Source organism: Panthera pardus, unplaced genomic scaffold (assembly GCF_024362965.1).
Source record: "Panthera pardus isolate Hobbes unplaced genomic scaffold, ASM2436296v1 HiC_scaffold_8, whole genome shotgun sequence".
In the NCBI taxonomy this organism is placed as follows: domain Eukaryota; kingdom Metazoa; phylum Chordata; class Mammalia; order Carnivora; family Felidae; genus Panthera; species Panthera pardus.
The window spans coordinates 125,204,071-125,348,249 of record NW_026527013.1 but is presented as its reverse complement, the minus strand read 5'-3'; the positions used below and the strand labels follow the sequence as shown (position 1 = coordinate 125,348,249).

Sequence of the window (144,179 nt, the reverse complement as noted above, 5' to 3'; positions counted from 1 at the left end):
ATTCAGTGGCACCAAGTTTTGAGAGGATGGATGCCCACTCGGCTGGTGCACTTCACAATCCCCTTCCCGGAACCACAGAAGGAAACCTGGTGCACATGGGACCTCAGCCCTTCCCTCATCCTCCAAATTGATTGGCTCAGCTGGGCCAAACAGAGTCCCTTCCATGGGGATGTAGAGGGAGGGGAAGAGAGAGGGCCATCTACACTCAGAAGCCTTCAGTGGTCTTGTTTTCCTCCCTGGGACATACGAATGCAGAGGAAGCCAGGCTTTAGGTATAAAAGGAGGGTGAAGAAGATGAGAGGAAAGAAAGGAAGAGGAGGGACAAAGAGTACTGTCTCTAATCTCTTCTGAGCCCCAGGACCCCTGCCCTGGGTTCTGTCAGACACCACAGGACCCTGATCATAAAGCCCCCATTTTGCCTAAATCAACACCTGGATATTTCTAATACAATTAAAAGAATTCTAAGAATTAAAAGCATTCTAACCACAGGGTCCTACCAATTCCAATCTGGTAACATGTCTTAAATCTTAGAGTTTATTTCCATCTTAGTTAGCTACCCCGCCGGGATATCACCTCTCATGTTTGCGATAATTGCCGAGCTGGGGTTCATTTAGTTTGTCGCTTTTATGAGATTATTATTTTTGTAAAATAAATGTAAGGAAAAGAAACATAAGACATTAATGTCAGTTTCCTACTCAAACAGAGTCCTCATTCCTCAAAGTTACACTCTGACTCCTTCATCTAATATTCAAGGCTCTTTAAGATTTCCAAGACATGATCCATATTCACTACTTGATGCATAAATTTCAAGTAACAGAAACCCCCACATAAACTGGCTTATAAGTAACAAATAACAGAGCAGAGGCTGCAAACTGGCTCACTCCATCATTCTAATCCTCTTCTTGGATCTTCCATTATTGAAGATGCTGGAAAGTCAAAGACCACATTTCCTAGTCCTCCAAGTGCTGGGAAGGAAACGCCCGGCCTTTCTGGAAGCACCTCATGCCTCAGTCATTCCCTCTGTACCTCATATCCTTTGCCCAGCCTCCCCCCTCACACATATCCACCTTGGGCATCATTTCTAAGGCCGCATGGCCAAGGCCATAAATCTGTGCCCTTGTTTAGTGTGGCATGTCCTCTACCTCTAATCCAATCTCCCCTCTGTGTGTTCTCGGTACTCGCTCATTCGGCTTGACAGCTATTTAATAAACCTATTTGCTTTCCTTTGACATGAGGCAGAAGTGGTGGGTGTTGAAGAGCTGTGAGGCCCTCGTGGACAATGAAACCCTTTCCCACTCAACACTCTTCCAGCTCAGCACAGATAAATGGTGGAGAACTTGAAATTAACCCAAGCTATCTTCTTTTCTTAAGGAAAAAAAAAATCACTGGAGACCCAAGAAGCAGGGCAAGTGCAGTAAGTGAAAGGGATGGCAGGAGAAATCACATTTCCTGGCTCCAGGGGCAAGGGTGAGCCCAGATCAGGGGCCTGTGAGCCTTCCCTCAATCTAGCTTTTATCACTTCAAAGCAGAAGGTCTTAAAGGAATGCCCTTTATGACTGATTCTGTCTTCAAAAGCATGAAAGAAAAAGCATATTTTCTTAAGCCCACTTGCTGGAAGCCAAGCAGTTTCTCAAAGGTGCTTGAGACACAAACCTGTGCAACCCAGATACAGTTTGATGTGACAGGCATAGCGCTGGAACCACAGTCAGCTGATGAGGCTGGGATTCTCACTCTGCTGCCTATGAGGTTTATGACTCTGGGCCATTTATCTCAGCTCTCTAAGCCTCAGTTTCCTTCCCGATGAAATGGGCATGCTGTTCACCTCACAGGGTTGTCATTAGGATCAAATAAGAGAACAAATGTGAACATTCTTGGCATATAGTAGTTGTTAAATGAATTGTAGCCCACATTATTTATTGCTGTTTATAATAATATGTAAATTTGCTCTCCATCCCTTCTCCAAATAACTGTCTATCCCTGCTTTTTATTGGTGTATTGTCTAGAATGTGTTTATTTTGTTTTCACTTTCACGGGTGGAGCCCAGGAATTGTTTCCTTGATGTCGTCAGCCTTGATCTCAGGGTACAATATCATTTCTTACATTCCAATATCTCTTTAAGCAAAGCCAGAAGATGTCCATGCCAGGTTTGGGTTGTCTTTGTATAGTAAGTTTGGACTATAGGGCTGAAAAGTGTATAATGTCTCCTGGGGCAGGTGAGTCCAGCTGAGTGGGCCAGAGTCAGGGTTGGGGTCTCAGGTCCACAGCCAGATAGATTAAGCAGTTACTCAGAACAGCTAAGACTGGGAAGAGCCTATGGATTTGAGTCTAAGCTGGTCTTCATGGAGCAACAAAGATCTAAGCTTGAAAGTAGAAGTTTGGATGGCAAACCCTCCCCCCCCACACACACAACAAAACAGGGGTTATGTCAACTTCCAAGAATGATGATTCCAAGTATACATTCAGAGACTGGAAGAATAATACTGAATGGTACCATGAGCCAGTGATCCCACTGTTAGCTGGACTAGGTTCAGGGCTTCAGTTATTATCTGGCTTCCATATACTCCAATTCTAACAGGCAGACTATAGTTGCTTTTGGGTTCTTAGGCATCAATGTCAACTCCCTAGATCAAGACCCTAGGGTATCCAACAGTTTATACATATTCCCCTTTGTTCAATGCATGGCTGTCTGAATAAATAGCCATAGGAAAGGACTAGGGAAATTACCAGTGAGTACACATGCTGTAAACTTGCAAAATTGTTCCTCCTGGGAACTTGACCCATACTGAGTCAATGGGTTCCAGGTCTGAGAACAGCCAGGAATCTTGCATTTTTCTGTGGCTGCTGTCCACAGGCTCTGACCATTCATCCTGGATTTCTTTTGATTGTACATATTAACAATATGTTAATATTAACTTTTGTTAATAGTTGCCTTTTGTTAATGGTTGCCCAAATATCTCTGCCTGAGGACCAATGTATTCTATCAACCTTCTCCATCTCTCTGCTCGTCCATCATGCTTGGTCCAGTCTCCATTCTGACCTTGCTGCTTGTTGTAATAATTATGCCACCTGGCCTCTATTATTTTGGGATCTTATTATCCCCATTGCTTTCAAAGCCCAGTTCTGTGGTAGCATCTTTTGCTGGAAGCTCTGGTCTATGAAGACAGCCACCACTGAGCTACTCAATAATTCTAGTACACACTCACCAACCAGTACATTCTCTAGGCCCTCCTGCAAAATTTGTCAGTTGATGAATTTTCTGGCCTTATGAAATATCTGCTCCAACATGCCCATTTCTCAGAGTCTTTAGATGATTTCCTCCCTGTCTGTCATGGCAGTTCTGCCATTTATACTTCACTTAGTGGTGGCCATCATTTTTTTCTCAAGCATCCAATAGCTATTCCAGGAGCATATTAGCCCCATTTCCAGGATCCTTGCCATGATGTTAATGTTGGATCCTGGAGAATTCCCCATATTGATACACTCTCCTTTATTCAACTTCTTGTTCCTCTCTCTTGATCCTGCATGCTCAGGGCACAGACTCGTGCAGATGTTCCAGGATATTCTAGTACTTATTAGATCCTACAGCTCCTTGGTGTAGTAGATACTTGGCACATAGCCAAGTGTCTCAGACTTTGCAAGCCTAGCACCTCTGTGGTCAGACTATTTTGGGCTTTGACCCTTGTTATTGGTCTTGTTGACAGTAAGGGGGATGGTAAGGGAAAGGTAAAAGATCCTGCATGGGGATATTGTCTTGTAAGATATTTTCACTTGTCACTTCTGTATAAGCTTCAAGGAAGTTGAAAGAGCACCATTACTTAACAAGCAGGGGTGCACCACTTACAGTCAGGCAGGTTGAAGGTTATTTAGGAGTTCAGGATTCTTAGAAGTGTCTATTCAGGTATCCCAAGCCCAATTCTCAGAGTTCCCCTTCCTTCTAAACTAGATTTCTGGATTCTGTGAAGTCAGTTTTCTTTGAATCCACTACTCTTACAATTAAGTTCTGTACCTGATCATTCACACTGCTCTCTCTCCTTTGGTTATAGGGTAGAGTTTCCTTCAATGCTGCTTAGGAGGTCGTCAGACCTTCATATTTTGCCTTTAGTTGGATAACCACCATAAGCCAGTCATTACCTTTCTCTAATGAATCAACGTGTACAACAGCCAATCGATTACACAATCTTTGTGGTTACTACTTTCCTCATTCCATTCAACTTTACCACCTAATGCATTACATTGATATCTCAACCATGTTCACCACCAGTACAAGGTGTAACAATCACACCATACGACATCTAAGTACTCTTTATGCTCTGCCTACCAACAGCTATAGGTTCTCATTGCCAGCCAGTGGGACATTTCCAGCCCCCAAATCCCATTTTAGAGTCCATTCCTAGGACCATTTCTGGTTCTATTTTCTGCAAACAGATGCTTAAGTGGAAAATTTATTGCAGAAAGTTTACTGATGCATACTCACAGATGACAAACTTGTAAAGGTGTGCAGGCAGGGCTAGACAGATGGAGAAGCTGACCCACAATGTTGTTTCAGTTGAAGCTTTGGTTAATCCTATGAGGAGCTTTGGAGAAGGGATGACCCTTTAGAGAGTCCCAAAGTGAGACAAGGGGGTCAGACTTTTGAATCCTTGTATTGGACAGTCATTAGTTATGGCAACCTCCTACAAGGGAGATAACTGGGCAAGGCAGTTCCCTGATGGCAATGTCCAGTAAGAAATGCAGATATGGGCTATCCTGGCTGATGTTCCCAACAGTTGGGGCATGTTGCTCCCAAAGAGGACATCTGGGCAGAAGCACCATAGTCTCTACTACATCATCCCACTTAAAATATAAAACATTTCCATCACCCCAGAAAGTTCACAGTACCCTTTGCAATCAGTTTCCATTCCCTCACCTTGCTCCCACCTCCACCAAGAGAAAACCATTGCTCTGTTTTTATCACCACAGATTATTTTTTGTGAGTTTTACAAGTTCCTATAAGTGGAATCACAAAGAACATAGTCTGCAGTGTCTGGCATCCATAATGGTTTATAGATTCAATCACATTTTTGTATATATCAGAATTTTTATTATTGTTAGTAGTATTCTATTATATGATTACACTACAAATGTTTCTACATTAACTTACTGATAGATATTTTTTTCAGTTTCTTGCCACTAAGAATGAAACTGTTATGAACACTCTTGAACACGTCTATGTGTGGACATATGCTTACTTTTCTTTCAAATAAATACTTAGAAATGAAATGATGGGTCATGAGGTAGGTGTATTAGCAGTTAAAGAATAAATGCTAAACAATGACCCAAAGTGGTTATAATATGTTGATCTTCTACCAGAAACATAGGAGAGCTCCATTGTTCTACCTCCAATCGATATACTTTTGGTATTGTCAGTCTTTTTTTTAAATGTGTTATTTATTTTTGAGAGAGAATATGTGAGCAGGGGAAGGGCAGAGAGAGGGATACAGAGGATCCAAAGCAGGTTCTGCACTGAGAGCAGTGAGTCCAGTGCTGGGCTTGAACTCATGAACTGTGAGACCATGGCCTCAGCTGAAGTTGGACACTCAACTGACTGAGCCACCCAGGCACCCCTGGTATTGTCAGTCTTTTTAATTATAGCCACCCAAGTGGCTGTGAAGTGATAATACCTTATAGTTTCTAATTTGCATTTTCCTAATGAGTAATGATATTGAGCAGCCTACATATGTTTATAGACCATTTTTATATTTGGAAAGTGTTCATGTCTAAAGACGTTTGTTTTCTATTGGGTTACCTTTTCTTTTAATGTTTATTTATTTTTGAGAGAGATAGAGAGAGACAGAGTACAAGCAGGGGAGGGGCAGAGAGAGCAGGAGACACAGAATCTGAAGCAGGCTCCAGGCCCTGAGCTGTCAGCACAGAGCCTGATGCAGGGCTTGATCACAAACTGTGAGCTCATGACCTGAGCCAAAGTTGGATGCTTAACCAACTGAGCCACCCAGGTGCCCCAAAATTGGCATTTTCATTACTGATTTGTAGGTGTGCTTCATATATTCTAGATGCAAGTTATATATATAGTGAATATTTCTCTCAGTCTTTGGCTTTCTATTTATTTTCTTCATGGTGTCTGTTGATGAGTAGAAACTTTTAATTCGGATGAAGGCCAATTTATTTATTTTTTACGGTTAGTGCTTTTTGTATCTTGTCTAAGAAATCTTTTACCTAACCCCAGATGTGAGGGTATGAAAGTATTCTTTATTTTCTTCCAGAAATTTTATCACAGTATTTCAAGAGCAAGGGCATTTTCAATACTACCTTAGGCTGTTAAAATATAAGAAATCATTAGTAAACGTGAATAGTACGGAAAATGGGAAGGAGGTGGCAATAGAGTGGGAGCTGAGGCCAGCAGAAGCAAAGTGGATGCCGAACCCAGACAACCGAAGTCTCCAGAGTGCTGGGGGCACCCCCTCCTCTCTAGTTGTAATGTCAGAGCTGTCCCTCTCCATTAGAGCCAGGGAGGCCAGCTCTGCCTTTTAAAAAGGGGACCTGCAAATGGAATTCACACAGTGCCATGACCCTTGACGTGCCGTGTGGCAGGCTGCAGCCCGATTCGCATCCAAGTGCACACAACACATTCACAGCTGAGAGCTCGCCTCTCCTGCCCCGTCACACCTAGCACTTCCCCACAATCCCACAGCCTGCTCTCCCCAACAATGTTTTGATATGTGGGGCTGCCTCTACAACGGCACTAGCTAACTTTGGGTTCCTGAACGCACCTATTTGGTGTTTTCAAGGAGATCAGTTTCAATTCTCTGTGACTTTGGCTTCATCCCTTCTCACCTTGGAGAATTGAAAACAGGGGGGGTCTGGTACTTACTGTACAGATATGACCCCCAAGTCCCTCGAATCTTCACCCCGGACTTTTATCTGAAGCCCTTTCAGAGTAAGATGAGGGAAGCATGTGCCCTGGAAATTGGGTCATTACAAGCCCTGCCCAAACCCTCTTCACAGAGAATCTGCCCACCCCCCAGCCCTTTGCTGCCTGGGCCATGGTTTATGTCGTGGGATACCTAAGCCACAGCTGATTGGCTCAAGTCAAGTCATATGAACCAGGGTCACACCAGGGCTGGCCAGCAATCTTCCAGTGAGTGACCCCATGAAAAGATAATATCTCCCTATGATCAGATTCTTTCCCTTGAGAATTGGAACTGAAACACACAGCAAGAATTGGCAACTATGCAGTCAGAGGTGAAGCATGATGTAGCAAGAAAAAGGTCAGGGCGTTTGAAAAGAACCATATATAAGACTAAGTGACAGAGGAGCTGAAACCCTGAGCAGGAGAAGCTGCTGGTAGAGAACAGAGCATGACGCAGTTGTTGAGACAGAACCAGGGGTCCCAGGAAAGGACCACAGCCCTAGACATGCTTCTGTTCCAGATTCCACAAACAGATGCCTGCTCAGGAATCTATCAACCTACTATCAACCCCCAAAGCTATGAGGTATCTTGTGAGGGTCTCGATTTTCATCTCCAGACGACTGAGAGGGAGAGGGGAGAGGCGAGTGAGTGAGTTAACAAAATGAATCCGAGTGAAGTAAGGCAAGTAGTCACTGTTAACTCTCCAGTATAAATATTTCCCACATACGTCGTCTGGGGACACATTAATGTAACCTCACTCCATTTCCACTGACGCCCTCTCATTCCACTTGTCTGTGAAATTCGGTGAGGAGCTATCTGCTAGACCTGTGAGGAAGGTAAATGCATTTTCGATGAGCTGGAGAACCTGGGCCATTGAACAGCAGCTCCTGCATTATCAGTTGTGTGTGTGCATGTGGTTTAAGCCAAATCTTTAAAGTGCTTACATCTAGAAGTATGGTAGGGCAATGGAAACTCAGAGGAACAGAACTGTGACTCTTGAAAATGGCCGTCCTGCTGGGATATTGGAAAATCATATAGCATCTTAGCAAAATTCTACAGTGTCAATCCTGGGAGTGAAGTGCTTTTTGTAAATATCACTTACTAAGGGAGTGACGTTCAGATAAAGGCCATGGTTATTTTTGCCCTCAGAGCAATACACAGAGGATGGGTATTTTCCAGATTGTGCTAAGGGAACACATACATGCTTTGGATAGTTAGACTTAACTCAGTTTTGTGCATGAGATGAACACAAGGATTTGGTCAGTAATGTTTACACACACACACACACACACACACACACACACACACACACACACCTTAAAATGGAAGAGATATCAGAGAGGTTCACTAATGATTGGTTAATGGGAATTAGATCTTCAGAGGAAAGCTCACAACCCACTGAGCAGGGGAAGTACCTCAACTAATCAGTGAGAAAAATCACAACAGCAACGAACATAGGAGTAATTTATCACTCTCCCTTATGCTGCAGAGAATCAGGACAATTCTCTGCCCTTGGTTTAGGGTGAAATGAGGAGAGAGGCCTCAAGTTGAAGACAAGGACTCCAGAGAGCAGAGAGTCTTAGGTCTGTGTGTGGGCATAGCAGCCCCTACTCAAAGAAAGTTCGAGGTGGAGGAAATGTGAGCAACCCTAGCTGAAGTCCCTTGTTTAGCAGATGAGGAAGATGCAGCACAGAGATCTTTATGCAAAACTAATTATTGGTTCCAAATTTATTGGGCAGAGATCATGGATAATGGCATTCTACCTACAGCACCAAACAGACTAAGCCAAATATTGGGATGAAAATCACAAATGTAGGTAAAGATCCTGTGGAGGCCCAGATAAAGACTGAATGCTGGCCAGTGGCTCCCAACAGGACACAATTAACATGTTTATTTATGATGCTTCTGTTTGAAAGTCTGTATCCCAAACTAGTTTCTGTGGGTTCAAAGTGTGGTACACTGACAGCAACATCTGTATCACAGGAAGCATCTTAGAAATGCAGAATCCTGAACCCCAGCCCGGCAACTGTCTCACAGACTGACCCGTGACAGGGTCCCTCGGTGCTGCGTGTATACACGACCATGTGAGAACACTGCTCCTACATGCCACGCCATGGCTCTTTCTTTTCCAAGGAAAGGAAGCTGGAGTCCCACCAGCTACAATTCAGCAGCAAAGGAGCCTGCCACGCTGGTTTTAAGTGTTAGCACATATTAGTTTTATAGGGCTGCTGTAACAAACTACCATAAATTTCATGTCTTAAACCAACAGGAATTTATTCTCTCCTAGCTCTGGAAACCAAAAGCCCAGAATCAAGGGGCCAGAAGGCCTGCACTTGGTCTAAAGACTCTAGAGAGAGGAACCGTCTTTCCTTCCTTGCCTCTCCCAGATTCTGGTGGCTCCTGCAGTTCCTTGTGTCTGCTGCCCTCTAATCTCTGTCTCTTGCCTTCACAAGGCCTACTCCTCTGTGTCCCAAATTTCCTTCTGCCTTTGTTCAGTGTGGACACTTGTCATTAGGTTGAGGACCCACCTGGGTAATACAGGATGATCTTATCTCAAGATCCTTAATTACCATTTTTCCAAATAAAGTGGCATTCACAGGTTCTGGGTGGGCAAACATTTTGGAGCACCACCATTCAAGTCGCTACTGCATTTTTGGGGGGTTAGTGAGGGAGATGATCTCCAGGACTTGAGAGAAAGGGCTGGGGGCCGCTTTGTTGGAGATGACCTTCTGCTGTCAGGGTCCCAAGTTGGATTCAGTCATTCAGCAAGGGTCCTCATGGGCTTTGATTATGAGAGAGAAGCAGAAAGAGAGGAGAGGGAGAAAGACACTCTTTCGTAGTCTCCCTGGGTCCTCACTAGAGGAAGAGCACGGAGAACACTGAATTAATTCAGGTTATCCTGAGAGTTCTGTGCACTGGCAATGAGATTTAAACATTACTTGCATTAGAAGTCAGCCTAAACTATGTCTCTTTTCTGTCAGCCAACATTCCCCTCTTGCCCTCTCTGCTGAGGGGCTCCCTCTTTCTTCCAGCCTCTGCCTGCAACTGCTGGGTGCCCAGCCACTCCCCTGGGCCTGCAGACAGCCCTCCTCTGGCTCCCTCCCATCTGGGCCTGTCAGGCTAGCAGAGTCAGGTCTCTGCACTAATTAGGAGCATTATCACTTTGCCAAAAAGAACAGGAAAAGGCCTTGGTTAGATGTTCTGGACTTCAGGGATCCTGACTGCAGGCGGCTGAACTCTGGCATCTGCTTAACAGAACTGAAAACTATGGAGCTGCCCCCAGTGCTGTGGGGAGAGCTTTTCTCCAGACTCCATCCAGAATCCCCGAACCACGGTCAAGGACGGCACACGCCTACGGCGCGAAATTGAGGGGTTTTTCCCAATTGCTTTTCATTTAAATATTTTTTTAATTTAGTTACATTTTAAAGATTCTTAAATGAAAAAAAAAGAACGTTTAGCATATGCATAATGTAAAATGTACCAATGTAACCATTTTCTCAACGTACATTTCCATGGCATTAGCCCATTCACAGTGTTGTGAGGCCATTGCCACCATCCACCTCCAGAACTCTTTGATCTTGCGAAACTGAGACTCGGTGTCCGCTAACAACTCCCCACCCCCGTCCCTTGGGTCCTGACCCCCACCAACTCTCTGACCACTCTAGGTACCTTGGATAAGTGGAACCATGCAGTATTGGTCTTCTTCCATCCCGTTTATTTCACTGAGCATGATGTCCTCAAGCTTCATTCACGTTGTATTATGTGTCAGAACCTCCTTCTTTTCAAAGCCAAATATGATTCCATTGTGTGTGAATACCATGTTTTATTTACCTATCGGTGGACATTTTGGTTGCTCGGGATACAGATTTTTTGTAAAGTAAATATTTACTTTAAGTTCTGAAATCACGACAGCAAGAGGAAGGAAAAATTTGTGTGGCCTGGAACTGAGTAGTGAACAAAATTAAGGCCATCTTTGAAACCCACTGAAAACAGCTCAGCAAATTTGGAAAAGGAAAAAAAAAAAAAGAAGTCACCTTTCTTTTTTTTTAATGCATGTAAAATGCCCCCAACTTTTCCAGAATGAGAGAAAGTAGGAGAACTCCGGGAACTTACGAGTTACAAGTTACGCTGACAGTTGGCTGAGTTATGCCATTTGCACCAAATAGCTAATTAATTCTCAGAACCAAAGGGTGATAAAACTACAGTTGCCATTCGAATGAGAGTAAATGATCTGGAAGGAGCTTTGAGAAATCTGAATCATGCCTCCAGGCTTTGGTATAGGTCCGCATATGTGAGAGGGGCAGGCTTTTTTCAGAATTTCAGAGTTTCTGAGATTTCAGAGAAGAGGAATCCTTCCTGAAGGGGCCTCTGATACCTGATTGTCCCAGGACACATACCTTAACACCTCTTTGGGTATTAAGTGGAAGGCATACCGATCCTTATTATTGCATTCTCTGAAAATTGCTTTAAAAAAATCTTTCCTAATGGAGACGTGTTAACTTTATTATTTGTCTTTTATTAAGACAACTGGTATTTTGTGAAAATCTTGGGTTACTGAATTGCTAGTTGATTAGATGATGGATTAAAGGATGAATAAAAGAGACGTCTTTCATTTCAAGAAACATAAAATTATACATTGTATTTATTTTTCCAATGGATAATTTCTATCTTTCAATTTTACCAGTAAAAATATGTGAGAAGGAAGACTCATAAATGCTGGGACATGTAGTAACTCAAGTAATGAGGATTCCCCAGGGCACGATTTGCTACATTCCATCCTGGTGAGAGAGACCTCTGGGGTAATGTTGCACCATGAGCAAGGGAGGTGTGACATCTACGTGGCCAGGGTTAGTGGTCAAGTGAGGGTATTGAGTCACAGACTGTTGGGCCCTGGGAATACTAAAACCAGCTCCTTAGTGTCCCCATGAGGCATACTATCCAGAGTGGTGCACGAAGCTAGGAAATACGGCCCCTCCTGCTGGTCTATCGTGCGGCGTTAAATGCACAACCAGACAAACCCAGGCAGTGTGCTCTCCAGGATCCAGCATCTTCCAAGATTTAGATTCCCAGTGCTCAGTGTAACCTTCTTCCTTCTATTTCCTCACCTATGAAATAGACATACACATGCCTACTACCCACCCTGTCCTAGCCTTGTTATTATTCTGAATCAATCCAGACTTGCCAAGGTCGTGGCACTGTCCACAAACAACAAACTTCCTAATAATAATTCTCCCAGCACTGTATTAAAAAGAAAAGGCATTTGTGTTATGAAATGATTCTTCAGGCATCTTTAAAGGTTGAGTCTGTCCCCAGAGCTCAAAAGGTGGAGGGCCACGTGGGATATCTAAGTAACATTGCAACCATTTGGGCTGGGTCCAAATTGTCCTTTTAGAAGAGACCTGCCAGGGAGCGGGCAGTAGCCAGTGGCCAACAGCGCTAATAGCACGAGCCATGGCTGTTGGCACCCACTTTGCTCCTTCAAAGTAAACTCCCAAAGCCAAGCTCTCATGTGGAATCTTACCTAGAGGGTGAGTGGTTGGTGGTCTTTGCTGGGGGACGCCTTGAGTTCTCAAGTTCCAAAATAAAGGAAGCTGGGCAGGAAGGTCAATGTTACGGTTGGGAGTCTCCTCTACAGACCACTAATTAGATCCTTCTTCCAGTGGGGACTAGAAAGGCATTTCCATCTATGGCTGTCTCCCCAAGGCTCACATTGCTTAGGATAAATAGAAACCAGAAAGAAGAGTTCCAAGTTTCCAGCTGTAGAGAAATGGGACAGCTGCCCCCCACCATAATTAGAGAGTGGTCCCACAGCCTATGAGCACTTTCTCTCTGTGACTGGTTGGGAGCCTGAAATGAAGTCCCATCATCTGTATTTGTCATTTGTACTCTGCTTATGCATTTTTCTTTGTAGCAAAGGACCCAGTTTGTTTTACACCATTGCTGTCACTGGAAACTACGACAGTTATGGCTACCACTTATTGTCCATTTTCCACATGCCCATCACTGTACCATGGACAGTACAGGCATACTCTCACCCAGGAACATGAGGCTACACCCAAACTGCATGTTCTCCACCATGGTATCTGAGACATGATAGTGAGATTATGCTGTGAGTCGACAGTGGGAAAAACACAACAGTGTGTCTAAAAGTGTTGCTAATAGTCTGGCTGTTATCACGTGGAAAACGTGAATCAAGAAAGGGAGCAATCTTTTGGATGGCCATAAAAAGCCCCGTTCCAGACCAGCCAGCCTGACTTGACTGCCACCCTCTGCTAGCCCCCCACCCCCCACCTGCCAACATACGCACTGTCATATTATTATGTTTTACTCCTACATTGACCCTCCAAGGCTCCATTCTGTCCCAGTCTGCTCTTTGGGAGAATGACCAAGACAAAACTAACAGTTCAAAAAACGAAAGCAGCATGAAACAAAGGAAGGAGGTAATTCACTGAAACCCCAATCTGCCCCTAACAAGCTGAGTGACACTGGGCATTGGCTTTATTCCCTTGACCTCAGCTCTGCATTGGAAAAGGGTGACAAGAACAATTATAGGAGACAATGCAACGGACAGGCACTTAACAAATAACTCAAAACACCACACTTTAAAAACGGATTGTACTTCAGTTCTCTGCAAAGTCTAGAACACTTCTTTACTGGTCCAAACAAGAAACCAAGGTAATACCTTTTCTAAATGCCTTTTGAAACCCTCATTTAACTTTTTATGAATGCTGTAAAGCATTAATATACGCTCTGTATCACCCATTTCCCGCTCGGAAAATGTGTCCAAAGAGAAAGTAGGTTTTCTGGTTCCCAGGAACGTGAACCTGTCTTTTGCTTCCCAGTCAAGCACTGGCCAGTCTCTCTGTGCTTTTCTTCCGGCCTTGCGTGAACACTTGGCGAGGAGACTCTGTCAAGGGGTTGGGCTGTGGGAGGTTCTATGAACATATTTCCTGTAACCCGACTAGTCTGAGACGCTGGGCTTCACACTGGGCTTTTCTGTGGCAGCCCCACCGCCCCTATCACCACAGCCTTCCTGCCTGGCAGCTGCAGGCAGAACATTCCCCAGAGTTAAGGCCCAGCAAAACTCAACTCTTTCACCAGGAGGCTCTGGGCCTACCCTGCTTAATTGCTCTGGAGCCAGCCACAGAGGGTTTGTTTGGCTGGCAAGGGAGGGATTTTAACAACTGAAAAGAAAAAAACTAAGTTGTCAAAGACAAAGCCTGTAGAGTCCTGAGGGATTCCCAAGGGTAGCTAATTGGAAAAACCATTTGCCCCCTTTAACATCCCTCCACCCACTGCCGCCCCCAGCCTTATCCAGAGCAGTCACCCTATCTGTAAATGGCGACCATGGAAAATGTACCCTGGCGACTTGGTGTGAAAGATAGGCAAGGCTCCTAAAAAATCTTCTCGGAGGCTTATCACCTTCTTCTGGCTCCACAGCGGGCTCGGGCTCTGGGGCTGGAGGAAACTGCCTGTCTGTGAGCCTAGACAGGGTCTCATCAACAACTGATAAGGCCCTCTGTGAACAAGCAGGCGCTGTAGGGTTTACTTGCCTCTCAGATGCCAGAGACGTTTGTAGGAGAATATACAGGGTCCAATGACCTCCACGAAGGAGGCCGGGCAAGCGCGCAGTGTCGGCCATGAAGCAGGGTGGTCCTCCCCTGACCTGGGAAAGGAGAAACCTCGGAGTCACTCCACAAGTCCAGGGACAAATATCCGATGGTCAGCTGGGACATCCATGCAACACTCCTAGGCCAGATGAATTAATCCCAAATACTTCCAATCTATTCAGACTCTAAACAACCAAAAAACTCCTGTAATCCTAAATTCTGTAAGCCCGTATCAAGGCAATGGATATTAAAATGATGCCCCCTCATTTCAAAAGATCTTGAGATCCCCTCCACATTGAACCACTTAGTTCACCAAAAGGTACAACATTAGGAAGGAAGAAATCAGATTTCATACCCCAACTCTGCCTTCTATCCATGTAACATTAGATAAATCAGCTTCCCCAGGAAAACACAAATATTTGCTCAGACTAGCTCTCATCATGTGAAAGATTTATAAAGAAATGGTAGAACACTATATAAAGCACTGTTAATTAAAAATGCAATACTTGAACTATCTCCAGTGGTGAGTGTACTTACACATGCTAATCCTTTGAAAATCGTGCACTCGTAGTGAGCATGCTCAGTGCAGTAGAGCAAATGCATACTGACTTCCTTGCATGGAGGAAGATAACAAAGAAAAGACACAGCTCATTTAAAGAACCATAATGTCTGGCATGTGCTGTAGTCAAGGAGCAAACTTTCTGTAATGGGGAAAACTGGCAGGAAAATTGTGAAGAACTCTTGTGGAGAATGGATCATCTGAGCCCTGAGATTTGGGTGACGGGGTGGGTTTTGAGCAGGCAGACAGTCCCAGGGAAAGCAACAGCCTGAGCAAAACCACAGAACAGAGCAGGGAAGGAAGCAGTCTGGAGGGCCTGCACTGAAAGGGGAGATGAAGATAATCGGGAGCGTGGGGACAGGATGAAGGACCTTGAACGTCAGGCTGAGGAGCTCAGATTGTATCCTGTAGGTGCAGAGAGCTGCTGAAGGTGCGTGAGGAGGAGAGCCCGTGCTGAGGCAACCACCTGTGTGAAGGGCACAGGAGAGGCTGGAGGCTGGAAGGACCACAGGGAGCTGGATCCAGGGAAAGGCAGTGCAGGTGAAACGGAAGTGGCTGCTCCCAGGAGGAGTTTGCTGTGTGTTGAGTCTCTGATAACTCAAATATGTGCCATTTTCCTTCCTTTCTGGATAATTGGGGGAGGGGGGAGGTCACTCTACTCAGCAGACTATAAATGACTGATGGCATTGTTTCATAAACTGAGTTTTCACTAATCACATTGCACATTGTGGACAACTTCCCATGCATGAGAACAAACCTTTAATGATTACATGATATTATCAATATATGTATCATGTTTTACTTCACCAAACTTCATACGATGGGCACTTATTTTGAACAAAGCTGTGATGAGCATTTTTGTAGTTAAAGACGTACATTCATGATAATATTCTTAGGAAAAAAAAATACCAGAAGGAGGTGGGCTGGATCAGGATGTGTGCACATTTTCAAGACTTGTGATGGGGCGCCTGGGTGGCTCAGTTGGTTGGGCGACCGACTTGGGCTCAGGTCATGATCTTGCAGTTTGTGAGTTCGAGCCCCGCGTTGGGCTCTGTGCTGACAGCTTGGAGCCTGGAACCTGCTTCGGATTCTGTGTCCCCCTGTCTCTCTGCCCCTCCCCCATTCATGCTCTGTCTCTCTCTCCTTCAAAAATAAATAAACATTAAAAAAAAAAAAACTTGTGATATCTACCCCTGGCTTTTGATATCCCTTACTGATGAACTCTCCACACACCTTACAGTTTGTGTCCCTGTCTACAGTAGATGCAGACTCATTTTCCCAATAGGACAGTCCGACAGTGGATGTTATCTTTCCCTTTCTCTTTGACCATTTGATGGGGGAAAAGTTACACCATTATAATTTTCATTTCCTTGACTACTTAATGACTGTGACTTTATGTGATTTTTTTTTTTTTTTTTTTTGCCCTTAGCTATACTTTGTGGGGAGGGGATTTCTTGACATATCTTTTAAATGTTTTTCTATATTATTGTTTAGTTGTTTAAAAATGATCTACATTAGTATCATTAACCATTTGTCAAAAATATTGCAAGCGCAATTTGCAGTTTATCATTTTGCTCTTGGGTTTTGTTTTGTTTTGTTTTGTTTTTTTTGCTTATACGGTTTAAAATTTTTATGCCACTTTTTATACCATGATTATACCATAATCTTCCCTTATGATTTCTGACTACAACATCATGTTTAAAAAGGCCTTCACCACCCCAAAATGAAATATACTTGTACTCATGATATTTCTTTTTTCTGGTGTTTTCCATCTTACAGTCATCTGAAAATTATTTTGGTTAGATTTTTCCTTAAGCTCCAGTTTCATTTTTTCCAACTGGTTAGCCATTTGCCCCAGTATCATTTACTGAATACTCTTCATCTAGTGATTTGAAATGCCATATTTATCAAATCTCAGCAATTCATTCCGGTGATGGGCACGTCTGTCTCTTTAGGTGCCAATCCTATGTTATGTTGTTGCACTATTTAAACTTTACAGTGTGTCCCAGTATTTGGTAAGGCAAGCCCTCCTTCATTATTCTTCCTTTAATACATTTTCTGTTATTCTCCCCCGTTTATTCCTCCAAATGAATTTTAAATAAGTTTATGTGTTCCAAAAAATAATGCTATTGGAATTTTGATTGGAATCATATCACATTTATAAATGAAATAACCAATAGCCCTGCAATACTGAGTTTCCGTGTGAGAACATTGTTTATATTTCCATTTATCCAAATTCGCTTTTATGTTCCTGAGTAATATTATGAAGCTTATTACACACAGTCACCACCCAGTTCTTGTTCATGTTATCCCTGAGTGTTTTAGATTTGGGGGTTGCCACATGGGATTTTTTCCTGCTATATTTTCTAACTCTTGATCACTGTTTTATTAGAAAGTTATTGTCTTGTTTCCCTGTTAGCTACTAAATTATATTATTAATTTAAATAACTTTTCATTAGATTCCTCCAGACTTCCTGAGTGTGGTGGTTTATACTGTTTCAAGTTGATGAAGTGGGAACTATGTTTTCCAGAATCGCCTTCCCTGTATTGTTCTTAGTTAGAATTAACCAAAAGAGGCAGACAGACAATATTTGGAAGCGGAAAGGAAGCAGCAGCCTGTATTCTCTTAAGGTCGTCATGATGAGGTGTGGTGCCAGGCAGACGCAGGGTCACCACGAGCCCCCAGAACCCACAGACATTTAGCAGGAGATGCTGAGAAGCAGTAGCTACGTGAAGACACAGCTTTCCCCAGACCTCCCCATGTTCACTTTGGTGGCTGGAAGTGCTCAACCCCTGAGACTGACAGGTTGGTGACTCTTTCTTTGATCCTTCAACTTCCTCCTTGAATTTTCACTTCCCCAATTCTTTCCACAATTGTGTGATGCCTAATTACTCTAATAAATCTCTTCTCTAACTCAGTGGATCTGCTTTTGAACCCTGACTGACACACTACAAAAATAATCTTGGAATGTTAGCGTAGCCAGCCAGACTACAGGACTACCAGTTACATCGGAGTTTCAGAGAGAAGCCTGTTTCTCTCTGTCTCACTCAGCCCTCCAGCTCTTTATACAACAAAATGGCCCATCAAGGCAATTCACAAAACAAAGACACATTTGCCTCTGACAAAGTCTTCTTCCAATTCTGAAATTAACCTTTCTTTCCAATCACACACATGCACCTGTACATTTTTTGATACTTATTCAATAAGACAGTTGATGGTTCTGTAAGCACAATAGCACCTTGGGTTTAGCTTAGAAATAAACTTTCAAGAAACACATTTGGCCAACTTTGTACTTTTGCCAGTGAACACGGGTAAGGGCAGTGCTGGTGGTAAGAACTAGAGGGACCTAATTTTCACATCAACACCTATTTTTAGAGGAGGCAGACAGAGGTGACTTAGGCAAGCCTCAACTCCACTTCTGCCCTGGGCAAGCCATGGAAGGAGATGATTGGATAATATTTTTTGTTTTTCTGAACTAGTCTTGGCACCTAAGAAAAAAGTTGACAGTCCCCTGTTAGGGCCCTTTTATGTCATCACCAAATCACTCCTGCCTCCATAAGAAAAACTTAAGCAGGACTCCAATCTGCTGTACAGACATGACCTCACAGGGTCTCAGATAGAGGGCCTTATTTTATGTTAAATGATTTCTTTTTCCTTTTTTGTCTTGCCACATGAGAAATCTGCTTTTAGAATGCATGGAGCGGACCGTCTGCTACTTCTTATTAGAGACCTGAGAAAACATGATTACAGCCATTGTTCAAACAAAGACAAACATCAGATCCGAAAACAGTAAATGCAGTGGTTTAGACCATGTTAGCTGCTTTTAAAAATGTCAAAAGAGGGTGAAGAGAATTGATCAGTAAGATGGCTGCTAAAATACCTTAAATGAAAAATGCATCAATATATACAGTCTATGGCTTCCTAATTTTCTAATTCAGCATTTCCCTGCTTTTAGTTCTGCAGCTAATAGAGTTTCCCTGACTATGTTTTCTCAGTCCTTAAGGGAAGAAGTCCAGGAGTGGTGGAGGTCAATGTGTAAAACAGGATTATTGTAGATGGTAAATAATAAGTCGATGAGGGTTTTTTTTTTTTTTTTTTTTGACATTTTGCAGTAATCTTTCTTGGGAGGAAAATACACATTTTTCTACAACTTGTTTATCAGTTTTTATTTTGAAAATAAATTCTTTGACATTAAAGAATTGCAAAAAATTCCTGTGGGAAGAAACACAGACTAGAAATAGCTTGCGCTGGACTTGGAACTAAGCACTGCACTGTGAAAGATAGTGTAATAGGATACATAAGGGTTTGCTAATTGGACTGGAAATTCATGAGGGAGAAGCTGATAACTCTGAAGTGATTTGGGAGAGAGGAACATGTCAGCATTGGAATAAAATGAAAATATGAGTCAGCATAAAGTGATTTTGGAGATCATCGGTTATGCATATACTTAGATAGGATGCCATTTTTGGCAACAGAGTTATTTTACTTTAATAAATATTTATAAATTGTTTTAAAAATCTTTTGTCATCTGCAGTGAGAATACACTGTGGGTATTTAGTTTGGGCATATTTATGTGTAAGAATGTGTAGGAGGAGATGTATTTGATAAGAAGGAACAGCAACGTGTCTTCATTCAAAATAAATTGCCCTAAATTTTGGCTGGGTTTTAAATTAAATCCTAATACATTTTTCCCATTTTTTAAATGTTTATTTATTTTTGAGAGACAGAGAGAGACAGAGCATGAGCAAGGGAGAGGCAGAGAGAGAGAGAGGGAGACACAGAATCCGAAGCAGGCTTCAGGCTCTGAGTTGTCAGCACAGAGCCTGACATGGGGCTTGAACTCACAGACTGTGAGATCATGACCTGAGCCAAAGTCACACACTCAACTGAGCTGCCCAGGCACCCCTCTAATACTTTAAAATATGCTAGAAATGAAGTTCAAGCTCAAAAGAGTGTTAGCTACTAGCTCTGTATTTAATATTGCCTAACTTCTCAATATATTAAACACGAATTTAATTAAATTAAAATTTAATTCAAATTTTTAATTAAAATCAAATTTGCATTTAAATTGTTTTAATTTAAATTTTAAAAGATATGAATGATAAAATCATACTGCATTTTATACCACCAGTGATTCAGAGACTCCATCTATACCACCCAAAAAATGGGGCATGAGTCTTTCCTTCAATTACTAAACACAGCTGGACTACAAATGCCTACAAACCTCTCTGTTCTAACATCTTCCTATAGTCAAAGAACAAATGCTAGGTAACGCGTGGGTAGAAACTATGGTAGGAAACTTTCATTTCATTGTCCATGAGATAGGTAACCACCACAAGAAATCTTTATAGATATGCACAGACATAGGAAGAAAGTTGGTAGCCATGGGAATTATGCTTGTTCATGCATTTTATCAGTTGAATACTAGACAGGTGGACATCAGACACAGGGAGACATATCAACTTAACTGAAGAGACACACATTAGTTGAAAGTCTGGGAATTAGATTGGAAACTGTGTACATCAATTAGCCTACAGCTGTAGATCTGAAATTAGACCATTTCATAAACAGAGTAAAAGCAGGGCCAAGAGCAATTCACACACCCATTGTTTAGAAAGATTTCACCATACTTATGAGTTGTTCATGAAACAAATGTCCATTGAACCTTTATTGTATGCCAGGCCCTGTTCTAGGCAATGACTGAGTACAAAGAAGAAAACCAACATTTTTTTAAAAAGTACTGCAATTCAAAGTAAAAAGAACCATATAATAAAGACTCAAAAGAAAAGCATAAACCTATGAAATATGTACTACAAGATTCAAAATAAAATTTCAGAAAACTAATTGGTATATTTAGAAGAATGCAAGAGGGAATAATCACAATAAATAGGAGCAAAAAACCCTGAAATCAAGAGAATAAGATTTAAAAGTAACAGGGTGCCTGTGTGGCTTAGTTGTTTAAGTGGCCAACTCTTGATCTCAGATCAGGTTTTGATCTCAGGGTCGTGAGTTCAAGCCCCATGCTGGGCTTCACACTGGGCATGGAGCTTACTTACAAAAAAAAAAAAAAAAAGGTAACAAAAGAAGAAGGTTTTACAGACTGTAGGAAAAAAAGGAAAAAAAAAAAAAAGAAAACCACTGAAAGTCAATAGATACGTAGAACAGAGAATGGCAAATCACCATTTGGATAATAGTATTTACAAAGGTGATGCTAGAACTATTAGATAACTAGAAATATTACATAAAGCAATAATCAAATATATCATCTAATACAACTTTTATGAGTTGAAGAAAGACCTGAAGACTAAATGCACTCACTAAGTTCCAAGGAAAAATTATTGGAAATTTGCCTACACTTCTTGGCAGAAGCTTTGAATTACAAAAATAAATTACAAAATTTCTATTAGCAGGCAGTGAAACCAGTTTCCTACGATGGAACACAAATCAGGGTAGCTTCAAACATCTCTCTATGTAAATTCTAGATAACAATGAAGGCACATCTATAGATTTTTGAAGAAAAATATATTAGAACCTAAGAATTTTATACCTAGCTAAGTTGGCTTTCACGTATGACCAAGAGAGAAATTTTCAGGGAGGCAAAAGTTAAAAAAACTATATGACATATGTATTATTTTTCTTGGAAATAATTGGTTGAAGACATATTACACCATTTAAGAATTACAACAAAATTAACTTATAAAGTTTTGAGATGTGATAATGTAGCAATTAAAATAGAGATGCCAAGTAGAGGAAAGGAAATTATAAAGACAAGAGCATGCAACAACTTGGAAAAATATCAAAGGAATAATGCCGAGTTAAAGAAACCAATCTCAAAAGGTTACATACTGTATGATTTCATTTATATGGAACTAGAAAAGTCAGTGATTGCCAGGGGTTAGGGATGTGGCTAGAGTTGGGCTACAAAGGAGAACGTGAGGAAATTTTTTTTAGATGATATAACTATTCTGTATCTTGATTGTGATGATGGCTATGCAAATCTACATGTAAGTTAAAATTTAGAGGACTGTACTCCATAAAAAGAATTAATTTTATAGTATTATTAATTTTTGTAAATGTTAAAAATTAAAAGATGAACAAATATTATGCAAATAAATAAAACTTACCTATTATTACCCATGTTTAGTCTAGAGTACAAGAATATTTCAGTGTTAAAACATCTCTAAATTGGAGCACTTGGGTGGCTCAGTCAGTTAAGCATCCGAATTCAGCTCAGGTCATAATCTCATGGCTTGTGGGTTCGAGCCCCACGTCGGGCTCTGTGCTGATAGCTCAGAGCCTGGAGCCTGCTTCAGATTCTGTGTCTCCCTCTCTCTCTGCCCTCTCCTGCTCGTGCTCAGTCTCTCTCTTTCTCAAAAATAAATAAACATTAAAAAAAATTTTCAAAAATCTCTAAATGTAGTCCTCTCTCTCAAAACTAAATACACATTAAATTTTTCATCTCTAAATGTAGTCCATTATATTAATAGAAAAAAGTGGAAAATGCTCCAAATATATGATAAAACTTAAAACTCCTTCCTAACAAAACTTGTAATAAATATAATTCTTAAAACTAGTAATAGACTTCTTCAAAGAGATAAAGAATATCCACTGAAATCTATACCAAACTTTTTATATAACAACGAACAAGAGACTGTTCTCTCAAAGTTAGAAATCAAACAGTAGTGCTCATTATTACCAATATTACTAACGTTGTATGCAAAATTATAACCTGTTAAAGGTGGAGTCCTCTGGAAGCAGATGCTGAGGCAGCACATGTGCAAGATATTTAAAGGGGTCAATACCTGTGAAGGGAGCAGGGAGGAAGGGGGGACCGTGCAAAGGAGGAAGTACAAGGTTATGTAGTCCAACAGAGTCAGACTAGCCTGGAGGGAGTTCCCAGGCTCATGAGTTGAAATGGACCTTTATACCCCATCTCAATTGGCTATCTATTATGAGCTTCCCCAGAGGGTTTTTCTCCTTGTAAGCTGGTTCCCTGCAGCTGAGACCAGCCTTGGAGGAGCTGCAAGCTGGAGGCTCTTTGCTGCCCACCCTGTGTGTCTGGGGAGGCTGCACTTCCTTGCAGTGGGGTCTGGATGATGTGTTTCAGAGTCTACAGAAGGGGTCATCAAACTTTTTTAGTAGAGGGCCAAATAGTAAATATTTTAGGCTTTGCTGGCCAGAAGCAACATGGAGGATTTTATACAGGTATTTATTTAAAATCGTTTTGAAATGTAAAAACCCTTCCTAACTTGCGGGTCATAGGTGGTGGCCAGATTAGGACTGTGGGCCATAGTTTGCTAACCCCTATTCTACAACATAGCCAGTGCAATAAGAGAAGGAGGGAAAAAAGAAAATTGAAAGGAGGAGGAAAACTTACAATTATTTCTGATGTTATGAGTGTCTTTCAGAAAAACCCAAGGAGCAAACTAGTAGAAGTCAGGAAAATGGGTAATTATAAAAGAACCACAAATAGTAAAATACCGCAGAACATGAACTTAGATCCAGTTAGAGCCCGTGGTTCTCAAATTTTAACCTACATCTTCAAGGAGGACTTTTAAATGAAGATTCTGGGGTTCCCAGCCAGGATTTTCTAATTCAAGAGCTTGGGGTTGTGATCCAAGAATCGATATTAAAAACAAGCCTCCAGTTGATCCTAACATCAGTGGTCTGCAGACCACAATTTAAGAAATTCTGTTTTAATCTTTCATACCAATCTCCTCCAACTTGATGCTTCTTAATCTTTAGGGGTGTTTTAAATACCTGTGAGAATTATGTGAAACTATGGGCACTCCCCCACCCAATCCACCTGCATACTAAGGAGTGAAAGAAAAGCCTCTCACTGCAAAGGATTATTTAAAGGATGGGTTTTCACAGGGCTTTGCTAGGATAGGGGACTTGAGCTAAAATACTGGGTTACAGTTGCTCAAATTTTGAAAGACAATTAGGAGAAATTTTGCAGGGCAGTGAAGTGTAAACAGAGAACTAGCCCACAGTGGTGGAAGTGAAGTCTTTCTGTGTAGACCAATCTGGGTCCTCAGGAGGCAACTTTTTCCACCTTTTTTCTCCAACAACGTCCCCCACCACCACCATTTACAATCACAACCACGATATCTCTGTCCCATCTCGTACCTTGCCACTCACTATCTTCCAAAGCTTTATGCTCCTAGAGGCACGTTTAGCTTGTAAGCAGAAAGACCAGGAGGAGGAAGTGACAAATACAACAGGAAATCTTAGGGGACAGAAAGTGAGGGGAAAAAATTTGAACTTTATCTTAAAAATAATGGGCAATATTTAAATGATGGGGCAGATTGGAGAGTAATATGACAAAAGGAGTTTTCATGTCAATATAATGTCTTTTTAAATGAGTGAAGGGACATTTGCATGTTTTTATGATTATTACTTGGGACTTCCTTCACAAAATCTCACAGTTGACTGAACACTCCCCTCTGACCTCTCCCTCCTCTGGGACCAACTCAGGTTTAATTTAAGCTTTTGTTTCTATCTCTGCCTTTGACAGCTGAGAGATTAGCAGGGACTTGGCTAATTAGTATTTAACTGTTCGCTAATGTTCCAGTGGGTTTGTCGATCACAATCTAGTTTAAAATGGATTCAAAGTTTTCAAAATCTTGAAAAAGGATGCTGTGTCAGAACTGATTCAATTTAAGGATTAAGGGATTAAAGCAAGAATCAGATCTACCTTTATCATCTTTTCAGTCACATTCCCTCACAAAACGATATTTTGAGTTGGAAATATGCCCCAGTCTTCCTTAGATGCAGGGGCTATGGAATGGGAGTAAAGAGTGAATTGAAGGGTCTCCATGAAGACATGGGCTCTTTTGGATCTCTGTTTAAAGTAACCCTCCTGGGACATGCTCCCACAGGCTTCCCGGGTAGCTTAGGAGACACACCCAGAGATAAGCCTCATTATGTGCTGTTTATCCCCTGAAGTTTACTAAAACATACCATTCAACTTGATTGCCTTTTATTCATTCAGGCAGTCCGACATTCAAAAATACTGGTTTTGTGTGTGTGTGTGTGTGTGTGTGTGTGTGCGCCAGGCAATGAACTAGTATTGAGAATACAGAGATGGAAGCTGATATTTTAGAGGGGAGTCAGATATGTAAACAAATACCACGCTAAATACCACACACAAAAATAAACCAAAATGGACTAAAGACCTAAATGTGAGACCTGAAACAACAAAAATCCTAGAAGAGAACACAGGCGGTAAATTTTCAGACATTGGCCACAGCAACATTTTTCCAGGTGTGTCTCCTCACACAAGGGAAACAAAAGCAAAAATAAACTCTTGGGACTACATCAAAATGAAAAGCTTTTGCACAGCAAAGGAAATCGTCAACAAAACAAAAAGGCAACCTATTGAATGGGAGGAGATATTTGCAAATGATGTATCTGACAAGGGGTTTCGATCCAAAATAGAAAAGGAACAGATACAACTCAACACTGAAAAACAAAACAAAACAAAACAAAAAATGTATTAAAGCATGGGCAGAGAACCTGAATAGACATTTTTCCACAGAAGACATACAGATGATCAGCAGATGCATGAAAAGATACTCAACATCACTGATCATCCAGGAAATACAAATCAAAACCACAATGAGATATCCCCTTACACCAGTCAGAATGGCTAAAATCAAAAAGACAAAAAATAACAAGTGTTAGCAAGGTGGAGAAAAAGGAACCCTCACGCACTGTTGGTGGGAACATAAGCTGGTCCAGCTACTCTGGAAAACAGTATAGAGGTTCCTCAAAAAGTTAAAAATAGAACTACCACATGATCCAGTAATCCCACCACTGGGTATTTACCCAAAGAAAATGAAAACACTAACTCAAAAAAAAATATATGCCTCTCTATGTTTATTGCAGCATTATTCATAATAGCCAAGATATGGAAGCAACCTATGTGGCCATTGATAGATGAATAAGGAAGGAAGACATGCTACACACAAACACACAGGAATATTACGCAGCCAATAAAAAGGATGAGATAGTGCCATTTGTGCCAACATGAAGAGACCTAGAGGATATTATGCTAAGTGAAATAAGACTGAGAAAGACAAGTACCACGTATTTTACAATTTTTTACAACCAATGTGGAATCTAAAAAGTAACAAAGACAAATGAACAAATGAAAAGCAGAATCAGGCCTATAAATACAAGAAACACACTGATGGCTGCCAGAGGGGAGCGTGGGTGAGACTTGGGCAAAACAGGCTTCTAGTCATGGGAATAAAAGTCACGGCACAGGGAATATAGTCAATAGTATTATAATAGCAGTGTATGATGACAGATGGCAGTATGCTTGTGCAAAGCAGAGCACAACATACGAGAGAGGTTGATTCACTATGTTTGTTGCACACCTCAAACTAATGTAACGTCGTGTGTCAACTATACTCAAAAACGTTTTTGAACCAATTACCAAGCTGTGTGCACCACAATGTCTTACTAAGGTACATCAGGGAGAAACAGGAACACGGAAGGAAGACCTATTTCATGAGAGCTGTTTAGGAAAACTTCGGAGGAGAAAGTATCTTCAGTGGGTCTTAAAGGATAGGTGGGTATTTTCAAAAGGAAAAGTAGGGGCCGATAATTGAAGGCAGAGGGTATAGCATTTTCAAAAGCATATAAAACAAAATGTAAGACGCAAGAGATAAGAATAGTTAGATCATGGGTGTTTTGTACGCCATGCTAAGGAATTTAGATTCTTATTTTGTTAGAGCAAGATGCTCTAATGTCAAGACATGCCGCTTAAGTAGCTGTGTGATCCTAGTTAATTACCTAAGCTTTCTGAAATTTAAGGCCTCATCTGAAAGAGGGGCAACCAAACGTCCAAGTGCCAGCACAGTGTTTCACGTAGGGGAGGTGATTGTATTCTATTGCAATTAAAAGTAACTCAAAATAGGTGTTTACATCTCTTCTGCATAAAAGTCCAGAGGTAGGCATTCTAGAACTGATACTGCAGCACTGCGGCCTTCAGGGACAAAGGCTCCATTACCTTAGAATATGGATTCTGTCTTCAGGATCTCCTCACCCCCAAGGTGGTTATCAGAGCTCCACTCGTGTCTGAGCAGCAAGAAGAAGGAAGAACCTCCCAGTGAGATCAGCTTCAAGCTTTGAGCAGTGTTCCTGTAAGCCCCACAAGACCCATCCACTTTCATCATACCAGCTTTAACGTGGCCATATCTTGCTTCGGGAAGCCTGGAATATGGAGACTTGGGCAGGGAGGGACAAATTTTCATATGAAATAAAACTATGGTTTTTGCTGTTTAGAAAGAAAGGGAGAATGGATGTTGCGTAGCCCCTAAAGGTCACTGCCATGGTGCTCAACACGTCTTGGTTTTATTCCATCTTTGACAAGTCAGCACAGTTTAAAAGGAAAAAAGTGAAGTCAAACACACTTGGGTTCATTCCCTAGATCTGCCACTCATTCACCATATAAACTTGGGAAGTCACTTTCGACACTCTGGGCTTCAGGTTTAACACCTATAAAAGAAAGCAGTAGTGCTAACCTCCCAGGTGATAGAATACTGGACACATGCAGGGTACTCAGCAGATCAAGATTCTTCCCCTCCATGTCTCTCTTACAAATCTGGCAGAAGTGTGGGGCATCATGCCTAAGTACAGCATGTCAGTCAGCTGTGCACTTGTGTCCTTGGGAGAAAAACACCAGAATCAGAATCTTATGAGTGAGCCAAAACCAAAGTCAGATGGAGAGTCCAGGTTCAGGATCTAAAGGGGAAGCCAGAGAAGGAGGCTCAAAGTGTAAGTCAAGAGAATACAAACCAGAGAAACAAAAGCACAGTGACAGAGTACAGGAGACAGAATCTAGAGACATTCCTGCCTTTGGAGAAACAGGATGCGATATCCCACAGGGTGAGAAACTCTCATTTTGAAATATTAAGGGGCACTGTTAAGTAATAGCTTATATTAACTAAAGCCTAGAGCCTGTGTGGAATGGACCTGATATTAAACGTAATTCTTAGGTTCATGATCTGTCCCTGGTAAGCTCCCAGAAGATGGCTGAGTGACCCAAACACAAAAGCGTCTAATAGTGGCATCTAGGGACTGGTGACTTTGAAGAAGTCTGTAAGCAACATGGAAAATAAGCAATTTACTTCACGAAGTTCTTAGTCCCTGTTATTTGGTTGCAAGAAACAGAAGCCTACACAAAGTAATTCCAATAAAAGGAAAGTTTATGGAAAGAATACAACGGCAATTTCATGACCATCTAAGATCAGAATGGACTTGGATGGTCTCTTTGGGAACCCATGCGGCCTGGGCCTTATCAGCTAGGAAGGAGGCTGCTGCTCTGTCCCTCACTTCCTGCCTCTCTCAGCAAATTGCCCTTTTCTGCTTATGCATCACCTATGAACTCTCTCTTAACCTTAACTGTATGCAGCATTTCATTGCCGTGGTGATGACTCAGGCTCCGACTCCACAAACCTTTTCAGTTCAAAGGTCTGCCTCTTACAGCTACTATTTCCGAGTCTGTTAAATTCTAGAGGTTGAAAGTCTTCTTAGTTCAATGGAACCTAAGAATTGTTCCCCTGAAGTTGATGTCCACTTCGAGTCTAATGAACTGTGGCTACAGGGTTGCCTAGCTCTGTGGACAACCAAGTCTTCACCTGTTCTCCTAAATTCATGATACGTGTGAACAAGAGTAAGCTCAAGACTTAAAGCTGTAGTTGCATAGGTAAGATGTGCCTCCTGGTATGAAACCTTACCACAACAATCAGTATCGCCACCCCTCCGTTGCTGCTACCCCGCCACAATGACCACTTTCAACATTACAACCCCCTACCACGATCACCACTATAGCTGCTGCCACCATCTGTCGAAAACCTAGGCTGGGAAACAAGAATTTCACTGTGAATAACCTACTCTGGCAGAGAGAGGAGGTAGAAGTGTGATTGGTGCCTACGAATTTCCCAATCACATCAATCCAATAATTCTCTATAATTATCTAGTCCTAAAAACTTACTGATCTTCTATATACAATGATCTGAAATGTGTCTGATCCTCCATATTTAATCAGTCATTAAGTACTAGAGGTTCTTATTCTTAATCTGCCCACATCTCTTCCTACTTTTCCATTCCTGCTGCCGTCATCCATCATTTCACAAATGGGTGATTACTGCTATTTCTTAACTGGCCCTCTGCCTCCAGTCTAGCTCCCCTCCGAAGCATATTTCATGTCTTGCCAAATGAATCTTTGTAAAATATTGATTTCATTGCTTTTCTACTCTGTTCACAAAAGCCAAAGTTTTCCACAAAGAACTAAAAGCTCTCAATCCAGATTACTTTTCACATCTTGTTTCCTGTGACCCTCCCCCTGAAACACTAGGATTGTTAGGCTAAGGTACTCATTTTTCAAACCTAACATGGCTATGCCCATCTCCACTCTGCCACTCACGTGTATCCTCTAGGTGATCTGCGACAATCATCTGTTTCTATACAAATTTGACTTACTTTTAAAAACTGGGCTTAAATCAAACATCTTCCATGGAATTTAAGACTCCTCTAACATTAAGGGACTCAGCTTCAAGATGACAGACTAAATCCACATGTTAGACTCTCCATCTCCCGAGCTGTCCGAAAGATGACAGTAAGGCAACAAAAAGGCACAAGTAACCCTATAACAGCAAATGACTAGAAAGTTACTCATCAACAGACAAGAGATCATAACAAATTTCCAGACGATAGAAGGTAGATGCAGAAGCATCAGTGGCTTGAAGCAAAACAGGGGAAACAGCAGCATTGAGGAAGCTGTGGAATCCAAAAGCAGCAGAGCCATAGAACCTCTTGACTCAGAGTGAACACATATGAGAGAAATAAAAAGCAGGTCTAAAAATAAGTGAAAAGACTATATACAAAATAGTAAATACCTCCATCCTTATACAAAGCTCAAGCAGGCAAGCATTTACCCCCAGCCAAAAAAACATGGGCATTTTTAAGGAAGGAAGGAAGGGAATAAAGGAGGGAAAGAAGGAAGGGAAGAAGGAAAGGGAGAAGAAAAGGAAAGGAGAGGGAGGGAAGAAAAAGAAAATAAAGAAGTTACAATATACCTGGAGTGAAGTAAGGCAACTACCGAAGGTGTGAATGCCTAAAAGTAAAGAAGTCTTCATCCTGGTTTTTGGAGGGCCTTCAGAATAATAGTTCTCTACCTGCTCATGTTAGAGATGGCTGCCAAGAGCAAGCCCACACCAATGTACAGAGAATTCCTGATTTATCTTCCTAGTCCACACTCTTTTTTTTTTTAGTCCACACTCTTAAATATCAACAAACATTATAAGGTATCAGACACTTTAGGAAAAACAGCAGTTTGAAAGAGAAAGTCCAAGAGAACTCGAACGTGAACATAATTCAAGTTCAGTGATTTAAAAAAAAATCTAATTAATAGGCTCAGTGAGATTTGAGGAGCTATTTAATCCACAAATCCAGAAACAGGAATCTATGCTCTTGAGACCAATATTGCGCTGTATGATAGCTAACTTGAATTTAAATAAGATAATTAAAAAAGAAATAGGAAACTATACAAAGGAATCATGAGGGTACAAGAAAGTAGTTTCAAAAATTAAAAATATGATAGGTGATACAAAAATGCAATAGAAGCATTGTGGAAGAAGTCTAGAAAACCTGTCAGAGCATAAAAGTAAAGTGGCCAAGGGATGAAAAATATGAGCAATAAAGATAAGAGACATAGAGTGTCAGGCCGGGAGATCCAACATCCCATTAAGAGAAGTGCAAAATAAAAGACAACAAATAAATGCAGAGAAAGCAATTATTAATGAAAAAAGAAAACCAGCACTTTACAAAGCTAAATATAGAAGTAAATTTCAAATTGAAAAGATCTACAAAATACAAAATTGAATGAAAAAACCCACCCCTAACATACCATTGTCAAAAATAACTATCTTTATTTATAAAGTCATATAGGACTATGTAACTTTTGAAATATATATATATATATACACACACACACACGTATACATACACACACACATATATATAACATATAACATAATATATATATTATATACATATATTATATATATTATACATATACAAATTTAGTATTTATAATATTCATATATAAATATGTAGTATTTATAGTCTATGACTCTGTCAAAGTTCTACTAAGTTTGACAACTTTGAGCTCCTCTCTGAATCTGCAAAATACTCATAGGAACTGGTCGCCTCTCTGAGTTTCCTTCCTCCAGCATCTTGCTCTGGAATTCTCCACTGAAGCATTCAACTATTTTTTGAAAACATCTTGCCTAGGGGCGCCTGGCTGGCTCAGTTGGTTGAGCATTGGACTTCGGTTTAGGTCATGATCTTGCAGTTTGTGAGTTTGAGCCCTGCGTTGGGCTATGTGCTGACAGCTCAGAGCCTGGAGCCTGCTTCAGATTCTATGTCTCCCTCTCTCTCTGCCCCTTCCCCACTCATGCTCTGTCTCTCTCTCTCTCTCTCTGTCTCTCAAAAATGAATAAACGTTAAAAAAAATTAAGGAAAAAATCTTGCCTAGTTTTTATCTAGACGTCCTCAGTGAAAAGGTCATTCTAAATCTAGATTGTCATTATTACAAGCAGAGCACCTCTATATTATCCAATTTTTCAACCGTACACTTGCATGCATTATTTTGATTTAAATCAACAACAAACAAAATGGGGAATAGATTTACAAAATCACAATCTCTGTGGACAAAGGCCTAGAAATTTACCTTTTTAAAACAAACATCCTAAGTGACCTTTGTATATAATAAAATTTGAGAAGCACTTTCTTAAACCGTCATTATCCACTGGTAGCTAAACACTGTTTGCTTCTCAGATAAATGAGCTGGGAGTAGAGCTGCAAAAGTGGCTTGGGTCACAAGAGACAGTTTGGGGGTGTGGTCAGGGGCCCAGACTCCTATCAGGAGAAACGGAGATGGGGTGGGGGTGAAGGGTCAAGATGAAAAGCTCTGGTCAGGAGGAAAGACTGAGTGTCTAGCAAGTGTATGGATGTGTGTACTTCTGTGTAGAGAGAAAAGGCTGCGTTTGTGGGGAAACACCTCAAAAGACCCAAGTCTATGGAAAGGAATGAGGTCCTTTCCCTAGGGGAATGAAATCTGCTCCCTGCTGCACTTAGTACACAAGTGTGAAAGGCAGAGTTTGTATAGTAGTATACTCTGAAAAGACAGATTAGTCCCCTGCAGGTAGCCATAATTCCTTATGTGTATATTTATTCAGTGGTTCCAATAAAATTTCCACGACAAGTTAACACAGATTAGGTCCCAGTTAATGACAGTAACTCAGACCTCACAGATGGGGCACTGTAACAATGAGGTTTGGCAGAGAGTGGGAAGCACCCCAAAATAAGACAAAAATAAGCACATATCCATAATAAGTGTTGGATGCCTTAATGAACAGAACAGAGGGTGGCATTTTTTTGCTGACAGCCCCCAGAACAAAGCCCAAGACTGCTGAGGTGGAAATGGCTACTCATTCACTGCTTCTTGGGCTGTGCGCCATATCTGGAGCTAGCCCATCAGTTCTCCTGCCCTTTTTCTTGAAGAAATAAAAACCATAAACAAGGATTCCGGCTCTCTCCTGCATGTTTGTTTTTGCTATGACTCCCTGGGAGACTGGCTGAGAAAGACAGGACATTGTTGGACAATCACTCAGAAGCATACCATTGCTCTGACTTGGCTTATTCCTACCGCTTGGGATGGGGGAGAAGAGGGACGAACTGGTTTTGATGTTGTGTCTAGCAGGAATTAGGTGAAATCACCCTTGGCTTTGTTTTTTTCTTTTCTTTTCCTTTTTCACCATTATATATAGGGAAGAGGTATGGAGATAGGATAAATATCTGTCGTAAAAATCCTATTGAAATTTTTACCTTATATTTTTCATGCGTTGACAAATGCATTCTCATGCCCAGAGACTGAGAGAGAAGGAAGTTCCTCAGCCTGTCACACAGCCTCTGGTCTGCCCCCGCAGCTTACTTGCAAACTTGCACAGCCCTCGTGGGACGTAGAAGGTAAGGGACACAAGACCGTACCTGATTTCACTAATACTCTATGGTGAAAAATTCTGGGCTGAGGGTTGGAACACCTGAACCGCTGTGTCTCTTTACCTCCCTTCTTTAATTAGCTAATATGCCTATTTTGTATAACTACAGAGAATTGTGGGGATATCCTAAAGCAGTGTCTTAACCTCTATCCAAAAGGTTGGCTAAGAGAAACACTTTTTTAAGAACGAATCCATGAAGAATCTGCACTGTATTTATTCTTTTGAATATTCTTGATCTTTGAATTAAGTCATCTCATTAAAGAAAGCATTTGAGCATTACTATGTAGCACTCTTGCCCCCCCCCCAATCCCTATAGAACCACTCTTACTGAAGTATCCTTTGGTGTGCGACGTCATAGGCTCAGCCTATAATGAGGAGAGGGTGTCAAAATCGGCATCAAGTGTGGTGTGGTCTCTCCTTCAAGGGTGGTGTTCATTAAGCAACACCGCATTCATTTCAGAGAAAAAATTTTTTTTGCCGGTCTTAGTTTCAGGAGTAGCATATGCTAAATTGTTTTATTGTCCTGTTACTAATGTTGAACTAACTAATCTAGTTTCCATTTTCATGTTGGTTACCAGAAAGCTGAGGTCTAAATTTGAGGTAGCGCAGCATAGAGGATAAAAGCAGAGACTTCTGGAACTAGACCGCTGAATGAGAACTGTGGCTCCACCAGCGGTGCTCTTCCTCAGCCATAAATGGAAATGATTATAAAACAAACCTCATAAGATTGTTACCAAGAACAGTGACTGGTATATATTATAGTTTGTTAACAAAATACATTCTTCAATATGCAGCTTTGTGTTAACCTCGTTAATAGTTCCATTGTATGCCCTTATCTTTGTTTTTATCCTTCTTCTTTGTCACCTAATTTCACCGTTCCAATAGCTAATATGCCATTATGAAATGCAGTGATTTTTAAAAAGAATTTCTTTATTTTTGGATCTTTAAGTTGTTAGTAGTGTTTCTCTATAATATATTTTATTGCAGTTGGCATTTTTGTACATAATACCTTTATATTTCTGGTAATTTCCTTGGAGTAGAATGCTCAGAATTGGGATCACTGTGTCAAAGCGTATGAATGCATTTTTAAGGCTTTTGATTAGTATTGCCAAAGTGATTTCCAAAAAAGTTGTATTCATTTATTATTGTTCTATCTACAATAAATAAAAGTGTTGATTTCGTCTTATTGCCATCAATATCAAGAATTATCTTTAAAAAATAATATGAAATCAGAGGCTATTTTAAAATGAGTCTTTCTCGGGGTGCCTGGGTGGCTCAGTCGGTTAAGTGTCTCACTTCGGCTCAGGACATGATCTTGAAGTTCCTCGGTTCTAGCCTCACGTTGGGCTCTGTGCTGACAGCTCAGAGCCTGGAGCCTGCTTCAGATCCTGTGTCTCCCTCTCTCTCTGCCAGCCCCCTCATGCCCTGTCTCTCTCTCTCTCAAAAATCAATGAACTTAAAAAAAAAAAAAAAAGAGCCTTTCTTCTAGTGTGATCAATGTTAGTCCCCAACTTCGGAAATTCCAAAGATCCAAGGGATTCAGAACTTTCTTTTCCTCACCTAAGAAGATATGTATAATTCAAGAATACTAGCAAAGGGCTAAAAACTCAAAGGCAATGTTATCAATTGTTATTTATATGTTATAGTTTATATAACTTTCATGTGCTGCTATTTTCTGATGATATTAGTATATTAGCATTTTCCCAGATTACTACAAGGATTTGGAAAAAAAAATCATTGGTGTTAATGATATAGTATTTTACTAGGTGAATATATCACATTTCCCTTAGTCATTCCCATGTTGCTGGTCATTAAAACTTACCCAAGTTTTCATTTTTATATATAATGCTGCAGCAGATGTCTTTGTGCATAAAGCTCTTCCATAATCTAGATGCTTTTCCTCAGACCAGATTGCCAGAAGTAGAATTATTGGGATAAAACATGAATGCTTTCAGGCTCTTGAGTCATCATCAAATTGTGCAAAGATCGTTTGAAAAACATTCTTAGAGACATAAAATCTGTGGTTTGGGGAAAAGGAAGGCTGTGTTTTCATTTTTTTTAAGAAGAAAGCATTCCTACAGAGGTAAATTTACAGTGAAGCTAATGAAACACGTCCCGCAGAGCTCCCCGCTTGCACAGTCTCCTTCCTACGCCTTAGACGATCACCAGTAATGTGCTCATATGGTCATATGTTACTTGATTGTTTTTGAAGTTGCCAAAGTAAGACATTTTAACCCAATTTGCAAGACTGCTGTCTCTTTCCACTCCATCTTCTACTTCATTACACCTCCCATCCGGTTGGTGGTTTTGAAATGTCATGGTCATTTTGGGGATATGCCCAAGAGGAAGTTGAGTACTTAATTTTGTTTTTGTAATATTATATAATTTTTTCCTAAAGACAGCCCTTAAAAATTGTACAAGCTTTCAAGCCTCACAAAACCTGCATTTGGCCTGTATTTCTACTTAAGATAGGCAAGTTGAAAAGTGCCAGTATCCATGTACTAAACCCAATGGAGTTCATATCAAGCAGAGCTGGTTTTGAGAAAAGCCAAGAGCTGTGCTCTGGGCCAACTCTTGGATGCAAGAGCAGGATAAAAGCTCTGAAAACTGTATTTGTTGAAAGCTGGCTTTCCTGGACAGATGGAAAAGAAGTCTGCCAGTGGCTGGGCCTTTGAGAGGAAGAAAAAGGCTCCATCAAGATCCTGGCTCTGGATTCCAGGGACAGGATCTGAATTCCTTTCATCTGGGTGGTTGTGTTTACAGTCCCTGGCACCATTCCAGTGATCAGCCTAAAGGCAGGGCTCACCATGGCACCATTCCGGGGCTAGGGCTCAGTGGCACCGAGAGTGCCAAACAGAGATTAGAGAATTGCCCTAGAGGTGGCTGGGATGGTCAAGACCCAAGGTATGGTCCACTGGCATGCACTAATTACATCCTTCAGGCCTTGATTAGGGAAAGGGAGTGAAGAAGAGACAGAAAACTTAACATTCTCATACATAACTCTATCCTCTATACAAAGTCATTTGTTTTCCCTTTGCTTTCATAGGACAGTAGATATGGGAATGAAGACAGATTGAGGAAGAAAACTGATGATGGGAGGGACATCTAAGGTATCTTAGAGGTGGAAGACAAGGAAGAGGTACGTAAAACAAACCAAAGGGCAAGCATATGCCCTTGACTGGGGGCGGTGGGGGGGGGGGGGCGTCTCAATTCTTAATGTTCCCTCATATTGTCTTGATTTGGGGTTTTGAACTGATGGAACAGACCTCTCTCCTTCTCAAAGCCCCATCTTTGCTATTAAAAGAAGGGCCATTGAAGAGAGAAGGCAGGAACTGAATTTGAGAGGGAAAGGGAGGAAGGGGACTCAGAAAACTGAGGGCCTAAGAAAGAGATCACAGGCTTAGAGAGTGCAGGTACAAAGCCACAACTTCTAGTTCTTGAATTTTGATTCATACATGAAAGCAAAAAGAGACTTCAAGTCTTTTAAGTCAGAACTTTGCATATATAATAATAATCAATCAACACGCTAAAGCTTTCTGGAGACTGATTTCAAACCTCCACTGGAGAGCAGTCTCCCTTGTCCCCAGCAGCCTGCTCTGCCCGTGCCTCCAGAAGCTGGACTACAACATTCCACCGCCACGTGGAAGGGAGACTACAACCCAGACTTGAAGGATGCTACATCTTTCCTGGTCCATGGAATGTAATTACCATTAAGGTTGAAAAACGAGGGTGATGAACAGTAGTGGCAGGTTTTTTCAAGTTTACATAAACACTGGCTGCAGGGAGATGGCTGGAACATTGGAATCAAAGCATCCTTGTCACATCAGTGCTTTAAATCTCTAAGCAACTCCTTGAAGATCATCTGGCCTCTGTGAACATGGCAGCTGATAAAAGGCCCCTCTAAGCTCACTTCTTATCTGCTCCCACAAGCACAGACTGCCCTAAAGCAGGATCCTAGGGAACCCAGCCACCCAATGGTGCCTGAGAAGTGCCTTCAAACCACAAGACAGGGGCAGGCTTTGGTGCAGTTCTGGTAGGTGTACTGGGTTCAGGAAGGCTTTCAGTCTATGGAGTTGTCCCAGAGTAAATCACACTTCAGTCCCCTCCTAGGCCACATTTATTACATCTGGTCGTGAACTCCTACCAAAAAAGCTACCAACAAGAAGCAAGAGGGCTACAGCCTGCTTGAGGAGAGTGAGGAGACAGACGAGGAATCTGTCTGTGTCTTTTATCTTAAAGATCAGGAGATCTTTGACTTGAACAAAAGCAAAAACTGGGCCCAAGAGGTTTTCCCTAGGTCTTGTCCACCAAGGAATTCTCTGAAGTCCTTTCATTTTTGAACGGTAAATATGGTTGTGATCCCAGCATCCTCTGTGGGCCTTGTTTGGCGGCTAAGCTCTCTGACACTACTTTTGAGTATGATGTTAAATCATGAAGATAAACATGAAAGAGGAGGAGGAGTTTCTTAGCCTCAAGTCAGCAAGCAACCAATGACCAGTAGCCATGTGGATAGTTCAAGTGAGTGATTTCAGCCAGCTAATCCAATTTTCCCTCAATTAAAGGCCATTTCAGAAAAAACAACCAATATAAATTGCATAGTATAGTGCCAAGCATGTCATAGTCCATCAATAAATGTTGGTTCCCATTTAACACCTGCCCTGCATTTCTTCACTGTGCACGGTTTATGAATCATCTATGCTGAAAGGAAGGTATGACATATCGAAAAGCTGGGTCAAGATGCAAGGTTTTACTCCAGCTATCAAGATCTCTATTATTAGATCAGTTACTCAAATTAACCTTGGGAAAATTTCTAAAAATGAGAAAAAGTAAAAATCAGATGTAATTTCTTCACCATGGTGTGGTGCCTATTATTCCTAATAAAGGAACCTGAAAAGTTTCTGATGACACTAGCAAGTAGAGTATAGATGGTATGATATTTGTCCTTGAATCTGAGATTACAGCTTGACAGATTCTATCTTTGTGCTCTGATATCCACCCTTGGCTTTGAGATATTATATCTACGATCACGTAAGAAGCCTCACTTTGGCCATGTTCTTTTCTTCTTTAAGAACTACACCAAAGCCATACCAATTGTGAAGACTGCAAACACTCTTAAGCAAAACAACCATTCTAATTTAATCTACTAAGTTAATAAAAAAGCAATGATCATAAAAACAACTTTGAACTGTTTTGTCTAGTCAAAGTGGACAAGCATTGGGGTGCCTGGGTGGCTCAGTGGGTTGAGCAACCGACTTTGGCTCGGGTCATGATCTCATATTTGTGAGAAGTTCCAGATTGATTCCTGAGTTCCAGCCCCACATGGGGCTTGCTGCTGTCAGCACAGAGCCCACTTCTTCCCAGAGCCTGCTTTGGATCCTCTGCCCACCCCCTGCCCTGCCCCTGCTCACTCACACGTGAGTATATACTCTCTATCAAAACGAAATAAACATTAAAAAAGCAGACAAGCATTGATTCATTTTTCATTTACTGATTTATTGATTTAATACGTTCTAGGAATTATTTTAGCTCTTGGACACAGAGATAAATAAGACAAAATCTCTAACCCACTGTCTCCCACAAACACACACACAAACATACATAGGATTCTATAGTCAGAAGGGGATACGTTCCTATAGGGAATGACTCACAATACCAATCTGATAAATAGCTTAGCAGAGATCTGCCCAAAGTGCTCCAAGATCACAGGAAAAAGGGTTGTCAAGACATCCAATCAAGGAAGGCTTTACCAAAGAGGTGAGCTTTCTGCTGGTCCTTAAAGCAATCAATCTGGTTTGTATGTCTAAACACACACTCAAGTAGCCAACCAGGCTGACCCAGACCTGCCATCCAGAGGGAAGCTCACCTCTTAGTGTCATGAGAATGTGATGGCAAAATGAGAGAAAGAAAATGAGAGCAAAGGAAATCAAAGAAATGTATTGTCATTTTAAAGGTACCCTGTAAGGTGCACTGCTGACTGTACCTCTCTTGCAAATACATCGAAAAGAAAAGAAAAACTTATTGGTAAATAGAGGAAAGGATAGATATGAGATAAAGCAAACAGAGTTCAATATAACTGTCAAAATTAAGTGAGTAGATGGGTGTTTGCTGTACAATTCTCTCAACCTCTCTCTGTGTTAAAAATGGTCATATTTTAATGCTAGGGAAAAATCAGCTGGTATAAATTTTCTTGAATGGTATGTGCAGTTTTAGATTTTATTTATATTTCATTAGTTGTCCACTGCCATGTTAAGTAGTCTATGAAAAAAAAATTTTTAAGGGCTTTATTCTACCTCGTTCTCTTGGAATCTCGTCAAGAGTGGATTAGCGATTTCATTTAGAAACTAAGAGATAATTTAAATTAGAATCTACATACCAGTGACAGTTTCCATTTAATTAGCCTATAGAACTTTAACTGTGAATTAAAAGCAGGTGAAGACTTCTATTTCAATAGGGCAAGCTAAGCACACACATTTGTCTCTTCCCTCTGCCAAAATCTGTTTTAAGGGACACAAAGTATATAATTTAAAAATAAGTTTATAACAACCTGGAAAACAAGAAAGGATACTACCAGTAGACTACGTTTTGGAAAATTTCTAGAAGTTAAAAAACTGCTCAGATCTGAAGCATCTGGGTGGTTCCGTCGGTTAAGCATCTGACTCTAGATTTTGGCTCAGGTCATGATCTCAAGAACCATGACACGGAGCCCGCATCAGTCTCTACACTGACAGTGCGAAGCCTGCTTGACATTCCCTTTCTCCCCCTCTCTCTGCCCCTTCCTTGCTGATGCCCTCTCTAGATAAATAAATAAATAAACTTTAAAAAAATATTAAAAAAAAAAAAAACCTAATAAGAATCAAATGATAGTGAAGCCAGAGTAGAACAAACCATAACACAAAACGGGCGGGGGTGGGGGGTGGGGTAGGGGGAAGGCTGCTGCAGAAAAGAAAGCTGTTCTTCCCCAAATAGATCTTCAATCTTCAAACTCAGAGAATATAAATGCAGAACTAGAGGAGACCCCGGCCACAGTGCAATTCACAGGTCAATTAAGTAAGGAAGTGCTTGCTGAGCCCCTGGGTCTGTTGTCCCCATCCACCCCTGCAAATGAACAGAGAGGCTCCTTATAGTGTTTGCCTCCAGGACAAGGCCTTGAGAACACTTCCTATGGTGGCAAATCCCTCTTTGGGGGCCAGGAGGACAGGGTGTCCTAACATTTTTGAGTTTGAAAAGAGAGAAAAGTGGAACAGAACTCTTAAGTTCTAGTCCTACATAATGACCATGCAGGGAAACATGAGTATGGAATAAAGGCAGCTCTTCTAGAAATGAAAACACTGAAGTATTCTAGTAGCGGGATAAAGCCTTCCTCACCTTGGCAAGCTTATGGGGCTCCAATGTGCCTTCGCCCTCTACCCTCAAAGAGATACATGCCCATCACCAGGCCCGATCTACAGTTATCCCTTTTAGTTAGGGAGAAACCTATTATAGAAACAGATATGCACAAAAAAGGAAATCTCACCAACTTTAAATACTCATCATCCAACATTTCATTGATAAATATAAATGAGCAGTTAAAGATCACCAAACATTTGAGAAAGGCAGGAGTGACAGAGAGCAAAGACAGACAAGCAGAATGACCGATTTTGAAGAAAATAAAAGATATGGAAAAATGGAAGAGAAATTTTAAAATTCTAACTAGCATCCTCTAAAACTTTCGGGAGGATTCATGAAACAAGAACTAGAACTAGGTGCTATTTTTAAGGTAGAAGTCAAACATATGAAGCAATTACTCAAAAGAAACGCTAAAAATTGAAGCAATTAAAATGGACTACCCAAAGGCCAAATTAGAGATGTGGAATATAAAGCAAAGAAATGTCCCATAAAACAGAACAATAAACAAAGAAATGAAAAATATGACACAAAAGACTTGGGGGATATTTTTAGAAGCTCCAGCATCCACTTAGTAGAAAAGAAAGAGAAAACATACTGGAGAAGAGAGAAACAAGAAAAGAAATAGCAGAGGATAATTTTATTTACATGAACAAAGATTTGGGACTTCACTATTGACCACTGAGCAAAAATAATTAATAAAGATGCTTATCTAGACATCTTAGACAATCTGTTAACTCATTTTAAAATGAAAGGAATGAATTACTTCCAAAGAAACTAGCATTTGAGCAATGTCCCACTTCCGTTTTACAACACAGAATGCTAGAAGACAACAGCATTATCACTAATGTGTAAGGTAAAACAAAATAAATGTACTTTCATTTTTCAAAAAAATTATGCAAGGAAATTTTTTCAGCAAGACAAAAAGTAAAATTACCAAAGAGGAAGCCTTGAAATAAAAAATTTGGTGATAAGTAAAAACAATTTAAAATACAAGGCTAAAGGATTGTATTATGGTTATGATCTTGATGCCATTGTTTTAAAATATTGCAGCAAAATATGAACAAAAGTGAGCAGTCTTGAAACAAAATGAGATATAATTTCAACTAAATAGAAATTTGTGGTGGCAGATAAGGAAAGTAAAATAAGCATATCTGTATAGAAAACCATATGTGTATTTATTTATGCATCAATAAATGTGAAAGTGTAATATTTATTAACTTTTCCAAGGGTAAGAATGGACATTCACCTTTACTGTTTAGACTTCCATGCTAATGGAATTTTTACAGCAATTTTGGGTTCCTTTTATAATTTAAGAAAATAATAAATACTTTTCTAAAGATGTTCATTAAAAATTTAAGATCACTGGGGGCGCCTGGGTGGCGCAGTCGGTTAAGCGTCCGACTTCAGCCAGGTCACGATCTCGCGGTCCGTGAGTTCGTGCCCCGCGTCAGGCTCTGGGCTGATGGCTCGGAGCCTGGAGCCTGTTTCCGATTCTGTCTCCCTCTCTCTCTGCCCCTCCCCTGTTCATGCTCTGTCTCTCTCTGTCCCAAAAATAAATAAAAAACGTTGAAAAAAAAAATTAAAAAAAAAAAAAAAAATTTAAGATCACTGGAGTCATAGAATAATGCTCACCAAAGAAGCTATGTAGATGACAAGCATATGAAAAGATGTCATATCATATGTCATTAGGAAAATGCAAATTAAAACAAGAATGACCTATCACTACACACCTATTTAAATGGCCACAAGTCAAAATACTGACATAACCAAATGTTGGCAAGGATGTGGAACATCAGGAACTCCGCAGGGAATGCAAAATGGTACAGTCACTTTGGAAAACAGTTTGGCAGTCTCTTAAAAACCTGAATATACTTCTATATGATCCAGTAGTCATGCTTCCTGGAATTTACCCAAATGAGGTTAAAACTGTGTTCGCACAAAAACGCACACAGATGTTTATAGCAGTTTTATTCATAATGGCCGAAACTTAGAAGAGACCAGTATACCTTTCAGTAGGTGAAAGGATAAATAAACTGTGGTACATCCAGACAATGGAATATTATTCAGTGCTAGAAAGAAATGAGCTATTAAGTCATGAAAAGACATTGAGAAAGCTTAAATGTATATTACTAAGTAAAAGAAGTCAACCTGAAAAGGCTACATACTGTATGATTCCAATTACATAATATTTTGGAAAAGGTGAAATTATGGAGACAGAAAAAAATACCAGTGTTTGCCAGGGAAGAAGGAAGAAGAAAACAAAATTGAAACTATAAACTACTTAAATAAATGGTAATGAAATAAATGAATGGTAATGAAAACAGTACACTTTGATATCTTTAAAATGTGACCAAAGAGTATTCCGAGAAAAATTAACAGCCTGAAAATAAAGAAACCAAGCAGTCAATGAATGAGGCTAAAAAAAACTAAATAAGGAAGAGAGTAACTAAAATTAAGAACATAAATTAATAAATTATAAAACAAACTACCAGAGAGTAGATAATTATAAAATCAAAGGCTGTTATTTTAAAGGTCAATTAGAAAGTTAAAGTTCTCTGAGAAAGACAAGTACTAAATGATTTATCTTATCATTTGGAATCACTTATCTATGGAATCTAAAAAAACCTCAAACTTACAGATACTGAGAACAGATTCGTGGTTGCCAGAGGTGGAGGGTGGGGGAAGTATGTGAAATAGGTGAAAGTAGTTAAAAAGTACAAACTTCCAGTTATAAAATATATAAGTCCTGGGGATGCGATGTATGGCATGGTGATTATTATAATAATACTGTATTCTATATTTAAAAGTTGCTAAGAGAGTAAATCTTAAAAGTCCCCATCACAACAACAACACAAAATTGTGATTATATATGATGAAGGAGGTCAACTGAACTTGTGGTAATCATTTTGCAATAAATTCATGTATCAAATCATTATGTTACACATCTAAAACTAACAAAATGTTATATATCAATTATATCGGACTTTTAAATAATTAATTTACAAAGTTAAAATTCTGGTGTCTGATCGGTAAGGAGACAGAAAGAGAATATAAATAGGAAGGTAGTTAAATTTATTAGTAAATACTATAAACAAATCTACGAAAATATAAATTACCAAAATTGTAATTTTTGGAGATTGGAGAGCACTAGATAATGCACAAATGTAAGAGCAAATAAAAAGTGTATTGATTTGGGACAGAGAAGAGACCAAAGAGTTTTTTTTAAACAGGAGTTACAATTGCCAACCTAGAATATACAAAGACCAATTAAAAAGTTATTAGAATTAAAACAAAATTTTAAGTAGCTGACTAGATATAAGAAAAAAGTGAAAAAATTAATAGCTTTCCTACACACCAATTCAAAACTGTAATATTAAAAAATGTTTCTTCGATACCAGAATCACACAAAGACATTAAGACCAATATCTCCCATAAACATGTTGCAAAAATTGTCAAGAAAACATTAACAAATCAAATCTAGTAATACAAAAACAGGATATATAGCACGACCAAGTGATGTTCTTCCTGTGAATAGCAAGTCTGGGAAAACCAACTTTTGAAACCAATCAGTGTGATTCATTATATTAACAGATTAAATAAGAAAAACCACATGATCATATCAACAGAGGCCAAAAAAAGCATTGGACAGAATTCAACATTCATTTATAATAAAAACTCTCAGTAAACTAGAAATAGAAAAGAATTTCCTCAACTTGGAAAAGAGAGTCTACAAAAATCCTGCAATTAACAGTATACTTAGTGATGAAAAACTGAATGCTTTCTCCCAAAACTATGAAACAAAGCAGAATATCAACTTTCACCATTCTTATTCAACATAATACTGGAAGGCTCAGCCAGCTTCATAAGGCAAGAAAAGGAAATAAAGACATACAGTTTGGAAAGGAAGAAAGAAAACTTTCCCTATCTCATAACATGATTGCTTATGTTGAAAATCCCAAGGATTCTCTGAAAAAAAAAATACTAGAACTAATTGAGTTTATTAGCAAGGTTGCAGAATACAAGATCAACAAACAAAAACCAATCATATTTCTATAGCAGTGAATGTATGAAAACTAAAATTAAAAACACGATGTCATGTACAATCACTCCAAAAATGAAGTACTTACAAATAAATCTTTTAAAAACAATGTACAGGATATACATGCTGAAAATTACAAAAAGTTGATGAAAGAAATTGAAGATCTAAATAGATATACCATTTTCATGGATTAGAAGACTTAATACAGTGAAGATATTTCTCCCCAAATTGATTCATAGGTTTAATGCAATTCCTACCAAAAATCCCAGCAAAATTTCTGTAGTACAGACAAACTTATTCTAAATTTTATATGAAAATACAAAGGAACTAAAACAGCTAAAACAATTTTGGAAAAGAAGAAAAAAGTAGGAGAAATTCCACTTCATACACTTACTACATAGCTACAGTAACCAATAGTGTCCCCTTATTAAAGTTATTTTGAGAATTATAAAAGATTATATATGCTAAGAATTTAGATATCTTGCACATGGTAAGTGCTTAACATATGTGAGCTATTACTCAAACATTTTATGTATCAGGAAGTGCCATTTAAATAAAATAAAATGGCCACAGTCATACAGATAATAAGTATTGGAGCAAGAATCTGGACAGAATCCCACTGATTCTAAGACCCAGGTGACTTACCACTGTACTATAAACATCATCGGAAAGAAATTACCTTTCCACAAGCCACTCCAACCTTCCCACTTGAATCTTATTTGTCTATGGATGATAATGCTCTGAGGTCTCTTCAAATATCCCAATTTACAAATAGAATCGTCTGTGGCCCCAATTGGTCCTGCCTATTTGAGTCACTTTTTTATATTAGTTTTTTTCCCTGCTAGGAAGTCAATCCAATGGTAATCCTTGACTCCTTCAGTAATGGAACTCTGATAGATATTTAAGGATCCAAAAGTCCCATTCTGTAAAACATAAAATGCCTTGTCCCCTTCCTATAAATGATTCATCACAAGTATTATCCCAACAAGCCTATGATCGATAGGAACATCTTCATTTGTGTGTAAATGACACCCGTCTTCTCGGGCCAGTGCTTTCTCTCACTCCTACACCTGCAGAGACTAAAAGAGATTAAGTGGGTCTTCTCGATACATCCCATGAAATATTGATTAAAGGTCTAGTTGAAATAAGTGTATTAATGTAGACTTAAAGCACTCAAGTGAGTAAGAACACCCCAAGGGGAAACATTTCTACAGAGCAAGTGAGACAAAAATTGGATACTTTGGATATGGTGAGAATGTTCCTGGGTATACAGATCCTTTTTGCAATGTCACACAGCAAAGTAGGACTTTTATCAAATGATCCCAGTGATAAAAGCCTGGCCCTTGGAGAAGAGCTAAGATGGGAGAGGGGAGGGGGAGTTAAATATGAAACAAACAAGCAAGCAATGACATTATAAATTATTTCTCATCAAACTCACTTAAAATCATGAAACTTTTTTACTCTCTTTTTATTTAATCTCCTTCCCATTCCCCACCCCCATACAAATAGAAGCAAGCCATAAATGCCTCTAATTCACTGCCTATGTTTAGTTTCTTTGGGGAAAATCATCTCAGACTTAGCTTTTTCCTGTTTGGGGGTACACTTAATTTCTTTTTTAGAATCCAGGGAGACCATTCATATGTCTTTTACTTAGAAATTATAGATTCAGTGGATGTAAGAGCTGAAAGAGGTCTTCTAGACCTTCCAATCCTTTACATTTTCAAATGGGGAAACCAAGATCTATACAGTTACAAAAGACTTATCTAGAGACTCACAGTTTGGTAGAACCAGAATCATGCCATCAGATTTTCCAATCTGGGACAGAGTAGGGGAAATGTCATCCTTCAGAAGGACAATCTTCTGAGATAAACACCAAAAGTAGAAATACTCCGCACCCACATCACAGCTCCAACTCTGCACAGAAGGTTGAGAATCTGCACATGGCCACTTTGCTTCCAGTCACCAGGGATCAGAGAAGGAACGGAACACCCCTCAGGGCATCCTGGATGTCAGTACAATCAGCCCTGGCATTTGTCGTGTGTAAGGAGCCAGGATGGATGGGGCTGAACTGGCTGGCCAGGCAGCTTGCCCCTGCCTCCCACCCCATGTGCTCCATCAGATAACAGGACTCTGAGAAACGAAAAAAGAAAGCTTCACAGGACCTTTTCTTATGACTTGTTTGGGTACCATCCAGAGACACAGAAAGGAGTTTCTCAGTCTGTAGTTACAAACAAGTCTTACTGTCTACAACTCCAATGCCAAGCTGCTAAATTGGGTCTAATTTTTTTTTAAACAAATTTAGCCATATTGCTCTATTCTAATACCTCTCACTACATAAATAGATGGAGTACTCCAATTAATAGATGAAGATTATCAGACTGGAGTTAAGGGAAAAAAAACTAGATATGGCTTACAAGATGAACACATAATATATAAGGAACAAAGAGGGTAGAAGGTAAAAACCAATTATATATACCATAAATAACATTTTTACGTAGTCTATGAAAACAACAACAAAATGAAAGCTGGTATGACCATATTATGATTAAACTAGGTTGACTTCAGGTCAAAAAAGTTACTATAGGTTAAAAAAACCACTATATAATGATAAAGATTTGGTTCACCAACATCGTATTTGGCTTCAAAACATCTAAAGAGAAATTTTGACAGAGCTAAAAGGAGAAATAGACAAATCTACAAGCATCTTCTGTATCCTTAGTGACAGACAAAGATCGGCAAAAACATGGAAGAGAAGACATTAGCAACATGATTTTGTACTTCAACCAACTGACAAATGTAGAACATGGCCAAACACACATCTTTCAAGCACAAATGGAACGTAACAAGAAGAGGAGGGCAATGTATACTAGATCATAAAGAATATCACATCAAATTTCAAGTGATTGAAATCATGTGGAGAATGATCTCTAGTAACAATGAAATAAACCAAAAAATTTAAAAATACCCATATGTTTGGAAATGCGAAAATAAACTCCTCAATAATCTGTGGGTCAAAGAAGAAATCATACTGGAATGAGACATTAAGTTTGACTATACTGCTAACAACAACAACAACAGCAACAACAACAACAAAACTACATTTAAAAATGTGTGTGTTACAGGGGCGCCTGGGTGGCTTGGTCGGTTAGGCGTCTGACTTCGGCTCAGGTCATGATCTCACACTCCGTGAATTCGAGCCCTGCGTCGGGCTCTGTGCTGACAGCTCAGAGCCTGGAGCCTGTTTCAGAATCTGTGTCTCCCTCTCTCTCTGCCCCTCCCCTGTTCATGCTCTGTCTCTCTCTGTCTCAAAAATAAATAAACGTTAAAACAAAATTTTTTTTAATAAAAATAAAAAAAAAAATGTGTATGTTACAGCCAAAAGAGTTTCTAAAGAGGAAAATCATAGCCTTAAAATGAATATATTAGAAAATAAGAGAGACTCTCTTGTTTTCTTGGTCAGTTCTGCCAATTGATTTCTTTTTTTAAAAAGTGTATTTATTTAAGTAATCTCTACACCCAATGTAGGGCTTGAAATCACAACCCTGAGATCAAGAGTCACATGTTCTATCGACTGAGCCAGCCAGGAGCCTCCTGATTTCTTGATCAATTTTAATAGTCTTTTTCAAAAAACCAAACTCTTGGTTTTGTTGATCTGCTATATTGTATCTTTGTTTTCTATTTTATTAATTTGTTCTCAACTTTCTTTCTTTCCTCCTACTTTATCTAAGTTTATTTTGCTGTTCTTTTTCTAACTTTTTCAAAGAGATGTTTGTTTAGGTCAAATTGCTTCCTAATCCCTCCTGAAAATTATGCTGTAGTCTTCAAAGGAAGCCAATCTGGGAACTAAACATGTCAGTTGGTCAACACAAGTTGAAGGTGTTCATTAAGAATGTTATTCTTTTCAAAAATTTCTATTTTTCTAAGAAAGTTAAAAATAAGTGATACAAAAAGACTAACAGTAAAGTACCCTTCCTCACAGTCTGAAAAAAAATTAAGTCCATCAGAAAGAAATAACATGGACCAAAAAAACCACACAAGAAATATCACTAAAAAGTTGAATATTCCCAAGTAGGAAACAGAATTCACCCTTTCTGGCACAGATGGGTATATCCATGAGTCTACTATAGTGGCTAGAAGTAGCTACCATATTCTGTCCACCTCCACAAAAACATGAAAATAAGATGATCTGGAGCTCATTTGTGGATTTATGGAGACAAGCCATCCATACAGCTTAATATGACTTCAATGTTCAATCAACAGGCCAGAGAATCAAGTGGAAAATTCCCCAACTATAGCCTTCTTAGTCATTTTCTAAGTTAATGATAAGAATAAAAGAAATCACTAAAAGCAGATGAGACCATTTTCCCCAAGCAGACTTAGTCATTTCCCTTGACTCCTGAGAAGTTTCCAGCACAGCTCATTGCACTTTGGACAATTCCTTAACCATCCATCAGTTGTATCTAAAATAATAAAAATGGTAGAGAAACTGAGAACTCTTAAGTGTGACCATACCCACGCCTGTCACTTCAGCTTTGCAAAAGTTAAACTTCTCTTCTCCTGGAAGGTATTCAATAAGAAAAACATTCCTTGTGGTCTGGAGGTGATTTCTGCCTAAACAATGATATATAACTGACAGTACAGACAGGATATTAGAAGTCCTGTTTTCAGCTTTGTCACCACCAAAGTACACCAGCAGCGTATTAGGATAATTTCACCAGCTTCTGTAACAACCCCCAAAATGTTAGTAGTCTGATGCTATCGTTCTCACCCATGTCATGGTCCAATCAGGTGTCCAGTCTTCAATGTAATATTTTAGGGATGCCAGTTCTTTTCATCCTGTTGTGCTTCCATTTTGGGGATTTCCTGAGTCGCTCACCAGACCCTTTGCATTCACCTAATGAGTGAGAGAAGGGGATTGTGCCCGGCTTAGAATGGTACACATCACTTGTGCCCACATCTCATGTGTAGCAACATAACTCTCTAATATAATCACAGGTATTGTAAATACAACCAGAGTAATGAGACAGATGAGCACCTAGGCAGTCTGCCCTAGTAAGGAAGCACATCATTCAAGCTCTCTGGCACTCACTTTATAAAGATACATAAAATGAGGTAGTGGAACAATAGAATCTCGAAGTTCACACTTGGTTCTGGCAGTCTGTAGTTCTCAAATAGGAGAATATCTCTAGCTTGGGTTCACAGACATGGTCTGCTCATAAGAGAAGAAGGTGTTTAACCACTCTGCTATTATCTGAGACTTTCCTTCCACTTCTTGATATGACATTTGTCTTTAGCACTTTCAGTAATGTCCAAAAAAGTAAGGGAATGCATGTGATAAAGCTGACTGAGCTATCAACAGCAAATCAGGGACCCTTCTAGCCCTAATGTTCTATAATCCATTGTGTCATGCTCCTTATTTAGCAAAAAAGTTGTCCAAGAATCCATGGGACTGGAAAAACTGTATGGTTTCAGTAGCAGTTCTTTCACACAGGCTGAGCTACATGGTTATTGCTATGGTCCTAAGATAGATTAAGAGGCTAATGATGTTAGTGGCTTTGATATGTGTGTGTTTTTCTCAAGCTCTCCGAAGTCTGATTTTCTCTCTGGTTGAGAAACATTGCTGACATGGGCCTAAATTAATAATCTGTCCTTGATGTGTATCTGACTATTGCTGTCAAGATTTGAATAAGCATTGAAGTCAATAATAAATTTGAAACAACTGGTTAACTACCAAATAAATCAGCCCGATATCATCTCCTTTGGTTTCTTATGTTCTTTATTTTGTTTTACATTATCAAGATTAGATAGAGCATATCAGTCCTGATGATGTTTTCCACTTTACTTTATCATAACAATTAGTCCATCTCTGTTGTTTAAATATTCTAAAAGTCAATTTGAGAAAAGATTTAGATAAAATACTACATTTTTCAACTAGGATCTTATGACAAGAAACAGGTAAGTGTATTTGTTATTAGAGATCAAATGTGGTATCTTCACAGAGAGAACTATAACTGAGTATCAGAAAAAGAATCTACATGTCAATATTTTGTTAAGTGGGGTTGTTAAAGAATAATTTGCAAAAATAATTGCTAATACATCTTTTTTAAATACTATTTTCATTATCTTATTTTGCAGTTTGCCCTTAAATAAACAACTCTTTCTATAATATTTGTTTTTCCTATAACTAATGTATATAAACTGAGATTTACATGACTGAATTTTCTTTAGGATACCCTCCCTGCAGATTGACCATATTTCTGTCAAATTCTATGCATGCATTACTGAATTTCTAATAGATTAACAATTGCCTGATATCACCTTGAAACAGAGCTGGGCAATTTGATTATGTAAGGGAACTAAAGCATCCTGATATAATTTGAAAAAGTTTTCAATAGCACAAATCTATTTTAAATGTTTTTGTAATATATGCATCTAATTACAGTCAGCTATAAGTCAGTAATTATATTCAGCTGAAATTCTCAAATCAATCAATGCATCATATTATATATATCATGGCCAAGTTACCACTACCATAAGAATGTAAGAGTAATTTTATCAATGAACATAACTTATTAAATTAATAATTCAAAGACTAAAAGATCATGATTCTCTTCATAGAAGCCAAAAAGGATCTTAAGAGTCAATAGCACTTTCTATTAAATAATCTCTGAAAACTATAAATAAACAGAAGATATTTCCTTAACATAGTAAAAGACAACTTGCTTGGATCAATAGCCAACCTGAAATTAAGGGTTAAACATTATAGTGTTTGCATTATAGTAAAAGCAAGCCAAGGATTCTCATTATCACTACTATTATTCACCATTGTACAGTGACTTTTTGCTAAAGAAATAGGACAAGAAAAATAAAAGAACTAAGTTTAAATATTAGAAATGAAGAATATCAAGCAGGAGAACATCAACCCAGTTAATGCCATCTCCTTTCCATTTCTCCCTGGAGTTAGCACTGCCTCCCTGGATCGGTGGTTTGTTTAAGTCATACATCTAACCACTCATCTCTGAAGATTTTATACTTGGGATTTTAATGTTTGTTTGCTTGTTTCTTTTTTTAAGTCACTAGGTATTGGAGTTGGAAAGGAAAGAGATGAGGTAGTTGGGCCTGAGTTGCCCAAAGTGGATCCTTTGGACTACTGGCAGTAATGAGTATGATGTGGAAATGGAGTTTTGTAGCTAAATAAGGTGGGTGAATTCTATATAAAACAGGACTTATTTTTCCTGCAAGACTCCTCAGAATTTCCAAGTGCAGCTCTGTGTTATGAATATACAGAAAGGCATATAGCACATAGTGTTCCCCAAAGTACCTGACCATGGAGACCCTCCTTGCCCTTTTCCTGAGAAGTGTCTCAGGGGAATCAAGGGTCCATAAAACAGATTTTGACAGTCTTCCAGGCTTATCCCCTCATTTCACAGATGAGAAATCTGATTCCCAGAAGAGGAAGTGACTTGTTGAAGGAGATGCAGGGACTCCCTAGCCAGGCAGGAACTAAAAGCCATGTTTCCTCCCTGCCCTCTCCTAATTCCTGCCTCTCTGTTTGAGATGCTCCTGTAACTGCTTTCTCTCCACCCCCTGACCAGTATGGTTAGATGCTACATTAGTTTGCTAGGGCTAATGTAACAAAATACCCCAGGAGGGTGGCTTCAACACCAGAGATGAGGTTCTGAGGCTAGACGTCTGAGATCAAGGCATCAGCAGGTTTGGTCTCTTCTGAGGCCTCTCTCCTTGGCTTGCCCACGGCCATCATCTCACTGTGCCCTTACATGGTTTTACCTCTCTGTGTGCACATGCCTGTGGCCACTCTGCTCTTCTTATAAGAACACCAGTCATATTGGATAAGGACCAAACTATTTGACCTTCTTGTACCTTAACTACCTCTTTAAAGGCTCTACCTGCAGATGCTGTCACATCTGAGTACTGAGTTAGGACCTCAACATATGAACTTGGGGAGGACACAAGCCATAACAGCCATAACAGAGGCCATTCTCTATGCAGTGCCCTGTGGTTCTCAGTCATAGCTGCATCTCATTGGGTATGGGAGACAAATTTGGTATGTGTCTCCCCTCTCATCTGTGGACAATTTGAAACAGGAATTGTGTTTGTATTACTATCAAATAGTATAGCTCCTAGAACACTCTAGATGCTTAGTGAATATTGTTGAGTACATGAATTACAAGGTCAGAGGACCCAACTCTAAGCCTGTGCTCTACGACTTACCAGAAGTACAATTGCTGAGACAAATTGAGATAATAAGCACCTCCCATGGTTTTGGTGAGAATTCAATAAAATATGTCCCTGGCAAAGTGCCTAGCATATGAAGAGAGCTCCGTAAATGTTAATTGAATCTGAGGTTGTATCTTCTTCCCAGATATCTATAAAAAAGTAATTAATGACAGTAATTGCAAATGTTTAGTGATTAAATTGCTTTATAAAAACAATAATAATGAGGCATGCTAATCTAGGCCACACAGATACATAAAGAATTTGCCATCAACAACAATATTCCACAAATTTTGTCTCACAGGTTGAAGCCAATTTCAAATCTAAGTAATTAAAGCCTTTAGCCAAGGACTCTGTTTCCTCCTGGCATGGCATGGAAGACATCATGTGACACCGTCTTGGGCAAATTAATGAACAAAAAAAATGGCTTCTGGGGATGGAATGATGGGTCTGTTGCATTTTTGTCCGGGCATTCTAGGTCTAGGTGGTACAGTTGGCCAAGAACATTTTAAAACTTTGATGTTCCTCAAGGAAAAGATTCTGCTCTAGTTATAGTCAAAGAGACATTTTTTAGATCAAAGTTAGGCCACAACAAAAATCTGCAGAGGCATAGAAATTTATTTCCCCCACGTATGAGTTAGTAATTGTCCCAGTAATGCCACATAACAAACTGACCAATGCTGCTCAGACCTCCTGCTGTGGGGAGTAGAACCGATTAATGGCCCCAGTTGTTGCCCTTCTGGATCCACCCCCAAGTCAGTGAGGCCACATTTCCAATGAAGAGCACAGTGGGGGCACTAATGCAGATCCACTCCTTCCAGAGTGGACTCAAGGACTCCTCATCAGGCTAGCCAGAACTTCCTGAGCCCTCTGTTGCAGCTTGAGGCCCTACCCACTCACTCTTTCCTTCCTTCTTTGTTATACAGAGGTCAGTCCTGAGTCTCAGTCTGAAGGATCTCCCTGCCTTCTCTGTCTCTTTCCTCTTTATCCTTCAATAGCATTTCACCTAACAAATATCCTGTACGTCTATTTCCGTCTTGGCATCTGCTCCTCAGAGGGTATGAACTAACACACATCCCAAAGTTTAATCACTTAAAACAATGAGCATTTCTTTTTTGTTCAGAAGACCACAGGTTGGTTGGGTGGTATTGCTGGCCTGAGTCTTGCTAGGTTGACCTCGCTGGGCTTGCTCATGCATCACAGTCAGGGGGTGAGTCAGCCGGGCCCGAAACAATCTAAGATGGCTTCAACTAGGATGCTTTAGCCTTGTTTCACGTCATCTCTCACCCTCGCTCTTGTGCACGTGGCGGTCTCTCAAGAGATACGGTGTAAGTGCTCAGGCCTCTTAAGATCTGGGGTTGGAACTAACATCAACTTCCTTCTGCTGCATTCAATTGGTCAACACAAGTCAAAAAGCCAGCCCAGATTTAAGATGGAAAAACAGACTCCACCTCTGTAGAAGGAACAGTCTAAAGAGCACGGCTATAGGGAGGGGTAAAGAATTGCAACCATTCTTGCAATCAATCTCTCACACCCCATTTACCAGCATTATCCCCACATTGCCATATATGGGCCAATCACTGTCTTGGCCTTTGGAGAACAATCCAAGCAGACTTGGCTAATAACTATCTGTGGTCCCTTCACCTGGGCTTAGTTTCCCATCACAGAGTCTGGCACTATCCTGGCACTATCCTGGACAAAATTTCCAGCTGGAGTGAGCCATGTTAATTGATAAATGCAGCTTTTGGAAGGAGCTCCTAGCGGTCCAGTCTTCCTAGTGGGGAACTTGAAAAGGTTTACTCTAAGTGAAACAAGGAGTCTCTTTCCCGTCTGTTCCCTGTCACCCCGCATCAGTTTCAGGTCAGGAATGCTAAAAGAAAACAGGGCATGTAAGCATTTGAACTCAACCTTACTTTCCTGAGGAGCAAACTGTCAATTAGGACCAGGACCTGCATCAAAAAAGAGCAACCCAGCATGAAGTCCGTCTAATTAGTCATATGAACAGAGAGCTTCCCCTCCGCTTCCTCTAGAACATACGCTTGTCAGATCTTATAAGGGAGGCTTTACTCCCTGACAGGCTATTGAAAGGGGATTGGGTACAGGTAGCTTCACATTAATACCATGAGTGCCCCTGTCCAGGCCACAAAACATTCTTCTGAAAATTACTTTTAGATTTCTTTTTGGCCTCGTGAGCTGCAAATTAATTTGTGAAGTGAGGCTTTTAATTATGCCTCGGAGATCGACCTATAAGGAAAACCGAACACACTGTCTCTGGTTCAAAACCCCGACCTTTTTTTAATACCTTGTCTCGTGTTAATGGGAAACTGAGCAAGATGAAGAATTCAGGGTGAAAGCTGGACATGGTCTGCTAATCCTGGGAACTGGGCTGTTTAGACTTCTGTACTTTATACTTTTTTTCCCCTTAAAAAGTTTGTGTGCCACCGAAGGTCACCGGGCCTGTCATCAGAAAAGATTAGAGAAGACATCCACACTGCACCTTGATCCAGCCATTGCAGAAACGAGTTTCCTACTTTTGAGGGTTTGGCCAGACCCAGACCTCGAGGAAGACAAGCCTGCCTGGGTATGATATCTTGTTACTGCCTGGATTCGCACACTGGGTTGGCCTGACTTTCCACTGTGGGTCTGCGTTTTATTTCAAGTGTCAGCTTTTTGGGCAAGTCACATCTCTGCGCGTGGCTCCTGGCCCAATCTCATTGTGACCACATGACTATTAATGTGATTTGAATCACTTATTTTCTGTTTGGAGCTCATGCCCACATGTATAAAATAATTCTTTCTACTGTGGCCACTGGCATACAAGCATGCTTTTATTTTCTCTTTAAGCTGTTGGACACGGATGCACACGGCATGTCTCATAGTATGGAGCATGAGAGGTGGAACATAAGCTCTGCTTCTTCTGACCGTGCCCCCCCCCCCGCCCCACCGCTTCAGATTCCCAACTCTCTTTCCCCTGAGAAAAAAAGAAAGAAAAAACTCTTGTTTTTATCAATTCTAGCTGGCTTTATTACTTACCTGGGTTGTAAACTCCTACCCACCCTTTGAGACCTTCTCTAGGAAGCCTTCCCAGGCAACCTTCCCACAACACTGGTCCCATGCCTCTGGTAGGGCTTACCTCGCCGTGGCCATTCCCTTTCGTGCCTAACACACCTCTGTGTCCTTGGAAACAGAGCCTCTGTTGAGCCGGCCGTTGAGCCCAGACACCCGGAGGCTCACTATACCTTTGCCCCAGCAAGGAGGAGAGGGAAACCACTACATACAGATGAGACTTAATCATTACCACTGCAGAACGGAAATCATATACTCTGAAGCTTTCCCACAGAACTGCCCAGCATTTGGTAAAAGGTAGGCCACGTGGGCCTGCCCAAAGAAGATGAGTTACCAAGTCTGAAAGGCTCTCATCAGAAGGTAGCCTGGCTGCTGATACCCCTCAGAGTAGCATTCAAATGGAGCTCCAGGGGTGCCTGGGTGACTCAGTCGGTTGAGTGTCTGACTCTTGATTTCAGCTCAGGTCGTGATCCCAGGGCTGTGGGCTCGAGCCCCACACTGGGCTCTGTGCTGACAGCAGGGAGACTGCTTGGGATTCTCTCTCCCTTGTCTCTGCCCCTCCCTAGCTCATACTGTCTCTCTCTCTCTCTCTCTCTCAAAATAAATAAATAAATAAACTTTAAAAAAAGGAATTCCAGGGTACCAGCATGGCTTTCTACTTCCAACCCTGATGCTTCAGCTGCCCCAGAACGATCCACCTTGGGGAGGGAACTTCTCAAGGATACGGTTCACACCTGCTGCTCCCATTTCTTGGACACTCAGCCTCACTCTCAGACCTGTGATCTGGCCTCAGCCCCACCTAGTTGCACAAACCAGTCTCAAAAGGTCACCAGTTACCAACCTAAAATCCAGTGACCCTTTTCTCTGACGTAGTTACTGCTACCGGACCCCCTTTACTGTCTTGAAGTGTGTCCTTCCTCTGATAGCGACTCCCTCTGCGGGAGCAGCTCTGTGGTTTCAGTTTTCATCTCTTTGGGAATGCCTGCTGTGCCGCCATTTTCTATAAAATATTTCTGTGTAGGATGTGTATGTGCATGTGAGTTAAGCTTAGTCTACATCCTGGACGCTGGTTCACTAGCAGGTGAAGAGCCCTAATCAGGAATCCATACCACTGTGTGTGCATGTGTGACCAGCACTTTTAACATTGTTATTTAAATCTGCATTACAGGGAGTGTTATTCGGTACAAGGGCTGTTAAAAAACATGTTTAATCAGTGAAAAGAGTGGCAAACGTGATACAAGTCTGGCTAGAGAGATTTTATGGGCTCTGCCCTTACCGAAAGAGGTACAGTTAGCTCTCTGGCTGACCCTCAGCTTACCACTGTGCTCACCCTGTGTCCATCCCCCCACCACACACACCTAATGGGTGACTCTGTTGCCTCATATGACCAATAGATTGTTTTCTCCTGGCGTCAGAATATCATTGCACCTATCACATGAAGAACCTTTCAGGCAGCGCACTTGTCAGAGAGCCGAAGGACAGAGCAGGACTTTTCCAAGCTTGCAGGAACGTGTTGCATCGTTGTAGGATATAAGTGTTCATGAATCTATAAGGTTTCACTTTCATATAGAAGGTTGTGGGGAGGGGAGAAGCGAGCCCTTTACATAACCATTAATGCCTAGAGGTTATTCCAAAACACTAACAACTGTTATCACTACTCCTGTTTACATCACTTTGCTTCATTCCCACTCCGGCTGTGGGTCATTTGCACACAGATGTTCTAATAATCACAAACTCACAAACTCTGAAACCAAACTCACCATCATCTATTCCCTGACTTTCATGTCTCTGTACATGTCATTCTTCAATCCAAGGAGATATAAACACTGTGAATCATCTGGGACTTCTACCTTGCCACCTTCCCTCTCCCTTCCAAACCTCACCCACTCTCCGCAAAGACATCTTTGTAACCAATGACTCTCAAGGCCTGTTGGCCCTTCTTTAGAAATTTCTTTCTCATCTATCCCTTGTGTGACCCCAAGACCTTACATCTAGACCACTAACAGCTACTGTGTGTCCCATCCACTATGCCTGCTCTGTCTCTCCCTCTTTTCACCACCACTGGGTTGTCTTAAAGCTTGCAAGGTCCCCAGCTCGCCTTCCCTACAGAATAAATCTCTATATGAGAGACTCCCCCTCCTCGATTTGTCCTCACCCTGACTCTTTAACCTTGTAGTAGTGATATGACTCTTTTTCTCTGGAATTTCTTTTCACTCATATAAATCCTACTCATCCATGATTTCCAACTGGATCCAAGTAGGACCTCCCAGCCTGCTCTGAACTCCTGCAATTTAATCACATTCTAATCTGATAGTGCTAGATGTTCAATCATACATCCTCCAAGGGCAAGAGCCAAGTCCTAGCCTTCTTTGCATCCTCAGGTGCCCAGCACATTCATAATTTATTGATTATTTACCCAGAAAACACGCTGGTACTTGAGATTTGATTTTATATAATTCATGTAATTCCATATTCATATAATTCATATTCATATAAGTATGATTCTTCAAAAACTGGCACTGTACAACTCTAAATTATCTGGAGGGCATGTCTTAAAGAGTAACAATTTCCATACTCTAAGGCTGCTATTGTTTTCCTCTCTTATTAATAAGTCACTGTGATTCACCTGACAGAAAGAGATGAGATGGAGTCATCTCATAGCGATAGGAGTCTTGTGGCCAACCTGTCACCATGAACTCAAGAGATAAGCATTTGCCAGAGAACTTCTTTAGCACTAATTGGCAGCATTCATGGCATTGCACTGACTATGCTAAGAGGGCATTTTCCCAGGGAATGTTGAATAAAGGGAAGGGAAAAATCATGATGTCAGCAACTCATTCGGAAGCACAGCTAGCGTGCTTCAGAATAAATACTATAGATAGTGTCTATAAAGCCAAATGGACAATAATAAACTATTTTAGATGGGGGAAAATATTACATGTGTAATAAACGAATAGTATAATCCAAAATTATCTGATTGAATGATATTATAATAATTACTGCCATTATTAATGGCTATCACTTATTGAGCATCTATGGGATGTCAAGGTACTTTATATATATTTTATAATTTTACTCATTACCACAGTTCTGTGAGATGTGTTTTATTATCCTCATTGTATAGGTAAGACAGCTGAAGTTCAGAGATGTTAAGTAACTTAGTCACAAAGATTCTACACCCAGCAAGAAATGGAACCCAGCTCAAACTCTATTGTATCTGATATCATATTCTTTTCAATATGTTGAATATGTTGTTCATTGCTAATTAATGCATTTTTTAAATTATAGTATGAAGATATATTGAATATGAGGGTGGTCTAGTGAGAGCATTCATTGCCCTATTGATTAATAAGGTTGATTCATACCAGCAAATTATATCATCACTCAACATGAGCTTGTTTCACAAAATACCTTTCTTGACCACAAGAGTTGATTTAATTACTTATTTGCCATAACCATGGGTATATCATTTATTTATCATGACAACAATATTAAACAAAACCTATCAGTCTGTCTTAGATCATACAAAAATCATAGTTTTTTTTCTTATTTAATTCACTATTTTTTAAATATAATTTATTGTCAAATTGGTTTCCATACAATACCCAGTGCTCATCCCAACAAGTGCCCTCCTCCAAGCCCATCACCTGCTTTCCCCTCTCCCCCAACCCCCATCAACCCTTAGTTTGTTTTCAGTCCTTAAGAGTCTCTTATGGTTTGCCTCCCTCCCTCTCTATAACTTTTTTTCCCCTTACTCTCCCCCATGGCCTTCTGTTAAGTTTCTCAAGATCTATATATGAGTGAAAACATATGGTATCTGTCTTTCTCTGACTGACTTATTTCACTTAGCATAATACCCTCCAGTTCCATCCACGTTGCTGCAAATGGCCAGATTTCATTCTTTCTCATTGCCAAGTAGTATATATAAGCCACATCTTCTTTATCCATTCATCAGTTGATGGACATTTAGGCTCTTTCTATAATTTGGCTATTGTTGATAGTGCCGATATAAATATTGGGGTACATGTGCCCCTAGCAATAGCAAGACTTGTCTTTGATATTTTTTAAATGCTTTTTTTGGAAATACAATACACATATGATATAGTACATATACCATATGTGTACAGCTCAGTTAATTTTACATGATTACACCCTCATGTAATTGTTACTCAAATCAACACATAGAACATTTCTAGTACTTCAGAAGCATTTCTCGTGTCCTTTCTCAACCCGTTAGTACAACCCCTCTCCCACCCCAGGAACTCCTAGGTAGACTACTATTGCCACAAGAGCAAGAGGAGACTTTTGCCTAACTTTTCATCAAAAACTACAGATGCCATAAGATAAGGGAATGACATCTTGAAAGTGATCAGTGAAAAAACTAGTGAAAATAACTTCCAAAAATAATGAAACTATCAGAGCCACAGAGACACTAACGTGAACTGTGGCCAGATTGAAAGTGGGATCCCAGATGGGGTACTAAATAGAAAAAGGACATTAGATAAAAAGGAAATCTGGATAAGACTTCAGTTTATAATAATGTATCATTAATAATGGTGATGATGTATCAATGTTTGTTAATTATTTATAACAAATGTACCGTACTAATATAAGATGTTGACAATACGTGAAACTTTGTGCGGTATATTTGGGAACTCTGTGCTGTCTATGCAATATTTCTGTAAGTCTAAAAACTTTTCTGATGACTGGAGTTAGGAAAATTAAATAAAGATGAAATAAAGACATTTCAGACACAAACACAAGCTAAGAAAAGTTATTGTCGCCAGAACTGAGCTCCAAAAAAATGCCAAAGCAAGTTCTTTAGACCAAAGGAAAGTAATCTCAGATGAAAGCATAGAATTTCAGGGAAGAAGGAAAAGCACAAGAAAAGGTAAATGTATGGGTAAATTTTCAAAATATTAATTGTTTAAAACAACAATAATGATGTCTTACGGAGTCTATGAAATGTATAAAGTAAAATATATGATAACTGATCATGGTGCTTCTAGGAATGAAATAGTCCGCTTAGCAAAATATTACTTGGTTTATAGTTTCAGAAAAATTGTAGGCTTAGGAGCATAGTTCTGACTTGTGTTGCACAATAAGAGATAAAGAAAACCATTCACCCAGTTCACAAACCTAAGCCATCTGATAGACCCAGAGCCTTTGATCAGAGGGAAAAACAAGTCCCATTCCCATTGCCTTAAGTATGTACCATAAATCTTCCTCCACACTTTTCCCAAAGGGACCTACAACCATTTAATTAAGTGACAATACACTAGGAAGAGGAAAAAAGTAACTTTTCAGAAGTTATTATGGCACTGGCTTTCAGTTTACATTTCACTGTGATCCACTAGGCATAATAGGAAGTTTATGTAAGTCTAAGGTGGTAAATAGAGCTTGGGACCTGGTCAGTCTTAGAATAGGCCTAGAAAACCTGCTTCCACATCCGTGTGTTTATTTCCCAGTAATTGCATATTTGGAAAAGACATTAATACTAGAGAACTAGGAGAGTATCTTCACTGGCTCCCTGACTGAAAGTGAGGGATTATATGGTAGGGAGGGCCATGTTGAAGACCCTGGAACTATTCCTTTCTACCAAAATAGTAAACCAAAAGTAATACCACATATCTGGAGGAATTGCAAAGATTAATGCTATCATATAAGACTTGAAAGAAGTAGGGGTGGTGATTCCTATCCTTCTCCATTTTAACCCAGATATAGAATGGCCAGATACAGAATGACTCCATTTACAGAATGACAGGAATTATTGATAAGTTAATAAAGTGGTATATAAATTGCAATTGACATCTGGAAAAATGTAAGAGTCCCTAGAAACTAATGATTTGACAAATGTTTTTTCTTCTATATCAATTAGCAAATTCAACCAGAAGCAGTAACTGATAGGAATAGCAGTGCACCTTCACTATCTTGCCTCAGGGTTATGTCAACTCTCTTGCTCTTTGTCACAGTATTGTCCAGTATATCTCTGATCATTTGGGCATCCCAGAGAACATCATGGTGGCCGACCACATTGAGAACATCATGTTGACTGCACCTGGTGAGTAGTAAGAGCAGGCATCCTGGGTGCCTTAGGAAGACACACACATTCTAACAGATAGAAGATAAAACCCATAAAAATTCATGAGCCTGCTGCTTGGTGACAGACAAGTAGACCACTTTGGTGACAATGAAAGGTAAGTTGATTCATGTTGCTTGCTGATAAAATGCTTAGTGGGCCTCTTTATCATTTTGAAAGCAAGAGCCTCCTCATTGGAATTTGCTACTTCAGGTTTTTTACTGAGTTACCTGGAAGACTACTAGTTTTTAGAGGCCCTTTAATTTCTCCAAGTTGTGATGCAAGCTCCTCTGCAACTCTCAGAACTTCTGACTTTGCAGATACAAAAGTGCCTGAAGTGTCTATTGCAAATCAGGATGCTATATGGGCCCTATGGCAAGACATATTAAAAAGATTCTACACAGCCTTCTAAATTTTGGAACATAGCCATATCTCATTCTGCTGATAATTTTCTCCCCTCTGAGAACAGCCTCTGGCTTATTACTGGGCCCTGAACACCTAACTGCAGGACACCAAGTGACTATGCTACAGAGCCACCCACATTAAAACTCAGGTGTCATTTGAGCCATCAAGTCATAAATTAGTGTGGTCACAAAAATTATCCATCATCATCAAGTGGGAATGGTATATATATAAATTTGTGCCTTTGCAGGTCTGGAAAGCTCAAGAAAATGCTTGAATATGTAGTTGACTTAGGCTATCTGGGAATTTCTTCCATGTAATACCACCCTTCCCTCAGTCCGTTCTTATGGTCACATGAGGAGTTCCCTATGACCAGTTGTTGAAGGAAGGAAATACTTGGAACTATTTCACATATAAATCTACACGATAAGTTGAAAATTACAGCTGCCACACTAAAGTTCCATTCTAGGGTGGCTTTATATTCAATAAAGAAGGGAAGTCTTAGAAGAGGAGTGAAAAAATCTTTAAGCAGTACATCTGGTTGTCCACTTTGCCTGAAAGGAGAGATGTCCTAAGACATGGTGAACCTACTCTTACTCATAGGCAGTATCTAAGTTTCCCAGCTGATCAAAGGCTTGGGGAAAAAAATGAGGCTGACTGCAAGAAAGTATGTGGAATAGGTAGGTTAACTTCCTAGAATGACAACAGAGTGTGAAGATATTTGAGTCTCCTGTGAATGCTCTTCAAAGGGCCTCCATGACAAAGACTCAATATTCAGGTGAAAAAGGTGGCTTGTTCAGTGAATGAAAGTCGTCCTCTTTCCTCAGCTACCACAGTGCTTGCTTGCTCAGTGGGCCCATATGCAAAATTGTCACGGGCCCATGTACAAAATGGCCATGGTGGTACAGGAGAGACAATTCATGAGACTTACCTTCATCCAATCTGATCTGGATACTCCATGGATTCACCTTCTCTGCCCACGTTGCTTCTGCCAAAACCACCACCTGTGGAATTACAAAATGCTTAATTCACCATTACAATTCTAACCAAGGAACTCACTTCATAGTGAGAAAAATCTAGGAATGGAATCACTCTCGTAGAAGTTATTGATCTTACATTATAATCAGCACTCAGAAGCATCTGGCCTGATAGAATGGCAGGATGGCTTACTGCAGATTCAGCTACAGCACTAATTGGGAGATAAACACCCTGCAAGACTAAAGGACTGTATTCATTTTTATTGCTGCTGCAGAAAAATAACCACAAACTTAATGGCTTCAACAATGCAAATTTATCATCTCATAGTTCTGTAAGTAAGAAGTCTGACATAGGTCTCACTGCTGTTATGTCTTTGGTAGGACAGCCTTTCTTTCTGTAGACTCTGGGTAAAATCAATCCCCTTGCCTTTATCTAGCTTTTGGATGCTGTCTGCATTTCTTGGCTCATGGTTCCCCTCCTCTTTATTCAAAACTATTAAAAGAGTCACATATCATTACTCTGATCTTGCTTTTATCATCACATCTGCTCCTCTGATTCTCTTCCATGCTCCCTTCTACTTTTAAGGATTCTTGGGCCTATTGGGCCCACATGGATAATTCAGGATATTCTCCCTAATTTAAGATCAGCTTAGTAGCGACTTTAATTCCATCCATAATGTTAATTCTACTTTACTATGTGGGCTAACATATTCATAGATTCCAGGGATTAAGAGATGGGCATCTTTGGGAGGAGGGGTGGCATTATTCTGTCTACCACAGATGTTATCCTGCAGGATGTAATACATACTCTGAAGCACAATCAATACATGGTGCTGTTTCTCCAATCCTCCATAATACAGAGGTCAAGATATGAAGAAATGGAAGTAGGAGTGGCCCCTTTACACTTAATAACCCTCTTGAAGAATATTCACTTCCCGATCCCAAGACCTTGGGCTATGATTATTTAGAAGCCTTGGTTCCCAAGGGATGAAGCTTCCACTAGGAGACACAATGTTTCTACTTAATCTGCTTCTGAATCTGTGCTGCTCAAGGCATTGAGCCAACAGAAAAAGAAGGAGGTAGGATGCTGGTTGAAGAGTCAGATGCTAATTACCAAGGAGAAGTTGGGTTGCTGCTACATAATAGGGGTATGGAGAACTCTTTAGAACTGAAATTCACTGGGACACTTCTTATTTGTTCTATATATGTTTAATGGAAGGCTACAGCAGTTCAATAAGGACAATAACACTAAGACCTCAGGAACTTTGAGTGAAACTTTGGATCTTCCCATCAAAAAGAAAGAAAGAAAGAAAGAAAGAAAGAAAGAAAGAAAGAAAGAAAGAAAGAAAGAAAAGAAAAGAAAAAAGAAAAGAAAAAAGAAAAAAGAAAGAAAGAAAGAAAGAAAGAAAGAAAGAAAGAAAGAGAGAAAAAACAACCCCTGACTAGCTGAGATGCCAGCTGAGGTCAAAGAGAACATGAAATGGTGATAGATGAAGAAAGTGATAAATACTAACATGGCTTCCAGTTACAGAATGAGGTCTGTAGTAACAATGCATGTTTTATTGCTCTATATATTCACAAAATTATAATGTAATTAATATAATACTATATAATATTATATAGCTGTACAGACACGCAGTGATTTCTTTTCCTTCTGCCTTCTGCTTCTATTATTTGAGTAGGGAATTTGGTGGCTCTTTATTTATAGATTACCAGAACGTAAGGAGCCATATCTGATCCTAAAGGGGATAATTGTATTACCTGACAATTCCAGATTTTGAAATGGGTAGATATGGACTTTGACATGACTGATGGAACTTTGTGTCTCCCCATAATAGGAGGGTGAGAGTCTTCATCTATGTGAATGATAGACACATGAAGTTGATATTGTTTGGGAAATAAACATGGGTAGGAATGTGATAACAGATACTGAATAGCAAAAAAAGGTGGACTACGTTTTTGGACTGTTTGCTCTCAGATCCATTCCCCACCCTTCCCCTGCTCTGTTTCACAAGGGGATGACTCTAGCAAAGTATATTTCCAAGGGTTTCCAAGGTTAGCCAATGGTGGGACTGGCAGATAAGTAAGGCCAGCAGAGGGGGCAGAGCTAAAGCATTTATCCCAGTTTCTCTCCACTGAGGGTAGCAACTCCAGAAATAGCTGCTTCTTCTCTAGCCATGTTGCTTTTATTGTTCTAATCCCTGGCACATGACCCTGGTTTCTCCAGTCACAGGGACGATAGCAGCTTCTCAGTGTTGCTCATCTGAGTTGCCTCCCCACTTTCTGTTTGCTTTTCAGCTCTCTCATTCTCTGTGACTGGGTTCCCATCTTAAATTCCCTCTACGGAGCCATCCAGCATGGGCTGTTTTCCTGAAAGAGCCCGACTAAACCATGTTGCTTCTCAGAGGTTCCTCTTCTCCTTATGCTACACAGTTGCCTCAACTGTGTGCTATGATTTGTCAAGGGCAACATCAACTCAGAAATACACTTCATTAGGTTAAATTACCATAGAGGGACATTTTGCCTTTCAAATCCTTACCAAAGCTGAGCTAATGAGAAAGGGAATGTGTGCCCAACAGGCTTTCTTTTTCTTGGTCAAGTTCTCTGAAGTTAAAAAGAAGTCCTCCTGACATCTCTGCCTCTTTCTCTCCCTGTTAGAACCTGTATCAGTTATCTATTGCTGCATAACAAATTACCCCAAAACAGCATCTAAAAAAAAACAAACACATTATTTCACAATGCATCCCTAGGTGGGGAATTTGATAGCAGCTTGTCTGGATGTTAAAGGCTGGCTACCATAGAATGACTTATGATCAGTCATTAAGGAAGATTAGCTTCCTTCTCTTTTGGATACTTTATATTTAATTTTTACTCAGAAAGCTGAGGCTAGCCAGGAAAAGAGGAAAATGGAACATGATTTAATGTTAAAATGCTCATGTAAATGTTGTTAGTTTCAATAAACCTAGCTCAACCTCTCAAAATACCTTTTGTTAGGATTTATAATTTTCAAAGGGGAATTTTATATCCTTTATTTCACTTGTGCCTCACAAAAGTACCGTGAACTTTACCACAATTAACTGAAAGAAAGAAAAATACTGTGAGGAATGTGAAGTAGATATCTTTCTTTACCTTTCATAGATGAAAAAGTCTGAGCCTTGCTGGCCTGCTGAGGTTACTCAAGAGTTGGGAGAATTCGGTTTTCGGACTTCTAGTCTGGCAGGCTCTTTATTACACGTTGCTACTTTATCTTTGAAATGTAAACCAATTCCAAATTCATTTGGGTTTTGTTTTAAAGCAGCACTTTGGGTAGGACCCACAGTAGTAATTTTTACTGGTGGAAAATCACTAACGTCAAATAAGACTCGTAATTGGCCTTATGGATTCTCTTTCCAAAGCAATAGTTAAAGTGGTTATCTCCCTCTTAAGAGGGACAGTCTGTGTACTTAGCAAATCCACATAATTTATTCTAAGAGGTCTGAGGGGATTTTCATTTTCAGGTTTCTTTTACTCTGTAGCCTTTTAGGCAAGGAGACTAATCATTCTGCATCGAGGTGAGCATCAAGTCAAGAATGGAGGGTTCTCTGTACTCACAGGCTCCAACCCTGACAAGTTAGTTGTATGGGTTTGGGGGTTGTTATTATTATTATTTTTTTTTTTTTTTTTGGTGGGAGAATACTGCTTTTCTCCACCACCATGGCTTAGTTAAATAAGAGTTTAACTATTTAAGAGCATTTAAGATAGCCCTTCCAAAAACATCATTGTTCACTTTCATCCCCTTGATTTTCTCTTTTTCTAAGAAATTCTGCTAATTTTTTTTAATGTTTTAGTTATTTTTGAGAGAGAGTATGTGTAAGCAGGGGAAGGGCAGAGAGAGAGGGGGACAGAGGATCTGAAGTAGGCTCACAGCAGCAGGGCTCCATGTGGGGGCTCGAACTCATGAACGGTGAGATGGTGACCTGAGCCAAGGTCAGATGCTCAATGGACTGAGCCACCCAGACACCTCAGAAATTCTGCTAATTTAAATAAAAATAAAAACACCCCTCAGGATCCAATGTGAAGCAACCCAAACTGAATAATGGATTAGTAGTTCCCCAAGATGCCCTACTAGGCTTCTCTGCAGCCTTTAAATGCAATGTTCTCCTCCACCCATGTCCTCATTTCCCATTGTCCTTTCCCTCCCCTTTAAGAAGCAGACAGTACTGACAGGCCTGGCTTGTATGACCACATGCACAGATTGAATTATAAAGCTGGCTTTGAGTCATTAACAAGTATGAAACAGAAGAAAACACGTAGTGCTTTTCCATCCATGTGACCCACACAGTGTCATAAACGCTGTTTGAACAGTGTGTTTGACACATCACATATCACAACGCTGATTCCCCACTAGGTTTGGGGCCAGAGTATTCTATTTCCACAGCTGCTCGGTCTCATCCTTCAAGGCCCCTATGTTGGCTGCTCCTTGCTGTCTAGGACCAGAGTCTGATTCACATTCTGTAAACCCCAAATCCCATGTCTAGTAAAGTTCTCTATTCTCTTCTTTCTCCACTAATATAATAGCTGCATAGTTTGGGAAGTTTAATTCTTTAGAAGTTAGTAAAGTTGGAAATAAAATAAAAAATTCATGATGGATACACACCAAAGAAAGGAAAGAAGGGAGGGAAGAAGGAAAGAGGTCAATAAAGAAAGTGCTTAATGGGGTTTTATAGAAAGTTTGCCTTACTACTACATGAAAAATAGATAAAAACCCAATCCTTGCTCTTTAAACCTATCTGAACATTAATAGATCTCGCAGGTCATAAATGCATATCCTGAAATGGGAAAAATGGAAGGGCTTTGCTAACAATTAATATGCCTAAGTCACTGCCTTCATGTGAAATCAAGACATGGTAAGGAGTGTTAACGCCCTGGAGATTAACCAACAAATAAATAATCCTTATGCTATAATAATTAGATAATTAATGACACTTAAAAAATATAGTATTAATCCATCATTGGACAAAAAGCCACCCACCTGTGCCCTGAAGCCCATTGTTTGGCTAATACCCAGCCCTCAATGAATTTGTCATTGAATCTCTGTTAAAGCATCTGATCAGTGGTTCTCAAAAAAAATCACAGATTAAGTATCTGCTTATTTAATATGCAGATTCCCATCCCCCAGCAAAGAAGCTTCTCATTCAACAAGTGGGGGTAGGTCAGAGGGGACTTCCTCTCAGGTTTCTGATACAGGATATCCAAGAATGACTGAAAAATTCTCCAAATGTGGTCCACCTCTGAACTTACTGAAATGCAGAATGTCTGGACTCACCAGACTTACAGAATCAAAATCTGCATGTCCACAAGATCCCCAGGTGCTTTGTATGCAAAGTACAGCTTGAGAAGTACCATTCCAGACTAAGGGTCAGCAAACTTTTTCTGTGAAGGACCAACTAGTAAATATTTTAGGCTTTGTAGGCCATGTGGTCTCTGTCACAGCTACTCTGCTCTGTCGCTGTACTGCAAAAGCAGCCAATAAAACAGGGGTCTGCAAATTATGGCCAATGTGCCAAATCTAGCCAGTTACCTGTTTTTACACAGCCTGCTAGCCAAGCATGGTCTTTACATTTTTAAGTGGTTGAAAAAAAATATCAAAGGAAGAATAATATTTTGTGACATGTAAAAATTACATGACGTTCAAATTTCAGTGTTCATAAATAAAATTTTAATCAGAACATAGCCAGATTCATATGTTTACATATTGCCTATGGTCGTTATTATGTTACAATGACAGAGTTGAATAATTGTGATGGAGACCATATGGTCTGCAAGCCTAAATGTTTACTATCTGGCCCTTTACAGAAAAAGTTTGCCAACTCTAGCAATAAAACTTTATTTGTGGACACTGAAATTTGAATTCATATCATTTCCACATGTCACAAAATATTATTATTCTTTTGGGTTTTTTTTTTCCACAACCATTTGAAAATGTGAAAGCCATTCTTAGTTCTTGGGATGTACAAAAACAGGCAGCATCTGAAGCAACCTGTGTTCTGCAAAGCTTCATTTGGGAAACAGAATCCAGGTTTCCTGAAAAGAACAAAAATCTTCTCAAGCAAAGATTCCCAAGCTCTACTGTGACAGATACTAATCCCACTTCTCCTTAATCAATTCACCTCTTTGCTGCTCTCAGTTACATGGTTTGAGAGGACTTCTACTATCCCCAGATTCCAGGGCTAGACCCCTGATTTGGTTAAGCCAATCAGGGTACCCCATCCTTTGATCGTGATTCAAGGGACATGATCCTAAACCAGGTCCAACGAATGTAAAGACATTTCCTGGGTTCATTTCCCTATAGGTGCTACTGAAAGAGAGAGACCCTAATGGGTGCAAACAAATCAGAACGTAGCCATGAGACCTGCTGATAGACATCTTGTGACCCCAGGAGAAAGCCTGCCTAAAAATAGCACTAACAGCAGGAAGCCAGAGATGAGAAATGGAGATTTTCTGTGAGCCTTGGATCATACTTCATCAGAAGCTGTATCTAAACTGTACACGTGGGGGGGTAACAAGTTCCCTTTATTGTTAAACTAGATTGATAAGGATTTCCCATTGTTGGAAACATAGAATCTCTTTTTTAAATTTGTTTATTTAAATTCAAGTTAGTTAACATACAGTGTAGAATTGGTTTCAGGAGTAGAACCCAGTGATTCATCACTTATGTATAACACCCAGTGCTCATCCCAACATGTGCCCTCCTTAATGCCCATCACCCATTTAGCCCATCTCCCCAACCACCTCCCCTCCAGTAACCCTAGTTTGTTCACTGTATTTAAGAGTCTCTTATGGTTTGCCTCCCTCTCTATTTTTATCTTATTTTTCCTTCCCTTCCCCTATGTTCATCTGTTTGGTTTCTTAAATTCCACATATGAAACGTAAGATCTTAATTGATACACACAGGACTTCAACCCCCTTTACTTAAAATTTTGTTTCCAATACTTGAATTCTATCTGGTCATATGTATATCTGGACACCTCCCCCCCTTTCCCCAACAAAGAGCAAACCAACCCTGAAGGTCAGTCAACCTTAAAATCCAGAGATGACTGTTGTGCAACCCAGACAGCAAGGAACTCTTTGGGAAGTCAAATCTTTGATGTCAAGGGCAAGACTCCAAATTATCTTCCCTTCTCATACTGTAACTGCAGAATTCAGGTGCAATATTTAGAGAAGTTGTGTGGTCTTTGTGATCACCACCGAAAAGCCCAATATGTGTGGGCCACGACTCAGAGAATGTAGTGGCATAAATTAGGAAACCAATGATAGATAATGAGAAGGCCTTCCTACTCCTAAGGAGGGCTCCTGTCAAAGGGGTCAGCATTAATGCAAAGTCAGGCAACCTGGGTCCAAAGATATGGCCAGCAGCGTGACTTTGGACATGTCACTTCCTGACCCAGCTTCAATTTTCAATTTCCTCATCCATAAATAGGGAAAGAGGGGGGACTTTAGGGACTATGCTTGTCTTTTCAAACATTCTAAAATGTCTTGGTTCCTGCTGTGCTAATCTCAGCTAAAGACCTCACCTCTAGCTATGCCCTGTCTGTAATGTGGCTGTGTGGTGGGGTGGGACTTGCTGGTGGCTTTTCTTTTTTGCAAGTTGCACAGAGTCAGTCAGTCATGCTTTTCCAGTATTCACCTTTGAAAGAAAACAACAGATGTGTCAGAACCAGAAGCCACCCTTTCTGATTAAGAGTGGTGGGAAATTATAAAAGTTACAGGTTTCGATGTGGGACTTTTTGATTATTCACAGATGGCTTCTCAGAAGAGGTGAGAAGTCCTTGTTTCTCTTTTGCTCTGGTTGAATCTAAAGCTAGATATGGCCAATAGGAGGACTGGAGCGCTACAAAGAGGACTAGAAGTTCAGAAGCTTCTAGGAGCGCTTGGTTCAGAAGCATATTCATCCCCCCCCCCTCCCCCAGACAGGCACGAGGGGCCCTAAGTCCAGTCACTCTGGGTGGAGCCAAGAAATACACAAACATCTTAAGTACTTTGGATGCAGGTAGACTTTGAACCACATACTGCAAAATATCACTGTCCGAAGAAATTTTTTTTTTTAAATGCTTAAAATAAATTGTTGTCATAAACTCTTATTTTTTTAATACTTCCAAATAACTTGGCTCATTAGAGCATCACAAAAGTCTGAGAAGTAGACAGTATTTATTACAAAATAAAATTCATGAAATTTATTTTACAATGAAATAATGTGTCCCAAAGCACCTCCCACAGGCTTTGACATATATTAGGTCTCACTAAATGTTAGTTATACAATATAACTAACAGTTGTACAAGCCAGTATAAGAAGCATGCAATCATTTTTAATAAAAGAGTAACTGTGGCTCAAAGGAGAAGTGACTGACAAGAAGTCATCCTGAGGAGTAGAGGCCCTCAGACTCCTACCAGGTATTGTAGCCTCTACCCCTGGGTGCCTCCTTAGAAGCAGCAAACACCGTGAGTTTGCTGTTTGTTTTCCTCCAGACTCATTGAGTTCCTATCCTCTTTGAAGTGTTTTTAGAATTGTAGAAGAGTAGAGACTAAAAGTACTGGGAGATGGTGACATAGGAGCCTTGGAGAAAAGCAGACAAGAATTCAAACCTATCACCACCTATGGGCAGTGTGATTTATATAGTAAGTTACATAAGTTCTCTTAGTTTCCTCACCTGTAAAATGGGAAGGATCAAATGAGATAATACAGGTAAGGTGCTTAGGATATTGCCAGGCACATACAAGCACTTGAAATAACTTGACCGTTATTATGAGCCATTGTTTACATGCCAGACGGAAAAAGTCAATCCAAACGCAAGACTAGGCTTTGGGGGAAGCAGGAGAGCTGGGGCCAGCGCTGGCTGAAGTGGAGCACAGTCCTTAAGGATTGGGCTGTGTGCCCAAACACATCCCACTTAAGAACCATTTATAAACATTCACTACTTAGAAGGTCACTTTAATAATTAGTCTCGCTTTGCTAATTACACTTTACTGATTAGAAACTACCCTTGACAATACTGGGTTTGCTCCCAAGTGCTAATTTTTTTAGCAGCCATCTGAAAATAATAGTGCCTGATTTTGCTGTCTGCCTTTTATCTTAAATGGACAGTGTCAATAGGGCATTGTGATGGGAATGCAAAGAGGAAACTCTGGAGGCTAGAAGGCACTGTTGAGTGATTCACACTCCCTTTCCCTCGCATTTCCAGCCTGACATTCAGCTCTGAACGTGAGTCGAGTTGCCTGTTTGTAGAGAGATTTAGTTTAAGAAAGAGAGAGAAAGGAAAAGAGAGAGACAGAAAGGAAGGGAGGGAATACGGAAGGAAAGAAGGAAGGATGACTGTGGTTTGCAAAATCGTTTTGCTAATAACAAATAAATGACCTGTGCTTGAGGAGAGCCTACTCTGCTCAGCATTCTGTATGCACCCTTCATTTATGTGCGGAACAGTGCCGCAGTGCAAGTGCTAGTGTTTCTTCCATTTCATAGCTAAGGCAAAGGAGGCACAGAGACAGCAAGCGGAATGCCCAAAGTCACAAGGTTAGCCAGTGGCAGAGATGAACCTGGAACACCAGTTAGGCGTGAATAAAATCAGCAAATCGGTAAGCAATCTTGGACTTCTTTGAAACATTCAACCTCACTTCCTCTCCTTTTTAAAATTTTTGTTTATTCTGGGGCGCCGAGGTGGCTCAGTCGGTTAGGCGTCAGACTTCGGCTCAGGTCATGAGCTCACAGTTTCGAGCCCCGCGTCGGGCTCTGTGCTGACAGCTCAGAGCCTGGAGCCTGCTTCAGATTCTGTGTCCTCCCTCTCTGCCCCTCCCCCGCTCATGCTCGATCTCTCTCTCTCTGTCTCTCAAAAATAAATAAACACTAAAATTTTTAAAAAATATTTATTTATTTATTTATTTATTTATTTATTGGGAGATAGCAGGGGGAGAAAGGCAGAGAGAGAGAGAGAGAGAGAGAGAGAGAGAGAGAGAGAAACAGAGAGAATCCCAAGCAGGCACCACGCGCAGCGCGGAGACCCACGCGGGGCTCGATCCTACCAGGCTGGGATCATGACCCGAGCCAAAATCAAGAAAGTCTGACTCGATCGCTGGGCCACCCAGGCGCCCCGCTTCCGTTCCTTTTTAATGAAGAAAAAAAAGGGCGGGGGTAGGCTTTTTAAAAAGGCAGACCTATTTCTAGTGTCATAACAGCAGTGACGATTTGTGCGTGCCACGTCGTCCACATAACACTTGAGGTGCATCATCTTAGTTCATCGCCGGACAGCTAATTTTCGCGACTACCTTTGGCGAAGTAGCTTTCCGAACCTATTTCACAGAAGAGAAACCGAGGTTCAGGGGAGTGCAGCGATTTGCCCCAACGTCAGAGCTAGTAAGGGTCGAGTTGGGAGCTGGGGAATAAAACCCGTCAGCCTGAGAAGGGCTGGGGAGAGACCGCCCAAGCCGCTGCCAGACCCCGCGCCTCGGCCTCGCTCTAAGCGCCCCAGAACCCCTGCAGCGGCGGCCCGACCGGCGGCGATCTGGGGGCCCAGCCCCCACCCCGCCCTGCGCTAATGGGGGTAAAGCTCCGCCGGCGCCATCCTGCAAGCCGGGTCTGATAATAGCCCTGATTAAATGGCGGGGCAGCCAAGGGAAGGCCCCCGCCGCCGCCAGCGCCACCGTCACCGCCACCGCGCAGACTAAGCAGGGACCCGCAGTGGCGGGGGCTCTAACGGGGACGTCTGTGTCCCAGTCCCCGGAACCGCGGCGGTCCGAGCGGAGGGCGCAGTCCCTGGCCTCGGGTCCTGGCTGGGAAGCGCGTGTGTGGGACGACGGCCCGAGAGCCCCGAGAGCCGAAGTGGGTCTGGGCAGCCGTTCACAGGGACCCGACGGCGTCGCCCTGGGAGGATTCTTTAGGAGTTAGAGTCCGCTTCCAGAGTCCCCAAGTGGTGGAACTCACTAATTAACACCGGGCGTACGTTGTCCCCTTTACTCTGATGTGCCTTGGCCTCTCCTAGCGTAGGTCTGGGACTGACGACCGTCACAAAGGGTGGGGTGGGTTGAAGGAAGAAAACCGGGAGATCCCAGACTCGAGAAGCGGGAGTGCGCCTCGCTGGCCCCTTCGCCCCGCGCGCGTCCGCGCTGCTCGGCTGCAGAAAGTACCCGCTTCCTGCCATCACATCACCCTCAGTGGGGTCGCTGCTCCCAGTGAGCTCAGCCAACGCCTGGCTCTGTGCGAACCTCTCCCACTAAGGACAATCCAGACAGCCCAGCTCACACCGCCGGCAAATGACAAACCTGGCTTCGAACCTCCAAAAGTTGGCAGTCTACCTCCAAAAGTTGGGGTATGAGGGCGGTAAGCCTGCACAGTCTCCAGCCAAGTGGTGCGTGATCTCCCAGCCGGCCACGCCTCCATCTCTACCCCGGCCACCCCGCCCACCGCCACCCAGCCGCCGACTCTGCAGTCTCCGCGGAACCTACAGATTACTCGGTAATTGCCCCCAGAAAAAGAAAATTACAAAGGCCGTCTGGTCCCGAGGTCCACGTGCGACGCCGAAAGACCTTTACTTGGCCTGCCTTCCGCTTTGCGCGCCTCGAGGGTGGACGGTGGTCACGCCAGTCACATCTGCCCTTGTTTGCAGGAACAAAGTTCCTCGTCGCGTCTAGCGGACAACAAAGACTTGCACGTGTTCCCGGGCCCCGGGGGTGCTATTTACAAATAGACCAAGAAAATTGAGCCCTCCCCTCGGAACTGCCTCTGCTTCCAGAACCGGAAACCAACCAAGTTAGTGATAGAATTCGATATGCGATGGAGGTTAAGATTGAGGAGCGATTGGGTCACACAGCCCAGGGTCGTCTACTGCTCCACCATGAAACTATCCGTGTGCCCTTGAACAAGTGAGTTAGCCTTCCTGGACTCATTTTCTGCAACTTTAAAACGCACACGATTATGCTACCCGATTGATGGTGTCAACATTATAGGTTTCTTGGGAAGCCTGGCACATATCAAATTCACGATAGAAGCTCTTTGTGATGCACTGAAAAACTAGCTTCCAGGATTTGAATGCAAAACGCTTTCAAACTAGGTGAGTTAACGGAAGACTGCAGCGGAGAGGCCAACGGTGGGCCTCCAGCCTTCCTAGTGAGGGTGTTCACAGCAGAGAGGCTGAGTGTCCGAGCATCTGAAGGGATGCTTTCCACCTGGCAGGCGGCATATGGGTTTCTCTTCCACCATAGGACTCCTGAGTGAGACATAGAGCCTCTACAGACCCCAGCGAGAAAGCTGTTTCTTACATTCGTTGTGTGCAGGGTGGAAATTGGGGCTCTTGAACACTCTTCCTGATCAGAGTTGATTTACATCATCCCTAAATTGAAGAGGAGGCTTTTCCCAGAGATGGCAAATAGTAATGCCTATGAAGTCCTTTGCCCTCACACAGACATTATACCATTTAATCCTTGCAAAAACTCTCCATGTAGATGTTCCCATCAGGAAGTATATTTTGAAAATGTGGAAAAGGATTCAGCATGGCTTGCTCCAAAGCAGTGTTTCTAATGTCAGACCTCAACACTTTTCTTCTGCCAGGACTTTTATTAAAGTTATTTATTCTGCCTTATTTTATTAACATTAAGCCATATGCCCCTTTATTTTATGAGCTCAGTGTTGACGAGAATGTAATGTATATTCTTCATGTTGGTGCTTTTTTAAAACACATCTCTAGCTGGACTTTGAAACCTGGAGGGACAGGGATGGTATGCAAACTGTCCAACACTAACCTCACCCCAACAAGCTGTGCCTGGTCCAGAATGAATGAATGCCTACAGATAGATTGGATTCGCTACCTCTGCTCCTTGCTTCCTTAAGTCTTCATCACAATTTCTATTTCTTCTGGTTTTTATGTGCTTCTTATTGGTGTCTCCCACCAGACTGCATGAGGAAGGAATTAGGGTTCTAATCACTGGTGAATTCCTGGAACCTAGCACAGTACCCAGTCCAGAGTAAGTACCAGGTAATATTGGATGAATGAACAAACGCTCTGCATTCTTTATCTTGTGTTAGATGCATACATCTTTGCTCCCTTACATAATATATGCTTCACGTCTTCTGAAGCATGCTCACATGGGAATAGGAACGCAGATCTTACTGGGTGTATTTTGCCCTCCATAAGGAATAAGATGAGTTTAATCAATGGCTTCTGGGGTAACTTGTAGTGGGAGCTGGCAGCAGAGACATTGGAGGACTACTTCCTGTCTGTGTCTTCCCCACCTCGGTCTCCCAAACCTCCTGAAAAAAGAGCAGATACACTGTCACCAAACAGCTAGCTCTGGTTCCTGAAGAGGGAAGGCAGGACGTGCTCCAGCAATCACCAGAAGGGACAGGGAGTGGTTGGTTGCTGGAAGGCTGGATCGTCTGAAATGTGGCAATTGCTTTAAGTTTAATTAGGTGACATCTCCAAAACTGACGCTACTTTGCCAGAGGAAGGGCGCTGGCAAGCTGTAGTTGCTCTTCTGCGGAAGTTGTCTCATTTAGGTTTGGGTATGTTTTTTAAACACCTAAGAAGCCTAAGCTCAGGAAGCGCGCCTTCGAGCCACCTGTCTGGCTGTCCCCGCAGGGCCCATGAGTCCGCCTGGGCAGACGTGGGCACCAGGCCAACAGGACCTTCATCCTGAAGCAGGGGACTGTCCTCTGTCCGCTTTTCTCCTGCTCCTGGGAGTTTCCACTTAATCAGTTCGGAGTGTACCGTAATGGCAGGAGCGACGCTTTTCCAGCTAGAGATTTGCCTCGGAATCCCCGTTGTACCGCTTACATCAGTGTAACTTGGCTCAAATTCTTAACCTTCTTGACAAAGCTGGGGCTAGGGTGAAAGCCCCAAATTTAAGTGTCGACAAAAGTCTCAGTAATCGAGAAACAATATTTTAATGCAGTAATTTAAGAAGTCAAAATTCATGCAAAAATTCATGATGCGCGAAATATCTTAGTTTTAAATAGAGACAGGATCGGTCTTCAGCCAGGCGGTTGGGAGCTGGAACACCGTGACCGCGCAGGAACAGCATTGGCGGAGGAAGGCGGGGGCGCGCGTGGAGGGAGAGAAAGGAGGGTGGAGGGGCGGGGGGAGAGTGGGTCTGGATGCCTCGCCCCCGCGGCGTTAGGAGAAATCTTTCTATGCTGTTCTTAGGATCACCTTGCGAGTTTTGCACCCAACTGTGGCTCACGGGTTCTTCTCTGGTCAGGGGTAGGCCTGAGGGGCGCCAAGGGCCTTTCCCCTGCAGTCGCGAGCTCAGGAGGGAAGACCTGGGAAGCGAGTGGTCTCGGGAAGGAGCCGGAGGGCCGCGGCCTCAGGGGAGCATCCTGTGAGGAGTCTCTGAGGCCCCACGCCTGACCTCTGGCCCCCGGCGAGGGGAGCCGCTTAGTGGAAACCGGGGTGGGGGAGGCCTGGGGAGAGCAAGAGCGGGGGGCACCCACCGCTGCAGGCCTCCGCTAGCCTGGGCCTGGCTGGGTAACGTCGCAGTAAGGCGGGCCCCGGCCCCAAAGGACCTTTCCCTTCACCACCTGAGGACACGGGCCCTGGAAATGGGTGCGGCCCTCCCTAGGCCCGCAAAATATCTCTTTCCTTAGTCTCACAGCCGGTCTCAAGTGTGCAGTCCCAGGCCAAAAGCGCACGCACGCACACCACCCGGGACCGTCAGATGACAACCTCCGGCCTCACCCCTCGAGGAGCCTTGCCCGTAAAGCCTGAGCTGGGCGAATGCGCCTCGAGCGCCAGGCCCAGGGGCCTCCGGGTGGGCCCGAAAGCCTGGAGGCTTGCGGCCCGGGCTAGGGGGCGCTTCAGGGGGATCAGTCGGGTTCAGGAAAACTTAACCCCACCGGGCTGTGCGTTTGTGCGGTGGCCCCGGGAAAGGCTCAGGCTCGCACCCCTGCAGCCGGGCGGTCAAAATCCGAGGCCTCGCCGCGCGCTCCCTACCCGGCGCGGGGACGCGCGCTACTCTCTCCCCGGGGAGGTGCTTCAGGGGCCTCCGAGCGGCTGCGGCCGCCTCCCTACGCTGCTTTGGGACTTTTCTGTTCGGCAAACCGAATTTAGGAATCCAAAGCCACCATTACTGTCGCTTTTGAAGCATTTTAAAGCAGAGAGAGCGGAAAGGAGCATGGGAACGGGGATTTGGGGCCAAGTCCGCGAGTAGCTCTGCCAGGGTGCCCAGAAGCACGTCTCCTTTCTCACCTTCTCTCCCGCTGTCACCCTCGGGTGCACGGCGGCGCTGTCGGTCTGGCACCCGGTCCCACAGCCCTCGCTCAGCTCTCGCTCCTGGTGTTGGCGGCGGTTGACCAAGACCAGCCGGGAACCGGTCCCTGCTGCGGTCCGCGGAGGGTTCTGCGCTAGCATTCGTTACGCGAGGGACCGTTGGCCAAAAAGCGGGAATCTGATTACTTCCTAGGCTGTTTTCTGGGACCACTAACTTTTGAGTTCCGGAGACGACAAATGAGAATTTGAAAGGGTGGCGTGCACGAAGAGACATCTTCCAGTTCTCCAAACTCCGTAGAACCAAACTCAGACGTATAATCAAAACGTTTCATTCTCAGGCTCCAAAGTTTAACGGGATGTAAGGAATGGTCCATTATCACCATGTGACTCCTCTCCCCTGTGCACATTCCAACTGTCTATACAGTTAACTCGGCGAGACTATGAGATAGATACATCTCTAAGATCGCGAAGTTGCAGTTCAAAATTTAGACATAACAAAATTCTGTACTGATGTTTTACGTGCTTTGGTGTTACTGTTAAGGTTACCTGTGGTTTAGGAGCTTTACACACATTATCTCATTAATCCACGGGGCCATCTTCCAGGTAGGAATACATTATTGTCACTGTTTTAATGAAGACGGTGAAACTGAGGCTTCGAGAGGCTTAAACAACACCTCCACAAAGTCTCAGGGCTAGCAAAGGCTAAGTCAAGATTCAAAGCCTTCTCCAGGTCCGATTGCCCGTTCCAGTATCCCAAAGCAGCTCCCGCCCGCCTGTCGTCGGCCTGAGCAGGGCCTGGAGAGAAGCGTTCCGAATTAACATATTGCTTTGTTCCACCCCCTTCGGCGGCTTTACCTGTTAACCCGCTCTAACACTGAGGTTTTGAAGGGACCTCAGAACTTCAGCGCTCTCCGCTTCGGGATGGCTTTAAATCACCCTTTGACCGCGTCTCTCTGCCAAGCACCGGTTCTCCGTTTTTATAGCACCATATTGATTTGCAAAGGCAATAAATCTAAGAGAAGGGACAGCATCCCCCCCACCCCCGATAATTATGTTGTAGTATACATTTTACTGCCACGGTTTCAACACCATCAAGATGCATCGCTTGTTAGGGATCCCCAAACGGCCCACCTCTCGCGCCCGGGTTTGTTTAAAGTGGCCTTTTCAGCTCCTCAGGTTTGCCCGCTGTCTCCCGCGCGCTCACTTGGCCTTCTTGGCTTTTTGTTTTACGTTTAATACGAGGACTAGTCGGAGTTCCCTGCCCACGAGAGACCCAGAACTGGGCTTCGGCGTGGCCGTGGCAATTGAGACAAAAAAAAAAAAAGCGGAAGCTGATTGGAGGCAAGTCAGCTTTTCCCTCGCTGGGCCAGTTAAAAAAAAAAAAAAAAAAGGCCCTGTCATGAAATTTATTAAATTTATTAAAATTCCATTCTAAACCATTAGGATAATTAAGAAAAGAAACGGGGTTTCCTCTGTGTAGAAAAGTAATGGCAACTTTTAAAAATTGAGGTATAATTCCACAATAAGTGTTTGAAAACCAAACGTAGCCAACAAGATCTTTGCCACCCATTTGAAGCATATAATAAGTTCTAGACTGACCATGACATCACCCCCTGCGCCAATAAAAAGTTAAAAACAAAGAAAAACCCTCTCGTCAGAAATCTTCCCTTCTGAGATAGGGAAGGAACCCCTGTGCTCCTTACGTTCAAGAGGGATATGTCACTGGTGCAATGAGATGGGGTATATGCTGGGGGGCGAAGTGGCCTTCAACAGCAACCACGAAAGGTCTGGGTTGTTCAAAAACAGTCAAAGACTAAAGGCTTAAAAGTGAAAACTGATCCTTAGGCACACCCGGTGGCTTAGCCTCTATTCTTACTGAGGATGAAAATCCGAGAGCCTTTTGCTCTCAGCTGGCGTTAGCTCTAGGATCGATCTCCCCTGAACAGCCCGGACACAGCTGCAGGGCCAGGGTGTGACCAAATCGGTGGCCCGGAGTGCGGGTCCTGCGCATAGGTCTGCCCCTAGCCGGCTGGGCAGACTGGAAACGAGATGGTCCCCTCCATGCCAGACCTGGTGTTTCCCTCTCAAAAGCAAGTGGAGATACGCTACTCACGGTGCAAACCCCTTCCAGCAATAAAACCTATGATTTTACGAATTTCCCCAAATATCTGCACAAATACACTTTGTACATGAAGACGGATATCAGAATGCGTTTCTTACCACCTGCATGCAGCACCATGTTAGAAATTATTGATACACGTTGGCAAGAGTGGCTTAAATCACGACTCCCCAGATGTCATCATTTCATAAAAGTTCTCAACCTTTGACTTTTTTTCCACTGTAAGTTTATTTCAGGACGGCAGCGGGTGCAGTGAAGGGAGAAAAAGGTTGGTGGGAAATGGAAGATGTTTTCTTTTTCTTTAAAATTTTAAGACCCACCAAGAGGCTCCTAATCGCCAGACCGGCTGGCTGGAAAGGAGCGCAAATATTTACATGTACAGCTTGAGTGTGTGTGTCAGCCTGAGTTTACACGGCTCCTAGTGAAGCGGATTACCCTGCGAATTCGGAGAATTTGAGTTATTCAAGCTGAACAAGGCCAACAGGACGACCCCCATAAGGCCGTGGGAAGTCCTGGTCGCAACCCAGTTTGCGAAGGCAGATTCCCTGTCTACCAAGTTCAAGCATTGTAGATCTCCCACTCTCCCACTGCGTGTCTCCCGGTCCCCGCAGGGTGCACGCCCGGGCCCCCGCGCCGGCCCCGCACCTTCCCTAGGGTGGAGGTTCCACTCCACAGAGTCCCTTACGGGAACAGGAACAGCGCGTAAGTGGCGCACTGGTGTGCAGCGGGAGCCGTGGTTCTGAGAACAGCAGCCTTTGCTAAATGTCCCCATCCCTCCCTCAGCATATCTTTTGCAGGGCTGTGTATCTCCAGTCCCACTGTCAAGCAGACAGATTTTGGAGCCCAACGAGTGAGGGCACCCAGCCCTGGGAACTGCCCAGAGAGAATAGGACCTGGCCCGTACGTGGTGGCTCTGTGGCGCGGGTTTCCGCTCTACTTAAAGCTTCCCAACTTTCTTTTGGAACTTTGAGCACGCTCAAGAAAAAGAACGGAAGAAGCAGGAACTCCCCCAGGCTACTTCTGGTCTAGGTTCCCGCACTGGGCCACTCTCGGGATCCCGCGTCCTAGCCGCTTCAAAAATACCCCCTCCCAACCGCGCGCAAGTCCCTTCCGCCCTGGGCTAGGCGAGTCCGCGGCAGCTCGGTGGTGGCACTTTTTCCGAACGGGTGCCAGGTTCGCGGCTGGCTGCTGCGCGAGGCCGAGCGGGCACCGCGCCCGGGGCGCGCCCTCCCTACCCAGCCCGCTGCCCCGCCCCCGGCGGCGGAATCAGGAAGCGGTGACGTGAGGAGGCGCTGACTGGCTGCGGGCCTCTGGGATAGCTGCCGCCAGCAAATTAAGGCGCAGGGCTGCGAGCGCCCGGGCGCAGTGTCCTCCGCGCCGCGCTGTGCTCCGCACGCCGGCGCCGGTACTGTCCGGCGTCCGCCCCCTCGCTGCGGAGTTCCACCCGTAGCCTCCTTCCTGCAGCTTGGGCCGCTCCGGCTGTCCCCAGCGCGTGGACGGAGGAAGGACGCACAGGGGTGCCGCGAGACCCCCGGGTTTTGCGCGCCCGATGCTCATCTCCAGCTTCCGGCGGCGCAGCCTGTGGTCCTGCGGAGCGCCCCAGGGTTCGCGCGCCCGGTGGAGCCCGAGGCTGGTCCTCTTCTGTCCTCTCCGGCTAGTGGGAAGTCTCTGCGGCTGGAGGGCTTTGCAGTGAGGGACAGAGGGCAGTGGGGAGCTCTTGTCCGGTTGGGGCTGACTCATCTGGAGTTCCCGACTCCGCTGAGATTGCAATTGGAAACTTTGCGCTCTGTGTTGGTTTTTGTCTCCCTTGGGGAAGCTGGACGGCAGTTCGGCAGGCCCCGTGCGTGGCCAGGACCGCACACTGGGGGCCATGGAGTTCACGGCGTCGCCCAAGCCACAGCTCTCCTCCCGGGCCAACGCCTTCTCCATCGCCGCGCTCATGTCGAGCGGCGGCTCTAAGGAGAAGGAAGCCGCCGAGAACACCATCAAACCACTTGGTAAGTCGGGCTGCCCGACTGTCCGCCTAGGACAGGAGCGGGCCGCCGCGCATCTGTCTGTCCCTCTGTCCCCTGCCTGCGGGAGGCTTGAGAGGGTGGCCGCCTTTCCCTGCTCTAGGCAGCTTCTGATCTTCAGGCCACGGGCCCCACGCCGGGGTCGGGAGATTCTTTTCTTTGGGGGCTTCACAGACAACCGGTTTCGCATCTCGGATGTGCGCTAGCCACTGTCTCTACTTATTCATCTAGAATCCCCAGGTCAAGTCGTACTTGTGCAGGAGAGTGTGTAACTTGGTTGGTACCAAAACAATCAGAGATAGATAATTAACCCCTTTTAAGACTCAACAGAATTTACCATGCGTGTAACACCTGCGTGTGCATTTGATCCCGAGGAGACTCTTAGCGACTTAACAAGAAACTAGTTGGATTTTGTTTTTCCTTTGACTTGAATAAACAGAATTAACTCCTTAAAGCCACTGCCATATGCTGTAGAATAAGCCAGTTGTCCCCCCATGAACCGTTTTCTTCACAGAAGCTCCAAACTTATCAGTGAGACATCATTTTGTAACCGCCATCACTTTCAGTGGAGGTTGGCAAAAACATTAGCCAGTAACCATTTTCCAAATTCCTCAACTTTTAGCTATACTGTTTATTTAACAACCTTTACCATTTATAGAAGACACTAGGCTTGGAGTAAAGGGAAAATAGGGATTATGTTCCCCTCAGCACAAGTGAACTGTGTGGGAAAGAGACTGCTGGACTTGAGTATTTCAAAGTCCCTTTACAATTAACAGAGAAAGAAGTGTTCTCATCACCTCTTGGGTCCCCAGGAAAAAATTATTTTACATCCTGATCATCTGATAGCCCGAAAATGGTGAGAAACATCAAATAGCAAACTTAGGGTAATATATTTTTTGACTCTCCCCTGTGTTTTTTCTTTCTTTCTCCCTGTCCTTCCCAATACTTTAACATCCCACATCTGAAACAGCAATCCTAGTATGAAAGACAAAGGGTTAAAGATGAAAAATAAGAGGGCTGGGCAAAAAGGAAAGAAAGCTAAAACCCCAGAGCAACTTAGAACCAAGGAAAAGGAAACAGGAAGATCTCCAGAAAATATAATGTCAAAAAGTCTCCCCTGCAAGGTTTCACTCACTTTCCCTGGTTCTTCTCACCTGCCTGAAATCTGCCAAAAAAAAGAGGAAACAACCAATGAAACAAACCCAAACTGTTTGCAGACATATTAACCACCAATTTCAAAGTGATTTTGGTGGGACAGCCCAACATTATCCACTCCTATTTCGAAGGCCTCTGAATTCTTTATGAACTCCCCCATCACAGTTCAGTAGCTAGCAGGGAAAGAGCCCTTCGGGTTAATATTCCTGTCAGAATTACAGACAGCAGACTGGGAAACATGCCATTTTCAGTTCCACTGTCATTTCAGTATTGCTTTCTTTTCTATTTCTTTTCCTGAGAAAACTCGCTTTCTATCTCAATTCTAAACTATATAGCCACCACCTTCTCCCCCACCGCAAATACACAGTCTGTAAAATGAACCTCTTTCCCCTGGGCTTATGAGACGGGCTCTGAAAGACCCAGAAGGCATTCTTGTCCTTTCCAGGGGCTAGTAGTTCAACAGTGTAATTAGTGACTTTAAGCTGAGGACTCCCGCAAGAGAAACACCTAGAGGTTCTGTTACAGAGAATATGGTACTTTGGATGGAGAGGTGTGAGGTGTGGAAGCAATTGTGGGGTAGGGACTCAAAAGTGTATCAGGATTGCGCATTTCAACACGTAAAATTTATTTAGAAGAGCTGCCTTCCTTAAACCACTAGAGCATTTCTTTCAGATCTTTTTTATTGAGGTACCTTTGACACATAACATTGTGTTGCAGAAATTCGGTATCATTTTCTTCTTCCTCCACTTTCCCACCCTGGCTGTCCTTAGTCTGGGGCTTAGGGAGTCTACCTTTTCCAATTGTCAGAAAAATAAGAAAATTTCTGAAGCTACGTGTTAATTCTCTATAAAGACATCATGTGAATGTGTTTCTGAAAATATTTATTGAAAATAAGATTTTGCCCTGGCGTACTTTTTGTTCTTTGAACTTGAAAATTTAAGGCCAAGATACTTAATTTGATTATTCTTAATTTAAAATGTTACAGTGAGTTGGATTATTATTGTAAGAGAAGAAAAGGTAAAAATTCCCTGCTTCCTGCTTGCCTGCCCTAAGCCAAGGAGAAATATGGGAAATAAAATGCTTTATGTGATACATAACATATACATGTCTATATCTACATTTAGAACTTGTTTCAATTCCTTGGCACTTAGAACAGAGTTGTTTAGAGATCAGTTTCACATTACAGATTCAAGTAGTTTCTTTTTTAAGGGATACAAGATAATTGGGACAATTACAAAAGTCCCCCTGTATTCCATCAAAGTGACTGGTGTAGTCCTAGGCCCTTATCAGCTGTGGAGTAGAATGTTTGGTTCATAGGCAGTGGTATTCCAGCCTGATGGTGGATGGTGTTCTTCCTACTTTAAATACTCTGCTAGCCTGGGTTGAGGGTTGTTTCCCTCACTTCCAGGACCTTTTTGAGAGAAAGGGAGAAAAATACACACACTGCCCTCAAGACATTTTTTCACACCTGTTCCCAAACTGGCCTAGCGAGCCCACTTTTGTGATTTAATAAGCTATATGTTAGAGTCTTTTGTAAGATCTCAGGCTGGGAGGGGTATTGTAAAATTGCCCTGTTATTAAAGCCTAGCACACTGAGAGCCAGGCAGAGAAGTGAAGCGACTTGAGTTTTCGTTTTAACCGCATCCCCACTTTTCTTCCCTTCCCTTCCACCTTTCCTTTTTTCTTGTGGAGAGAGGGCTCAGGACGGAAGGGAAAGCTTCTCTCAAAGTAAGGAAGATGCTAACCTCTTCGTTCCCTTTGGTCTCCCTGGATAAAAGTCTCTCCTGGTTGTCAAAGAGGCAGGACTGGCAGGAGATCCCACAAGCTACAACGTCTAGAACTTGACAGGGATAACAGTAGGAATACTTGCTTTTCATCTTTCATGATCACCTCCTTTCCCTTTATGCACTCCTTACATTTGTAGTCCCCAAAGTGGCTTTCATAATGTTAGTAACAAGCCACAGTTCTAGAACTCATTTGGTTCGGTAAGCAAGCGCTGGGTATGTCATTCCATGAGAATTTATATAGTGATGGGTTATCACCGCCTTCTTGGAGTTTCTGAACTTCACTTTTCCAAAGTCGAGTCCAGTACCTGTTTGGGTTGTGCTGTTCTCCTTCCTGTGTCTTTGCTTGACAGCGTTAGCTGTCATTCTCCATTCTCTTTGCCTGCAGAACAATTTGTTGAGAAGTCCTCCTGTGCCCAGCCCCTGGGTGAACTGACCAGCCTGGATGCTCACGGGGAGTTTGCCGGTGGCGGCAGCAGTGGCAGCCCCTCCTCCTCCTCTCTGTGTACTGAGCCGCTGATCCCCACCACCCCCATCATCCCCAGTGAGGAAATGGCCAAAATTGCCTGCAGCCTGGAGACGAAGGAGCTCTGGGACAAATTCCACGAGCTGGGAACAGAGATGATCATCACCAAGTCGGGCAGGTAGCGATCCGTGGTGGCGGTGGGGCGCTTGGTGTGTAAGGGGTACAGGGATGACAGTGGCCTCGGGTGTTCACCGGAGCTGGGTGAAACCCCACTGGTCCAGAGCACCGAGAGGAAGCTTCCCTTAAGGAGGGCTTCTTTCTATCAACTTGCTTTTGGAAAGAGCTGCGAGACAGACTTCTGAGCATTTATTTGCTTTCTCAGGATCTGGCCATGGAAAACCCCATGGTGGCCGTGGCCTTGATGAGAGGGATGTGGGGACCAGTGATCTGCCATCTGGGAGGGCTTTGGGGTGGGGAGTTGGCATCTGGAGGGAAGCAGGAATCTTGCTGGGGGTGTAGGGCAGGCTGCTGGGTGCTTCCAGGGAGGCAAGTAGCTTCCCTTTTATTGGCCTCAATTTGCAAAAGCTGCCAGTTCCCATTAAAAACTAAAATTAAAACCTGCCCAGAGGAATGAAATTTGAAACTCACACTGTGTAGGATGGAGTGCTGGTGCGGCGGGCCCCCTTGGTGCCTTAGTGGGGCAGGCACGGGGTAGTGCATGGGGGTGCAGGTGGCTCCCCAGGCCTGGGACAAAGACTCTAAAGGTCAGTGGCCTGCAGCCCTGGTCACTCCAGCTCTGTAGACTCTGGGAAATACCCGCAGGGTCTCCCGAACCCAACCTGTCCTAGATTTCTGTGGCTGAACTGAGTTTTCTCCCTGCAACCCAAGAGGGTTGGGAGACTGGGTCTGCTCCAGAGACTTTGGTCTGGGGGAGTCTGACACGTTTGATAATACAGCATACGATTTTCCCTACTTGAAGACCTTCCAGTATTAAAAAGCAAAACAAAACTTTTCACGTAGCAAAGGGGACTCCTATGATGGTGACACCTAAAATTATGTAGGTGTGGGAGAAGGAGGGTCTCAGTACTCAAGTCTCTGTGGAAACAAAAAGGGTGTGGGGGTCAGTGGGGAGGGAGTAGGACCTCGCCCTTTTATTCAGTGATTCATTAGCCTCCAGGAAGGAGCTCCAGCGGATTCTCTTTGTCTCCTTGTGTCAGGAGGATGTTTCCCACCATTCGAGTATCCTTTTCTGGCGTGGATCCTGAGGCCAAGTACATAGTCCTGATGGACATCGTCCCCGTGGACAACAAGAGGTACCGCTACGCCTACCACCGGTCTTCCTGGCTGGTGGCTGGCAAGGCAGACCCACCACTGCCAGCCAGGTTTGTGCCTTCAGATTTTCGGGCAGAGCAAATGCAGTGCGTATGAACCCTGAGAGCAGAATGTGTCTGGCTGGTTGAATTCTAAGCAGTTCTGTTTTTACAGTGGTGAGCTCTGGTAGAGAGCATTCCCAGCCCAGAGGAGTGACTACAAAATATCTGAGAAAGGCAGAGTTTGTGCACAGACGGAAAGTCGTCTTTAATTGTTTCTTTTTTTGTAATTCATTTTCAAGCTTTCCTAATTTCAGTTAGAATATTCATTAGAGATCCAGACCTATTTCATATGGCACCCATCATTTCTAGTTGGCTGCTTAACACCAGACTGAATAAACCTGCTGCTGAAGTGGTTGCCCTAACATCCTTTGGAGAAGAGTGTATTTGAGTAAAGTGGTTGTTCGTAGTAAGTACTTCTTAGTAATATGGTAACATCTGCACACAATAAACATCATTTTGGTGAAATGCATTTGTTTTTGACCAGTAAGGGACTCAGAAATTTTACGTAAGAAAAGCAAACTCTTTTTCACCCCTTCTCCATAATAAGTTTAGTGGGTGGATGTAATTCAACAACAGGTTAATATTATTTTATGCAAAATGTTACTCAACATGTTAGGGATCATATATGTTTATTTTTGTGCTGTTCATTGGTAATGTTTTTGAAGGAGAACTCTGTTTAAAAAATCACATGCTGCTTTTTATTGTTGCTGCTTTGCCCAAATTAGCCTTCTAAGGGGGGGAAAAAAGCATATATTAGCTTATGCAAATAGTAATAGCTGAAGTTATAGGAATCTAACTGAATACTTTAATACAAGCAAAGGATATTAGCGGACTTTACAGTTAGGGTTCTAAAGCCAAGCCTCGCTGATTTTAAGTTGTTTTATGATTACCTAATTTTTGTAGTTTGTCGGAAGTTCCTATCAGAATGAATAATTTATTTACATGTACAGACTTAGGAACTCTGAAGTTTGGTTGATTCTTTGTAAGTATCTAGTCTGGAGTTTTAATCAAGGCACAGAATCAACACAATTTACACACACTAGTTCAGATGGAATATTAAGCTTACTTAGTCACTGATCACATTATTGAGCTTATGGTATGCTAAATACACTGGAGAAAAGATTAAAAGAAGCCTCTCAGACTTTTCCATTCCCACAGGAGACTAGGAAGGACATCTTCCCAACCCTTCCAAATCAGTATATTAAATAACATACTAAATAGCAGGCCTAAGACATTTTACAAAAATGTTACACCCATTTTTTTTTAAATAGAGCAAGATTCACCGTCTTATAGTTGGTACTAAAATGATTATATTAATATTCTTTACTATTTATCATTAAAGAGCTGATTCTTACTACTCTCAAGCTTACTTCCACACTTTACAAAATCTTTTTAAATGAGAGAGAGAGAGAGCGAGAGAGAGAGCGAGCTTTAGCAGTATTCTAACCATTTTTACAATCAAATCTTCTTTTTTTCTCTCCCCAAAGTCTTTCCTCTAAGAAGTTAATCCCTCTTATTTAGCATCTGTTTTCTTCCTATCTGAAGGTATGAGGAGCTGGTGCAGGCCAGCAGGACTTTGGAAATATGACATGCCTTGTTTATGTTACTAATCTGTTCTGGTTGGAGAAGGAAAGCACGTACCAATACACTATCTTAACTGAAGCATGTTTAAGCTATTGCTGGAATTTTAAGTCCTGGGGGACTTGAGAGAGGAGGGGCTTCCTGTATGCTTTTTTTCATTCATCTTCAGTATATTAATACTGATATTAAATAAAAGTGTTTATTGTGTTATAGGGTAGAAATATTCTACCAATTTTAAACAAATATTCTTTATTATTATTAAAACAAATAGTGCTGTGTTGTATAACTCTGTAAGGGAAAGGTGAGGAACATGGGAGGTGATAATTTTTTGTATTAATGGTAGAAGTTCCTTGTGGTTCTTATTCCTTGAAACATATTGTTTCAGACCAAAGTTTACCAGTCAGTTGTTCCTAACCAGAAGAAATAATACTGGACAGTATCATTTGATCTCCACAATGGCAAGATATATACATTATCTAAAGTAACGTTATCTTTTCTTTTTTTAAAAAATAATGTCATATTTTCATATAGGACCTTTTGTTGTCTTTAAAGCAATTGATATTTAAATAAGTTAGTCTTTATTATTGTGAAGACCCATGTTGAATTGATAAAGAAGGAACATTTCATGAACTTCTAGGACTTTAAATATTTTTGAACCTTTTTTGGTGGGGTAGGTAGGATGTGGTGCTGGCCAGTAAAGCAACTTCATATAGTGATAGCCTTGGAGGGGTATACTTGAAATGTTATGATGGTTGTATCATTAAGGAATATACTTCGATTGAAAGGCATTTTTAAACACTCCTCCAAAACCAACAGACAGACAAACATACACTGAAAGACTTTAAAGTTCTTATAAGGGTCTAGTAAGAATTTCTAGTGCTGTTAGTCTTTTTTGTGCTTTGCTTCTGGCGGGCTTTCACATTTCAGTACGGCTACCTAATTCTTCTGTTCTTAGTCCTGTTTGTGACAGAGCATGGCATAGACTTCTGGTTTCTTTTCTTTCTTTCTTTCTTTCTTTCTTTCTTTCTTTCTTTCTTTCTTTCTTTCTTTCTTTCTTTTAAAGAAACACTGCAAGTAAATGTTTTGTGATTTTTTTTTTTTCCCCACTGATGTTGCCCCAACCATAATATTTATGTTTGGTTAAAGATACAAAGATCCTGTATAAAATTGAGATATAAATAGCCTGTTAAATGGATAAAGGGATTTGTCCTATTAAATCAGGGATACTTCCTTTTCTTTCTTGAGTTCTGTATCTCCCCTGACTTCAGACAAGCTTATATCCAGTGGATACCAGAATTTGAATTTACAGAGTTATACTTTGTGTAATACTTTGCAGATAGAACAAATGGCCTACATCTAACTGTGAGTTTTCTTGCACGTAGCAGCTGATAAATGATAAATACGTGGTAAATACATTTTTTTCCCATCAAAGCTCCCCCCCCCTTTAAGTTGTATATGAATAAATACATTGAATAATATGAGGTTTACCCAGCTTTTTTTCACTCTCATCTAGTGGGCACTTAACTAGATAAAAGTCATAGTATTTAAGGTACTAGAAGAAATAACAGACTGTGATCTGTGAACTATTAAAAGTTAGGCAGTCCGCTGTAGTAAAATTACTTTGTCTTATATTTATAGACTTCTGCATCATCTTCAAGTTTAAATGAATGGGTTCTCTAGAATTGTTTTGTCTTTTATGTTCTTCATCCCTTCATTGTTCTTTTTACTTTTAACAGTATTTACACTAGGTACTTATTACACAATTAGTATAAGCTTGTCTCTCTTTTGAAAATACCCACAACAGTAATAAGATTTTATATTTTACAGAAACAGACCAGTAGTTGATTAGATAGATGGAACAATATTTGCCTTTTAAAAATGGCTTGCTGAACAGACAATAGAAAATTTATTAGGTAAAACCCCTTTTAGATCACTGGTACATAAAGAAACATGTTTAGATGTTTTAGATTTATTTTGATGTTGTTGTATTATTAAATTTGAGATTACGTGGGGCAAATAAAATTCACCAACATGAAGTTTTTGCATTCCTTTAGAATCAGAGTATTTTATGACCCACAGAGAACAGATTTTAAAAATATATTAAAGATTAACAAAATCTCTCATAATTTTCTTAGGCTGTATGTACACCCAGATTCTCCTTTTACTGGTGAGCAGCTGCTCAAGCAGATGGTGTCTTTTGAAAAGGTGAAACTCACCAACAATGAACTAGATCAGCATGGCCATGTAAGTACAGTGCCTTGGATTATGTGGATTCCCTGGGATGGAATGGAGGAGTCCCTCAAAACTTCCTCCCTCTAAATCTCTTCCTCCCCTCCCTCTCCCCATCCCATCCTCCATCTATGAGTCATTCATTGAAAACATCCATTTGTTCTTCAGGGAATTTTGTTTCCTCTTCTTAAGACATCACTTACAGGGATGCCGTGTGCCATTTCTATGCAAGAGAGTCAGGGACCTATGGCATTATGAATGTCCTAAGACTGCACCAACCAAACAAAGGGAATGTGCATTCTGGATGCTACTGTAGCCCATTCTTGGGTTAAACGTCTAGTTTCTGTCAGTGGTATGTTAGATGACACAGCATAGGGGGAATAGGACGGACATCTCCCTTGGGGGTTTCCCAAGGTGTGTTTATAGACCATGTTCATGGGAGACGCAATAGGACAAAAGGGTTTTATGCCCAAATAAACTTGACGAAGGGCTCTTTACTCATTATATACCCCTGCTGTAGAGAGTCTTAGGAATATTAAGGCACAAAGAAGTCTTGAAATGAAAAATAAAACATTTGATTTTATGTCATAAGGAGTTCATCAAAATATGGAAAAAGAGAAATTTGAATTCTGGGCTCATATCAGTAATTAATAGTACAAATAGCCATTGACGCATGGCTTTACACTTTTGGTAAGACTACTTTGTAAGGAATTGTGATGTTAGTCCATGCTCTTAAATAAAGATTGACATAAAAATTGTTTTAGATTTTATGCTAAGAAAACTTTAGACTTGCATACTTCTTTTTGATAAGAATACTGGGTTATTTGGTTTTGCCTCAATTGCCAGAAAGCACATTGGTATTTCACTGGTTGCTTCCCTGGGCTTAGATATTCTATAGTTATTCTCTCTCTTACCCCTTTATTAAGGCTCTTGTTACTTCAGGTTTTAGTTTTTATTGGATCTATGCACTTTAGAAGTTTCAGAACTTTTCTCAGAAAGGATGGTTATAAATAGATATATATTAGAGAGTTTTTTTGTTTTTTTTTTTTTTCAACGTTTTTTATTTATTTTTGGGACAGAGAGAGACAGAGCATGAACGGGGGAGGGTCAGAGAGAGAGGGAGACACAGAATCGGAAACAGGCTCCAGGCTCCGAGCCATCAGCCCAGAGCCCGACGCGGGGCTCGAACTCACGGACTGCGAGATCGTGACCTGGCTGAAGTAGGACGCTCAACCGACTGCGCCACCCAGGCGCCCCTATATTAGAGAGTTTTAGACATGGTTTCAAATTGGAAAATCAATTTCCAATGAAATTGGAAGCAAACAAATCACTTCAGACGTTGCCACCATCCATTCGCCCACAAGAGACCTTGTTTATCATGACCAAATCAGAGTAACCGGGTACTCATGACTCTGCTGTTGGGATGTTGCAAGTAGGTTAATAGGTTTCTGTTATTTTATGTATTGGAAAAGATAATTGACTTTTATCTTTAAGACTGTTGGGATAACTGTCCTTTTCTGTTTTTTTAAAAAAGATGTTTTCATTGATGGATTTTTTTTTCAGGTTAAAAATGATGAGTATCTGAGAGACATTTTCTGTAGGCCAGATCATTCTTAATGTCATTCATATTAAAATTTCTTGGACTCCACTGAAATCTTTGCAGGGAGAAATGAAATTTTTAATGGTTCTGATATTTTCCATATGTGAAGCTTTGAGAAGCACTGTTTGAGTCTTTCCAGAAAGACTTGAGAGTTCATTTTGAAATCACCTGTCCAGAATTAATATGTTCTCCTTTCAATATCAACTTCATGGGTGGGAAGAGCACCAAGCTGGATTTCAGGAGCTCTGGGTTCTAGTCTGATTATGCCAAGATTAGACCTTGACAAATTGTTTAGTCTTAGATGATTGTTAATATCCATTTTAGCTTTAAAGTTTTATTATTTAATGTAACCCTTTATCACCATAAATAGTGTGTTCTGAAAACTACAAGGCAAGATTTTTAGATCTTGTGTAGTTTAGCCAAGTGCTTTGAATTAGTCCAGAAGAAGCCCTTCTTACAGATGCATTTTTAGTTTTATAACAGGAAAATTTTTTACTTCAGGGAATTTAGTTCTTCAGTGAAGCAAAGTTCACATTTCTTTTAGTGTTCCTTAACCCAATGAGATCTTGAGCGGATAGTCAAGGAGCCCTGGCTCTGAGATTCAGTCTGAGGTTGGACCCTCTCCAGCACCTTTTCCCGAAGGAAATTGACCTAGGGATGGTGTAAGTATGGGAGAAGGGACATTATTTAAAGCTTAGGGCTTTGTCCTTTGTGTATGTGTGTGTGTGTGGGGGGGGGTGTGGGTGTGTGTGTGTGTGTGTGAGAGAGAGAGAGAGAAAGAGAGAATGTGTGTGAAAATTATTTGTAACTTCTTATTACAACACATAATGAATGCCCAGCGTTTTTCTTATATCAGTTTTAAGAGTTTACTTTTGTCACTTTGAATTTATTCCAGTTTTTGTTTTGTTTTGTTTTGTTTTGAGTTTATTCCAGTTTTATGAGTGAGCGTAATTATCTTAAACTCCTTGGAATAAATGTCTTATATAAAGAAATGACTTTTTTAAAGTCTATTTCAATTCATTTGGAGCTCTCATTTGTTTTAGTTATTCCTCTTCAGGTTTGGGATCATAAAAGGATGGCATGTTCAAAATTCAATGCCAGTTAATGCCCTGTAACTTTAAGTTGGCTTATATCTCAGCACAGAGAGAGATTGATTCTATATTAGTTATCTCACAGTGACTAGTATTTAACTCTGCTAAAGTAAACCAGCAAAAATACTCATCTACCACACCCATGTTAGTCTAGAAGATGCATCAACACTGCCATTGACCACACTCCTGCCACACTATTTATCACATGCCGCCCAGGAAAGTCAGGCTCTCTGCTAGGCCCTTGGGGTGAAGGGCATACAGTGTGAGCACTGTTATCCTAGGAAGGACATGCCCAGTTTTGCAGATTTAGGTAGCTGTCTGAGCGGCAGTGGGGAAGATGTAGAAAATCCTTTATATATGAAAGTGAATTTTGTTGCTCGGATTTCATAATGGCGAATCATTATATTTTGTTTAAAACATTCATGAGAAATACTGCCTGGTTAATCAAGGTAGACTTATGATTTCTAAGTTTTAGGCAACTTTTACTGGCTGTAAAACAGAAGATGGTCATCACTGTCATTCATGTTTGGTTCATAACAGTGAGTCAGGAATCAACAAAATTGTCAGAAATACTACTACGACTACTAAGGTTTACTGAGCACTTCCTATTTGCTGTGCAACTTATGAGAGTTAACATCATCTTATCCTCACCACAACCTTGTGAGATTAAGTTTTTGTATTTGAGAAAACAAAGTTGGAGAGGCGAGATCATTTGGCCCAAGATGAAGGAGCTAGAAAGTAACAGTTTCTGCACTCTAAGATCTAATGTCACCTAACCTTTCTTAATTCTTTTTATTCCCCTCTACTACCATAAATAACCATCTGTCCTCCTGGAATATATAAGTTCTTACTTTAGAAAATTTAGACATACATCCTCAGTCTAACCAGACTAACAAAATATATTTTAAAGACTTGATTAAAAAAAAAAAAAAAACAAATAAACTTATCCTTCAGATGTTTTCCCCCCCATCAGTTTAGAAAGGACCCTTGAAGCAACTTGTATTATTTACACTTGTTTTGGTAAAATGTGATTTCACAACTATGTTTCTGCAGCATCCTGTGAAAATGATTTGCCTTAAGAATGGAAACGGGTTGTCTGGGTGCCTCAGTCAGTTAAGCATCTGACTTTGACTCAGGTTGTGATCTCAGGGTTCATGGGTCCAAGCCCCATGTCAGGCTCTGTGCTGACAGCTCAGAGCCTGGAGCCTGCTTCCAATTCTGTGTCTCCCTCTCTCTCTGCCCCTCCCCTGCTTATGCTCTGTCTCTGTCTCTCAAAAATAAATCAACATTAAAAAAAAAAAAAAAGAGTGGAAAGGGTGGCTTCTACTCTTAAAACTTAAATTTGAAACTAGATTTTATGGTTCGTTCTTTGCCTCATTGCAGTTTGGCCTGTTTTGCAATATAAATACTTAATATTCAGTACTTCCCATCTCTTTGTTGTAGATAATTTTGAACTCCATGCACAAGTACCAGCCACGGGTGCACATCATTAAGAAGAAAGACCACACAGCCTCATTGCTCAATCTGAAGTCTGAAGAATTCAGAACATTCATCTTTCCAGAGACCGTTTTCACAGCAGTCACTGCCTACCAGAATCAACTGGTGAGTTTGGCATTCACCATTTATTTCCTAAATAAGGTAAAGATTTAGGAGCTGCTTTCATTTTCGTGGAGAGAAATGAAATCCCAGAACTTAGTATCGAAGTTGACTTTGGTGAATGCTATGGAGTATCAGCCCCAGGACCTCTAAGCGTGTTGAGTGACCATGGCTCAAAGTTATGATGGTCTGTATTATACCATCTTGTCTAGAGTCTTTATACTCTTGGTCAGGTTGTTCACTGCCCACTCTCCCCCGCTAAACCTGCCCTATCTGCCTTCTCAAATTTTGTTCTTGAGAAAATCACCTGCTTCCTTTTTCTCCTTCTGGTAAAGCCTCATGATATATATATACATATACATATATATATATGTATATATATATATGTGTATATATATATATGTATATGTATATATATGTATATGTATATATATATACACATATATATATATCATACCTATATAGCTATTTCTTCATAAAATTTAGAGGTTCAGTTTTTTTGCTAAACTAACACACATATTCCAGCCAACTATCCAAACTACTGATATTTTAGATATTTTGTGAAGCTTATTTAGTGTAATTTAAGGTAATTCTAGTAGAATGATCTCTTTAGATAATAAACTGGAGCATGTAAGCAGTATATATTTAATTAACATCAAGACATCTAATTTATAATATTGAGTTTTATACTTTTTACTCTTTGGTATATGTCACATTTCAAGCTTATGTATTTCTTCATCTATAAGGTTTAGTCCAACTCAATAAGTAATTATCAAAGTCTTAACTAAGGGCTAGGTACTGTTAGATACATTCCCATATTTTTTTTTCTTTTTTGGTCAACATAACTTTGAAGGCTGGGGGTAATAGGAACATTCTGTAGTGAGGAAGCTGAAGCTAAGAGACGACAAGAAACTTTTACACGGTCATAAAGGACCAAAAGTAGAATTCCTTTTGTTCTAAAAGGAACGCATTAAGTTTACTTGACAAATTTGGTTGTTTGTGGCCTCTCTAAGGTCTTTGTATCTTGCTTTTATTTGATTAGTTTCAAGATAACCAGGACTATTGCTTTCCTCTTGTTTTGATGTTGTTATATTTTGGATGCTGAGTGAATGAGTATTTGTAAGGTGTGCCTGGTAGATGGCTCAGAGTCCAGAGTGGGATGGTCAGCCAGAGGAGGTATGGTATTGAGTCTCTCAGGAAAGAGCTGGGAGCCCGGGGAGCCCTACACAAATGAGGAAATGGGAGCCCAGAGAAGGGATGTGAGCAAAAGGCAGGAGTGGATGTGTGTCTGTAAGACATAAGCACCTATAATTTCTCTGTGACTTGGAGTAGACATCACTTCACCACTGTGACCGCCATTTTCCTTACCTGTAAACTGGGGCTAAGAACTACCCAGAACATCTTGACCATTGCTGTGAGGATCACATGAGGTACTGTGTGTAAACATGCCTTGGAAATGGTAAGACACTCTATAAATAAGGCATGTGGCTACTATTGGACTGTCTCTGGAGTGTGCAAAGAGGATCTGTCACCTTCGGGATTTTAACACATTAGTGGCATGACCTGAGCCGAAGTCAGACGCTTTAACCAACCGAGCAACCCAGACGTCCCTTTTTAAAATTTTTTTTAATGTTTTTATTTGTTTTTGAAGCAGAGAGAGAACATAAGCAGGGGAGAAGCAGAGAGAGAGGGAGACATAGAATTTGAAGCAGGCTCCATGCTCTAAGCTGTCAGCACAGAGCCCGATGTGGGGCTTGAACTCATGAACTGTGAGATCATGACCTGAGCCAAAGTCAGATGCTTAACCAACTGAGCCGCCCAGGCGCCCCTTTTTTCTAATTTTTTTTAATCTTTTTATTTATTTTTGAAGGAGAGAGAGACAGAGCATGAGTGGGGGAGAAGCAGAGAGAGAGGGAGACATAGAATTTGAAGCAGGATCGGTTATCTCTTAAGGTAACAACACGAGAGTAGATACTTTCAGAGAATGCCCAAGCTAAAGAGTTGGGTATAGAATGACGCCTACGGAGGTCTACAACTTTAGTACTGTTTCTCTGAGAATCTGAAACACTGACACCAATGATACTAGGTTTTATTTGAGGACACGTGTAATATGGATATCACAGATTTGGAAAGCATTCCTGAAACATTCACTTTACACACATTGAATTTGTAGCATTTGTACTATAAAACATTAGATTTGTACTACTACAAGAAACCCATTGATGTTTGAGACTCAAATAGAGACTTGTCATGTGAAAACTTCATTGCTTTTATCAGAATTCTCTGTAAAGAAAACCAAAGCAAGAATAGGTAAATTGTGGGCTTTTAGTGAAACTTACAAACTGAAGAAAATTGAAGGGAAGTTTCTAAGAATAACACCATAGATTCAGTTTAGTAGGTGAAGGAGCAATCCTGCATAAATACTGGTAGCACCTCTCAGATCATGGTACAATGGGATAGGAGGTTTTACCTACATAATTATAATAATAACTAGTATTTGGGTACTTACTGTGTGCAGGGCACCACTTAAAGTGCATTGTCCTAGTTAATCTTCACAAGGATATTACGAAATAGGAACAAACTATTTTTATGTTACATTTACAGCTGGGAAAATTGAGGCGTGGGATTAAATAATTCATCCAAGGTGACCTTACTGCTCCCACCACAGATTTAAGTCCAAGGGGTTAGACTCAAAGGTCAGTGTTCTTAACCTCTAAGCTTTAGGTGCCCGGTGTCCCCAAGAAAGCAGAACTTTATTTCCTCTCAGCTTGTGACCCTCATGGACTCGGAGACATCCTTTTGAGAGGATTTCAACTCTTTATGTTAATTTTTTAAATTTCTTTTCAGGAAGTTCTCACTACTTACCTGCTGCGTGCAGGGCACTGTTCACTCTGTAGAGCAGCTAGTGTAATGACATAGTAATCATCCTAAACTAACAGCTAATAGGAGCCAGACACTTTAATGACACTCTCTCATTTAATTGTTTTCCACTGAACTTCCTATTTAGAAAAATTTTCAAATACTCAACAGTGATGTTTACCCAAAGAATACAAAAATACTAATTCAAAGAGATACATGCACCCCAATGTTTATAGCAGCATTGTCTACAATAGCCAAATTAATGGAAACAGCCCAAGTGTCCATTGACTAATGAATGGATAAAGAAGATGTTATATGTGTGGATATCTATATATACACATATACATTCTTTACCCATTCATCAGTTGATGAATATACATATATATACATATATATGTATAAAATGGAATAAAAAGAATGAAAAGAATGAAACTTTGCCATTTGTAATGACATGGATGGAACTAGAGAGTACTATGCTAAGTGAAAGAAGTCAGTCAGAGAAAGACAAATACCATACTATTCCACTCATGTATGGAATTTAAGAAACAAAAACCAAGAGACCAACCAAGAAACAGATTCTTTTTTTTTATTTAAAAAAATTTGTAAATGTTTTTATTGATTTTTGAGACAGAGAGAGAGCATGAGCAGGGGAAAGGGCAGAGAGAGAGGGACACACAGAATCTGAAGCAGGCTCCAGGCTCTGAGCTGTCAGCATAGAGCCCGACGCGGGACTCGAACTCATGGAGTGTGAGATCATGACCTGAGCTGAAGTCGGACGCCCAACCAACTGAGCCACTCAGGCGCCCCAAAACATTGATTCTTAATTATAGAGAACAAACTGGGTGGTTACCTGAGGGGAGGTGGGTCAGGATCTGAGTTAAATAGGTGATGGGGCTTAAGGAGTGCACTTGCTGTGATGAGCCCCAGCTATTGTATGGAAATGTTGAATGACTATATCATACACTTGAAACTAATATTATACTGTATGTTAATTTAAAAAAAGACTAAAAAAATCCCCCAAATATCCAAAAGTTAAATAAATGGTAAAATGAACCTCATGTATTCTGCACCCAGATTCAGCACTTAACATTTTGCTAAATTTGCTGGACCTCACCTGCCCTGTTTCTCTGTATGTACTTTCCTCCTCCCTTCAATCATTTGAAACTAAGTTGAATACGTCATGATACTTTCCCTGTAAATACTTCTACAAGTATATACTGACAATAAGAATATTATTTTTGTAAGCACAGTATCTTTATCACAGCTGAGAAAATTAATAAGAATTATTCCTTAATATCTTCTAAAATTCAGTTCATACTAAAATTTCCAGGATGGACCAACAAATTTGTAATTTGTTATAAAAATTTATAATTTTTCATTTACCCCCTCTTAACTAGGATCCAACTACAGTTCATGGTTTGGGTTTATTCGTTTTAATTTAAATTAAAAAAATCTCTTTTTTTCTCAGTATCTCATTTAATTCTGACACTCGTCTCCTGGAGAAGACCCCATGAGACCCATTTTGTAGATGAAAAAAACTGAGGTTCTCCTTTTTATTGGCATTGCAAGCCCAAGGAAATGACCATTGACAGTGTTAAGGTTTGGACAATGAATTTGTAAAATACATTAAAATAGACTAAGATACTAATAAACACACATCCTGACACTAGTTTTTCATCTTGCAAATGTTTATTTCTAATTGAGATTATAAGTGGGCTTAAAATCCATTCACCAGTTCCTAGCTATCATTCACTGCATCATAAAGTATAAATATTAATGTGATTAGTATATCACTTCATTGCTAAATAACCTTTAATAGGAGTGATTAAATTCAGAACGAATTTTTTCAATAGATCCTGCTGTGTCTGAGTTTATTTCTTTACATGTACTGCTAAACCATAATTCCCATGCCATGTATATATTTGAAATTCAGGTAATAGTGGAAGATTTTAATTTGGTATACTAATAAGCCAGTTTTGTAAATGGTTCATAAACCTCACAAGACCAATCAAAATTCATGTGTTCAATAAACACATGTGGGATGAATAAATCAGTCTGGGGGTTAATGTTTTCCTTAGTCTTAAGCAATTTTCTAAAGTTATCCTTGATTCTTTCTCAAGCCTACCCACATCTACTGCATTTTCACAGCTATCCCATGCTTGTGTACTATTTCCCTACAGCAGATATACAATAAAGTAAATATATAGGAAATAAACATGTACTTAGGATAAGTATTAGAATTTTTTGTGCACAAAGAATAGAAAGAAGAGAGAGATTTAGAAGTTCACACTGAGGCTCACCTTTGTATCTCTTTAGATAGCACTGTTACTTTTATATCTATTAAAAGTGAAATCAGTTTTCAACAGAATTTGTGAAAAAGCTTCTCCTGTATTGTGGCTGGTAGTTTTATTTGTAAGTAATGAAAATGGGACAGTTTTTGTTGTTTTTTTTCCCTCCAGTTTTCGTGAGGAAATGATTGCATTTCCTTACGTTATTAGATAAAACCTAAATACATTACACTTTCAACAAACTATTTTATAATTTAAGATTTAAAGGTCATACATTGTTTTTGAGCAGGCAGACCATTGCTGTAGAGTTGAAGTGTAGGTCAGGTTTCATTTTTAAAATGCCTTTGGACAGATCTTTTCCTGATAGTTGGAGAAATGGTCTCTGAGGGCCAGCTGGATTCAGAGTCCAGTGATATCACATGGAGTAGTAACCACTGGGAAAGGTCCCCTTCTCCTTGGTGCAGCTGGCTGTGTCAAAATCTGCTCTTCAGTTCTGCATACATTTATTATCTATAGATAAAGGAGATGTTAAAAGAGTGAATTTTTCTTGGTTAAGATATGCATTATGTTTGGGGTGTCTGAGGGACTCATTCGGGTCAGCGTTCGACCCTTGATCTCAGCTCAGGTTTTGATCTCAGGGTCATGAGTTCAAGCCATGGAATGGGCTCTGCACTGGGCAAGAATCCTACTTACAAAAAAAGAAATGTATTCTATTAAGATAACAGGTGAAGAAACAGCAGTATATTCTGGCCTGAAGTAGTCAGCGATTTGCATAAATGCAGGCACCCACCAGACTGCAGGAAGCCTGCCCTTTAATGCTTTTCCTCACAAAATGAAAAACGTTGCTGCTTTTAAAATTTGTTTTTGAACTATAAACTATACCTGTAGTTTCATTTTATTTCTAATGTATTATGTTTGATCACTATTTTGGGACCCTTTTGTAGTATTACCCTCGACATGGATGATATTGTTCAACAGTGTTGCATGTCGTGGCAGGGATTCTGTGTTAGAGAACAAATGAAATGATGTCCAGCTTAGATCACCGTCTGTAACTCAAGTCCTTTCTCTAATCAGTTCTTGGATGGTATAACTTTTTCAGTTATCACAAATTTTACAAAGGGGTATACAACTCTATCTTCAGAAACAAATGTCTTTCGATGTAACTACTCGTTTTTATTGGAATATCCATGGAATAAAATCTATGCATGACCTTTTAAAAATGCATGATTACCTAGAATGTTAAAATCTTGCTATTTAAAAATTATTTTATTTTAAAATTAGAAAACAAAATGAAATGCTATTTGTGTCAATCCAAGAAGAGTTTTGCTAGCCCATCACTGGCAAAAAGATGAAATCGTATTTCTGATTGCTTGTTCTTGAAGCAAACTTCAACAGACATTTCTGGGGTCTTATTGTTAACACCCCAGCAAACTCAGAGACCAGTGATACCCGCTGTGGACACGGTGGATGCATTAGGAAATTTAACTCCTAGTCCTTGTGCTGCTAATCAGGTCTTAATAAAACCTGTTCAGGATTGTAGTGGTAATCCAGGGCCCCCATACAATTTTAGTAATTAGACATCGATTCAGCTTTTTTCCTTCTGACTTCCAAAAGCGATTATTTTCCCTGAAATTCGATAAATGGTCTAGAGAGAAAAGTAAATAGCTGGTTATTGTCTTGAGCCCCTTTTCTAATTAGCACACTAAAGTCAAATCGTTGCTATAACCAATTGGTAAATCTAGGTGTATGAGAGTGCCTTGTACTATTCTTGAATCTTTCCTGTACTTTTGAAATCCTATCAAAATGTGAAGAAAAAAGCTACCATTGATCTGCCTGGGGATTACGAAAGAGGGAGTGAAAAGATGTTGGAACTAGAAAATTCTGGGGTGCCTGGGTGGCTCAGTTGGTTAAGCTTATGACTTCAGCTCAGGTCATGATCTCACGGTTCTTGAGTTTGAGCCCCGCATCAGGCTATCCGCACAGAACCTGCTTTGGATCCTCTGTCCCCTTTCTCTCTCTGCCCCTCCCCTCCTCGTGCGCTCTCTCTCTCAAAAATAAATAAACATTTAAAAATAAAATAATATAAAATAAAATTCTAATACTGAAAGAAAATCCCAAAGAAATCTGAACACCTGTTGAATGTGATTCACTTCTTCAGAGTCATGGCAGTAATATGAGATATGGTGACGTATCACTCGAACAACACACACATGCTGAGAGTATTTATTCTCTACGACAGTCATCACATTCTGAGCCACTAGTCTTTACCTTTTGAAAATAATGAAGAAGAGCAAATATAATTTTTAAAATCCTTTACAGGGACAAAGCAGATCAACAGCCTTTTTTACTCATTATGCCAGATAGATCATACTTTCTATTAGTTTGTGAAGACTCAAACAAAGCTTGGTAGTCACATTTGGAATGGTTGTAAAAGAACTTCTTTCAAAATTAGCTTTTCCATCAGATATCTGCCATTGTCTCCATAAAACTTTATTCACTTTAAAAATTTATTCAACTGAGAGTTGATGGGGGGGTGGGAGGAAGGGGAGGGTGGGTGATGGGTATTGAGGAGGGCACCTTTTGGGATGAGCACTGGGTGTTGTATGGAAACCAATTTGACAGTAAATTTCATATATTAAAAAAATAAATAAATAAATAAACATTAAAAAAAAATTTATTCATTAGGTTATAGGACTTGAGCCTGAAGGAAGCCTTTACTGTCCTACCTCACAGTTTTGGTTTGAAATTTTCATCTGGGTTTGGTTCACCCTTAACATCACTAGCACTTCAGTGACTATGGTGCCACCATCTTTAGTGGCCTGTAAGTCACCGTCTGTTCTGGGAAGCTATGTATCCCTCTGCTTTGTGCCTTGGAATTTTAAGCTCCGTTAGGGCAGGGACCATGTGTTCTTCAGTTTTGCACGATCCAACATTTAGCATAGTATAGGATAGGTAATCGGTCCTCATTAAAGATGTGTTGATGAATGATTGTGAAAGCATTTTCGTGAACTATAAGGCACTTTGGAAATAGAAAGCGTTTTAACTTACAATTATTCAGTAGAAAGAGACATAGCTCCTATCTGAGGATTTAAAACTCTTGTTGGTGTTTTTAGAACATTGGAGTTGCTTGTGCTTTAGAGGATATTTACAGTTTATTTCAAACAAATAAAAAATTTCTCCTTCATCCTGAAAATTGACCTTCAAAATTAAATCCTGGGGCGTCTGGGTCGTTCAGTCGGTTAAGCATCCGGCTTCAGCTCAGGTCACGATCTCACGGTTTGTGCGTTCCAGCCCTGCATTGGGTGAGCTCGAGCCCCACTTCAGGGTGAGCCCCACTTCTCCCTCTCTCTCTTTCTCTCTCCCTGCCCCTTGTGAGATTCTCTCTCTCCTCTCTTTCTCTCTCTGCCCTTTGCTCACTTGCCCCCCCCAAACAAAAATAAAACAAACAAAAGCCCAAACCTAAATCCTACTCTGAAAATAGGACTGACACAGACTTGACCCTTGAGAAATCCATGGCTATGGAAGTGGTGGTGGAGAGGTAGAGAAGGTTCTGTATGAACCCTGGGTGGCCATCAACCAGGCAACCTCAGAGGTCCTGGCTATTTCTTTATATGCAAACTTAAATTAGCTGTTGTTATTCACTAAGAACAGTTTTCTTATTTCCTTCCTTATTTACCAATGTCCATTAACTAAGCTGAAAAGGAAATTAGTAATTTTTTTTTTGGCTGCACGAGTGTGAAAAGGCTAAAAATGAACATTTGTGAGATATTGTCGAGTACTCTTAAGACTTAATAGTATCCAATGATCAATCTTATATCCTGCCAGTGTTCACGGCAGAGCAGTGCAGTCTCTGAATAGGATAGTGCAGGAAGTTCTAGTTTACGTGAGGCAAACAGCTTCTTTGCAGCTTGTACATTGGTTAGTTCATACTTAGAAAACTCAAAATGGAAACAAATGCCTTTCTTTTGTAATGAAAAAAAGCAATTCTTTAGGTGTTATTTATTTATTTATTTTTAATTTTTTTTTTTTAACGTTTATTTATTTTTGAGACAGAGAGAGACAGAGCATAAACGGGGGAGGGGCAGAGAGAGAGGGAGACACAGAATCGGAAGCAGGCTCCAGGCTCTGAGCCATCAGCCCAGAGCCCGACACGGGGCTCGAACTCACGGACCGTGAGATCGTGACCTGAGCTGAAGTCGGACGCTTAACCGACTGAGCCACCCAGGCACCCCTAGGTGTTATTTAAAATGAACAGCGGATACACTCTGATCAGAGGAATAGTTGCATTTTGGCATAAGAGTATTTCAGGTTATTTTGATTGTTGTTTAGTGCTTACGAGGAGGATGTGCCTCAATTGTAACTTTTTCTTCAGGTTAAGACTGTTTTGTGCATTTCTCTCTAAAGATTTACATGGGTTCTTGTTTTGATACCAATGGCCTATGACTCTGTTTAAAGGTGTCTGTGGTTCTAATTCAGATATCTATTAGCCGTGTCCTGGTCCTCCTGGGTTCTTTTCGGCTCTAATCATGAATTTTACAAGTCAGGTATCTTTTAATCGGTGTTTCTTTTATTTTTTTGCTTCTTAACCTGATGTCTATTTCTTTGGATGGACAGTACATACGATTTAATGGATCTTTTTACATTAATATTAATACTGTGGGAATTATGACTAGGACATCGTAGGTACTCAGGACTTCAGACTGTGATTCTTATTAGGGAATTTTTTTTTTTTCCCTGTGTAAGCACGGAGTCTATAAATAGCATTGTACGGGAGGATAACAAAAGACTGATTCTAATTTGGTCAGATGGAAAGGGGAGCAGGGGTAAATTATACTCTGAAAGCTTTATATCATGTATTTATGTCATGGATTTCAATCTAGTATTGAACATGAAGCTATTATTGGCCATTTTATCTTTGCATCCATTGTGGTATATGTATGTGCCTATAGGATTCACAAATGATGCTGCCAACTCAGCATGAGGCAACACTCTTGTTTCTATTCCCCATCACCCACCAGTGCTGGCCTAGACAGCTCCCTCACTCCCTGCCCTCTTCAATACTTCACAGAGCAGCCACAGTGTTCACAAAGCTCCACCCCCACCATTTGTCTCTATACGTTGACCTTCAGCCTGTTCTCCAGGACCAGCCGGTCTCCAAGTCCCTCCTCTCTGAGGCCTTCCCTGATCAGCTGTCCCACTCGGCTGTGATCCATCCCTCCTGCGAACTTCTCTGTCACTTTCCACCCTTCCCACGGTCCTGAGAGACGTTAAGTTTTCTTGGGGTGGCATGGAAAATGAACAAAACAAACTCAAACCTCGGAAATGATACTGTCTTGTTGCCCATTCATTCCTTTCCAGATAACCAAGCTGAAAATAGATAGCAACCCTTTTGCCAAAGGATTCCGGGACTCCTCCAGGCTCACTGACATTGAGAGGTAATGAGAATTTTCTGTTTACTTTTTTGTCCAGATAAGATAAAAAAAAAAAAAGAGCGAGTTTGTAGGAACACACTCCTTTCAACGCCAAAGAACCATAACCTTGCTGTAGATAGTCTCCGATTCGCCACCCCACTTCCCCTTCCACCTATAAACCCTTAGATATGCAGCTGCTTAAGCTTTGACAGCTGCTATGTCTGCGTCTGCTCTGTGCTATTTCCAAGGAAGTGTTTTTTTTGGTTGGGACATTTACTCAACTGTAAAAAATAGGGTTTCTTCGTTATCAATGACTCAATCCTTTTGATGATACTAAGCTTCATGTCTCGAGTGGCAATCTGTAGAGAAATGGAATTTTGATAGCCTTTGCCTTCTGAAGTGGACATATTTGCTAGCATGAAGAATATGAGTAGTTTGGAATGTCGAAGCAAGGAGATCTAATTTAACTCAAGGCACATATTTTACCTATGGTGTAGACTGAGTCTATGCTGTAGGAGAGACATCAGATCTCAGGACCTTTAAGAAGACAAGTGACAATCGTGTGCCTGGAACTTCACTTTTTACTTAATTGAAATGGTTCACACATTGCGAGGCCATCTATGTGATGAGTAATGACTATAATGAGATCCATAGCTTGCCCATAGGAATGGCAAAAAAAATGTGTGTTTTTTATAGGGAGAAGATTTTTCAACCTGATTATTTGTAACTCTTACACCTACTATGTAACTTTCTGTACTTCTTTTTTTTGTATGAGAACATTTAAGTTCTCCTCTCTTTGCAGATTTCAATTATACAAAAAGTGTTATCAACTCTAGTCACCATGTTACACGTTAGATCTTTAGACCTTTTTTATCTTCTGAACTTATTCTTTCATGTGGCCTGAAGTCTTTGACAGGTGGTGTACCCTCACCACCAGCCTTTAGGTTTAATTTACCTCCAAATCTTTGTGCGATTTCCCTACTAACTGCTACACGTTTCTGTCACACCCTGTGTTACCTACCACATGGTCACGTATCCTGACCTCCGCACTTCTTTCCAACCTGTCCTGGCAATTGCAGATGAAGAACTAATTACACATTTTAACAACATCTTTCTGATCCTTCCCTCAGCCTTCCCGAGTGGCAGAGCATGGGGGGTGGGTGGTTTTGAGTTGGAGAAACAGATATAGAGACTCAGTGGGGAGGTGGAGAAGCCAGCAGGATAGGCTGAAAGTGGGGCAAGTGCTATGGGATTTGAGTAAAAGAGAGACATTAAGTGGTTGGGGAGCTTGACAAGTGGCTGTGGGTGCTGAGATCAGGGAAAGAAAATTGAGCTTGTGGTTGAAAATCCATTGCATGGGCGCCTGGGTGGCTCAGTCAGTTAAGCGTCCGACTTCGTCTCAGGTCATGATCTCGCGGTCCGTGAGTTCAAGCCCCTCGTTGGGCTCTGCGCTGACAGCTCAGAGCCTGGAGCCTGCTTCGGATTCTGTGTCTCCCTCTCTCTCTGCCCCTCCCCCACTCATGCTCGCTCTCTCTCTCTCTCTCTCTCCCTGTCAAAAATAAATAAACATTAAAAAAAATTTTTTTTAAAGAAAAGAAAAGAAAATCCATTGCAAACTGCAGAGAGACTCCAAGTGGGTAGCTCTCTAATTAGGTGGGACAAAGGCAAGCAGATAGGCCTTGAGACTGAAGTCAGTGAGAATGTAGCATCAGCAGTGTGGGTGACAAATGAATCCATTTGCAAAGGCTGCTCTCATTCAAGCGTGACCTTTTTCATTTGTTTCTGGAACGCCAGAGGCACTGATGCAAAGGAGATGTGTACAGGTGGAATCATAAGTGAACTTGTCTGTTTAAGTCAGGTAGCAGGTAAGAATGAAGACAGTGGCTCAGTGGGGCCGTAGTGGTGTGTTTTTGTAGTGTGTGCCCTATCTTCTGTCTCAAATCAAGGGATGGGTATAATATACTGGGTGACAAACTCATCAGTTAGACTCCCAGCTCTGCCTTTTACTGGCACAGTGATCCTGGAGAAGTCTCCTAGCCTCTGAGTCTGTTTCCTATGGGAACAATAACCCTGCTCACTTCAGAGGTTTGTTATGAGAATCAAGTAAGATAACATTTATGAAATACCTTATAAATATAAAAATATGAAATAATTATATTGTTATTTTTTTGCCCCATCTAAGTGTACTTTAGTAGTCTTAATAAACTACTCCTAGAGTAAAAATAGCCTCTTAGTTGCACGTGCACTCACGAGATGTGAGTCCCCAGACTGACTGCCCTTTAGAACAGCAGATTTAATAATACATGCAGGCACATTTTCCACTTATTGAATAAGCATCCTGATGTGGGGAGCAGTCACATGAACGTGAAGCTGAGTAGCTTTCAATGGTCTGAGAGCAAAAAGAGCATCTTCTGTGACCAGCTGAAAGTTTGCAAGATGACCTAACTAGTGTGAAATTGGCCAAGGTTTTGGATTTCATTTCCAGGTATTTAAGTCTGAATTTTCCCTAAACAGCCTTTGGGGATGGGTCAAATCAGATCAATTGATCTTTAGAGACCTAAAGAAATTAAATTAGTCTGGAGTCAGTTACTGCACTAAACCATCTAGTAATTGAATTGCTCCTTGTAACTGATTGAAAACAGCCCTATCTGTAACAATAGAGGAGACTTTTCTTTATAAGAGATCTGAGAGAAAAACACATCTTTTTATGACATGATGACAGAAATTGCACTTTTCTAACCTAATCGAATATGATGTTATAAATATGTGATCTTAATTATTTTAAGTTTCCTGTTCTAGATTTACAACTACTATATGGGACACCCAAACAAAAACGCCTTTGGGACTGGATCTGTTTGCTATATACCTCTATTATAATATTATTTCTTCTACAGTTGCATATGCTTTTGGGATACTGTATAAGGCATTACGGTTTTCTTGCTCTCAATTTTACTAGGTTCCGGTCAGATACTTGAATGTCTAACATGCTTCACATGTAGCATTACTCCTCAGTGACAGCATCTCCCTCATTTCTAAAAGGAAACCCACCTCTTTAGCAAAAGTAGAAAGTATTTTCATTGGATACTTTGCACAGCTTAGAAGCAAACCAAAGCCCAAAGGGATTTCTTATTTTTTTATTTTTTTAAATGTGTATTTATCTTTGAGAGAGAGAGAGAGAGAGACTGAGCGTGAGCAGGGGAGGAGCAGAGAGAGAGGGAGACACAGAATCCAAAGCCTGGAGCCTCTGAGCTGTCAGCATAGAGCTTGACGTGGGGCTCGAACTCATAAGCCGTGAGATCATGACCTGAGTAGAAGTTGGATACTTAACCAACTGAGCCACCCAGGTGCCCTAGGGATTTCTTCATATAACCACATTCATAGTTATTTAGTTCAGGGAAAGAAATACCTGCTGGTCTGTCAGATAATAATAAACAATCTGTCAAGCTGATGTTTTCTTTGGGGGGGGGCACTTTGTATAGTAAGTGAAAGCACAGTGTTACCTCTGAGAAAGGAGAAATAACTGGGAGGGTTACTAAATGATTTCTTCAAAATTAAGTTTCTTTTATTAGTTTTTTTTTTCAAAGAGAGTTCATGCTCATTGCAGAAAAATACTAACAAGAAAAAAAAGCATAAATATGTAACAAATCCCATTCACTCAGTGGTAATACTGCTAACAAAAATTTATATATTCTTCCAGGTACTTTCCTATGCATTTACTTCCTTTAAAGTTTACATACATACTGTTTTTAATCATTTCCCCTTAATATCAGTAGATGTTTGTCTGTAGTATACTTTTCAATAGCTGCCTAATTTTCCACTGTGTGTGATCATTTATTTGACCAATTGTATATATTAGTTATTTACATTTCCCACTTTCTATTATTATAAACAGGGCCAGGAGGAAAATACATATCTTTACCCATATCCTTCATTATTATCATAGGATAAATCCTAACAAATGAAAATACTGGGTCTAAGTTTTAATCATATTTTTTAATTGTTAAAAATTTGGGAAAAACCTAAATATTCAATAGTAGAAACATGGTTTAATGAATGTTTATAGTCATGCAATGGAAAACCTTTTAAAAATTGTGGTAACATTGCAACCTAAAGTTTGCCATTTTAATCATTTTTGAGTATAGAATTCAGTGGCATTATGTATATTCACAGTGTTGTGCAACCATCACCATTATACATTTCTAGAATGTTTCCATCATCCCAATCAGAAGGTCTGTATTCATTCACTACTAGCTCCCCATTGGTCCTCCCTCAGCCCCTGGTAATATCTGTTCTACTTTCTGTCTCTGTGAATTTGCTTAGTCTAGGTACCTCAGAAAAAGGGAAAGATACACATGTTTTTAACGCTTTTCATACATACTGCCAAATTTCCCTCAAGAATGATTGTCCATGTCATGGTCAAGAGTGCCCATTTCTTGTACCTTTGTCAAACATAATCACTGTCTTTTCATCTTTGCCAGTTTGATAGGTGAAAATTTGTCCTTTCTTTTGTAAGTTGGCCTGTTTGTCATTAACCCTCTCTTTTTTCTTTTGTATTGTTCATTTTTTCTCTTACTGATCTATGCAAGCTACTTATGTAATAGTATTTTTAGTATTTTATATATAATATTTAGTGTGTATTAGTATTTTTATTGTTTATGTATACTGGACCCATTTTACCAGTTTGAAATTAGCTTTTTAAATGTTTTTGATAGAGTATTTTATCACCAATCTGTTTTTCTTTTACTTTATGATTTCTATTAAGAGGCCCCCTACTTCAGAATTATATAAATATGTAAATGTTCAACTACAGACTTCTGTCACCTTACGGCTTTCTATTTTTTCACTTAAAAAGTCATGCAGTATTTATTTTGGTGTAAGATATAAAATAGACATGTGTACTGTACATTTTTTATAAGTGGTTCCAATACATGTATTTACTAACATATTCCTTTCCCACTTATTTATAATTCCTCCTATCATATATTAAATTCTTACCTGTAGTAGTTTTTATAGTCTCTTTATCAAACTTCCAGTATTGCATTGTTTTAATGTTTATAAATTGATAAAATATATAAAAACTGATACTTAGAGGGGCGCCTGGGTGGCTCAGTCGGTTGGGCGGCCGACTTCACTCAGGTCACGATCTCGCAGTCCGTGAGTTCAAGCCCTGCGTCGGGCTCCGTGCTGACGGCTCAGAGCCTGTAGCCTGCTTCCGATTCTGTGGCTTCCTCTCTCTCTGCCCCTCCCCCGTTCATGCTCTGTCTCTCTCTATCTCAAAAATAAATAAACGTTAAAAAAAAAATTTATAAAAAAAAAACAAAACTGATACTTAGATATCTGATATGGCAAACTCCAAACGTTTTTACTTGTTATTTTCAAATTTTCTTGCTATTCTTTGGCATTTATGCTTCCAGTCTTTGGAATCATTTTGTCAGATCTTCCCCAAAAAAAGTCATTGGAAATTTGACCGGGCTTATGTTCCATTTATATAATAAGTTGGAGGAGAAAATTGGTATCTTTACCAATTGGAAAGTATTGGAACTTCCTTCTGGGCATATGTCATGTTTGTCCTTTTACTAAAATGTCTTTTTATGTTCCTTAGAAGTTTTGAGATTTTCAAGTTTGTAAGTCCCAACCATATTTTCTTAGGCCCCAAATTTTCTTAGGCACATAGCTAAGTCTACTAGAGCTACACTGTCCTATTTCATCAATGGCCCTTGACCATAGATGGCTTGACCATTGATGGTCACCATAGATGACGTCAAGTGAGGACTTGAAATGTGGCTATTCCCATTGAGATGTGCTGTCAGAACAAACAAACAAACCCTATGATGTTGAAGGCTCCTTGAAAAAAGAATGAAAATATCTCAAAAGTTGTTTTAAAATATTGTTATATGTTAAAATAATATTTTGGGGGTGCCTGGGTGGCTCAGTCAGTTAAGCATCTGACTCTTGATTTTGGCTCAGGTCATGATCTCACAGCTTGTGAGTTCAAGCCCCATGTCGGGCTCCATGCTGATAGCTTGGAGACTGCTTGGGATTTTTTCTCTCTCTCTCTTTCTCTCTCTCTCTTTCTCTCTTCTTCCACTTGTGCTTGTTCACACACTCTCTCCCTCTCTCTCTCTCTCTCTCTCTCTTTCAAAATAAACTTTAAAAAATGATACTTTGGACATATTAAACATATTAAAATTAATTTCACCTATTTTTAATGTGACAACTAGACTATTTAAAATTACATATATGGCTCACACTACCTTTGTACTGGATGGCACTGCACCAGAGAGATTTTTGGGAAGAGAGAGCTTGCTTTTGAAAGTAGAATTTTTAATTAGAATCTACCTAGTATAGTCTGTAAAAAGCTATCGATTCCTATCCGTGTTGGGCATACTGCCATTCTGATGAAACTTAAAAAAGAGTTTTAATAATTTTTCCTTTTAGTCTCTTGAGTTTTCTACTCAGATTGCTGTATAATTTGCAAAAAAATGATAATTTTATCTTTTTTCTTTCTTATAGCTATGCTTTTAAAAATGTCTTTTCCTTGTTTTACTACACTGACTAAAATTTCCAAGACCCTATTGAAAAGTAATGGTTGTAGTTGGCATTATTCTCTTGTTCTTGACTTGTTTAGCAATGCCTCAAATGTTTGATCATCATATATGGTTTTCATTGGCAGTGGGTTTCAGATGGATATTCTTTATCATGTTGAGGCAATACCTTTCTATGCCTAAATAATTTTTTGTTGTCCTGAATATTAAATGAATTTATATTTAATAATCTTTTAACATCTGAGACAATTTTAATTATTTTTCTACTTAAAAAAATTTTTTTAATGTTCTTATTTATTTTTGAGACAGAGAGAGACAGAGCATGAGCAGGGGAGGGGCAGAGAGAGAGGGAGACACAGAATCTGAAGCGGGCTCCAGGCTCTGAGCTGTCAGCAAAGAGCTCAACGCGGGGCTTGAACTCATGGACTGTGAGATCATGACCTGAGCTGAAGTCGGACGCTTAACCGACTGAGCCACCCAGGCGCCCCTATTTTTCTACTTTTAAATAATAATATGAATAATTATAGTCCTGTTGTCTATGTGGAGCTATCAGTTTATTTCTGGAATAAATCCTGTCTGGATTTTACCTGGTTTTCTTGTAATCCGTTGCTGGATTTAATTTACTCCTATTTTCTTTAAGACATTTTATCAATTTTTGTAACAGAGATTTAACTTTGTTTCTTCTTCCCTTTTCTGTCAGTTTTTGGTATCAGGTTTCTGCTAGTTTGTTCAAATGAATTGAAATATGTTCCTTTTGAGTCGGGATCAGTTTAAAAATGCAAGGAAGTTTTACAGTCTTCCCCATAAATTCATCTGGGTGAAGTACTCTTACGGGGAAGACTTGTTTAACTAGTTAAGTTCCATAGTTTATCAGAAATATATATTAATTTCTATCCCATTTAATGCTTTTTGTCTTGGATTCTACTTTGCCTATTCTTACATTGCTGTACTTTTTAAGTTTTTGCTTTCTTTTATTTGCCTTTTAGTTTTTAAAAATCTTTGTCACTATAGCAATATACTCCCTCTCTCTTGCATCATCAAGTATCCTGACATTTGACAATCATCTCTAGATCCCATTTGTCTCTTGAATTACTGATGTTTTCAATTTCCTGCTCCTTATAATAAAGCTCCTTACGAGTTGTGTCTATTCTCTTCCCTTTGTCTTTCCTACCCTGCCTTTCAGGCTTTCCCCCTCTTCTCCACCAGTCCGCCCTTGTCCAGGTCACCGGTGACCTCTCCATCACTAAATCCAATGGACAGTCTCAGTCATCGTCTTCCTTGTCCTGTCAGTCAGGTTTGACACTTGTTCATTCTCTCCTACTTTCCTCTTGGCTTCTAAGACCTCTCACTCTTCTGGTTTTTATTCTACTCCATTGGCCATTCTTTCTCCACCCCCCGGTTGGTTCTTCCTCTTGTCCTCCATCTTTAGACAGTGATGTGTTCCAGGCCTTCATCCTGGGACCTCTCTTTCTCAATCTGCACTTCTTTCCTGGATAAATTGACCTGGTTTCATGATATTATATGCTGATCACTATTAAATGTACATCTCTGGTTCTGTCCTCTCAAGATTCAAAGATCTGACTGGCTATTTCTTTTACTCTTCCCTCTCCCCATAAAGGGCTTCTCAGATTTCACACATCTGAGACAGGATGCCCAGTCATTGTCTCCCACACCTGCTCTTCCCTTACCCTTCCCATCTCAGCTGTGGGCAACCACATCCTTCCACGGCTCTGGCCAAAAGGCTGGCAGTCATCCTTGGCTCCTCTTTTTCTTTCTCTTCCTACATCCAAACAGTCAGCTAATCTTTCAAACTATGTCCGGAGGAGTCCAACTGCTTCCTTACCATCTCCATTGCTACCACCCTTATCTGAGACACTATCATCTCTTTACTAGATTATTACACTAATTTTCTCATTGATCTTTCTACCTCTACTCTTACTGCCCTCAGGTCAGTTTCTAGTACACCAGTCAGAATGGTGTACTTTCACTGTCGAGGAAAGGGAATTGGACCATATCACTCTTGCTCAGAGCTCTCCAGTGACTCACTTCTCATTGATAGTAAAATCCCAGTCCAGACATGGCTTGAGAAGTCTTACGGAATCTGGCCCCGACCTTCTCAGTTCTGTCTCTGAATTCATGTACCTTCCTCTTGGTCACTTTTCTCTAAGCATGCCCAGGCCTCTGCCTGGAATGTGCTGCCCCCATATCTGAATGGGTCTGAGGCTTTGTCTTTTGTTTCCTACTATATCCCTAGGTCCTAGAACAGTGGCCGGTACATAGTATATACTCACATATTATGTTGAGTAAATAATGATGTTGTCTTTTTAAAAATAACAAGAGTATCTGTATTTTTTAAAAAATTTTGTCTGAAGGTCTTTGTGTTTTAATAGAAAAATGTAATCCCTCTTCAGTATCGTAATAATTGATATGTTTGATTAATTTGATATGTTTGATATTTCTGCTCACTGTTTAATTCGGCTATTTGCTTTACATTTTATTTTTTCTTCTTTTGTTATATTTATCACCTTACCCCCACCCACCCCTTTTATTATAGCTGAACTTCCACAGTCAGGCAGTGGGCTATATACTTTACACACTTGATTTTAGTCACTCGTCAAAATAAGCCTATAATAAAGAACCATTATCATCCCTATTTGGTAGATGAGATAGCAGAAGTTTGGAGAGATCGGTACTTTATTCACACAATTTGTGAGTTGAGCTTCGCACCCACCATAGTTTCTATGAAACCAAAGTCTTTGCTCTAGTGTTAACTGTATTTCTTTTTAATAATTATGCTTTCAAATTCTAAAAGACATAATTGTAAAATTGACATTTCTGTTATTGTCAGAAGCTATATACTTTCTTTTCTTGTAAAATAGGAGATATTTAGTATATGATTTTTCTTTGTGCTACCCCTCCCCCTCCATCCATAATTGTGGTTTACATGATCTGGGATATTTTTTTAATGTTTTATTTATTTTTGAGAGAGAGAGTGTGTGTGCACAAGCGGGGGAGGGACAGAGAGATGAGGACAGAAGATCTGAAGCAAGCTATGCTCTGAGAGCAGCAAGCCTCATGCAGGGCTCAAATTCACAAACTACAAGATCATTACCTAAGCCAAAGTCGGATGCTCAAACAACTGAACTACCCAGGCGCCCCTGATCTGGGGTTTTAAATCCAGATTTTTATTCATGTATCTTCTTTATCTTTTTCAAAAGATTTTTTGTTAAAGATGACAGTACATCAACTATAGTCATTTAAATTGAATTCTAGTCATTTCACTGTTTATTGCTCATTTCTGTAGTCTTTCCAATTATTAGAATCATGTTCTGACTTTATTCCCGGTTGTTGGTAAACGTTGAGTAATTGGCTGGGAAAGGATGTGTGCATCCTTTGCTTTATGAGTTCTTGTTTATCCCAGATGATCTGCCAGCATTATGGTAGCAGTCTTTCCCCCCAGACCCTTTCAACTGTCCTTTGCCATCTGGCTTTTAAATACTGTGGAATAAAGGCTGGTGCCACTGTCTCCCCTTTGTTGGAAACTTACCTTTTTTTCTCTCTGTCTGGATAAAATGCTTTTAGAATATTTTCTTTGAAACTCAGAAATTGGCCAGTATTTGTCTGATTGTAGATTTGTAAAAATTAGTGTTTCCTCTATAAATAAACCCTTTAAATTGAAAACTCAGGTCATTTTTCAGCCCAGGCAGACTGTCTTCTTATTCTTCTTTATCTCCTCTTTTTGCTTCTAAGTGGCCTGCTCTATTCAGACCCTCCAAGACTCCTATTATATGTACATTAGTTACATCTCCCAAATCTGTTCCCTGTTTCTCTTATTAATTAATAATTTTCGTCTCCTTAAGTTTTTTACTCTGATGTTGGGAGAATTTCTTATATAAGGTTTCTCATTTGTTTGATTTTGTTTCCTGCAGCATCCAGTGTTCCGTGTTCTGAGTTCTTTTAGGATGTGGTTATTGTTACTTTGACATTCTGAGTATACTTATGCCTCCTGATGGTTTCCTTTTTATGCCCGTTAGTGCCTGTTTTGTTAATATGGGGTCTTAAATCTTGCTGAAAATTTGAAAATATATATTAGACACTAAAATATTTCTTTCTGTTTCTTGAAACAAGTCTGTTTCAGAAGAGAGCACTTGTTCTGCTTTTATCTTTTATCTATTTTTTTAAGTTTATTTATTTATTTTGAGAGAGAGAGAACACGAGCATGAGCAGGGGAGGTCAGAGAGAGAGGGTGACAGAGAGAGACAATCCCAAGCAGGCTCTGCACCATCAGCACAGAGCCCGACGCACGGCTCTATCCCATACACCCTGAGATCGTGACCTGTGCTGAAATCAAGAGTCAGATGCTTAACTGACTGAGCCATCCAGGTACCCCTTGTCCTGTTTTTAAAATTAGTTTTCTTCTTTTGAAATGCCGAATGTTTTGTTAATGTCCAATTACTTTTCCCCAGCTCATCTACAGAATGGGATATCTGATTGCTTAGTGTTAGGGAGTTGAGATTAATTTTGAATAAAAGCATGTGGATCTTTGTTAAATCTTTCAGGTACAGACCCAAGAATAGGGTGATAATTTAAATTTTTTATAATTTTTCCACTGTGGAAGTATAATTATTCTGTTTGGGGTACGGAGTTGTGGCAGGTGGATTGGTGGGGTAGGGAATGTAGGAAAGGGAGTTTTCACCGTGCAGTGACTGAGCTCCCCTCTCAGTCTGCCTCAGCGGCTAGAAGTTAGCACCTCTTCCAACCAGCCCGGCAGAGCAGCCTTGCAGCCCTCCTCCAGAGTCAGAGTGAGCAGAGCCAACCACGGCCATGGGCCCACAGCGTTCAGTGTACGATAACCACCCCGGGTTAGCTGAGAGCCTCGCTCTGGGATTCCTTAGTCCTAGCCTCCAGAGTGCGAGAATCCACTCCTTGTCAGCTGTTCACAGACCTGGCTTTATCATTCATCTCTGCTGCTCCAAGGTGGGGTTTAGGTGAAGCTCTGACCGAGGACTTCCCTTTATTCCCTCCCCAGCTAGCTTGCCAGTGATGACTGACACGCTGCTTGGTGCTTCCCTCACTCCTCTCCTGTTTGTGGCTAAACCGTGCATTTGGCATTCTACCTGATTTCCTGTTTTCTCAGTCATGTCAGTGGGGCAGAGAATTAAATACATAGGCTTATCTCACCTTATTCATTCAGGATGCATACTGAAAGTCTCTATAAAATAAGTTTAAAATCCCCTGGCACTGAATACAACTTGCAAACACATGAAATTTGGACAGAAGCCCAGAAGGAATCAGGCCTTTTCGCTCAGAGCTCAAAGCCACTGTATTAATTTAGACGAGGAAGGAAACTTCAGGAAAGTTGCAAATCTGATATTCTGGGAATTGATGGAAGTTTCATCTGCATCAAGCCACAGAGCAACCAATGTTTTGGCAGCTTTGCTAAAGAGGCTCATATTTTGTGGACAATTTCTGTGTCTTTCGTGATGACTTACAGTTTCAAAAAGAAAGTGATGTTTGGTCCTAACACAGCTCTCAGCTTGCTTGTAGAGTGTCTGAGGCAGTAAGGTGTTCATTAGAAGTGGTGCAGGGTCAGTGGGGCCTATCTCTCATCAGGTAAGCGGCTTAGAGCAGGGGTTGGCAAACAGCTATCTGCCACCTGTTTGGTACAGGCCGCAAGGTAAGAATGGTTTACCTTTTTCAGTAGTTGAAAAAATTAGAAAAATAATACTTCGTGACATGCAAAAGAATATGAAATTAAGTCTTGCTGTCTATAAATCAAGTTTTACTGGAGGACAATCACATTTTTCTGTTCATGTATTGCATTTGGCTGCTTTCATGCTACAGTGACCGAGCTGGGTATATCTGACAGAGACCATAAAGCATGTGAAGCTTTAAACATTTACTGTTTGGCTTTTTTAGAAAAAGTTTGAGGATTCCCGGCTTAGAGCTTTAAGGGACAGTGGAAATATTAGCAGCGGGGAAAACTCCTACCCAGCAATTTTATGTCCATAGGATGATGTTTCCTCTCTGTGGGCTGAAATGAAGCAACTCAGAATTTCGCTTTGAGCCTGTTGACAAAACTGGCGAGATCTGATCTCTGCCAACACCTTATCCTTCCTGTCTTTGCGGTGGTGGTTGAGACGTGCTCGCAGGGGCATTTTAGCAGGTGTAGTTCAAGCCAGAAGAAAGATGACAGAGTAGGGTAACCAAGTAACAGCCTGGATATGCATACTTTCTAAGAATTCCTGCAGATTTCAATCACCTATGGTATTGTTACCCATTTTCTAATTTTGTACCTCAGCTATGATGAAGAACTGGAAAATAGGCTGTGATTTTTTTTTTTTTTTTTCTCTCCAAGCACCAGAAACTTTCAGGGCCTTTAGAAAACAGTATAAAAGGCTTTTGGGAAAGCAGGTGTTAGAAAGACTCCTAACACATCCTCATCCAGTTTATTGTTAGGGAATTAGAAAATATTTTTTTGAATATTTTTCAGACTCACATTTTAAAATGGCAAAATGATGTATTTGAAATGTGTAAGAATCAGGTACTCAAACTTCAAATAAGTAAAATGTGAGCCTCCACCTTTCCACTTATGCTTTCAGTTTGAAGGGTGTGTGCACACACATGTGGGCATTAAAGATAAAATCATAGAGCGCCTGGATGGCTGTCGGTTAAGCACCCGACTTCGGCTCAGGTCACGATCTCACAGTTTGTGGGCTTGAGCCCCACATCAGGCTCTGTGCTGACAGTGGGGAGCCTGGAGCCTGCTTCAGATTCCGTGTCTTCCCTCTCTCTCTGCCCCTCCCTCACTCACACTCGGTCTCTCGAAAATGAATGAATGTTAAAAAAAAAAAAAAAGATAAAATCCACCATGAGTTCAAACAAATACTTTCCATTTAAATTCAGGGTGATAAGGCTTTAGTTAACTTCTTTGACCTTACACCTGTATCTTTTCTCTCATGCTGAGAATCCAGTTCTCACTAACAAGGGAAATGATAGACTGTTCTGTCATTACTCATGTGCTTTATCTCACAGTGTGTAGATACACAGCGATCTCACAATACACATATCACATACCTCCAACAACATGGCACCTAAAAATAGCTAAAATTCTTGTTGTGGTTCTTTGCGTCCTTAGTGTAGATTCTACTCGGGTGTTTGTTTTTAGCTTGTTTGCTTAGTTTCTTTTCCGTATTTTACTACTAGAGTATTTTGAAGTCACTTGGAATCATTCCTCTATGTAGTTATGCTTACTACCCAATGATACACATTTAGGTTCGTTTGTTTTATTGTATTTCCTGGGTTTTTTTTAATTAAAAATGTAATTTTCTTACACGATTACTTAGTAAATGATTTACGTAGTTTCAAGACAGATCTACAGAATGTGGCTTATTCAGAGGTGTCAAGATTCTATCCTATCCTTTCCACCCTATTTCCTTCTACTATAAGTAACCATTAAAAAAAAAAAGCACTGTTTTTTGTGTTTTTTACTATAAGAAGATACATATTTATATTTTTTCCTCTTTTTCTTTTTTGTTTAAAGTTTATATATTTATTTTGAGAGAGAGAGAGAAAGGGAGGGGCAGAGAGAGAGGGAGAGACAGAATCCCAAGCAGGCTCTGCCCTGTCAGTGCAGAACCTGACCCAGGGCTTGACCTCAGGAACCGTGAGATCATGACCTGAGCCGAAATTAAGAGTCAGACGCTTAACTGACTAAGCCACCCAGGTGCCCTGACTTCCTTCTTTTCTTAAATATTAACATACTCTACACATTTTCTACCTCTATACTATGTGAGTATAAAATATATATGTGATATACATATTAATACATTGGAGTTCAGTTCAGTTGTATTGCTTTGTTATATTTAAATAGATAAATGAGGCTTTTATGTGAATAATCTTTTACTATGTGGTCTATTTTATTAGCAACCTTTCTTTTTTATAATTTTTTGATAACTATGAAGGTTTGTGCTCTTATTTTGTCTTCCTGTACACTAATATTTTTAAAAAATTCCTAGTCTCCCCTTTCTAATTTTCTCTAGGTCCCCTACTGTAAGCAGTATTGAAATTAACTAGTAACTTATTTTTTCCCCTCATTTTCTCTATTTTTAAGCATTGGAAGTAATATTCCTTTAATCTCAGTTAATAAATAATTAAAACTTATTCTACTTAGCATCTTCCCTCCCCATTCTCCTCCCATTCTTGAGAATTATACTTGATTTACCTTGTCAGAGTATATATTCATTACACAATGTATTCTTTTTTATTTACTTATTAAAGATTTTTAAAATTTATTTTTATTTTTAAAATTTTTTTAAGTTTATTTATTTTTGAGAGAGAGAGAGAACGAGCAGAGGAGGAGCAGAAAGCGAAGGAGACACAGAATCTGAAGTAGGCTCTAGGCCCTGAGCTGTCAGCACAGAGCCCAGTGCAGGGCTTGCACTCACAAACCATGAGATCATGACCTGGGCTGAAGTCAGATGCTTAACCGACTGAGCCACCCAGTCACCCCCGTATTCTTTTTTATGGCTTAACCTTAGTTCTTCAAGTAAATATAGATTTAATGCCCACTGATATATCTTATATCAGTGTTTCCCAGTCATTTTGATTGTCTGAAGCTCTTTTTTCCCACTAGATTCCTCTAGAAAGGCTCGTGGGGCCAATATTCCTTGTCTTTTGCATGCACATTACAGTGTGTGGCCTTTATTTGTGAAAGTCGGTTTGATTTGGTAGGTAATCCTTGCCTCACATTTCTTTCCTGTCATATCTTAATTATGCTGTTATTGTCTCCTGATATAAAATGTCACTTTCACAGTCTCATGGCCATCTAATATTCCTGTCCATTTAAATGACTTAGTCTTTTTTTCTGGAATGACCAAAAGATTTCCTTCTTTTTCCTTTGTTGTTAATTGTCCTTGATCAAAAGACAGAGGGGCATCCCTACTTCCCAGAAGAGGGTTATCTGGACTTGTGTCCCTGTTTCCTTCACTCATAGATGTTGTTAAGGAACAGAAAGAAGGTGGTATCAGTCCTTTGAAACTTTACTCATTTGCTCCTCTTGTACTTCATGCTTCCTTATCAGGAGTAGTAGTCGTTGGTGTATAATCCAAGACTCTCCCTACACTGAATTCTTGTAAGCTTCCCGGTGGAATCCTTTTTGAATTAAAAGCAGTGCTGATAACTGTAGAGTCGGAGAGGTGGCAATCCACGGGTGAAGTGAAATGTGAGGACTGTGTCTACATCCTGGGTCCCCTCCAGACAGCTGGCACTCACACCGTTTTGACGGACTCAGTGGTAGAGCGGAATGGATGTCATGCTCCGTACTCTTTCCAGATGTCGGATAGTAGAAGTATTTCTTTAAAAATCCTCCGCTACCTTTGAATTTTGGATGTAATAGTTATCTTTTTCTTGAGGATTGGTCTAGAACAAGACTAATGCAGTATACTTTTGTGCAATTAGTTCATGTTTCCTCTCTGTCTTCACTTTCCCCTACTTAGGATATCTGCTGGTATGTGGGCTTTCTTCTAAGCATTTGGGCTAGCTTTGGAAAAAAGAAAACTGTGACAGTCAGGGCTCCTGCAGTCAGGCATTTTGGAAGTGGTTACTTCAGCCTAATAGCTGTTACCCAGATAGCCAACAACGTAAGTTCTCATATCACTCTCATATCCTGTCTTTAGAGAACACCAACAGAATAGATTTAGGCAAAGGAGAGAAATATGTATATTGGGAGAACAGGACTATACTAGCTAAGAAAATAAATAGATTAAACTTCAGCTGAGTTGAATAGAGAATTGGTTATGGCTCATAAAGTTTGCTAATTCCCTTAATCTTTCACGAGTACAACTATCCCTGAGTCTTATGGACACTCTTAAAAGGCACACTCCAGAGTGTCTGTAATGAAGTAAAACTGAAACAGAATTTTAATGAAGCCTGCTAAAACAAAACAAATCCAAAAAACCCTCCTTGGATATTGACGGCAGCGGCATATCAAGATACTTGCAAATAAACATGCTAAAAATAGTAAATGGCAAAAGCTAATAACAATAGTCTCTGCCCTTTGGATCTGCCCCTGCTCCCAGCGACCTTCACTGTTCCCCTGGGGCCCACTTTCAGTCACAGGAGCCACAGAGCAGGCCAGGGCTTCTGCAGTAGGGGAGGACAGAGGACCTCTGTATCACCTCTGCATAGAGGGACAGGCCCCAGGAATATGACGTTGCTCAGAATGAAGAGACAGAAATCAAAGAGTTAAAAATTGAATTTTATCTCTGAGACTGTTGAACAACATATGATACTCCAATCTTCTATAAATGAAAATGACTTTATTTTTAATTATTGGTATATAGTTCATTCTTTCTTAAACACAGAATAAAACATGAGAAAAATATTTTAAATTGTATTCATACCTGTGTGCCATGACATTTTGCAGTTGAACTTCCAAAAAAAACCACCTTAAACCTAGCTTTCTAGGAAGTATGTATTTTGGGGCTGGAATGATTTGGGGAGCCATCCAATTAATCTGTCATTACACCAACGAAGCGACGAGGGCCCAGAGCCTGCAAGTGATTTGCTCAGGTCACACAGTTAGTTAGTAGAAGATCTGGGGTTAGAACCCAGGGTTCTTTACAACTAATGGACTTTTTCAAAATGGCTGTTTTTAATTTTTCCTTTTTACATATTTAAGGATTCATAAATTGTTAGAGCCATATGAATCTTAGAGATCATCTAATCCAGCCTCCTCGTTCCCTACGACCCCCTCATTTTGTAGAAGGAATCAAAGCCCAGATACAGAGGAATCTAATCACACAGCTTCATAGGAAAGAAACAGTTATATGATTTCACTCATATGTGGAATTTAAGAAACACAACAGATGATCTTAGGGGAAGGGAAGGAAAAAGAAGATAAAAACCGGGAGGCAAACTATAAGAGACTCTTAAATACGGAAAACAAACTGAGGGTTGCTGGGAAGTGGGTGGGGGGATGGGCTAAATTTGTGATGGGCATTAAGGAGAGCTCTTGTTGGGATGAGCACTGGGTGTTATACATAAGTGATGAATCACTGGGTTCTATTCCTGAAGCCAAGACTACACTTGCATGTTAACTAACTTGAATTTAAGACAAACAAAAAAGTCATCTCCAATGAGGAGACTTAGTAGAAGAGCCTGAATGCATAAAAGGAAAGCGATTTTCTTTGGTGACTGGATTAAAGTCTGCTTTCAAATAAAATCTCTTAGTTGAATAAAGTAAAATAATCTGTTGACAACAATCTCAAAAAGGAAGGGATGGGGGTGCCTGGGTGGCTCAGTCGGTTGAGCGTCTGATTTCAGCTCAGGTCATGATCTCACAGCTTGTGAGTTCGAGCCCCGCATCAGGCTCTGTGCTGACAGCTCAGAGCCTGGAGCCTGCTTCAGATTCTGTGTCTCCCTCTCTCTCTGCCCCTAACCCACTCACATTCTGTCTCTGTCTCTCTCAAAAATAAATAAACATTAAAAAATTAAAAAAAAAAGGGATGGCTTTTAACAGAATTAATTTTTTTCAATTTCTAGTTACCACAGAATTCCTCTAACTATCAAGCGGTGTTTCTATCCTTAAAACGTTAACTCATTTATCCACAGTTTCTAAGAGAAAGCATTTCTTTTATAAAGCAGTGTTAAACCCGTGACTCAGGTAGTTAGAGTCGCAGAGTTATTCACAATTGGCATTTAGCTGTGAATTGTCCTCGTTTTTTACCTGCTTGTGATTTTGTATCTGTGTATGAAGGATATTTGTTCCCTGCCTCACAATTTACTAATGTTTATTTAGAGGTGAGTGATCTGTACTTTGCTTGAGACCTTTCTTCTAGTTGTCACAGCCGTAAGACTTAGAAACTAAGCATAATAGTTTTGGGGGTTTTTTCATTGGTCCAGTTTACTTACTTAAGTTGCTAATGATGATATAAAAACAGAAATGCATATTACCACTGAAAAGAAAAACCAGTAGGATTAAGTGAAATAAATAATCATAAACTGGAGTCTAAAACCTTTTTAAAAAATTAAAGTTATTTTGTTTTTCCAAAATGGATTGTATTATACATTTCAGTTCTCAAATTAAAATTAACCATTTGTAATACATCTTAAATTATATTATGTAAAGTTCTCATTTATTAAGTACTTTGTGGAAGCTACAGATATTGATGATAGATTGTCTTCCAGTAATTTATAACATTATCTGCATAAATCTTTGGGAAAATCTTTGTGACAAGGACTTATTTACAAAGGCTCAGGAAGACGATATAAGCTTGAACAAATTGAGGAGCAAGAACAACTTTAAATATTTTATTTCTTAGAGATTGGAATTGATTTTAGTGGACTTGACATTTTCTCCCTAAACATAGTTTTTTTCCAGGTGTGTATTTAGGAGAGAAAGTTAGAATATAAATTGAAATAATATTTAATTTTCTCCCTGACATGTATAGTGTAGGATGGCTTCAATGAAGCATGGCAAGTTATAGCTACTGGAAGTCCTAACTTCATCTAAAATGATTATGACTCTGTAACCAGCTTTAGGAACACACAATCTTGATACCCAATAATAACAACAAGAATTTATTTTTATCTGTAAACATTTATTGAATTCTTATTATATCCCAGGTACCAATGTAAGTTCTCTATGTGTATTAAATCATTGAATCTTAATAATAACCTTAAGAGCTAGACCATATTAATATTCTCATTTTACAGATGAGGAAACTGAGGTGTGGAGAAGTGAAGTAATTTGCCCACAAGCACACAGCTAGCAAGTGGCAGAGCTAGGATTCAAGCTAAGCAGGTTCCCACCAAGCATACTTGTAACCACCACATTAGGGCAGTGGTTCTCTAGGTATGGTCTCTGGGTCAGCAGCCATAGCCATCTTCTCAGTGTGTCCTCACATGACTGAAAAGCAGAAAGCCACAGAAAGCCCCACCTCCTAATTCCGTCAAATTGGGAGTTAAGATGTCAACAGGTGAATTTTCAGGGGGACACAGACATTCAGTTCATAATACACACTAAAATTTGAGAACCACTGCCTAGATTAAGTATTATTCTCTCTTTGTTCAAGGGCCAGCGGTGCAGTAGTAGAGATAGTCATGCACACACGTGATTGTGATCAATCTAGAAAGTACAGTAAAAGAAGAATATATTAAGTATAGTGGTGGTGCAAAGGAGAATGTAAGGGAAAAAGGAAGGTTTTGCTTTTTGAACCTTGAGAAATTTGCACTCTAGTTTCAGAGGTAGATGATGGGCAGTCAGTTCCAATACTCATAGAGTGCTTTGGTTTTGCTTGTTTGGGGTTTGAACAAACAGTGACTTCAAACAGGTCCAAACATTTTGGCAGGATATCAACATCATCATTGTAGCTACCCTTTATCTTGCCCACCTTCTGGCTATGATAGTGCCTCTCACATGTATATTATTCTTGGGATTGATGGTTACATTATAGTCAAAAGGGATCTTTTAGAGATACCTAAAGTGATAATGTATTTCTCTTACCTAGAAAAATAATTTAATGTTAGATTTTTAGAAAGGCCGGTAATGATACTTCAGTAAAGGTACCCATTTTATTTATCTACTAGATCCAAAGGAAGGCCACTAAAGTTACAGTCTCTTTCTTTAGGCTATAAGAGAACTGAGCATTACAAGACACTCATAGCTTGTGATATCTAAATCACTTAACCCATTAGGTGAGTCATCCCTTATTTTTCAGGGTACAGTATTTTAGAAGTCCTTGCAATAGGGCTTCTAGGCCTAAACAGGTTCTTTGCACTTTTCATTCTGCTAGAAACAGGGATTAGATATAAAGAATGGGGGCTGTCTACTCTTTGTAACATCTTCGAAGAGATGGCCCTGATATTGCACCACTGTTTTCAATCACTTAAAAGGCAATAATTCAATTATGGCACCCTTTATATAAGACCTGCCATTGCTTTCATTCACTTCCAGGCCTGACACAAGTAAATCACTTCGATAAAATCCTTTTTTCTTCTCCCTCCTAGAGATGAAAATAAGTAATGATACTAGTGATCTACCAAGGACAAAGTGAATATAATGTTCTTCTTATAGAAAAGCAAGGTATTTTATAAGGCAGTGACTCATTATGTTATTTGGGAAATGATTTATCAGGTTGTGTATGTGAAAGATGTTTAAGTGATTTTATGCAAGGATATTTTTAGAGAAACAAATACTGCATTTTGTTTTTGAATTTAAATGCTTGGATAGAACAGCTTATATGCATAGGATGGGGAGAGGAATATACCTCAGAGATATACCATCCATAATGGGCCTATCGATGGCCATTCCTTTTAACTACACAAAGAGAAAATGTTTTCTAGGGTATTTGAAGCAAGTTCCTTGGTGAAAATAACCACCTATGTTCATTTTAAATATTAACTGTATGACACATGGCTCAGACTAAAAGGACATCAGCTTGAATGTATGTTATAGTTTTAATTTTAAGGATTGCTAAGCTTACTTGACTATTTTCTTAATGGCCCAGGTTACCCCAAAAGACAGTAACTCTCTAATATTGTAGTAAAATAAGTCCTCGAGTAAGTGACATCTGCTGTTAAGGTTGTGGGGGTCCAACGTTACCAGAGTGTGGACATATAAAAGTTAAAATATGTGACAGTTGGGAAATTGGTTAATTAGGGTCCCTGTCCTGCCAAATTATCCTTTTCTATTAACTTCTGCATTTAATATATTTACTGGTGCCTCTTAGTACATGATAAACTATTTTCATTTCAACAAGTCTAACTCAGAGGATTAAACAGGTCTGTACAAGAGATTTTTAAAAATAGGTTACACTTTTAAACAAGCGATATGGACTCACTTAAGCTTAACATTTTACCTTTTATGATAGGTATAATTTTATAGAAGAACTTCAGATAGGGGCGCCGGGGTGGCTCAGTGGGTTAAGCATCCGACATCGGCTCAGGTCATGATCTCACGGTTTGTGGGTTTGAGCTCCACGTCGGGCTGTGTGCTGACAGCTCAGAGCCTGAAACCTGTTTCAGATTCTGTGTCTTCCTCTCTCTCTGTTCCTCCCCTGGTTGCACTCTGTCTCTCAAAAATAAATAAAACATTAATTTTTTTTTAAATACTGCAAATAACACTCTAGTCAAGTTCTCTGCTGACTTTAATGTTCTGTCAACAAGAAGAATCCTCTAATTTGGATCTCATTGCTCTGAATTAAGATGATTCAGATGGGTAGATAAATTGGAGAAAAATATAATCTAAGAAAATAAAATATTTTACCTGCTTTAGGTATACTTTTATAGGTTACTACATACCTCCTATGTGCCAGACACCGTTTTGGCTGGTGCAAATACCTTATCATATTTAATCCCCATAGTTACCATTCTTAGCACTAGTCCCTGCTTTATTCTTCCATAGCACTATTATCATTATCTAATGTGCTTCATATTTTTCTTAATGTCTCTCTCTCTCTCTCCTCTTGAGCCTCCTTCCCTGTTAGGGATTTTTATGTTTGCTTACTGCTATAGAATAGTGCCTTGTTCATAATAAGTACTCGATAAATATTTTTTGGCTGGATTAGTGGCCCTGTAAGGCTAGTATTCTTCTCAATTTACAGATGAAGAGAGGTTAAGGAAGTAACAAAACTAGAATGTAAAAATAGTTCTAGGTGGTCCACCTACTCATCTCTCCATTCATCCATTTGATAAATGATTTTAAAGCCCATGACATTTCCAATATACTACTCTCTACCTTCAGTGCATTTACTATATTAAAAAATCAGCATGTTAATGACAATTTTTATCAATTCATTATAGTAAATCTACCAAGTATTGATGTTAGTTCGGCAGTTCTTTTTGTTCATTGGCAGGGTAGTATTTTCATGATATTTTTATAATTTCTATTAATTTTGAGTAAACAATACATATGCCCAAAGTTCAAATGGTACAGAGGAGTATATGGCAAAAAGCATCCATCACATACCACTCTTCTGTTCCTGAACTTGTGTGCCCATTGGAGTCACTTGGGGAGCTTTGACAATTACTGTAGTCTGGGTCCCACCCCAAGAGATTGTGGTTTACTTAGTCTGTGTGTGTGGCCTGGGATTTGGAATTTTCAGAAGATCCCCTGGGGGGACTTTGCTTCAGGTAAAGTAGCAAGTATACTCTCTTGCCTTAAATAAGAAACACATGAAATATATGAAACATTTTTTATGACATTGGACATTAGGCAACAAAAGACAGTAATCCCCAAGGGATGGGAATTAAATGAGGTAAGCCCTCTGATGGCACCAGCTTTATAGTCTAAGAGAGTATCTAGGTCATGGCACAAGGATGGAGAATACAGGCAGAGCTTGGCAGATTTCCTGAGGTTAGCAGTAGGAGCTTAGAGTCTGATAAGACTAAAACATTGAGAATCCACAGGATAGATTATAGGATAGGAGAACTGCAGAGATCTTCAGGGGATCCCTTGGGATCCCTCTTGAGTGTTCAGCTGAGATCTGATTAGCATATGCATCTGAGGAAACTACCAGAGGCTGGGAGTAGAAAATCTGAAAAGGCACTGTTGGTGGGAATGCAAACTAGTGCAGCCACTCTGGAAAACAGTGTAGGGGTTCATCAAAAAAAATTAAAAAATAGAACTTCATCAAAAAAAATTAAAAAATAGAACTTCATCAAAAAAAAATTAAAAAATAGAACTACCCTACAACTAGGAATTTACCCAAGGGATACAGGAGTGCTGATTCATAGGGGCACATGTACCCCAATGTTTATAGCAGCACTATCAACAATAAATAGCCAGCACTATAAATAGCCAATTTATAAAAGAGCCTAAATGTCCATCAACTGATGAATGGATAAAGAAGATGTGGTTTATATATACAATAGAATACTACCTGGAAATGAGAAAGAATGAAATCATGCCATTTGCGGCAACATGGATGGAACTGGAGTAGTATTATGCTGAGTGAAATAAGTCAGTCAGAGAGGACAGATATTATATGTTTTCATTCATATGTGAATCTTGAGAAACTTAACAGAAGACCATGAGAGAAGAGAAGGGGAAAAAAATAGTTACAGAGAGGGAGGGAGGGAGGCAAACCACAGGAGATTCTTAAATACAGAGAGAGAACAAACTGAGGGTGAATGGGGTGGGGGGATAGGGAAAATGGGTGATGGGCATTGAGGAGGGCACTTGTTGGGATGAGCACTGGGTGTTGTATGTAAGCCAATTTGACAATAAATTATATTAAAAAGAAAAAAGAAAATACTTGAAAAGATTAGAGGAAACACTGCCTAGTATTTATACAAGGGTGGGAATAGCATCTAACGGGTGGACTAGAAAACCTTGTGATTTGCAGGGCATTTGATAGAATTCTCAGAAAGGTTTTGCGTCAGTAGTGAGGAAAATTTAATCCTAGACTAAACAGTGTTCCAGTCTTCCCTCAGATATCTTGAAAGCAAGACCCAAAAGGATCAAATTATTTCCGAGTAACTTAATTATATTCCAGAACAAAACTCAGTAATATTTATAGAAATACAAAAACACCCAGCACCCAACAAGATAAAATTCATAGTCTGGCATCCAATAAAAAATTATCAGAAATGCAAAGAAATATGCAAGGAAAATATGACCAATAATGTGGTTATAAATTTATCAGTTGAAAATAAAACTGACACAAATATTATAATTACTAGACAAAGACATTAAAACAATTATTATAACTATTTTATATATTCAAAAAACTAAATACAGACATGGGAGGTGTCCAAGAGATTCAAATCAAAACTCTAAAGATGAAAACTACAATGTATCTAATGTATAAAATGTATTAATCCCACTGGATGGGATTAATGAGAGTAGACATTGCAGATGAAAAGACTGGTAAATTTGAAGACACAGCAATAGAAACAATCCAAAATTAAACGTAGAGAACAAAGAGAAACTTTTAAAAATGAAGTGCATTTTCTAATATATGCATAATTGGAGTCCCTGAAAGGTAGATGGGAGTTGAGGGATAGGAGAAGAATTATGTTTAAGAAATAATAACCAGAATGTTTCCAAGTTTAATGAGAATTTAATGACAACTGGAAACACCATCCAAAGAAGCCCAACAAACTCAATCTCAAAAACTTGAAGAAATAACATGAGGGAGGGCACATCATAATCACATTGCTCAGAAGTGTGATGAAGAGATAAAAATTGAAAGCAAGCCAGGGAATTAAAGACATATTACATTAAAGACATATTACATTAAACATAAGGTGAGAGTAGATTTCTTGTCAGACAACAAAGTAAATGAGATGGTAGAGCACCATTTTTGACGTATGTGTCAACCTAGAATTTTACACTCTGCAAAAATAACTTTAAAAAAAAAAGAATAAAATGAAGACATTTTTCAGGTATACAAAACCTGAAAGAATTCACCATCATCAAACTGTACTACAGATATGTTAAAAGAAGTTCTTCAGGTAAAAGGAAGATTAGGTGTCAATCTGGATCAATACAGAGAAATGAAGAGCAGTGGGAATGGTAGCTATAAGGATAAGTAGATCAATTTTTCCCATATTATTTACATCTCTTAAAAAATAACTGTTTAAATTAACCATAATAATATAATGTAGGATTTATGTAAAAGTAAAAGGTTTGACAAGAATGGCACAAAAGATGGAGAAATGGAAATATATTATTGTAAGTCTTATAGTGTACTTCAAGTTGCCTAGAAGGTTGTAGTAAAAAATATTTACTATAAGTACTAAATCAACCACTAAAATAACATAAGTAAGTTATAGCTAATAAACCAACAAAGGAGATGAAATGAAATAATAAGAAACAACCTAAAAGAAGGCAAAAAAAAAAAAAAAGGAAAAGGTAAATAGCATATGAGAAGGTAGGATGCAAATAGGTGATAAAGATGATAGACTTCAACCTAAACATATTTATAATCACATTAAATATAAATGCACTAAATACCTCAATTAAAAGGGAGAGATTATCAGTTTGGATTAAAAAGCAAAATCCAAATATATGCTGCCATATAAAAAATGTGCTTTATATATAAAGACACAAGTTGAAAGTAAAGCAATGGAAAGAATATACCTATATTAACACCAATCAAAAGAAAACTGGAGTGACTACATCAGTATCACAGATTTCAGAGCAAAGAATTTACCGTGGATAAATTAGATCATTTCATACTGATGTAGGCATACCACATTTTATTGCATGTCACTTTATTGTGATTTGTGAATACTGCATTTTTTGCAAGTTGAAGATTCAAGACTTCAGTGGAGGAAGTAATTGCTAATGTGGTGGAAATAGCAAGAGGACTAGATTTAGAAGTGGAGCCTGAGGATATGACTGAATTGCTGCAATCTCATGATAAAACTTTAACAGATGAGAGGTGCTTCTTATGAATGATCAGAGAAAGTGGTTTCTTGAAATGGAATTTACTTCTGCTGAAGATGCTGTGAAGATTGTTAAAATGACAACAGAGGATTCAGAATATTATAAACTTAGTTGATAGAGCATCAGTAAGGGTTTGAGAGTATTGATTCCAATTTTGAAATAAATTCCGCCATGGGTAAAATGCTATCAAATAGCATCACATGCTACAGAGAAATCATTTGTGAAAGGAGGAGTCAATCTACGTGGCAAACTTCACTGTTGCCTTATTTTAAGAAATTGTCATAATCATGCCAACCTTTAGCAACCACCACCCTGAAAAGCAAAAAGATTGGCTTGCTGAAAGCTCAGATGATGGTTAGCATTTTTAAAAAATGAAATATTTTTTAGTTAAGGTATATATATTATTTTCTTTAGACATAATGCTATTGCACACTTGATAGACTACAGTGTAGTGTAAACATAACTTTTATATGCACTAGGAAACCAAAAAATTCATTTGACTTTATTGCAGTATTTGCCTTATTGTGGGTGTTCTGGAACCGAGTCTACAGTATCTCTGAGGTACGCCTGTAAAGGTTTTAATTCATGGGAAAAACATGCAATCCTACATATTTATGTGCCTAGGAGATCTTCAAAGTGTTGTACATGAAGTAAAACTGATAGAATTGTAAGGAGAAATAGAATAATACACAATTATAGTTGTAGATTTCACTGCCCCTCTTTCAAAAACTGGTAGAATGAGTAGACAGAAAATGAGTAAAGATACAGAAGATTTGAGCAATTTTGTTAACCACCTTCACCCAAGTGACATTTATAAAATGCTCCATTCTCTATCAGCAGAATATACTTTCTTTTCAAGTGCACACAGAGCATTTACTAAGATAGGCCATACTCTGTGCCACAAAAAGAGGGTCCCGATAAATTTAAAGGCATTCAAGTCACCATACAAAGTATGTTCTCTGACCACAATGGAATTTTATTAGAAAGCAATAGCAGAAAGATAACTAGAAGATTCCCAAACATTTAGAAACTAAATAACATATGTCTAAATAACCCAAGGATCATGGGAGATACCAAAAAGGAAATTAGAAAATATCTTGAGCTGGGCCTCCTGGGTGGCTCAGTTGGTTAAGTGTTTGAGTTGGGCTCAGGTCATGATCTCGCACCTTGGGAGTTTGAGCTGCACGTTGTGCATGCTCTGTGCTGACAGCTTAGAGCCTAGAGCCTGCTTCAAATTCTGTGTGTCTCTCTCTCTCTCTGCCTGCCCTCCCCACATCCCTACTCAGGCTTTCTCTCTCACTCTCTAAAATAAATAAACATATTTTAAAAATTAAAAAAAAAAAAAAGAAAATGTCTTGAAATGAATGAAAATGAAAATACAGCCCACAAAACTTTGTAGGATGCTGCTAAAACAGGAAATTTATAGGCTACATTCCCACTTTAGAAGTGAACAAAGGTCTCAAATCAATGACTTCAGCTTCCATCTCAAGGAACTAGGGAAAGAAGAGCAAATTGAACCCAAAGTAAGTGGAAGACAGGAAATAATAAATATCAGAGTAGAAATAAGTGAAATAGAAAACAGGAAAACAATAGAGAAAATCAGTGAGACCAAAAGCAAAGAAGATTAATAAAACTGATGATCCTGGAGCCAAACTGATTAGGAAACAAAGGGAGAAAACACAAATTACCATTGTCAGGAATAAGAGGAGTAACATCACTACAGATTCTACAGATACCAGAAGGAGGGATAAAAAAGCAATATTATGAACACTTATAAGTTCAATAATTTAGATGAGATGGACAAATTCTTTGAAGACAAAAACTACCAAAACTCATTCAAGAAGAAACAGATAATCTGATGGTTTTGAATTTGTAACTAAAAATATTTCTGCAAAGAAAAAAAGAGATGTGAAAGCATATGTCCTTTTTAAAAAAAAGTACACATGAATATGGGTAGCAGCTTCATGTGTAACGGTCAGTGATTGGAAACAAGGCAAATATAGATCAAAAGGTGAATAGGTAAACTATAGTATACACTATGGCTTGGAAAACAGAATGCTACTCAGAATAAGAATGAACCATTGATATATGCTCCAAAATGACGAATCTCAAAGTAATTATGTTGAGTGGAAAGAAGCCAGATAAAAAAAGAAACATGAGATATGATTTCATTTTATATGATTTTAGAAAATGCAAACTAATCTGTAGGGACAGAAGTCATATTAGTGGTTTCCTTGGCAAAACTTGTTGGGATGGGGACCAGGGAGCATGAGGGGCATGAGGAAACTTTTGTAGGTGTTAGGTAGTTTATCTTACTTGTAGTAGTGGTATCATGGTCACATCAGCCCGAAGTGGTCAAATTGTACACTTTAAATATGTGCTACTTGTTGTATATTAGTTATACCTCAATGTAATTTTTCTTTTTTAAGAGCTCCACGTGTCTCAAATGGATCTGTGACAAGTTTGAAAATCAAGACAAAGTTGGGAATCATTGCTCCAGTCCCTCAGGTCCCTGGTTCCACCCTACAGAGACAACCTATTCTAGGCAGTTTCCTGTTCTGAAACTGGATCATTCTGGAAATATTATTTCCATATATTATGTATATATAGGCATATGCAAACATATATATTCCCTGTTTTAAATTCACAAATGGTGGGGCGCCTGGGTGGCTCAGTCAATGAAGCATCCAACTCTTAATTTAGGCTCAGATCATGATCTCATGGTTCATGGGTTTGAGCCCCACATTGGGGTCCATGCTGGCAGTGTGGAGCCTGCTTGGGATTCTCTCTCACTCTCTTTGTCCCTCCCCTGCTCATGCATGCTCTCTCTCACTGATTCTCTCTCAAAATAAATAAACAAACTTAAAAAAAATTAAATTCACAAATGGTAGCATACTTTATACATTTTTTCTGTAGTTAACTTTTTCACTTACTATATCTTGGAGTTCATTCCATTGCAATAAATATGGAATGGTTTCACTTTTTAAAATATCTGTATGTGAATCTATTGGGTATAGATCCCAGTCATTGTGACTGCCTGAGGTTGGTACTATATGCTTATTTTAAAACTTTTTGGAAACAAAGATGTAACTGGATAGTTGCTAGAATTAACTTTTCTTTTAGGCTTGCTTTTAAATCCTCATTTGCAAGCTACATAATCTGACAAAATGCTTTCATGAAACTCTGAGTATAGAAGTTTTTTAGAAGGCCAAATTCACTATAAGTCAATATTTTTTTTAGCAGTCAAGTCTGTATATCTATGTGAAATGTTGACAAGTACTACATTTTGAAAGTTATTATGACATTCTATTTGCTTTCCTTGTCCCCTCAATGTGAAATTTGGTGTTTGATTTGTTCTTAATTCAACACAATTTCTTCAATTTTCTAATTCTTCTTTTGTCCTTTGATGGTTAATGCAGTGTTGGTCTTTAGGCTACAGCTATTCTGGAGTTGTATACTGTGTAAGCTACCTGTTATGAACTTCCATTTCCGGCGAAAAATTCTTTGGCTAAATTCTTTTTTTATTTAAAAATTTTTTTAATGTTTATTTATTTTTGAGAGAGAGAGAGAGACAGAGCATGAGCAGGGGAGGGGCAAAGAGAGAGGGAGACCTAGAGTCTGAAGCAGGCTCCAGGCTCTGAGCTGTTAGCACAGAGCCCAACATGACACTCGAACTCATGAACTGCTAGATCATGACCTGAGCTGAAGTCAATGCTCAACCGACTGAGCCACCCAGGAGCCCCTCTTTGGCTAAATTCTTGCTGACTTTTTTTTTTTTTTTTTAACAGCAGCAAGTGCAGCAAGTCAAATGGGTCAATACCAAAATAATTCTTGCTTTTAAAATTAATTGCATTCTTTAGTTGATAGACTATGTTTCAACAGGAAGACTACTTTCAAAGTCAATGGACCAATTTACTTGGGGGCCTCAATTTCCTAATGGCCATTTTATGTGTCCTTCACAGGTTTTCTATAATTTTCCATCTTAAAGAAACAGGAATCTCAAATAGTCCATTATCCAAACTACCCATATTGTCATATAATCTGTGTATTTACTGGATTTATTAGTGAGTATTGAGTCTTTTCGTGACTAGTGATATTCTGAACTTCTGGCCAGCATTTCATCAGATGTTGAATAAGTGCAGTTCATATCAGTTGAGTATTTGCTTTATATTCATTAGCCGATGAAGTCAGAGATTCATTGCAACTCCTCATTTTTCATTCATTAAACTCTACATTCCTATAGTCTGGTGTCATAGGTTCTTGTTCACCTCTTTGTCCTTCATCTTATAGAATTTCAGGGGATTGTTCCTACCCTATGCAGTTATGGTTGCTTGTATTTATATGCCTGATGTCATGTTTCCAAGCAGTCTACAGTGGCACAAACACACATGTTTTGAATGTCGTCTTTCTTGAAGCGGGGGGTCTTTTGGCTGAGAAGATAGTTTTACTGACTAGTAAATTATCTTTAAGACCCGTCTCCATCTCTGAATACTTTTTAGTTAATTTAGGATCTGTTATTCTCTAACCTAGGGAAAGTGTGGAGAGCCTGATCCAAAAGCATTCCTATGCCCGCTCACCCATCCGTACCTATGGAGGAGAAGATGATGTGCTGGGGGATGAGGTTCAGACAACACAGAATCGAGGTAAGACAGCTTCCGGGCTACGTAAGAGCAAGAGCATCCAGAATGAGGAAGAGGCAGGTAGGTGATGAGACTCCTAGTCCTCAGCGTGCAGTCTGCCCCAAAAGTATTTCAGGAGTCTCTTGAGGAAAGGGCAGCCCTGGAGCCTGATTTTCATACAGGTCATTATTTTGCCTCTGAGTCTTTTTGTTCGTTTGTTTAATTTTTTTAATGTTTATTTATTTTTGAGAGAGACAGACAGAGTGTGAGCGGGGGAGGGGCAGACAGCGAGGGAGACACAGCATCTGAAGCAGGCTCCAGGCTCTGAGCTGTCAACACAGAGCCGGACGCGGGGCTCGAACTCAAGAACTGCGAGATCAGGACCTGAGCCAAAGTCAGACGCTTAACCGTCTGAGCCACCCAGGGGCCCCTGCCTCTGAGGCTTAAGTGATTGTTCTGCCTGATGGTTTCCTGTGGTTTGTTTTCTAGTGAAAGGACACCCAGCCTCTGAGTCAGGGCTCAGGAGTTATTTGTCTGTGATCTACCACCAAAGAGCTATTAGACTTTGGGGGCAATCCTTTAGTCTTACTGAACCTCAATTTTATCATCCGAAAATCAGGGACTATATCTGTTCCACTTATAAGAGGTTCCAGGAATATCTTATTAGGACCAATGACTAAAATGGAAAACCCTTTTAAAAAGAAAATGTTCCTAGCGAAGGGCATTATGTAGAGGCAGTGGCCCCAGCGGTGACAGTAGGGGAGTACTGAAAAGTTCCTCTGTCCCAAAGACTCACAGAGGAGCCGTCTGCATCTGGGAGTCCAGAGAAGAGTAACCAGACGGTGCTTCACGCTGAGCATAGGGATGTTTGTGTGAGGAGAGAGCCCTTTGTCATATTTTTATGTCCTTTCTATGGAATAGCGTAAGCTGTCAAAACATAGGACATCTCTTATAACTAAATCCAAATGAACTACTGGTAATTATACAGCTGGCAAATCCAGCGTCAACTTTTGTTTAAATTTGTGGATGCTGTGATGTAGGAAAAATTATTCTTGCAACTAGAAAAAGAAGCTAGAAAAAGAAAAACATTCTTGTGGGTTTTCACAAGGCCTTTAGAAACCAAGTAGCTTTGTTGAGTCTCGTTTTATGTCCAGCCTTCTTTATAGGGATGCTATAGAGTTTAGGACAGGTACCAGCTATTTGTAGCTCCTTTTGTTTTTTAAAAATTTTTTTAGTTTATTTTGAGAGAGAGAGAGTCAAAGAGAAAAGGAGAGAGAGAATCCCAAGCAGGTTCCACGCTGTCAGTGCAGAGCCCAACGTGGGGCTTGATGTCACAAACTGTGAGATCATGACCTGAGCCCAAATCAGGAGTTAGACACTTAACCAATTGAGCCACCCAGGTACCCTCTGAGCTCCTTTAAAGGGAATCCAGTTATTCCTTTCAGGCAGAATACTTGTATTTTGACCATTCTCCAGGAGCATACAGGCCATCTAATGAGTTAAGTCTTTTTCTATTTAGTAAATTCTCTCTTCCTTATAGTATAAATGGTATCTTCTTATCTGGAAAGGTAGTTCTGACTCATGGTTGACGTGTTTATCTTTTTAAATTGCAGATCTATTATATATTCTAAAAAAATAAATCAATCTGCACAGATAATGTAATTCTTGATTTGCACACTGAAATAGAGTTTCTAGTCTGATGAGTGGTTTTTTGTTTCAGGGTCAGCCTTTACGACATCTGATAATTTGTCCCTCAGCTCCTGGGTCTCTTCTTCTTCCACTTTTCCTGGATTTCAGCATCCCCAGTCCCTCGCTGCTCTCGGCACCAGCACAGCATCCATAGCGACACCCATTCCTCACCCTATACAGGGCTCTTTGCCACCGTACAGCCGACTTGGGGTGCCTCTGACCCCGTCGGCCATTGCCGGCTCCATGCAGGGGAGCGGCCCGACATTCCCCTCCTTCCACATGCCCCGGTATCATCACTACTTTCAGCAGGGGCCTTATGCTGCTATCCAAGGACTGCGCCATTCCTCCGCGGTGATGACACCATTTGTATGACTCTTCTAAACCTAGGAGAATCCAGATCCAGAATGTGCAAATGGGTATGAAATGTGGGAGAGGGTGGGGTGGGTGGGATGTGGGGTGTGGAGCAGGGGCTCTCCAGGAGACATGGGACCTATTAAAGAGGAGAGCTGGACTCACAATAAAGCCTACTGCTGAGGGAATGCACCACAGACCAGGACTCATGTGTAGCTCCGAGAAAGCTCTTGGGTTCAAGAGAGAATCAGTGTCAAGTTCTTAGCCAGCCTAAGTCCTACAACCAATAGGATACTAACTTACCCAGAAAATTGAATAACACAAGGCAGAGGAATCTGAAGGTGCATTATACCTAGCAGTTAAAAATGCTGTGTCAGAGCAGTAATGTATAAAATCAATGTGTAGAGGTTATCTTTCTGCTTTCCACAGGTTTAAAGAATTTTCAAAGAGGCAATATGTATAACATACCGACCATAATGCATAATGACTAACTTAAGTCCATTTCTCTCTGAGGAAAATGAGAGCCAACAGAGAAATATTTGTAGTGCTGAAGCTTAAGCATGTTTAGTTTTCCTTTGTATTAGTCTGCTGGGTAAAGGGCTGAGATAATGCTAACACATCCTATTTTGTGGATGAATAGATGGTAATGACCTTACAAAGCTCTTTTTGTAACACTGAAGGGCCAGTATCTGACAAACTCTTTCTCAGTCTTGTCTTTTTCTTCCTAATTCTCTTTCTTGCAATGACTTGCCATTTACATAGAAAAAACCTATATACAATTTTGAAGCAAGAGGCTCTATGTGTTACATTACACAATTGAGGTTATATTTTTCTGGGCTGCATTCTAAGTGTGCTGCTGACTCATTCACTGGGGAACACTTCTAAAGCCTCTACATGATGACACGGGAGGCTTTCTCTCAATCTGCAGTACCAAGATGGTTGCCCTGTCCTGAAAGGAATTTCTCTGCCATGGGTACCAAAGGCCCCTTTAGTTTTACTTCAGCTTTGGGAGACCTTATGGATGGTAAAACGCACTGGGCCAAATTCTCATTTTTGGTAAATCTGCTTTGTTATTAGATTAGCTGTTACCACCGATTGACAAAGATTTATGAATGACCATTCTGAATGCCCGTATAACCACCACTTAACCTATGTTCATGAAGCATTATGAGTCATACAAATTATTTGTCCTTCTTTCTTACTGTTCCGTTCAGTGACTCCGTTATCATTTTCCTAGTCCATTATATGAAATTGTATGTCAACTCAATGACTCTCTGACTGAAACACTGGCAGTGTTTATAAGTCAATCCAAAGTATTTATTCACTTTGAGTTCTTATTGTTTTCTTAAACCTTCCTTTAATGTTTAATAATTAACTATATTTTAATTATATATAATCTCTATATTTAGGGGGCAATATGTATCTAAGCATTTGAAGTCAGGGTAGTATTTGGCATTTTGCAACTTTAATAAAGTTTATAGTCCTTCAACTTTATAATGCTTTCTAGCTGTAAGATATAACCTGTCTTCTTTAGAAAACTCTCCACAACTCTATTTTATCCTAATTAAATTTTGTATCTACTTTGTTCTGACTGCAAAAGTATTAAATCTGTTAAAAGAGATGGGAAATATCACTGCTGAGAGTAGAGAGGGGGGTAAATGCAATATACTTATCAGAGTGCATGGGGTTTTATTTAGTTATTTTGTTAGGCTTTTCCATATCAAATGCCTTTCTTGGGCATTTCTAGTCTATGAAACAAGGCATAATGGCATAGCCTGTCTATGTGATGCCATTGTTGTTGGACTTTGCAATTGTTTTTCTCCACTGTGTCCCGTAGTATGGAGAAGCATGGACTGTGCTCCCCAAGCATCTCAAAGTCCTATGGCAGACACTGTAGGCTAATTTCTAACTTCTTGCATGTTATGCTATAGTATCCACAGGTAGTTTGTTTTCAAACACAGCACAGATGTGCGTTTATTTTAAAAAAAAAAAAAAACAGCTATAAGTAATGTTTAAGTATCCATAGAGCTTAGGATAGGGATTTGATACTTAATAGTTGGCCTGCTGCCAGTGCTCCATTTAATACACAGTACTGCTGCTTAAAGCAGGAATAACAAAACTAGATGCTATTTAACATGATGCTACTCGATATTCTGGTAAATTACTGGTCTACTACAGTGAATCTGTATCTGAGTTTTCTTTTCAATGAGAATGAAAGCATCATTTTAATACTATTTAGACATTTTTCCCAACTGACATATCTTAAAGTAGGTTTGTTTTTGTAATATGGCTTTACTTCAGTATTTCCTGACTTCATAACTTTATTTTGTAATTATGCAATATAAAACTAAAAATAAGTAGTGTGCTTAGAGAAAAGCAAAGACTGAGATACCAAAGCATGCTTTTGGGAAATAACACCTGAAATTCTAAATTGGATTTTTTTTTTAAAGTATTTGGCATTATTTGAAAGAGGAAGAAAAAGCACAAGTGACATGGAACTTAACCTATGATCAAAGTCACTCTAACCGTGAGAACCAAGGGTAGAAATTTACCCCAACCCCAGGGTCTTTCTGAACTATTCTGGTTGCTGATTCTTACTGAACTCCTCAGGTATTTAAGATTTTAAAGTCTAATTCTACCAAAAGTAATTGCAAGAACTAGATAGTTAGTGGGAAAGCCAATGGAATAATTAAGAGCATGAGTTGCAGACTATTTGGAATAAATGTAGGGTTCCCCCTGCCCCCACCAGGTATATCACAGTATCAAAAAGCATGACTAATGTGCAGTGCTGCTACAAAGAGGCCCTTCCAGAACTGCTTTGTCTAACCTGAAGGAATTAATTTGTAACTCCGTAGGTTCTGCGTATGTGATTTGTTTTTAGAACACTTATCAGTAATGCTGAGTAAGTTCAATTATTTCTTTTACTTAACAAGTCTTCCCCCTCCTTTGCCGACCCTTAGCGGTATGTAAGTAAAATCTCTCCATCTTGTATCTAACATATCACAAATTATTAGGTTATAAGGTCTGCATTAATGAACTTAGGTTGCACCGCTGGTTTGAGTTTATGACGAAGGTTTGTTGTTATTCCTAGCAGGTGGGCACAGAATGGGAGATATTAAGAAGATATTGAGAAAAACCCTGTGTCGGGCTATACTATAGAAGTTACATTAACTTCTGGGGTATTCCAAGGTCTCCCCCCTCCCTCACTTTCATCCACATCTCTGTCACTGTGCTTCTCTAGCCACAACATCTCCTGCCCCCCCCCCCATGCAAAAAAAATAAAAAGGACACCCTCCAAAAGGCCAAGAAAAAGTATTTTTAGAAGAAAAGATCACCATTCCCATACCTATGAATTTTTCAGAGAGATGTTGGGATATTTAATCCATTTCTGAATTTCATGTTAGCTTTTCAGGTGTCTTGTTTATATTTAAGCTGAACCATATTGAGAAAAATGAGCTTCAAGAAGGACTTTACCACTCCATTAAATATGCAGTCAAGCTTAGCCATGACTCAGCAACTAAAGTTCAAAAAATTCAGTTATGTAATGTGCCAGGGTCACATACTGCAAGGAAAACAATATTTTTACTCAATCTTCCATTGACTAAGTAAGGAAACTGTTTTTGTTATTAAACATGTATGGAATTGATAATTATTAGAAACAAAACAATATTATACTGTAAATCTAGACTGGAAAGAAATAAAGCACTGGACAGAAAGATTTTCAGCTGGCTCCTTTAGGCAGCTTGGGTGGAGGATGGATTTTACATATTTTTATATTATTTCAGAATGCAAGGATTTTATTTTAAACAGGCAAAGAGAAGGTTACAAATTCTTAAATGTTTAGAAAACCATAAAATAATTTCCTCACTGCTATTCCATGCCAGTTATAAAATATTCTAATACTTATCTTTCTTTGGCATGCTTAAATATGCAAAGTTTCATTTATAAATATTGATAGGCAAATAATCCATAAGTATTTTCTCACTCTTCTTTCTCTATCCCTTCCTCAATTCCAATCCCCTTCCCTGATAATAAGAAAATAAAAACATTGGTAAAATAATACATCTGGACAAAAAATACAGTTTGGTATTTTACTTCTGATACATTAAAATATGTGTTTAGTTGTGGTTTTTTTCCTTATTTTCAGAAACCTAAAAAAACCCTTTTATTTCCTAGAGGATAAAATTGGATATAGCCTCTTTAGTAGACTCTATCACAGTTATATCGTTTGCTGTGTCCGTTTGCTTTAATGAATTGCGTGAGAACAGTCACTGTAATGAAGTGTGTGTGTTGGGGGTGGGGGGAAGGGCATGGGAAATGTTTTATGAAAAAAGAAGTTATAAGCCTAATACTATGAAGTAACACCTAACGAAGTTCTTTTTAAGTGCAATATATTTATTTCTGCTAGAAATGTATTATCAACATTATGTAATATTTGAAGCATTACATGTTATTTGTAAACAGCTTAAAATTATATATTACCCAAAATTGTACAGAAGTACAAATGTGTGGATATTAATTTCTTTCATTAAAAATGGTGTGTTTTGATATATATGCACACATTTACACCTTTAATTATCTTACACACTTTGCTTTGTAACTTTTGGTACCTGTTTCCTCACCTTGAAAAGCAACAAAAAAAAAGGAGGATTAGGTAAGAGTAGGGGTCATAGCTGGCCACTCCCAGTCCAGACACAGCCAACTGGATTACTATACAGGGTTTGGGTTTTGTCTTTAATTGTATTTGGAAGCCTTTAGAGAAAACAGCGCCCTTAATTCCCCACCGGTTCCTATTCTCCTACACCTAGTCCCCTCACTCATTTACTCCACCTGATGAAATCTTAAAATTACAGGACTTTGCACCTCTCTGTATGGGATGATACTGAAGACTCCATAAAGCTTAAAGATCTACCTCTCATTCTAGCCATAAACTCTTGGATGTGCTGTAATGATATTACAGAAGGCAGGTTGATACAAAGTAAGATTAGCCAAATTCAAAGTCTTAATCCTTCCACATGACATTTGACATTATCATATACCTTGTGCTTCAGGGTATTTGACATTATCATACCTTGTGCTTTCAGAAGTCTGCTCTATTATACTTAATTTTTTGTGCATGCCAAATGCCAACCTTTTAAGAATCTTTCATTTGGAATAATTCCAGGTTTACCAAAAAGTTGCAAGGATAATATAAAGAAATGCTGTATATTCTTTACCCAGATTCACCCATTGTTAATGTTTTGCCCCATTTGATTTACAATTAGCATTTACATTGAGTAGTATATGCCCCCCCCCACCCAAGCACATGCAATATATACAATTTATTTTCCTCCATTTGAGAGTAGGTTTCACATATCCTGCCCCACTCTCCCTATGTAATTCAAAGTGCACATCCTAAAACCAAGAAGATTCCATTAAATATCTACAGAAGAGTTAGCAATTTCAGGAAATTT

The 144,179-nt window shown here is 40.2% G+C and overlaps 1 protein-coding gene across 2 annotated transcripts; it reads left to right on the top strand.

Annotated features, from left to right (window-relative positions):
• Nucleotides 1-82,031: 82,031 nt before the first annotated feature.
• On the top strand, nucleotides 82,032-143,278 carry TBX20 (T-box transcription factor 20). 2 transcript variants are annotated; one of them, XM_053897118.1, is made up of 9 exons: nucleotides 82,032-82,678; nucleotides 86,021-86,276; nucleotides 87,316-87,480; nucleotides 89,438-89,533; nucleotides 91,188-91,296; nucleotides 95,416-95,574; nucleotides 106,074-106,150; nucleotides 136,598-136,710; nucleotides 138,407-143,278. In XM_053897118.1, exons 1-9 carry the CDS (start codon nucleotides 82,552-82,554, stop codon nucleotides 138,745-138,747), a joined length of 1,443 nt encoding a protein of 480 aa, XP_053753093.1. In that variant the 5' UTR covers nucleotides 82,032-82,551; the 3' UTR covers nucleotides 138,748-143,278. The 2 variants fall into 2 exon arrangements, with proteins under 2 accessions (XP_053753093.1, XP_019273699.1); XM_019418154.2 differs by lacking the exon at nucleotides 89,438-89,533 and having other exon boundaries at nucleotides 82,033-82,678.
• The last annotated feature ends 901 nt before the right edge of the window (nucleotides 143,279-144,179 follow it).

Excerpts from the sequence above, each read along its gene's own strand:
- TBX20 (XM_053897118.1), top strand. The coding sequence starts at position 82,552 with ATGGAGTTCACGGCGTCGCCCAAGCCACAGCTCTCCTCCCGGGCCAAC. Across the intron at positions 82,679-86,020 it reads GAACACCATCAAACCACTTG|AACAATTTGTTGAGAAGTCC; the intron begins GTAAGTCGGGCT and ends CTTTGCCTGCAG. Across the intron at positions 91,297-95,415 it reads AACTAGATCAGCATGGCCAT|ATAATTTTGAACTCCATGCA; the intron begins GTAAGTACAGTG and ends TCTTTGTTGTAG.